The sequence below is a fragment of the Leopardus geoffroyi genome, chromosome X, assembly GCF_018350155.1.
Source record: "Leopardus geoffroyi isolate Oge1 chromosome X, O.geoffroyi_Oge1_pat1.0, whole genome shotgun sequence".
Taxonomy (NCBI): domain Eukaryota; kingdom Metazoa; phylum Chordata; class Mammalia; order Carnivora; family Felidae; genus Leopardus; species Leopardus geoffroyi.
Window position 1 is genome coordinate 115,666,737 of NC_059343.1, and position 120,532 is coordinate 115,787,268.

Consider the following 120,532-nt stretch of genomic DNA (forward strand, 5'->3'; position numbering starts at 1 on the left):
TACAGAAATATACTTTGATAGGAAATTGTGACCATCTCTACAGGTCCAACCCTTGACAACATTGTAAAGTTAAGTTCTTCATCCTCCATTGGGGCAACTCTCTGATTCTCTACCTTGGCAGCATTCCATGTTCCAGAGCATTCTTACCTCTCCCACCAAAACATCACAATTTATTAGATCTGTATCCAGGATATTTGGTCTAGTTCACGATAAGGCCAGCACCACACTCATGAAGGAAGAACACAGGAGCAGGTGACAGGGTGAAACTCACCAGAAACACCGTTCCTTTTCTGTACCCTTATTCCCGCTTCCTTTATCTCTTCCATTTCCTAATCCCAAAATCAGCCCCCTCCCTTTCTCCTTTTCCCTACATGGGCATTAAAGGAGGGAAGGGCCACATCATTCTGTGTGACCGCTGTCCACGGTTACACATGTCTATCAAACCCAGACCTGGTCTTTGACTTGCTTTTCAGAGCAAAGGGATGACGTAAGGGGCCTGAGGAGCTTGAGGGGAAGGATCCTCTGAGAGAGTCGTGTTATTAAAATACATGCATCATGGAAGGAATGGCCCACCAGAACAGTTCTCTAAGAGCTTGCAGTTGAGTTGTGATGGAGGTAACTGAGAATGGTGACATCCACTCAGGTGTCTTGTCTCACGCCTGAAAAAATGTTAACAGAAAGAGAACGGTCAGCGTGCAATCTAGACCTAGTACAGTCTTCAAGGAAGAATTCACCAACGTGTCTCCAATATCGTCCAAGGCTAAGGAAGAAGTTGCCCTAGACCAGAGAACATAAGCATCATGGGTCCTAAGCTAGCCCATCCCCACAGTGAAGAAGGGTGCCCGGGGGGCTCACAGGCATGAGTCGTTCCAGGGAGCCAACTCACTCACCTTCTTCGGGGGTGGCTGACCCACCAACTCACTCCCCTTTTCTACGGGGTTGCTGACCCACCTGCGTATAGACCTCAGTGTGTTAGAATAGCTCCCTTTATGATTTAATAAACGGGTGTTCCGGTTCACAGCTCAGCTTTTTGTGAACTTGGGGTTGACGTGAATCAGGCATCCTGTATTTCATGACGTGGGGAACTACTGACAAAATCACGTCTGGGACCACTTTGACCCCACCGTGCTGCTGCCCTTACCTCACCCCCAGCCAGGCCTCCCTCTCGCTGAGGTCTTTCAAGTGCCTCTAGTTCATACCTTTTTACTTTAGGCTTTCAAACCTAAATATCAATAAATGCATTTTCAAACATCTCAAAAAGTGTTCCTTGTCGCGTCATTCACAGAGACGTGTCCCAAACACTACGTTCGGCAGGGCCCTCGGCGTAATGGGCCCAAGTGCAATACAGCACATCTGAGTTTTCGTGGACCTTGCTAGTCGGTGATTTCGGGATGTCTCGTTCCTTTATTCAACAAATATTCAAGGACTGAACACTGTGTGCCAAACGCTGACGTGTTCGTCAAATATGAATCCACGTTTATGTATCTTGGGACGGCACTAAAATGACGTATCATGAAAGGAGGCCAGCATAAAAATAATGAGTGAGGCTGACGCTTCACGAACAGAGGAAGCCAGTTCTGCTCTTGGCTAAAGGAGGGAGAGACAGGAGACACTCCAATTGGCCGCCTTAGGTTTGAGGAGGATCCCGATTCACGCGTGCAAACGCGTTACTTCATGTTTGAATGATGAACGGTCTGAGGGAAGAAATGTGTGTTCACGCAGGGCGGTCATCTTAACTCGCTGCTTAAGTATGACAGGTTTTGGTTCTTCCGAAGCTCCGTAGGTTCTTTCTTTTCTTTTTTTCTTTTCTTTTTTAACACATTTATTTTTGAGAGTGAGAGAGACAGAGTGCGAGTGGGGGCAGGGGCAGAGAGAGAGGGAGACCCAGGATCCGAAGCAGGCTCCGGGCTCCGAGCCGTCGGCCCAGGGCCCGACGCGGGGCTCGAACTCACGGACTGTGAGATCGAGACCCGGGCGGGCGTCGGACGCCCAACCAACTGAGCCACCCGGGGGGCCCCACGAAGCCCCGTTGTTTCTGATGGCGGGAAAGGAGCCCTGTCCGATTTTTCTGCCAAAGGAGAAAGAATGGGTTTTCTCCCCTACTCTCCGAAACTGTGACAGACCAGGCCACAGAGTTGCTTCGTTATGATTTCCCAAACTTCTGAATGCTTCGGACACCATCAAAACCACTCTGCCCGTTGAACAGATGAGGAGATGGAGGCCAAGATAAGGCCGGGCCCAGAGGAACACGCTGGAGGAGTCAGGACTCAAACTCAGGTCCCCCACTGTATAGAGCTTTCGATCGGACAGCCGGCTGTTTTTAGGGCAGCCAGGGACATCTGCAGGTGACCAAATCAAGGCCAGCAGGTCGTCCGGAAGGTAGAGCGGCACACTGCGGCTGCGGCCGCGGCCTCGTAGCAGGCACTGGGTGACACAACCCGTGTGGGACAGACCCGCGGGGCTGGGCTCTAGCCTCTAGCCCGGCCGTGCACACTGGGCCTTCCAGATGTGACACCCAACTTCTAGAACAGGTTCGTCGGTGTCCTCCGGCACGCAGGCATTCGGCAACGTTTCGAATCAATTGACTGCGGCTGTGCCGGCTAAGACACAGCGGGCCACGGCGGACCACTCCAGAAGCTGAGAGGCCCGCAGAAGCCGAACTTCTCCCCACGCAGAGCAGCTGTGGGGGACCAGGAGGCCGGCTTCAGCCGCCCCCAGGCCCGTCTGAGCCACGCCCTCGGGAACCGGGGCTCCTCTTGAATCCGAAGCTAAGGCCGGCTAGAAATCTCATGGTTAAAAGCCCCTCCAAATCAACGTGTTCTGCAAACCGCGGAGGCTGCCGAAGGAGTCCCAGGGGGTAAAAGACTGGAATTTCTGCCCCTTTCAACCAGTCCGGGCACGCCGGCCACTCTACTCATTTTCTCCGACGGTAGTTTCGAGGCAGACCTTTTCCCACCCTAGCCTTGAACTTAGGGCTTGCGTTGAGATTTGCAGTTATTTCAGCCTCGAGCATGGGAAAAGTTACCAGAAAGAAGAGTAGGACACAGATTCTTTTATCTACCTATAGAAATAGATATAGGTATAGATATAGATAGATGATATGTAGATATATAGACACAGAGAGACAGAGATAGAGATACAGAGATAGATATATAGATATAGATGAAATATATAGATATAGAAATATAGAGATATATACAGATATAGATGATATATATAGATACATATAGATGATACATATAGATAGATAATATAGAGATATAGAGATATAGATATAGATATAGATATATAGATATAGATATATAGATATAAAGAAGCAATGGCTTCTGGAACAGGGCCACAGCGTTTTCTCCACACCCTTACAGAACAACAGTAGGATTTCGAACGCCCTGCCAGATCGCTTCACTTCGGTAGGAGTTTTCCCAGTTGGTTGAGAGAAGGGTAGAAATAAGGACAGGGATATTCCTGATTCCAAAGACTTCTTTTCAAAAGGTTGCTTCATTGCAATGTTAAATATGGGATCTTAATCTATAAAAATTTGCTGAAATAGCAAATCTCCTGGATGCTGTCATTCTTAAACTTTTAAAAATGCAGTCCTCTGTGACTTCTCCAGATCAGTAACTGGGAAGTGGCTTAAGCACTGACCTCATAACGATAAAGTGGTCGCGTGATTTATGCTGTCGAGGGGCTCAAACCCCACGAACCGTGAGATCATGCCCTGTTTGTTTCTTAAAGAGACCCAGTTGTTTAACATTTACTAACCTACCGGTGGGTGCAATCTAATTATTTGACTAAAAAGTCTTCATTTTTACAGTCCTGCTACTCAATTATTGCTGTAAGGGAGCACTAAATAATACTGTGAATTAAAATACAGAAGTTACTTAAGAAAGCATAATATTCACGAGCTAGAAAGCCTAAAAAATCAGACCTTTAAAATTGTTCTCAGAGAGCAACAGGTACTTTATGTAGTCAAAGAAAACATAACGTTCCCTAAATGCAAATATTTCTCCTATATAACACATTCACACAGTGGTAAGTTGACAAAGGTTTATTCTGTGCTCGCTTTCTGCTGGTACGCTCGTTCACGGTAATTTGTACGATATTTACAAATGGAATAGAGTGGAAAAGAGTTCTTGACAGTTCTTGACAGAGAGAGTTCTCAGCCAGCATGTAAGATTTAAAATAATAATAATAATAATAATCCCTGGGGCGCCTGGGTGGCTCAGTCAGTTAAGCGTCTGACTTCAGCTCAGGTCATGATCTTGAGCTTCATGGGTTCACGCCCCACCTTGGGCTCTGTGCTGACAGCTCAGAGCCTGAAGCCTCGTTGGGATTCTGTGTCTGCCTCTCTGCCCCTCCCCCTGCTCATGCTCTGTCTCTCTCTCTCTCTCTCTCAAAAATAAACATTAATGAAAAATTTTTAAAAATCTGCACAGGGATGTATGGAACAGAAGTTTGAGGCAGGGCTTCACTACATTTCAGTCATGAGGGGATAAGACATTATATTGCACTTTTCCAGTACTGAATTAAAGTGAGCATAGTTTTCTACAGCATAAAATGTTTTGGATGCATAAAAATGTATAGAGAATAACATCATGAGCTCCCACGTATGAATACCCATCCATTCCTTCTCTGTCCCCGACCCTCAGCTACCAACCTTAATTTGATGTTCATCATCATCCAGCATATACTTTTACTTTAAATTACCCATTAAAAGTACACATATTTTAAAACTTTATACAAACGGTATCATATTTATCCTGCAGTTTCCTGTGAGATTCATTGATGACAGCATAGCTCTAGATCTTTTATTTTTTAATTTTTTTAAGGGGGGGGGTTGTGCGGAGAGAAAGAAAGAGGGGGAGAGGGAGAATCTCAAGTAGGCTCCACACTCGATCCCACGACTGGGAGATCATGCCCTGAGCAGAAATCAGGGATCATGCCCTGGTTGGATGCTCAACCAACTGAGCCACACAGGTGCCCTGAGCTCTTATATATTTTTTATTTTTTTTAATTTTATTTTAGAGAGAGAGAGAGCATGCAAGTGGGGGGGGGTGGAGACAGGCAGAGGGAGGGGGAGAGAGAGAGACAGAGAGAGAGAGAGACAGAGAGAGACAGAGAGAGAGAAAGAGAATCCCAGGCAGGCTACACACAGTGCAGACCCCAACAAAGGGCTCAATCCCAACGCCCCTGATATGACCTGAGCTGAAATCAAGGGTCAGACGCTCAACCGACTGAGCCACCCAGGCGCCCCCTCTAGATCTTTCCTTTTAACCTCTACACAGTATTTTGTTGTGGAATATTCCACAATATTCCATTCTGTTCATGGTCATTCCTGTTGTCTCCAAATTTTGTACTGTGCTACTATGAACATTCTGGGGCGCATCTCGAGCACGCGTGTGTTTCTCTGGGGCAGATATTTAGGAACGGAACTGCTAAGTTATACAGTACTCATTTCAACTTTGCTTACTATTGGAAAATTGTTACCGAAGTGTTGCACCAGTTTATGCTCCCGGTAGCACTGTGTAAGAATTCTTGCCTCACATCCCACCCCCTCCCCCGCCCCAGCACTTGGTGTTTTCAGAATCCAGGTAGATTTCTAAGGTACTAATTCCGGTATGTAAGATGGCTGTTTTGCACTGAATTCAGGTATTTTAAAACTAGTTGTAAATGTGCAGGGAGGTATAGCCCTATATCTTCCCCAGCTGCAGTAAAGAGATCATTTTAGCTTCTGAAGATAGATTCCAAAATGTCCGCCATGGTGGAAAAGTTACGGTTCCGTTAGTCACTAACGTTTTATTTGTTCTCCTTTGATTTCTCATAGATTGTCATGGAAAAGAGCACATTCACTATCAAACTGCGAGTAAAAGTTAACTGAAGTAGGGGGCACCTGGGTGGCTCAGTGGGTTGAGGTCGAGCGCCCCCGACTTCCGCTCAGGTCATGATCTCACGGTTCGTGAGTTCGAGCCCCACATCGGGCTCACTGCTGTCAGCACAGAGCCCACTTCAGATCCTCTGTCCCACCCCCGCTTGTGCTCTCCCAAAAAATAAATATTTAAAAAAAAAAAGTTAATTGAAGTAATCCTAGGCACATCAAGCTCTTTTCATGCTTCAAATCTTTGACTTTCTCTTCTGCTCCATTATGATATTTTAATTGTTCTCCAGCCTGGTTGCATTTCTTTGCTTATTTTGATAGTAATCAAGTTAGTGAGTCTCTCTCACAAATATGCAGATGAAATGTATCTTCGAAATGGTTTATATTTGATTTTGGTTGGGTTTATGCAAAGTTTCATTTAGCTGAAGGAATACATCTTCATGAAGTCCAACTTCACTGGCTGTTCTCAATACACGTTAATAGTCCTATCTGGAGGTCATATGCTGAAACCATCTCCCCAGAATTTAGTGCGCTAATTTGTACGTGTGAAAATGAGGTGATCAACAAACATCGGATAGGCGCTCACTTGAAGACCTAAATATATCATGCATGAGCTTTAATATATATAATACATTTTGAACTAAAAAGGAAAGCCTATTGTCACTTCTACTGATTTTCTTTTCAACAATACAAAGGGTTTAAGTTTTCTCTTTAACACTGGTTCCTTTTTTTTTTTTTTTTTTAATGTTTACTGTTTATTTTTGAGAGAGAGACAGACAGACAGAGTGTGAGTTGGGGAGGGGCAGAGAGAGAGGGAGACACAGAATCCAAAGCAGGCTCCAGGCTCCGAGCTGTCAACACAGAGCACAACACGGGCTCGAACCCACCAACTGTGAGATCATGACCTGAGCTGAAGTTCAACACCTAACGGACTGAGCCACCCAGGCGCCCCAACACTGGTTTGTTCCTAAGCGCTTTGCTGGCCTTGGGCAGGCCCCATGAAACCAATTGCAAACTGACCATTTCAAATCAATGTAGGGAAGTGTACCAAAATGTGATAAAAATAACTTGCTTTGACAATTACTTGCTTGAGACTTGATTCGTTAAGCACTCTCGAGTTTACTGCCCCTAGGGGAAGCAGGTTCCTATGTTCTAATACCTATTAATAATAAGCATTTTTCTCAGAGAAAGTCTATTGAGTGAAACTGGATTGATTTCTGACCAAACCCCAAACAGAATCACTAATTTCTCTTCCAATGAAGCATTATACTCCCTTACATTTACAAAAACATACTCAGAAATGTCCTCGCTTCTTAAGAGAATACTAGAGCCCAGATGTCAGGATGGCTTTCATAACAACTCTATGAGATTCATACGCAATTTTGGAAATGTCACCAATAACGTTTACTCTTCAGCCAACATAGGAATAAAAACTGGAATACCCATTTTAATTTTCAAGGAGCTCTTTGGAGATTAGCTTCTTTCTAACTAGTTCACTGAAAGCACTTGCTCAAAAAAAACTCAAAGTAAATTTAAAGGCAAAAGAAATGTTTCGTTGTGCGATGAGATGCTCACTGAGGCATCTGAAACATTTCTCAGTTTTTAAAAAACAGAAGATTCAGTTGAACCAACTTGATAGATTTTTGTTCCTTCTCTATATTAAGCCCAAAGTTCTGGTTCCCTAGTGGGTTTTGGAAGAGGTGAAGTCTGGTGAACCCAACTAGGTGCCCTTTGCAAAAACAATGGTTCAGAAAACCATCTCAGAGATCTAGCTGTCTTCCGGGTTTCCTTGGGCTCCATGATATGGAAGCAGATTTTTTTCAGAGTGTAGAAATATCCACTCACCAATGTGGCTATCCATCTAACCCCTGAAACCTCATTTACAGCTATCCTGGGGGAAGAAACTGTTTTTAAGTTTATTTAGTTTGAGAGAGTGACACATTGCAAGTGGGAGAGGGGCAGAGAGAGGGGGGAGACAGAGAGAATCCCACGCAGGCTCCACACCATCAGCACAGAGCCCGATGTGGGGCTCGAACTCATGAACCGTGAGACCACGACCCAAGCCAAAATCAAGAGTCAGACACTTAACCGACTGAGCCACCCAGGAGCCCTAGGAAAAAAAAAGTCAGTTTTTCTTTATTTAAGTAATCTCTACACCCAACATGGGGCTTGAACTCATGATTCCGAGATCAAGAGTCACATGCTCTTCCGACTGAGCCAGCCAGGCGCCCCTGGATGAAGAAACTTTTTGAGCACAACATTTTATCCTAGTTCTAGTCAGATCTCTCCATCTCTGTCTCTCAGGGAATTATGAAGCAAGGCTCAAGGTAAACATCTATTTTTCCCAATTTTCTTAGCATCGTTTATTAAACAGTCCCCAATTTTCCCACATGCCATGCTACATCCAATAATACAGCAAATTCCATATGTGTAAGACTTTGTTTCTGGTTTCTCTTCTCTGTTCTATTGTATCTGGCTACCATGAGGCTAATTCTCACTGTTTTATTTATTACCGCATTATGACAAACCTGAAGGTCGACATTTAACTCAAAATACCTCTGGTATCTTTCAGGTGTCGCTAATATAGGAGAGGAAAGGAGGGTTCAACATATAATTGATACTATACTAAACTGAAAAAAATACACGACTAAATTTAAGGTTGAATATTTTTAATGTGGAATTAACACAAGTACATTTACATTGTAAGTACATTTACAATGTAATTAAATTTTGAAGACTTAAAGGGAAATTGCTGCTATGTTTTATAGTAACACACATTTATAGCCCAATAAAATTAATACAGTGCATTTCCATGTACAAATACATATACAAATGTAGCATTCGTTGTACAGTGATTAAGACATTAAAAGACTATAACTGTATGTTTGAAACTACAGAACTCAGTATCGTCTTAAAGGATTAAAATCGCTAGTTTAATACCATAAAAATGAAGACGTTTTGTGCAGAGGGGCATCATCAATCAAAAATTTTATCTCCTAGCTGTGTCTTCTAACCACAGGGTCAGCACTCAAGAGAAACGTACTTTAGTCTCATTTTGTTGTTGTTATTGTCGTAGAAGCATTAAGCGAAACATCACATTTATGGACATTTTCATGAGCGAGTTATAAATCAATCATCATAAATTCGGCAAATTGGACATTCGAAGACTTATAATTTGCAGGTACCTTTGAATAAAATACAATCGGTTTGTCATACAAACTATTACATCAAATGATACCACTGGCATTAACTATGATCTTAACATGACACATAAACCTACTTAAAAGATACATTTATGTCTAATATAGTTATTGTGGTGTTTATCGTAAAACCAATAATCAAAAACCATGCGCCTAATGTGCCAACTTGACAGGAAAACTCACAACCCGTGATTCAAAAGGCAGCAATTTCAAACCATTGTCTTCAGTGGTCCGTAAAAGAAAATACTCCAAGCATAAATTCAACACCGCATGCAAAAGCTGGCCCTGGGCTTTAAAGCAAGTGGTCACACTTTTTACATATTTAGAAGAAAGACATCTCTACACAGATCACCAAAACAAAACAAAACAAAACAAAACAAACCCTAGGAAGAGACACAATATAACTTAAGAACACCTTTACCAGAACTGCTTTTTCTACAAAACGCAAAAGCAAGTGAAGACACTGGAAACGTAGAGCTTTGTAACAGGAACACCTCTTGTGCAAATAGGAGTCTTTCACTTAAAGCTGTGACACGTGTATCCAAGTTTCAACGTGTAAAATGTAAACTTCAACACATCCTAACTACAGGATTTTTGGCTTTGGATCTTTCCAGAGCCGTAAGACAGCTCTGTCAACCCTAATACCAGTCAAAGTGCAAAAGAGGTCCTTCAGAACACATCCCTTTGGTACGTTAGAGTCCCACAGGTAACAGAAGTAAATAATGAAATAAAACCATCAGCCCACAAAGGCGCTTAAACTCTCTGGTTATCTCTCTTCTCTCTTTGGAATTCCGTTTTGTTTTGTTACTGAAAAGTTACCCCGAACATTACAGGGAAAGCGTTTTGCCTGGAAATGTTCCGAGTGACTGATCTCTGGGTTTTAGATGGAGTCCGAATGCGTGTCGTGGAAAACCCTACTTGGAAGCGAAGTAACCTGCACTTGTCACCTGAGGGGGGGGGGGGGGGGCGGAAGGTGTGAGGATGGTTCTTGCAAGAATGAGACAAACTGCGAATGACGAAGTCCTTCTCAGTCCTGAGGAAATTCTGTGAATGTCATGGGCAGCACAGATCATCCTGACTCTTGTGCTATGTATCTGTAACGCTTTTAAGAAATATAATCTAGTTCACACCTCCAAAGGAAACCTTATTTCGAAAAGTCTATTCATTCTCCTTTCATTCAAGGGGAACTTAGTTTCCTTGTGTTACTCAGAGCAGCAGCTACAAAATAATGAAGAATGAGCAACGTGAGGATTCAAAAGGTGCATCCTAAATCCAAAGGTGATGTCTCTTGCTTGTTCATTTCACTATGAAAGGTGTTATTCTGGTACAAGATGATTTCTTGAAGCCATCTAGTTTATGAATGGCATAACTTTACTGGCAGCAAAATAAACAGAATTCACATCTCCTACAACTGGATTTCATAAATATTATATGAGCTATGCTTGTGTGCATATAGATAACAGGAAACATGTTAAGCACGTAAGTATCAAAGAGATGTTTACCCTGTATTTGCCAGATTCCAAATAAGATAGCCTCGTATCTATCTTTAAACCTAAGTGCTGCCGACAGTTGCCTGTGTGGTCAACTGTAATTTCCTAACCCACTAACTGGCACACATTCAGTTTTTGTAGGCCACAATACACTATTTTGCTCCATGCGGTGTAACGAGGGTAGATCTCAATCCAGACCACTTGATAATATAGCATTCAACAAAAATCTACCAATGAGTATTAATGTGTCAAAGGACTTAAGTCATAAATGCACGTGATGGGAAAGGCATGCCTACTCTCAAAAGGTCTGAAGTCAGAACTTTCTAGAGAATAGGGACCAAGGGGACCTAGAGCCTTGATCCAGTAGCACACTGCGTTGAGAGCACTAAATGCTCTAAGTGCTGGTGATCTATCAATACGTTACATTTCTACCCTCCCGATGGCATGAAACAAAGAAAAGGCTATTGGAAAACTATGCTTATGGTAGAAAATTAAAAGAACTCGAAAAGATAATGCGGTTTTTGCCAACTAAAGCGTACACGTTAACAAACACAGAGTAAGCCCTTTGCCGTCTGGGAAACAAGCACTGGCCCAAAGCCAATGTAAGCTGTTCGGCCACGTGCTTTCCAAAGGGTAGTGACACACACTGAATCGACGGTGATTGGTTACAGTAATGGAATCACTTCAAATTAAAGCTAATCGAATATGTAATTTTACACGTCCCACAGTTCAGTTAGCTGAAATGTAATGTAATTAACTTTGTCCCGAATTAAGTATGAGGGCAATCTGGCTCTACATTTAAAATGATGATACAAATGATGGAAAACCTACCAAGTCTTCCTGTATTATATATATGGAAGCTAGATGAACATACTTGGTGTTTTCAGTTTTGAATCTTGGAGACCGGAGCACAAGAAACGCCATTATTTTCCAATACACACATGGCTTTATTGGTCTTTGAACTGCTTCATAAAAAATGATTTATATACGTTACTTTCAACAGCTTCTCCAGCATGTACTTTCAGGGAATCCTGTATTTCTTCTCTCATGAATCATTTATTTTATTTTTTTGAGAGGTGGGGAGAGGGAGAGAGAATCCTAAGCAGGCTCGATCTCATGAACTGGGAGATCATGACCTGAGCCGAAATCAAGAGTCGGACGCTTAACCGACTGAGCGACCCAGGCGCCCCTGTCGTCAATCATTTAAATAAGCATAAAGCAGTTAGCAGAAAGCTGGCCTTGTTGATTTTCAAACTTTTCAATGTAGCAGATGGAATCAGTGAAATCTGGGGGGAAATGTGATTCGGTACAACTATCTGGCTTCTGAAAGTGTTGGCTTTTAGTATCTTAGATTTTATCTTATTCTAACAGATACAAATTTTTAAAGTTGTATGTGCAACTTTCAATTCAGCATGTGCAAGGTTTCTACTTGATACTCTTGTTTTATAGTTAGTGCTTCTTCTGCCTCGTATAATGCAAGAAAGAAAGAAACTGTTAACTACTTGAAGTTATGAAGATATTGTCCTGTGCTTTCAGATTTCAGAAGCTTTTACTCTGGGTTTTATGTTCAGGTCTATGATCCAACTCAAACCGCTTTTTGTATACGGTATGAGATGTAGGGATGAAGGTTCATTTCTTCTCTGATACGGATACCCAATTGCTCAAGCACCACTTGTTAAAACAACCTGCCTTTCCCCATCCGGCTGGCTCGGTACCTTGATTGAACATTTTTGGATTATGTGCGTGTGGATCCATTTTAGAAATCTCTATATTTTTCTACACTTACATCAATACCACATCGCATTTGTTACTATAACCCTATAGTAAGTCCTGAAATCAGATATGTAAGTCCTCCAGATTTTTGAGATTCTTTTGTTCTGGATTTTTTGCCTTTCCATATGCATTTTATTTTTTTTATTTGAGAGAGAGAGAACATGAGTGGGGGAGAGAGGCGGGGGGGGGGGAGGGAGAGGGAGAGAAAATGAATCTTAACCAGTCTCCACGCTCAGTGTGGAGCCTGATGCAGGGCTTGATCTTCGGCCATGACATCACGACCTGAGACAAAATCAAGAATCAGACGCTTAACTGACTGAGCCACCCAGGCACCCATCCATATGCATTTTAGAATAAACCTGCATTTTTTTAATACTCCGATTTTGAGTGCATGAACTCTATAGGTCAATTGGGTGACGATGGATTTTTTTAAAGTTTATTTTGACGGAGTGAGAAAGCAAAAGTAGAATAGGGACAGAGAGAGAGAGGGAGAGGGAGAGAGAGAGAGGGAGAGGGACAGAGAGAGGGAGAGAGGGAGGGAGAGAGGGAGGGAGAGAGGGGAAGGGAGAGAGGGAGAGGGAGAGGGAGGGAGAGAGGGAGAGGGAGGGAGGGAGAGAGGGAGAGGGAGAGGGAGAGAATCCCAAGTAGGCTCTGCACTGTCAGAGCCCCAATGAGGGCTTGAACTCATGAACCGTGAGATCGTGACCTGAGCCAAAACTAAGAGTTGGACACTTAACTGATTGAGCCATGCAGGTGCCCCAGGGGACAATGGATTTCTTAACAACACTGAGATTTCTTAACAACCCTGTGATTTCCAATCCTTAAACATGGTATCTCTCCCTCCCCCTTATTAAGTTCTCTTATATATATATCTCAGCAGTGACTCGCGGTTGTCAGTAGAGAAGGCTTAGAGATCTGTTGTTAGATTTATCCCTATTTATTTTACATTTTATATTACTAATGTAAATGGTATTGCTTTTTGAAATCACAGTTTTTTCAATTCTTTGTGGCTAGGATCGAGAATTACAGTTTATTTTGTATAATGATTTTGTACACTATGGCCTTATAAAATTTTATTACTTCTACTAGGGTCTTTTTGTGTAGAGGTTCCTTATGGTTTTGTACAAATACGTGATCTGCTCGGCATGACGGCGCTGCCTCTTCCCTTCATTTTGTTCTCTCTTTGTCTTGAGTTATGAAAATGGCTATAATAGAAATGGTGAGAGTGAATATCCTTGGCTTGTTCCCAATCTCAGGGCGAAGGCTTCCAATATTTCACCATTAAGTATGATGTTACTTGTGGTTCTTCACGAGCATACCTGATCAGATTGAGGAAATTCCCTTTATTCGTCTGGTGAGCGTTTTTATCACGGATGAATATGGACTCTTGTCAGCTATTTAAAGGATGACACAATTTCCCCCTCTGTTACGTTCATATGGTGAATTGCGGTGACTTTTAAGTTTGTAATACAAGTATCTGAACATCCAATTTGAAATAGTTCTAATTTCTCTTGTGCTTTCTTTTTTGTCCCACGTGTCCTTTGGAGGTGCGTTGCTTACCACCCAGAGATCCACGGACATCCATTTCTAATGCTTTTTAAGACTTTATATGATTACAGTCTTCTGAAATTTATTGGGACTTATTTTAACGACCCAGCATATGATCTATCTTGGTGAATGTTCCATGTACACTTAAAAATAATGGTGTATTCTACAGTCGTTGGGTGCAGGTTTTAAGTAAATGTCAACTAGTTCAGATATGTCAGACTCTTCTGATTACTAATTATGTAAATCATTCAATAATTATCTAAATAATTCAACAACCAGTGAGGAAAAACTCTAAAAGGTGACCCAGATTTAGGGTACCTAAAAAAGCAAACAAGAAGTGACCTTTACTTATTTAATCTCTATACCCAACCTCTATACCATTTAATCTCTATACCATCTAATCTCTGTCCCCAACGTGGGGCTTGAACTCACGACCTTGAGCTCAAGAGTCGCATGCTCTTCTAATTGAGCCAATACAGAATTCTAATACAAGTCCAAAACTAGGAATTCAAAGGAAATATGTGCATATGATAATAATGTTCACAAAAAGTCTGTGTTTTCGTGGGGTTTTTTTGGTGATACCTTTTGATAGATAGCTCAGTATTACTTAGGGGGAAAATGTAAAAGAATACTGGTTTATTTTCAAATACAGAAATTTTATGTATTAAGTGTAGGGTTAATAGAAGGGAATATTAGGTCAGCACTCAGTACTTTATGCTACCTTCATATATTACGTCTTGGACACAGACACGAGTGTGTGTGTGTATGTGGCTGAAAGCTAACATAAGGAAACAACATACTCAGAACTGAGTGAAATACACTGGTAAAGCGTTCTTGGACAGTATAAGGCCGGTACTTTAAAAAGCACATCATCAGTATTTAGTTCTGAAGGATCTCTTACAAGACACCTTGGTATCTGAGACTCTCTTCCATACCAGTCAACCTCGTAGGGAAAAGTGTAACATGTTTTAAAAATCTTTCTTCATTATTTTAAAGCTATTAAAGGAAAAAAAAAATAAAATCCTAGCCAACATAATATGCTTGCAGCTCTAAGTGCAGAGAAGTTCTTGCCTATGTCGACTGCATCCTTGGTGGAGCTTTAAAACTGTTAGCCATTAAACAAACAGTATACAGTCTGTTCATATTATACCTGTAACTTTGGCATTCCGAAACCTATAGTCACCAATTAAAATCTGCGAAGTATTCCCGGGAATCAGACCTTCTTTTCTTCTGTTTAGATTTTTCACCAACCTAAATGATAAATAAATTAGTAGCCAACAGTGGTAATATACGGTAACGACAACAACAAAAAAACACATGTAATCCAATGACCTTCATGACACTGTGCTTGAGTCCTGTGAGTGACCTACAAGGGACTTAGGTAACTAGCAAAAATGCTGATTACTTTAATGATCCGTCATTACTTTTCACCCTGGCCTGTACTCGTCCACCTTTAGAGTCAAAGTACACACTCCATGTAGCCTTTCAGCTAAAGTCATGGGCACAGTGAAGACAACAATCATTTCATAGCAAAGTTCCAAAAGATTTATGGAAGTTTCGTTCACTCAGTCCTCTCCCAAACAAGATTTCCTTCCTGCTTTGGACTCTCTATAATTACACAGTATATTCGGCAGAACCACCTTGGCAATCGGTGCTAAGTGAAGTCAAATGCATTAGAGTAGAATGGTAGGACTAAAAAGTCAATATGTGAATTGACAAAGAGGTGACTGTGTCGTAAAGTAGCAAAGCATGGTTCCTGGCACACACTGGTAGGCATTCATTAAAAATGAGATGAGTTAATGAGTGACTTCAACGACCAAATGTAGTGGGATCTGTAGCCATTACAAAGCCAGATCTCTCAGTTGAAATGTCTGAGCCAAGGGTAAACCACAAAAGAGCATGCAGACTCATAGCATTTCATTCTTTCAAAGCATGTTTCACTCACCAAAGGTTAGCATTCCTTTCAGTGAGCTATATAGGCATAGCTGAAGCAATGAAAATGAGAGACTGATAAGAAATGTGATATTTCTGCTTCTTGGGACTATATAACAAAGATACAAGTAAAGCAGAACATTTGATTAGATATGCACGTGCCCCCGGCAAAGGTCATCATAAGCACTGAGAATACACTTACCATTGACCTTCGACATCTTCATGGAGAAACTGAAAGACATCTCCATTTCTGATCAGGAGGTCTTCTGGGCCTCTCTTCCTGCCATCTGCTAGGGCTTTGTAATTGCCTGGAGACTATAATAAGGTTGTTTTGAAAGATCACATTACAAATTTGACTCTAAAACGGCCTGGGTAACTGCATGCTCTATGACATAAAGAATTCACTCTTCAGTGGGAATAGTGGTGGTTACAGCAGCCCAGCGGGGATGAGCAAACACGGAACCGTTTGTGATGGGGGAAGATAAAGCAGAACATGGGCTTATGGAGCCTGAAGAATTCGTTTTTATTTGCAAAAGAGAGAAGTAGAGCACGAACTACACAGAAAATAACAGAGCACGATGACTTTAACTTCTGTGAATTATAAGCACAAACCCACGGGGCACCTGGGTGGCTCCGTCGGTTAGGCGTCTGACTCTTGATTTCGGCTCAGGTCGTGATGTGACAGTTTCGTGAGCTCAGGCCCCGCATCGGGCTCTGTGCTGTGAGCCCAGAGCCTGCTTGGGATTCTCTCTGTTCCTCTTTCTCTGCCCCTCCCCCCGCCTCTCTCTCAAAATAAATAAACTTAAAAAAAAAAAAAAAAAAAGCATAAACCCAGAAAAAAACCCAGTGTGAAACTAATTTTTCAATACGGTTACTTGTAAACTGCTCCCATGGAAAATTTATCTACACACACACACAAAAGGCAGCAGCCCTAAGCAAAGACTCACTAACACCCTCAAAAGGATTTCTGGGATTTGTATCATTTTGCACAGGTAAAAGTAATGAACACAGACATTCTGGGTCCAATAAAAGCACATTAAACCATACTGTTGTGCTTTACTTGGCCTTAATCTTTTGACAGCTATCATGTGAGCTTGATTCATTAAGAAGCTAAATAAATTATCTAAGGCCCACTGATTGCACTTTGCTACAACGTAGAGAGAGACGAAATAATTTTCAAGTCCAGAAGTATTCTTTTTTTAAAGATTTTATTTTTAAGTAATCTCGGGGTGCCCGGGTGGCTCAGTTGGTTAAGCGCCCGACTCTCGATTTCAGCTCAGGTCATGATCTCGTGGTTCGTGGCATCGAGCCTCACGTCAGCGCAGAGCCTGCTTGGGGTTCTGTCTCTCCTCTCTCTCTCTGCTCCTCCCTCGGCTCGTGCTTGCTCTCTCAAAATAAATACATAAATAAATAAACTTACAAAGAAAAAAAAGAATTTATTTTCAAGTAATCTCTTGAATTTTAACCCAGTGCGGAGCTTGAACTCACAACCCCAAGATCAAGAGTTGCGTGCTCCACCATCGGAGCCTGCCAAGCTCCCCAAGTCCAAAGGTGCCCTGAGATGAGGAATTTTCCAGCACAGCAGCTCACCCATTGAAGACGGGCATTTAAAAAGAGTACCGTAACTAAAAATCTTTTAAATGAAAGAGTCACGTGGTATCGATTCTTTGCACATGCCAAGGAATTAACCTGAAAACAATATCCACATCACTCGGGCCAAACATCTTTTGAGCAGTACTTTTCATCAGCCTAACAGAGCGGCTCATTGCAACCCATTTTACTTTTTGCTCTCTCGTATGTTCTCCTTAGTAGCGCAACTCAGGGAATAACGGCGAGGAGACAGAGCTTACAGGGTCTTCTCCATCCCCATCCCCTGTGATGAAAGTCACGCTGCCTACACGCTTCGTTTTCTGCCACCGTGGCTGGGAAAACGCTTACTCAGCACCTTGATAGCTCCTGACGAGCCCTTCACAGAGCATCTGCAGAAAACATCTAAACCCGAACTGGCTTCCTCTGAATTTTTGCTCACGTCTGAACTCTCTCTCCCGTCCTCAGATAGTATTTAATTAAGGAAACTCCCGTCCAAATATGTATTACGGTCACTGTTTCATTCAGAGAAAGACTACTGTTACTTTTTTTGAAGGTTTGATTTATTTTGGAGAGAGACAGTGAGGAAGCACAGGGGAGACAGAGAGGGAGACAGAGGATCTGAAGCGGGCTCTGCACTGACAGGGGAGAGCCCGATGCGGGGCCCGGACCCACGAACGAGATCATGAGCTGGGCTGAAGTCAGATGCCTAGTCAACTGGGCCACCCAGGCGCCCCTAATTCTGTTACCTTTTGAAAGAAAGCATTCCAGGGTCGGCGCCACGCAGCTCTGTGACTATCCACGCCACTAACTCCCTTAGCCCAACATGAGAACGGCCCAACTGCATTTGCTGCTCTGAAGGGCACCGAGGAGAGGTCCGCTCCACAGGAGTGTTCCCACCCTCCAAGCTGCTGACCTCGGAAAACTGTAGACAGAACCCTAAACAGTCCTAACTGCCCCTCTCCTAATAATCGGCTCAGATCCTAACCACAGCACACATTATTTCTTCCAGAAATTACTTTTACTCTAAAACTTTTAGTTTTATGGGGTGCTCCCTTGCTCCATCAGGCTGATGTGGCATCACTGACACATGTTTTGGCCACCCACAAAAATGTGCTCCCCAGATGTTATCAAAGAGTTTCATACTTGTAAAGTTTATTCCCTAGGTTGTCCCATCTGGAATCGAAACTGATCGTTAAAGTAGACGTGAACTCTCTCCTGTGCTCTCTGATTTTATCTCCGCCGCTGCGATTGAAGACAGGGGTGAAGTTCAACGAGAGAGAAAACTGGTCCATGTACAGAGACGTGGAATGACAGACCAGATGTCCCATCAACCTCAGCAAGAGCGCCACAGGGAGCTCAAACCAGTTCTACCAGCAGAGAGGAGTGCTTACTAATGAATGTTCATGGCAAGACTGGTTTCAAATCTTTTGGCTACGAAATATACCTAATGGCCTCGAGGATCTGGACGGAAGACTGCCCCCACGTGCCTCACTATTACATCAGTAAAACTGCCCCAACCGTTTTTCTTTCTTTATTTACTTGCATATGTCATTACTGACCATTAGGGGCCTTTCTTCTTCTCCATTGTCATCATAAGAAGAACAGAAATAGTTGCTTGACCGCTCCCCAGGGTCTTCAGAAATTTCTGCAGGTGATGACATCTGGGTCCAAACTAGAAGAAAAACATGGGGGGGGGGGGGCAGTTCCTTAATGGTGCTGGTCTAACACAGGGAGTGAAGTAAAACTAACTGCAGTCATCAAGGCTATAACCGTCAATGGCCCAGAACAGTATCTTTATATAATAACACCTCCAATTAGACTGTACTAGTTTAGAATTTCTGATATTTCAGAAAGGGCCTGGAATGTCATATACTTCTGTTACTTCCTAGGATGGTTGCAAGTTGGAGTTGGTGGGAGAATTATTAAAACTAATAAGTTAAATAACATTCCAGAGAATATTGACCCTTTCAATATAGAGAATATTATAGAGAAGAGAATATAATCCCTGCCAAAGTTGTTTTCTATGGAATTGCTATTGGTCCTACTCAAACAGCACTTACAACATCCTACCTAATAATATTATTATCTTTGACCTGTCTTACTTCCTTATTAGGCAAAGACCGTGGGTCATACATTGTATATCCGTAAGAGTCCTGCGTGTAAGAGTTGCTTAATTCATAAAATATATCAGGGGCGCCTGGGTGGTGCAGTTGGTTAAGTGTCCGACTTCGGCTCAGGTCATGATCTCACGGTTCGTGAGTTCGAGCCCCGCGTCAGGCTCTGTGCTGACAGCTCGGAGCCTGGAGCGTGCTTCGGATTCTGCGTCTCCCTCTCTCTCTCTACCCCTCCCCCACTCATGAGCGCACTCTGTCTCTCTCTCTTAAAAATAAATATACATTAAAAAAAAATTAAAGGGGCGCCTGGGTGGCTCAGTTGGTTAAGCATCCAACTTAGGCTCAGGTCATGATCTCGTGGTTTGTGAGTTCGAGCCCGCATCGGGCTCTGTGCTGACAGCATAGAGCCTGCTTCCGATCCTCTGTCCCTCTCTGTCTCTGCCCCTCCCCAGCTCTCACTGTCTCTCTCAAAAAAATAAATAAAAACATTAAAAAATAAAATAAAAATATATTGAATTGATACAGATTAAATAATCTCATACAGGCAGAGAACTAACAGAATCTCATCTTGGCCACACTAAACTATTCGTGCTATCTTGGAAAAATCACGTCAAATTTCTCTAACTTGGTTTCCTCGTCTGGCAAATGAAGGCAACGGTACCAGGCCCTCATCCTGACTGTTCAAGGGGCCGCAGCATAGATGACCTGAAGGAAGTGACTTTCAGTTGAACAAGGCTGTCATTGCTTGTTTCTCTTCGACTAGGAGAGAACTCGTCCGGACTGAGGACCTTCTTATTTAGGTATCAAGTATCAGACATTTGCTAAGCATTTCTCTTAAGCATTTTTCTAGAAAAGTCTACGCTGTTTATCCCAGAGTTGTGTAGGTGACCCTGCCAGGTGCTTCTACAGCAATCTATTATATTCCTCTATTATAACACAGTAATGGCTTCTTAAATGATCGTTCTACCCTCCTGGCTTCATAGGGATGGCAACTGAGTGTATCTTTTTTTTTGTTTGTTTTTTAAAGTAGGTTTCACACCCAGTGCAGGGCCCAGTGTGGGTCTTGAACTCACATCCCTGAGATCAAGACCTGAGCTGAGATCAAGAATCAGAGGCTTAACCGAATGAACTACCCGGGTGCCCCACAACTGAGTGCATCTTAAACAGACTGTATGCCCAAAGCTTTGCACAATTCCTGGCACACAGCCCGGGTTATAGTTGTTGAATTAACCAACTTGTTTGAAATCAGCTTAAATGACACAATTTGCAAAAAAATAAAGATTCTAGCTGTAAATGACTCTTCTCTATTCATTAAATCTATGGTGAGTGAAGTGTGCATTCCTTGAAGCCAGGAGATGTTTCACTCATCCCTGTACTCAGTGGGTTAAGCGTCGGACTTCGGCTCGGGTGGTGATCTCGCGGTTTGTGGGTTCGAGTCCCGCGTTGGGCTCTGTGCTGACAGCTCAGAGCCTGGAGCCTGCTTCCGATTCTGCGTCTCCCTCTCACTCTGCCCCTCCCCTACTCGTGCTCTCTCTCTCTGTCTCCCTCTCTCTCAAAAATAAATACACATTAGAAAAAATTAAAAAAAAAAAAAGAAGAAGAACCACATAGAGAACGTGTTAAATCACACATGGCTGGGTCTCACTCCCAGAGTTTCTGACTAAGAAGGTCTGGGGCAGACCCAGAGAGTCTGTCTTCCTTAAAAGTTCCTACGTGATGCTGATGCTACTGGTCCAGGCACAGCTCTGACACCCAAGCTGCAGGGCCCGCCAGTGTTATCTTGCACGCGGAAAACAAAAGGACCTTATGAAAATGGGTTAATTTTGCTTTCTCTCTACTACGGTAGCGGACAGGAAGATTTTCCAAATTGACAACGGGAGGAAACACTGTGCACAGCCATGAGTCTTACCTTCCTACGGCCACTATGCATACCTGTGTTCGCTTCGGCCTGAACCAGTGGGACGGTCTCCCGGACGTCCACCACAGCGCTTCTGTGTTCTGATTCAGTCTCCTTGGCACCCATAAAGGATCCGTGTTGCCTTCTGAGACAGTAAGTGTGTAAAAACAAGTGAGCTTTTATATGCTTTAAGAGTAACAAGAAATTAAAGATGGACGTTTTCCCACTGATCTCGTGCGTTAGGAACATGCTCTAAGAATCATTCAAACCCAGCTGATTGCCCGCTGAATTTCAGCCCATGGAATGATAGTAATATCAGAAAAGCTGATCCAAGCCAGCAGGATCTCTCTTCAACACAGAAGGAAAAATGTACTCCCTTCAGGGCCCACGACAGGTATATTGTTTAAAATTCTTATCATGTGCTGTATTATATGATTGAAATTTGCTGAGAGGTAGATCTTTTTTTTTTTAATAATTTTTTTAAAGTTTATTTATTTATTTTGAGAGAGAGAGAGAGAGAGAGAAAGGTTGATTGATTGAGAATCCCCAGCAGGCTCCATGCCGCCAGCACAGAGCCTGACAACACGGGGCTCGAACTCAAGAACCGTGAGATCACGACCTGAGCCGAAATCGAGAGCAAGATGCTTAACCGACTGAGCCACCCAGGCGCCCCTGCTAAGAGGTGGACTTTAATGCTCTCATGACACACACAAAAGGATGGTTGGGATTAATATTTCACAACGTGTATGTATATCAAGCCAAGTTTTAAATATATATCGTTTTTAATTGTCGACTATAATTCAATACAGTTGGGAAAATGTAAACAAACAAGTCCCATAAAAGGAGGAATTTATTGGCTCTTGTAACTGAAAGTCTAAGGATTAACACTGGACACATATGGATCCAGGAGCTTAAATAATGTCATCAGGAATCTTTCTATTTCAGCATGGCTCTTCCTCTGTGCAGCAGTGACTGCCGGTCATTTGGTTACTCTTACAACTCTCTTTCTCCAATCAGATTGAAGGTGACCAAAAATATTTTGAACAGAAAGCCACAAGTGCAGCCATTGTTTGCCAACACACTACTCCCTCCAGGATATACTGAGGACAAAGCATCTGTAATCATGTTTAAAAATTAGCCCAGGGGCGTCTGCATGCCTCCGTCAGTTAAGCATCTCACTCTTAATTTCGGCTCGGGTCACGATCTCATGATTGTGGGATCAAGCCCTGCGTCGGCCTCTGTGCCGGGCGTGGAACCAGATTGAGATTCTCCCTCTCTCTTTCTCTTCGTCTTCCCCTCCTGTGCTCGTGTGCGCACACACATTCTCTCTCTCAATAAACAAACAGGTAGATAGATAGATGAACATCCTGTCAATAAAGAGGTAGATAGATAGATGGAAAGAAGGAATAAAATAAAATAAAAATTAGCCCAAACTCTGGGGCGCCTGGGTGGCTCAGTCGGTTAAGCGTCCGACTTCGGCTCAGGTCATGATCTCACAGTTCGTGAGTTCGAACCCCACGTCGGGCTCTGTGCTGACAGCTCAGAGCCTGGAGCCTGCTTCAGATTCTGTGTCTCTCTCTCTCTCTCTCTCTGCTCCTCCCCCACTCATGCTTTCAATCTCTCTCTCCTTCAAAAATAAACATTTAAAAAAATTAGCCCAAACTCTCATATTATTTTTAACATCCAGAGAAACAATAGGATAATATTAAGGACCGTTAGGCTCCACGTATAAGGATAGAGCTGAAAAGATGATGTATTTGTGGAATTTGATGAGTTACTCCTAAAAGAGAGGGTAGTTTATGTCAGAGATACTTTAATAATAACATTGTCTCATGGACATACAGAAAACAGAAGACTGCAGGAGTGATAATTTCTTAAAGAATAATCACTTACGCATCAATCTGCTGAGTAGGAAGCTGATCCTGTTGTGTTAACTGATTGTGTTGCTTTCGTTTTTTAGCTGCGAAAGAAAACAAAGCTTATGGGAGCACCATTCACAAGCCGCACTTCTTCCATGAATCATGCACACGCATGCACGTACATGTACACACACACACGCACACACACACACACACCCCATTCCCATTAGAATTAACCTTCACAGACCGGAAATAACCAGGGGAAAAGGCCGGTCTGGATGTGAAATATGGAAAAGGACTGAACTACGTAGTATTTTATCAAGAAATTCAAGTTCATAACTGTAACCATCACCCTGCGAACATTCCTTGAGGTCCCTGGCAGAGTTCACTCATGGGAAGGACTTAGAGTTAATACAGTTAGTTTGCTGTGTTACTTCTCAAGCAGTGGAGTTCACTTGCCAGTGTAAAGTTCATTCACCAAGAGAGTTCAAACAACCCCTTGAACCTTGGTCTTCTACTAATTAGGTTAACAAACCCTTTCACTATAAATAGTATAAAGTAAATATCAGCCCCACTCCCGGTACAAATTATCCCAAAACAGGAGTCAATGAGCTGTTACTGTTACTTCTTGTTCTGAAGAATGCAAGCTTGAAATTACCTGTCATAAGTTCCTGCTGCTTGAACAAAATACTTCTTATCTCTTTTAACCATGTCATTTTCACATCGACATTCGGAGCCTAAAGATTTTCAAAAGGGAGGAGGAGAGGACAGGTTTCCTTTGAAAAAGAACGCTTCACAACAAAACAAATGTAGCTGAGTATATCACACATGATCTACATCCCAAACCACCAAATTCAAACTCTACCACCTGATTCTTAAAACTTCTAAGAAGCAAGTAGGTAGCCATCAGATGAGATGAAATCCACAAAACCCTCTTGAAACTGCCCTTAAAAAAATAATGCCCAGGTAAAACAAAAAATAATGCTCAGAGAAAAAGCACAATACAATCTAACTTGTTTCTCCTTTGTAGGAGGGTCCTTTTAAAAATATAAACGTTGACGGGAACCCTCTTGCCCTGTTGGTGGGAATGCAAACTGGTGCAGCCGCTCTGGAAAACAGTGTGGAGGTTCCTCAAAAAATTAAAAATAGAACTACCCTGGGACCCAGCAATGGCACTGCTAAGAATTTACCCAAGGGATCCAGGAGGGCTGATGCAGAGGGGCACTTGGACCCCAATGTTTATAGCAGCACTTTCAACAATGGCCAAATAATGGGAAGAGCCTAAATGTCCATCAACCGATGAATAGGTAAAAAAGTTGTGGTTTATATATACAATGGAATACTACGTGGCAATGAGAAAGAATGAAATATGGCCTTTTGTCGCAACGTGGATGGGACTGGAGAGTGTGATGCTAAGTGAAATAAGTCATACAGAGAAAGACAGATACCGTATGTTTTCACTCTTATGTGGATCCTGAGAAACCGAACAGAAGACCGTGGGGGAGGGGAAGGGGAAAAATAGTTTCAAACAGAGAGGGAGGGAGGCAAACCATAAGAGACTCTTAAATACAGAGAACAAACTAAGGGTAGATGGGGGGGTGGGGGAGGTGGGAAATTGGTAACGGGCATTGAGGAGGGCACTTGTTGGGATGAGCACTGGGTGTTGTATGGAAGCGATGAATCATGGGAATCTACCCCCAAAACCAAGAGCACCCTGTACACACTGTATGTTAGCCAATTTGACAATAAATTATATTTATTAAATAAATAAAATTATATTTCTATATACATGTATATGTATATACATATATACACGTATATATCAACATTTTTATGTTTAATTTTGGTAGAAATGAAACAAGTTCTCCTGATTCTGAAAAGACAATCTACTGTAATCTTGATAACTTACAAGTTTGTGAAAGGACAGCAAGAAGTCTTATATGTAAATCAAACTCAGAAAATGTATTTTTATGAATTCTTATCACCTAATATAGAACTAAAACGAAGAGAAACCACTGAGCAATTTCAACAAATGACAGCACATTCACAGGTCACAAGTCATATACAAATACTTATCACGATGACAATATCCTCTTGAAATGCTCTCATTCGTCTCCCCTTCCCTGAAACAGGTTGGACCTTAGAGTGCATCAGGCCAGGGCTTTAAGCGTATGTTTATTTTTTTCATCATGATAAGGGTACTCTGAAGCAAATTTTTGAGAGACAATGATCAAATCTGAACGTATCTCACAAATGAGAATACCAAGCCCAAGAAAAACTCATAACCATTCGAAATCTGTAACTCTAGATGTTTGACGGGGACAGAGAAGCCCTGCCAAGTTCTTGGCTATCAGCTCCGGTTGATGAGTATCCTTGTAGTTGTAAAACCTCAAAGCCCTAGAGGGCCACCCGGGGGGTTCAGTCGGCTAAGCGTCCAACTCTTGACCTTGGCTCAGGTCACAGTGCCACAGTGTGTGAGCTCGAGCCCCACGTCGGGCATCTGCACTGATGGCAATGAGCCTGCTTGGGATTCTGTCCCTCCTTCTCTCTGCCCCTCCCTTGCTTGTGCTCTCTCTCTCTCACAATAAATAAACAAACTTAAAAAAATTCATTTAAAAACTCAAAGCCCGAGAAAGCACCAGAGGCCCATCTCAAGTTAAAGAAAACATGTGCTACTGAAAAAATGCTTGATTACACCACAAAAAATATGAAATAATATTTAAGCGACCTAAGTGAGAGGAATGAGAACTTTTATAATGGAACCAAAATTATTTTTGTTTGTTGCAGGTTATGGCTTCTAGAATAATTCTTAAAGGACCAACCTGGACAATATAAACTTCTTCCTTGCCAGCATACCAGATTTCAAACTTGCGGTTATCTCCTTTTACATATTCAGTGATGCCAACTTCATCCATCTAGAATATGTTAGTCGAAATTGTCATGAGGGTTTTATTTGGAATATGAAATTACGTTAAATCTACACTCGTCATACTCTAAATGAAACAGAATTTCTCACTTGGCAAAATACACATTTTATATTCAAGAATATGAAATGATAAATACAACCACAGACCTGAGTATTTAAGTGTCTTCACTGAGCCATGCGCTTACAGTATACATTACATACTCCATTCCAGTGATGGAAACAAATGTTACAAATCTGAACCCCCAACTAGTCCCCATAAGATCGAATCCCATTACAATTAACTGCACACTATGAAAACAAATTATTGTGTCAAACGCAGAACTAAAAGTAATTAAACATCAATAAAAAAGCTCATCCCAAAGTAATTTAAATGGTTACTTTTAATAATCCTTTGTCAGATAAATTCATCTGACGGATGATTACTTATCTCTATGGAAGCCTTATAAGTGATAAACAACCAATTTATGGGGTGGGGGAAAACCAGCTAGGTACACAAGGGTCCCCTCTCTTCCACCAACCTCTCAGCCTCTCTGGAAAACAAATTATCTGTCATAGCAGAGTGAGATCTTCCTGTAGCCAGTGAAATTGTTTTTTTAATGTTTATTTACTTAGTTTTGAGAGAGCGAGAGAGAGAGAGAGCACGAGCAGGGTAGGGGCAGAGAGAGAGAGACAGAGAATCCCAAGCAGGCTCCATATTGTCAGTGCAGAGACATGGGGCTCGAACTCATGAATCATGAGATCATGATCTGATCGAAATCAATTAACCAAAAGAGTCACCCAGTCGCCCCAACCAGTGAAGTTTTTGTATGCAATATCCCTTCCTTACCACAATTTTTTCTTCCCTGTATGATTGTGCAAAGCACAAACTTTTCAATTTTCTTTCATCCTGTGCCAATAGCTTGGTTAATTCTATTTTGTGCCGTTTCACTCCCTCACACACACATTCTCTTTTAGTTCTCTTCTGCCTTCTGTTTTTGTTCAATTCCCGTCTAATTATCTAAAGGAATATCTCATTCTTTGTTCCATTTATAAGTACCCCAAACAGCGCTGATTAGAGTTGCTAAGCATTAAGAGTACCCCTAGTGAGGTCACCATATCAAGGGAAAGAAAAGGGGGACACCTGGGTGGCTTAGTTGGTTAAGCATCCGACTTCAGCTCAGGTCATGATCTCATGGTTTATGAGTGAATTCGAGCCCCATTCTCTCTCTCCCTCTCTCTCTGCCTCTCCCTTGTTTGTGCATGTGCTCTCTCTCTCTCTCTCTCAAAATAAACATACACTGAAAAAAGGGAAAGAAAGGGGATTATGCTTAGAAATGAGATGCAGGGGCGCCTGGGTGGCGCAGTCGGTTAAGCGTCCGACTTCAGCTCAGGTCACGATCTCGCGGTCCGTGGGTTCGAGCCCCGCGTCAGGCTCTGGGCTGATGGCTCAGAGCCTGGAGCCTGTTTCCGATTCTGTGTCTCCCTCTCTCTCTGCCCCTCTCCCGTTCATGCTCTGTCTCTCTCTGTCCCAAAAATAAATAAACATTGAAAAAAAAATTAAAAAAAAAAAAAAAAAGAAAGAAAAAAGAAATGAGATGCATACATACAAGAGTCTCTGATGTCTACCCTGAACGTGGTCCCATGTTACTTCCAGAGTCTCCAAAAATACTTTTTAAGGTTCTTTTTTTAAAGTTTATTTATTTATTTTGAGAGAAAGAAAGAGAATCTCAAGCAGGCTCCATGCCGTCAGTGCTGAGCCTGGTGCGGGTCTTGATCTCACAAACCATGAGATCATGACCTGAGCCGTAATCAAGAGTTGGATGCCACCCAGGCGCCCCTCCAAAAATATCTTCATATTCCTACTCAACCGCCCCAACTAAACGTACTTTGGCTGAAACATCGGGATTTAAGATAAATAATAACCTCATGTTCAATCTCTATTTAAATTGATTGCATTTCAACACATACTTTTAATCGCTTAAGATGGATCACACCTGGGCTTTGGAGTCTGCGAGGCCCGGGTTGGAATTTCATCTCGTATTATTAAGAGCTATGTGTTCTGATGGAAGTTGCTTAGCCTTTCTGAATGGCAGTTTCCTCAACTCTAAAACGGAAAGAATACCTTCTTCACAGGGTAGATTAAAGGATTAAATAGCATGCATTAAATGCTTACATCGTATAATGAGCTTTTTAAAGTATGAGTTTGCTTTGTAAACTTTCCCTTATTTGAATTGCAGTTTTGTTATTTTTCACTTCATACCTATAGCATACGTAGCATTATAGATTAAATGAGCTTTTTTTGATTTGCCCTGGTAATCTAACCATGATGTCGATCAGACAATCTTGTTCTGAGTTCCAAACAATTCACTTACAAATGATCTACTGGAATGCAAAGGTTTTACTGAAAGGTTGTCAGATGTTATTAAATGTTACAATACCATGAAGTGTTTACTATACTGTGAAATTTACTCCGTTTTAGAATCTAGAGGCAGTTAAAGGTCTAACTATATGCATACAGTTATATAGTACTCTATAGTACATATTATATATAATAACAAGCCTGATTCTATAGTTACATCCGAATTGTGGTCTCTGCTGTATCTATTATATTTGCATTCATATTCCTGGTAGCTGTGAATATAAATCCTTTATTATAAAGCATTTTGTCTGAAGACATCTCAGTGTGTCAAGTATTAAGGGCTCCAACTTGTAACCTAATTTTTTGTCATCAAGGTAATGTAAAGATGTCAAATCTTTACATTGTTAAAAGTCATCCAGTGGGTCAAGAACTCGGCAACGATCACCAACAACTACCAAGCTGAAGACATTTATATGTATGGAATAGAATGTATTTACTTCTTGGGTTAGTATAATTTAAAATATTGAGGGCCATCTGGGTGGCTCAGTTCGTTAACCATCCGATTCTTGATATCGGCTCAGGTTGTGATCTCATGGTAGCAGGATCGAGCCCCGCGTGGGGCTCTACACTGAGCCTGGAGCGTGCTCAGGATTCTCTCTCTCCATCTCTTTCTGTCCCTGACTCACTCGCGCTCTGTCTCTCAAAATTAAATAAGACAGACATTTGTTTTTAAAAAAAATTATTTTAGGGGCGCCTGGGTGGCGCAGTCGGTTAAGCGTCCGACTTCAGCCAGGTCACGATCTCGCGGTCCGTGAGTTCGAGCCCTGCGTCGGGCTCTGGGCTGATGGCTCAGAGCCTGGAGCCTGTTTCCGATTCTGTGTCTCCCTCTCTCTCTGCCCCTCCCCCGTTCATGCTCTGTCTCTGTCCCAAAAATAAATAAACGTTGAAAAAATTTAAAAAAAAAATTATTTTATTTTTTAATGTTTATTTACTTTTGAGAGAGAGAGAGTGTGTGTGTGTGCGTACAAGCAGAGGAGGGGCAGAGAGAGGAGGACAGATAATCCAAAGCGGGCTCTGTGCTGACAGCAGACAGCCCGACGTGGGGCTCGAACTCACAAACCGTGAGATCACGCTCTGAGCTGAAGTCGGACACTGAACTGACTGAACCACCCAGGCACCTCAATAAAATAAACATTAAAAAAATTGATCTTGAATCACATTAACAAAAAATGTAGCTAAAATGTAAGTGCTATGAGGCAGGTACAAGAAAGATACTGGGTATAAAATGGTAACATGGCTGTATCTTAAAAACAGTTTCTGAGACCAAAAAGAAAAAGAAAGGGGGCGCCTGGGTGGCGCAGTCGGTTAAGCGTCCGACTTCAGCCACGTCACGATCTCGCGGTCCGTGAGTTCGAGCCCCGCGTCGGGCTCTGGGCTGATGGCTCAGAGCCTGGAGCCTGTTTCCGATTCTGTGTCTCCCTCTCTCTCTGCCCCTCCCCCGTTCATGCTCTGTCTCTCTCTGTCCCAAAAATAAATAAACGTTGAAAAAAAAAATTAAAAAAAAAAGAAAAAAAAGAGAAAGAAAGAAAAAAGAGAATTATAACGGATTACAATTTATGCAAATTAAACTAGATGCACACAGAACATCAATACACATTTAACAAAAACATGCAAACTGAAGGATATACATCAAATAAATGAGAATGGTTGCTACAGGGGTAGAGAGGAAATTAAGTGTGGAGAATAGGGAACGAAGGAAGGAATGAAAGAATGAACGAACAAAAAGACAAGGCCTTCCAGCATGGTGCGGTGATTAACAGCATGGACTCTGGAACCATCTACCTGGGTTTGAACCCGTGCTGCGCGGCTTACTAGCTATGTGCCCTTGACCAAATCAGTCGCCTCTCTGGAACTTGGCTTTCCCACCTTCAAAATGGGGCTCATCATAGTTCCTACTTCATCTAAAGTTGCCATCTGGGTTCAATGAGTTAACAGTGCCATTTATAAACACTTAGATCAGCTTCAAGCAAATAGTAAGCGCTCCATGCAGGGTTATTAAATTAAAAAAAAAAAAATTAGGTGATGATAATAAATGCAGGAACTGAGGAATCTGAAGAACTCGAACCTCTCCGTCTGGCTGTGACCTGAGGGCCTTTCCTTTGTACAGAAGTGGCCGGCTTAAAATATAGCATGCAATTGTTAGGCCACGGGACTCTAGCTTGATAGGATGAATTCAAGACAACAGTCCGTGAAAGTGACAGGGAAGTGGCATTCTGCGTCCATCCTCTCTACTAAAGAGAAAACTTGGAAACCGGTAGCCCCAATCGTTACGTCACACACCGACTAGTACTGCTAGCGATGATTTAATCCCAGAATCTCACAATAGGAAAGCAAGAAGAAGTAAACAGAGTGAGGCTTAGGAAACAGCCAAACTTGGGGCGCCTGGGTGGCTCAGTCAGTTAAGAGTCTGGCTTTGCTTCAGGTCACGATCTCACAGTTCGTAGGTTTGAGCCCCACGCCGGGCTCTGTGCTGACAGTGCGGAGCCTGCTTGCGACTCTCTCTCTCTCCCTGCCCCTCCCCGATTTGTGCTTTCTCTCTCTCTCTCTCCAAATAAATAAACAGACTAAACAGACATTAAAAGAAAGAAAGAAAGAAAGAAAGAAAGAAAGAAAGAAAGAAAGAAAGAAAGAAAGAAAGAAAGAAAAGAACTAGCCCAATTTCCATCTTTGTCTGTCAGTGCGATCACCATTTTCCTGGTACTCCTGGCCTAAATCTTTGCAGGCAGCACTGAATAATCTTTTTTATTAAAAATATTAGACATTATCAGGAAACCAAAGAAAAAGGAGACTGATTTTTGTGTTTCCCTTCAAATGTCAGGTATTATTTCTTTCCTGTATCTAGTAAGTCACCAAGCCCATCGGTCTCCTTCCACTGAAATGTTTCTTGCATCTAGCCGACCCTGTTTCCATGGTAACCATTATAGTTTGAATTCTCATGACTTGGTTCCCGCATACCAGTCCCTCCTCACTCTAATGTACTTCTGAAACATTCTGTTGCCCACCACAGTGACAAATTCAAGTTAAAAAAAAAAAATCGATACAAATCAGAAATACATTAGGTACTGGCTAGGTCACTCTACAAATAAAAAGCTAACCAAATGCATTTGGGTCCAACACGCCTATGGAGAGAAAGTCTCATCCCCAGAAATAGGCACAGAGACAGCAAGAGATCTAAACGCCGACTGAGGTCAACCATAAAATCTTGGTGCTCAATCGATGTTTGTTGGAGACATAAAAGAACAACGGAGATCTGGGGGACGTGGAGGCGGGCTGCTGATGTCAAAAGAGCAACTCGGTGCATTTGCTGTAAAAGCAGCCGGAGTTAAGGAAACTTGTGGCGCTGCTGAGGGTTCAGAGCAAAGCAGGGGAAACTCGACAGTAGGAAGAGGCCCGAATCGGGTCGTAACTCTGGATAGGAACTTTGTTACCAACAGCCTGGGACTGTCGGCCTTGTGGGGAGAATCAAAAGCAGGGCCTGCTTATCTGGGAGACTCCAGACACAAAACACCTCGGGACACACCGCTTATCCTCTGTCCCTGCTGCTGAAAACGTCGTCAATTTTCAAATGGCTGACAACGAGGAAAGAACATGCTCATAAAAAATGACTCAAGTCAGGGTGGTTGGGGAGGCGAGGCAATAGTTTTCTCCATGTTCCAGTCTTCCCATAACAAATGTTATATTGCTTCTACAATTTTTTTGAGATTTTATTTTTAAGTAATCTCTACACCCAACGTGGGGCTCGAACGTACAACCCTGAGGTCAAGAGTCACATGCTCCACCGTCTGAGCCAGCCAGGCGCCCCTGCTTGTACAATTTAAAACTTGAGGGGCGCCTGGGTGGCTCAGTTACGCGACCGACTAAGACAGTGCTGACAGCTCAGAGCCTGGAGCCTGCTTCAAATTCTGTGTCCCCCTCTCTCTCTCGCCCCTCCTCCGCTCATGCTCGCTTGCTCTCTCTCTCTCTCTGCCTCAAAAATAAGTAAACATTAGAAACAATTTAAAAAAAAAAGACCTCTACTTAAGATTTTGAGGGTTGGGGGGGAGGACAAAACGGGCAAAGGGAGTTCAAGGGTACAAATTGCTAGTCAGAAAATAAGTAAGTCCTGGAGATGTCATGTACAGCCTGGTGACTGTGGTTAATAATACTCTATTGCACACGTCAAAGTTGCTAAGACAGAAGATGTTAAAAGTTCTTACCGTAAGAAAAAACTTACAACGGTGTGGTAATGGATGTTACCTAGGCTTATCGCGATCATTTTGCAACATACACAAATATCACATCATTGTTTTACACCCGAAGCCGATATAATGTTATACGTCAATAATGCCTCAATAGAAAGATTTCATTTAAAAAAAAAAAGGGATGTGAGGAACACCTGGGGTAGCTCAATTGGTCGAGCGTCTGACTCTTGATTTTGGCTCGGGTCATGATCCCAGGGTTGCGGGATCGAGCCCCATGTTGGGCTCCACGCTGAGCGTGGGAGCCTGCTTGAGATTCTCTCTCCCTCTCCCTGTCTCTGTCTCTCTATTCCCCTCCCCTGCTCGCATTCACGCTCAAATAAGAAACAATAAATAAATAAATAAATACAGACAGACAGACATAAATAAATAAATAAGTAGATAAATAAATAAAGGGGTATGCATGTATAAAACCCACTCATTTCACTTGAAAAGGTGCACAAGCTTTTTTACATATGAAATAATATTACGTTACACAATTTAAATTGTCTTACTTTCAAACAGTGCTTAAAGCTGTACGATGGGTATCTATCAGACCCTTCTCCGCTTTCAACGCGCCTCTTACAAAAGACAATGGCTTTTTCATACAAGAACAGATGCCGCTGCATTGGTTTGAATCTCGCAAAATCCTTCATTTTTGTAGCACCTTTCTTGTGTCCAGTCCAAACACTGAATGCTCCCTGCATTACCATCTTGCCCAGTTCATTTAAGTTTCCCTATGAAGGAAAATCAACACTCATCAGTACAAGGTGGAGCTACATTCGGACCTCTGACATCAACGTCGTACTGTGTAGCTTGAGCTACTAAATTCCTGCAACACAATTTGTACGGTCTTTAAAATTTCGTTCATCACAACTTTACATGAAAACACGCCATGTGTCACATGGGTACATAATTAGGGCGGGGACAAGAGACAGAAGACAGCTCCTTTTCCCTGGCTTCCTGTCTCCATGTGGATGTATTTAGGGTAGCCCCCCACCCCACCCCACCCCCCGCCCATCTTCTCCTCAATCCTGATTGGCGATTGACAGTCTACCGGTCCAGGGATCCCCACTAGGCAGAGCTAAGTCTAAAGACTTGATTTTTTTTCTTCCGTATCTGTCTGGGACTATGCGAGCAGCAGTTCCGGGACAATACATCTCCTTAGAAGACCGAAACATTCCTTCAAACAAGATCTCCCATTCTTCGGCTCTTTTTTATTTCTCAATTGGTTCCGGGCGACGAAGAAAGAGATCTTAACTTGCTTACCCACAAAACTGCGACAATCATTACAATTTACTTACAATATAGCCATTTATTGCGATCTGATGCATGGAGTCATTAACTGACTTCAGTAAATCCAGCATCGTGTCCAGAGCCTCCTTTAATTGTTCAATCCCTTGGCAGCCGTTGCTGTATTTCAGCAGCTCCTGTGATTAGAAGTCAAAAATTAATATTGGCCAGATATTAATAGCGGCAGAAAATGAATACATTTCTGGCTAACATGCTTTCAAGGAGGAGTCCACAGATAATGTCATTTTGTGAGTAATACCTTTCATTTGCTATCCGTGCCATTAGTACTATATTTTAAAAACTGTGTCAAAATTTGGGAAGAAATGGAATAGTGACTAAATGGCATCGAGTCAAGGGCACTCGCTGCTCTTGAAGCTGCAGAAAAACAGCTATTAGGACCCACTAGAGATTTACGTTTAAAGTAATCACACTTTTCTGGCCTTCGACATACAACAATTTGTCTTATTCATTTTGCCTAGACCACAGAACGCCGTGAAAACATACTGTCAAATAAGCTCGGTGCTTACACTTAACACAACATTTTTGTAACCTGAATTTCAACGTGACACGAGGGGTGAGCCTCCTCCAATTTTCATCAAGAAGGCTCCTACGAAATACTGTCTCAAACTCTAAGAAATGTGTGTTTAGTTCTTAACCATAGTAAAAAGATTGGGGCGCCGGGGTGGCTCAGTCGGTTGAGTGTCCGACTTCGGCTCAGGTCATGATCTCGCAGTCCGTGAGTTCGAGCCCCGCGTGGGGCTCTGTGCCGACAGCTCAGAGCCTGGAGCCTGCTTCGGATTCTGTCTCCCTCCCTCTCTCTCTGCCTCTCCCCTGCTCGCTTGCTCTCGCAGTCGCTCGCGCTCCCTCTCTCTTGAAAATAAACATTAGGGGCACCTGGATGGCTCAGTCAGTTAAGTATCCAACCCTTGATCTCGGCTTGGGTCATGATCTCAGAGTTCATGGGTTTAAGCCCCGCATGGGGCTCTGAGCTGACAGCTCAGAGCCTGGAGCCTGCTTCACATTCTTTGTCTCCCTCTGTCTCTGCCCCTCCCCCGCTCATGCTCTGTCTCTTTCTCTCTCTCTCTCTCTCAAATAAACATTAAAAAAACTGTTTTTAAATAGTAAAAGTTCGGCATTACACATACATCAACGTAACTGGTATGGATAATTAACTCGCTATAAAGACTCCTGACAGCCTCAGATTACATCTATGCGTCGGGCACTTTAATGGCCACAGTGAACCCAGGCCCCGAGCCTACCTATTCCTGGTGCTTCCTAGTCACCTGCTTCCTTTTTAATGGCTTTGATACATTTGACCCACAGAAGGAAGGAAGGAAGGAAGGAAGGAAGGAAGGAAGGAAGGAAGGAAGGAAGGAAGGAAAGAAGGAAAGAAAGAAAGAAAGAAAGAAAGAAAGAAAGAAAGAAAGAAAGAAAGAAAGGCTTTATGTAATTACCTTTAACAGTAACTGATACTTAGTGATTCGTTGCACGGGTTTGAGTAAATAGGAATCCAGACCAAGCCTGTGTTTTAATTTTCTTTGACATTCCTGTCATTAAAATATAATTATCAATGAATTTAAGACATGCACCCATGAAAATACCAAGCATTCACTGATTAGACCCAATGCATGCAGGTTTCTTACATCTCAAGGGAAATTTACCAGGAAAACCACTGTTACATATGGTGTGGAAATTATAAGCAGCGGTATACGTAAAAAAAACCACTGTAAATGTTGCCTTAAGGATTTGAGAGGTATAAAGTGCCAAGATTTCAAATACTAATAAGTTTTTACATAAAATTTGCATTGATGTGGAATGCCTAAAAGATGAGAAAGCAATGAATGACCATAGATGAACATGATTAAACATGAAACATGACTAAAAAACGTACGTAAGAAAATTTTTAAAGGGCTCAGCTGCACAGGTCAAGGCCAAGAAAAGAAACAGGTTGTACTGAATATAAATCAAACTGGGTATGAGGAGAGGTTTTTCGAACACCACAAGAAAAATGGAGACCTCATCAACTGGTGCTATATTTCATCTGATTATTGGCTCACTGCCACTCTAAATATGAGGGTCATGCCTTTGGGTCCTGGGAACATTGTAGGGTCCCTAACTAGGGCGAGATGGGGCTGATTTGGATGAAATGTACATGTAAGCAGTACAGAACACAGAGAGAGTAGGAGAGGCTATATATGTGTAAGATCTGGGACCTGCCTCTGAATATAGATAAAAACCAATATACAATCTAATTCACACAGTTAGCGGCTTATGGTTAAAGATGATGGACCGATACATCCATTTAGCTCCCCTTACTCATGAAACCCAACTGAAATGATTAAAAAAGTAATTTTTACAAGGCAAAACCCAAAGTTACAAAGATGGGAGAGGAAAAACACATCAACCAAATATGGAAACTGAACGCCAAAGTGATAACGTTAGACAACTGTGCACGCTAGAGAAACGTGACTCTCAAGTTGGCAGAGTTTTCGGAAAAGCCAAGGAACAAGTCAGTTTATGTTATAGAACACCTTCCCCCCGCTTCCACAAAGACTCCAGAATTACAGACACCAAGGACCTGTGAAAGGGGGGAAATGAAGGTCAGGTTTCAAAAAATGTGGTTGTTGAAAGTCTGCTTAAGAAGTAAGTAGAGGGGCACCCGGGTGGCTCAGTCGGTTAAGCGTCCGACGCCTGATTTCTGCTCGGGTCATGATCTCACAGTTCATGGGTTTGAGCCTTGCATCAGGCTGTGCACTGACAGTGCGGCTCCTGCTGGGGATTCTCTCTTTACCCGTCCCCTGCTTGCTCGTACTCTCTCAAAAATCAATAAACTTAAAAAAAAAAAAAAAAGCACATCGAGATACTGGGGTGCCTTAGCGACTCAGTCAGCTAAGCGTCCAAGCCTTGATTTAGGGCTCAGGTCATGATCCCAGATTCATGGGATCAAGCCCGGCATTGGGCTCTAGGCCAAGCATGGAGTCTCCTTAAGATTCTCTCTCACCTTCTACCCCTCCCGCTGCTCGCACATGCTCTAAAAAAAAAAAAAAAACAAATAAATAAATCTATACCTTTAAAAAAAAAAAGTAGACACTAACACACATTGGTGCGAGTGTGCAGTGATCAGGACATCACACACTGCTGGCCGCGATGTAAAATGGGCAGCAACTTGGGAAAACAATCCAACAGTTCTTCAAAAAGCTAGAGAGAGGGGCGCCTGGGTGGCGCAGTCGGTTAAGCGTCCGACTTCAGCCAGGTCACGATCTCGCGGTCCGTGAGTTTGAGCCCCGCGTCGGGCTCTGGGCTGATGGCTCAGAGCCTGGAGCCTGTTTCGGATTCTGTGTCTCCCTCTCTCTCTGCCCCTCCCCCATTCATGCTCTGTCTCTCTCTGTCCCCAAAATAAATAAACGTTGAAAAAAAAAAATTAAAAAAAAAAAAGCTAGAGAGAGTTACCAAATGACCCAGCAATTTCATACCCAGGTACATGGCCAAGAGAAATGAAAACATATGTCCACAGAAAAACTTGTACATAAGAGGTGGAAAAGAACCAAATTACCATCAACTGATGAATGGGTACACTGGATGTGGAATACCCATATAGTGGAAAGAAGAACTCATATCTGCAACCACATGGATGAACTCTGAAAACATCATGCCAAGTGAAATCGGCAAAACACAAAAGATCACATATTTTATGATTCCATTTATATGAAATGTTTAGAACAGGCAAATCTAGAAAGACAGAAAGTAGCTTACCAATCACAGAAGGCTGTTGGATGGGGTGGGGGGGGGGCGGGGAACGGGAGGTAATTACTAAAAAGGTATGGGTGGGGTTTTTTTGTTTTTTTTGTTTTTGGAGTCATGAAATTGTTCTTAAACTGACTATAGCGATGGTTGCCCAACATTGTGGACATAGTAAAACTACTTAATTACACATTTGAAAAGGCCGAATTTTATGGAATTTTAATTACACCTCAATGAAGTGGTTACCCCCAAAATTAAATGAGCAGAAAAGTTAAAAAAAAAAAAAAAAGGAGAGAAGGCTCAGAGAACCATGCCACCTTGCACAACTAGGTGGATGCCTGTCCCATCGCATAGCAGGAGAATGGATGTTTACCTGAAAAAAGTAAAATGGAAGGCCTATGAACTAGGGAATATCTGATCCAGTTGAAGACAGAGTACCATGTTGAAAGCCAAGAGATTACTTGAATATTTATGTACCAAATTAAATACTCTCAGCGTTTTCACCTAAGTTGGCTACCAGAATACTGGCAACCAGATCCTTATTCACCAGGTAGTGGACTTAGGAATCTAACCAGCTTGAGAAAGATACAGGTGTGGGGATCCCCTCAAGGAAACACCTTGACGCCAATCACTCAATAGTGAAGACCATGGTCAATAAATCCACATATGTGCAGGAAAATTCCAGCGAGCTTTGCATTCTAGTGCTTACTCTCAAGGTAAGTGGCCAAACAAGTGTCACCAGACATTTGTGGGAAGTATCGAATATGAGTGACAGGAACAAAATGAAGAAAAAGAAAAAAACAAAAGCAATCTGAAGACAGCAGAAATTATGCAAGGAGAAGAAAACTAGTTTTAAAAGGAAAATTTATTCTTATTACCCTCATAAAGATAAGTGAAGATACTGCATTCATGAAATGAAAACAGGGTTCTATTGAAAGGAACATTGAGGGAACAAAAAAGGGTAGAGGCTCTACAAAATTAAAAATATAATGGCAGACACAAAACTCTCAATAAAAGGACTGAAAGACGAATTCCAAAAAATAGAGCAAGACGGCCAGAAAATAAAAAGAAAAGATCAGAGAATTAGAGGAATGGTCGAGAATGTCCAACATCTGTACAACAAAAATTCCAGAAAGACAGAATGGAAAAATTGTGCAGAGAAAATCAAAGAAAAAAATCCAAGTAAATTTGGACAAGAGGTTCCAAATTCAAAGGGATCGCCACAAGACTAACATAATGGATGAAAATAGTGCCAATGTCATGGCACTATTTGTGAAATTTCAGAACTCCAAAGATACGAATGTTCCCATAAGCTTTCAGAGAGAAGACAAAAATAGGTTACACACAAAGGATGGAAAATCAAAATGGTGGGGCACCTGATAGCTCAGTCGGTTAAGCATCTGACTCTTGATTTCAGTTCAGGTCATGATATCATAGTCATGAGAGCGAGCTCTGCATGGGGCATGGAGCCCACTTAAGATTCTCTCTCTCCCTCTCCCTCTGCTGCTAGCCCACTTGTGCTCACTTGTGTGTGTGCATGCTCTCTCTCTCTCTCTCTCTCAAGAAAATAAATAAATAAAAATAGCATCAGATTTCTTAACAGCAACACTGGAAGCCAGAAAACAGTGTAGCAAATACCTTTAAAATTCTGAGGAAAATTATTTCTTACTTACTGGGTATAGACTTCTATACCCAGCCAAGCTAGCAATTAAGTGTTAGGGTAGATACACTCAAGACATTTGTAGACATGCAAGTTCTCAAAACTTTTACCTCCCAGGCACACTTTGTCAGTAAAACTGCTGGAGGATATGTTCTACAAAACAAGTGAGTGAAACAAGGAAAAAATATGGCACCTAGGAAACAGGAGAGCCTACGCAAGAGACCATGAACAGAATCCCAAAAGTTATACTCAACAAGATCCCAGGTTGACAGCTGTGCAACAGGTCTAGTGAGCCTTGATGAGCAGATCAAAAAAGTCCAGGAGAGATTAATTCAAAATGAAATTCAGAGAAAAAAGAATATGTTTAAATGTACTAAGAAGAAATTTATGTAACTCTCTTAACTTGGAGAGTCTATGGGTAGGTAGAATAGGGAAAAGTATCTAAAAAATTAAGGAAGTAAAAAAGACAACTGCAGGGGGGAAAAGGGGATGGAAATGCAACCATCTTATACCGGAGGATTCGTCTGAACATAGGAATTACCTAGTCTTACTAATTTACTACTGTATCTGTATAACTAAACTTATAACCATATTGGATGTTTTGGAGGAAAAGAAGTATGTGTATGTATCTGATGGTGAGGCAGGGGCAGTGAAAGAGGGCTAAAGTAGCGATATAAATGCTATTCACCAACATGGAAGTAAATATCAAAGGAAGCAGCTGAAAGAACCGAAAGTGGTTGCCTCTGGGAAGCAGCATACAGATTTGTGCGCATGTGCGCACGCGTGTGCACGTACACATTGTGTGGCAGGGTCAAATTGTCCTTTGATCTATCTGTATTATATCCAACTCACAGTAGGAATGGATTCATAACTAAGAACTATCCCAGTGTCTTCCGGAAAGAGTATATCCAATACCTGAATAATTACTATACCTGGAAAAAGGCGCATTCTGAATACTTCTTCCAAATTGCCTCTGATCTGGGTTTATTCTGACAGTATTTTGCATACATCTGAAAATCATCTTTCTGTGATAAAAAGCACATTCAAACGTATTATCAATCTGTGAACATGTACTGTTCTTATCAAGAAAGGCTGAGCTAGAATGAGTAGAGCCAAGCATTACATGTGGCCTAAAGGGCCCGTCACACTGGCAGTAAGTCAGGATCCCTCTCTGGAATCCAAGAAAAACAGGCCCAGCAGACTGGGCAGAGGAACACATAAGTATCTCAGTAATCTCACCACCTCCACTTACCAAGTTGGAGAGCTAGGGAAAAGCCTTCTCCGACTGAACTATACAAACAGATGAATTTGTTCACAGCTGTAAGCCAAGAGGGTACCAAGGAACACGCCGTCTCCATGCCACCAGCCTCTCAGTTCCCTAGTGAATGAACTTGTGGCTAACTTCCAAGTCCCTTGGCTTGTCACTGGGATATCATCATTGTACCATGACCCCGCTGGGTGTGTGACCATGCTATTCTCTCCCCCTGGAATCGTCTTTCCTGGACCCTCATCTAATGGGCTACCTCCTAGTCACTCTCTAACTCCCACCTCATGAGTCATCTCTTCTGGAAAGCCATCCTTTATAGCTCCAATCTATGTCAGATGCCCCCCTTCTTGGCTCTTACAGGATCTTTCGTATATCCCCGATATAGCACAACTCACACTGTATACAATGATTTTCCCCCTGTTCTTCTCTGTGAATATACTCTTGGTCAAATATAAAATCTCCAACGAGCAGCACAGACATTAAGTACTATATGAGCCCGAAGGAAAAAGACTGGTGTTGCTTAGGGAAGTCAGGGAAGAATCTGGCTACCATTTAAATATGTTTAAAGTCCGAATATATTGAGAAAGGTAAGGACAAACAGTCTTTTCTTAACCATATCATATTCTGAGTCCATTAACGCTTTCTGGGATAAGACATCTCTTTGGAAGCTTTCAATGATCACCATTATCAAATTGACTCTCAAATCAAGATGGAACTGATTTTTCAGGAAGAGGAGGAAGTAGATAAGTAGATAAGCAGAGAATATTCTAAGGAAAATTCTAATGGAGGAGAGTATGATTACAAAGCTTGGGAAGTCCATTGTGCTAAGTATTCTCTTAGGATGTGGAGAAATGAGCCTCCCTGAATGATCTCATAGAATAAAAAGAACAGATAGCCCTCTGTTTCGCAAAGTCCCCATGATAGATGCCCTGGTGTCTGAAAGCCAGACTACGCTTGATTCTAAGACTTTACATGCATTAGAGGGGAATACCAAGGCATCTCTTAGGCTAAAAATTAACCAATCCAAGAATGGTTGAGCTAAGATGATTCCTACTCTCACATCTTCATAGCAGGGCTGGTCCCTGGACTCCTGGGATCACCCAGAGGTCAGTGGGCACAAGCTGAGCCATTGAAGCGTCTGATTCCGTCAGTCTCTGTAACAAAACTGGGTTTACCATTAAATACTTGCTGGAGTGATGGGTCTCCTCCCAAAACATAAAGACATAAAAAACAGTACCTACTTTGTCTCTAAATCCGGTCCTATACAACGAGCTGCTATTTCAGTGGCCCATATTTATATATTTTTAAATAATAATTAACAAACCCTTTCGAGGAAACAAGGTCCCACTCTCTCTGGAGCGTCAACGCAATTTTCCAGACTGCTCAAGAAAATGCTGTGAAAATGTCAGAGGAAAAAAAAAAAAAACCACGATATAATTTTACATCAAATACAGTAAATTAGTCAACAGCCCTTTAAATAATACGATGCAAAAGAAACATTCAATTCGGCCATTACATACTCGTTATGGAATTCATAGATTTCTGCCATATTTCCAAAGAGGACATCCTTTTTATTTCTCAGGAGAGGTGGCATAAGATCAAACATCTCAGGATTATCCATCTCCGCTCTGTAGCCCTACCCAAAATAAATACATTTGTTCATTTAAAACACGTTCACGTTAATACTCGGTTGGGCCACCAAAGGGAATAGCTACAACAGAAATGTGTACAGCGAGACTCCTGGGTGAAAGCTGTTTGTAATTCCAACAATCAAATCCTCCAGTACCCGAAGTTACCCATTTACAAAAAACTGTTGTTTTCAGAAAGCCAGACAAGGAAATCATCGTTGCCCGCTCAGCGCATAGAACAAAGTGACTCTCTTGGCCTTCAGGGTAGCTGATGGTATAGGAAACAAACTAGAAATCAAGCAGGAAAAACTGTATTACAGGTCATTAACCTCTCCTTAGGCTGCCAGTAAGTGTGTGGGTTTTTAGAGCCAATTAATATTATGACAGGTGTATCAAATGAATGGTTTTCTTTTACCTTTAACTCTTTCCAGCACCGTTTCTACACAGCACAATTCTCACTACTGAGGGAGAACCCGAATACGCACATTTAATGCATGGGCAGCCTCAAACAATGGGAGAAACACCTACTGCTGGCACGTGACAAGGAAGGAAAGAGACAGAGAAGACTGTCCTCAGTACTTCCTAATGAATGTAGCAGGGAGAGCACTGGGGCGAAGGTGCGAAAATAGAATTCGAGTCACTTACCAACAAAACAGTAAACAGCTCATGAACATAGACCCTCTCTGTCTGTATCAGCTCATTTAGGACGTGGCTAAAGCGAAAAGACAATATTTATCAGTTATTTTGTTGCCTTGGAATTATGATCTTTCAATCGTTATCATCATAAATTGTCTAAGGTAAAAATTGATAACACCTAGGAACTACCAATGGTTTTGGCTTTATCATCAAAATATGGAGTGAATCATATAGTCTCTAGAATCAATACCACCCACAAGACGCTTTAAAATATATTGGAAACAGGGGCGGGCACCCGGGTGGCTCAGTTGGTTAAGCTTCCAACTTCAGCTCAAGTAATAATCTCATAGTTCGGGAGTTTGAGCCCCGCATCGGGCTCAGTGCTGACCGATCAGAGCCTGGAGCCTGCTTCGGATAGTCTCCCTCTCTCTCTGTCTGTCTGTCCGTCCATCTCTCTCTCTCTCTCTCTCTCTCTCTCTCTCCCCCCCCCGCCCAAATAAACATTAAACAAATTAAAAAATAAAAATAAAATATATTTAAAACAAAGGAAAGGGGACTCAGGACTTATTTTTCAAAATGAAAAAAAAAAAGCCCACTTTATTTCTATCTCACTAAGCTTAAGAATCAATTTATTAAAAACTCAAAAATCTATTCCTAAAACTTCGGTTTATTTTGTTGTGGGGGGTAGGGAAAAACACAGTTTCTCTTTCTCCCTCTCCAAAAACATAATGACATTAACATTTAATGCCCGATTTTCCCCTTTCCCAGTAATGTTCTGAAATTTTCCAAGACCTGAAATGGATTTATTTTACTGGTTTTCCTAAATATAGATCATATTTAAACCTTAGTAATTTTGATCTCTTTAAAATAAAATACATTCTTCTTCCAATGTGATTTCTAATTGACACTTTTTTTTTTTAAGAGAGGGAGAGGGAGAGAGACAGACAGACAGACAGACAGACAGAGAATCCTAAGCAGGCTCTACGCTCAGCAAGGAGTCCAACACAGGGCTTGACCCCAAAACCCTGGGATCATGACCTGAGCCGAAATTAAGAGCCGGACGCTCAACTGACTGAGCCACCCAGGCAACTCAATACCATATTTAAAATCCATTTCCTGGGGCCCCTGGGTGGCTCAGTTGGTTGAGCGTCCAACTTCAGCTCAGGTCATGACCTCCTGGTCCGTGAGTTCAAGCCCCGCATCGGGCTCTGTACAGACAGCTCAGAGCCCGGAGCCTGCTTCAGAATCTGTGTCTCTGTCTCTCACTGCTCCTCCTCTGCTCATGCTTTGTCTCTCTCTCTCTCACTTTCTCTCTCAAAAATAAATAAACATTAACAAAATAAAAAATAAATAATAAATAAAATTCATTTCCTCACTCTCCAATACAGGTAACACATTTAACTTCTACCTTTGCCTTTCTTTTATTTTTACATTTATAAGCATTAACATTATTTATCTGAATATGTATCGCCACACAACTCTAGGATATAAAATTTTAAAGGTGAATCTTCTTCTTTTGTCTTAATTTTTTTAACGTTTATTTATTTTTGAGAGAGAGAGAGAGACAGAGCACAAGGTGGGGAGGGGCACAGAGAGGGCGAGACACGGAATCAGAAGCAGGCTCCAGGCTCTAAGCTGTCCGCACAGAGCCCGATGCGGGGCTCGAACTCACAAACCGCGAGATTGTGATCTGAGCCAAAGTCGGATGCTCCGACCAACTGAGCCGCCCAGGCACCCCCCCCAAAAGGTGAATATTCTTATGCCTAAAATAGTAATGTTATAAAAGTGAGCACGCTATTTTTAACATCTCTAAAATAACACTGTATATCTAAATAATCCTTGTAGTTTTTGAAACAGCGACTGTCCCGTTCCCTGTCATCTCTTTTACAATAGAGGAGATGAAGAATCTAGAAAACTCTGGCTAATTTTCAAGTCACACAAACAGAGCACATTCGCCTTGACCACTGAATCAGAGATTCCTACTGGTAGATGCATATAGAAGTGTATGTCAATAAAGAAACGATACTTCTGTAAAATATCCAAGCTATTGTCCAGACTGGAGGATTGACCAGAATTTCTCTGCTCCCGACAATCATGCACCACTTCGATCTGAAATGATGAAAATAAGACTTAAATTAGCATCTGTGTACGTATAGTTCCTCTTGAAGGAAATCTAGTTCAAACTAAGTTTTCTCTAGGTCCTAACTGTGTACATAACTTGAAAAATAACACTAGGATTTTTTCTTCAGATTTAAGATGCTAATTAGAATTCATTTTACACATTAAATAATGTTTTATTTGGCACTTTGGGGAAGTGAGGTTAATTTATAAAACGGTGAATTTCCAGATAACTCAAGTTTATTTACTGAAGAAAAAACCCAGCTTTTTAACCTTAATGATTTTTAATGGAAGCCTTTCTAGGAAATATTACATGAATCCTGGAGTCCTTTAATCAAGGATACACAACATCATTGACTCTCTTTCGAATGATCCAGTGGTATCATCAGGAACATGAATGATGTGATAAAATCCAAGGATAACACTCTGGGGCTAATAACATGTGGGTAACTATTCTTTCTTAAAATGGCCGTAACTTGTTTATTTCTGCCTCTGCTCTCTGCCACATGTCAGCTTTTGCTACAGGTGATTTCTCTGATCCTAAACCACGATCTTATATCGAAGATTCTACAGTCCTTGAAGAATATCCGATGGAAAAAAAGACAGTCTCTTTAACAAATGGTGCTGGGAGAACTGGACAGCAACATGCAGAAGAATGAAACGAGACCACTTTCTTACACCATTCACAAAAATAAACTCAAAATGGATGAAGGACCTGAATGGGAGACAGGAAACCATCAAAACCCTAGAGGAGAAAGCAGGAAAAAACCTCTCTGACCTCAGCCGCAGCAATTTCTTACTTGACACATCTCCAAAGGCAAGGGAATTAAAAGCAAAAATGATCTATTGGGACCTCATCAAGATAAAAAGCTTCTGCACTGCAAAGGAAACAATCCACAAAACTAAAAGGCAACTGACGGAATGGGAAAAGATATTTGCAAATGACATATCGGACAAAGGGCTAGTATCCAAAATCTATAAAGAGCTCACCAAACTCCACACCTGAAAAACAAATAATCCAGTGAAGAGATGGGCAGAAGACATGAATAGACACTTCTCTAAAGAAGACATCCAGATGGCCAACAGGCACATGAGAAGATGCTCAACGTCGCTCCTCATCAGGGAAATACAAATCAAAACCACACTGAGATACCACCTCACGCCAGTCAGAGTGGCTAACATGAACACATCAGGAGACTCTAGATGCTGGCGAGGATGTGGAGAAACGGGAACCCTCTTGCCCTGTTGGTGGGAACGCAAACTGGTGCAGCCGCTCTGGAAAACAGTGTGGAGGCTCCTCAAAAAATTAAAAACAGATCTACCCTGTGACCCGGCAATAGCACTGCTAGGAATTTACCCAAGGGATCCAGGAGTGCTGATGCAGAGGGGCACTTGTACCCCAATGTTTACAGCAGCACTTTCAACAATAGCCAAATTAGGGAAAGAGCCTAAATGTCCATCACCTGATGAATGGATAAAGAAATTGTGGTTTATATACACAATGGAATACTACGTAGCAATGAGAAAGAATGAAATCTGGCTTTTGTAGCAATGTGGATGGGACTGGAGAGTGTTACACTAAGTGAAATAAGTCATACAGAGAAAGACAGATACCATATGTTTTCACTCTTATGTGGATCCTGAGAAACCTAACAGGAGACCATGGGTGAGGGGGGAAGAAAAAAAAAAAAAAAAAACATTAGAGAGGGAGGGAGGCAAACCACAGAAACTGAGAATAAACTGAGGGTTGATGGGGGCTGGGAGGAAGGGGAAAGTGGGTGATGGGCATGGTGGAGGGCACCTGTGGGGATGAGCACTGGGTGTTGTATGGAGACCGATTTGACAATAAGCTTCTTATTAAAAAAATCAATAAAAGTAATGTTAGTTTCAAATTAAAAAAAAAAAAAGACTCTACAGGGGCGCCTGGGTGGCTCAGTCGGTTAAGCGTCCGACTTCGGCTCAGGTCATGATCTCGCGGTTCGTGAGTTCGAGCCCCGCGTCGGGCTCTGTGCTGGTGGCTCAGAGCCTGGAGCCTGTTTCGGATTCTGTGTCTCCCTCTCTCTCTGACCCTCCCCTGTTCATGCTCTGTCTCTCTCTGTCTCAAAAATAAATAAAGGTTAAAAAAAAATTTTTTTAAAAAAGACTCTACAGTCCTTAGACTGGCCCAGTGAGTCAACTACAGGAGCTCTGCGATGGCTATTTGTTCTTCAGAAGCATTAGAAGCATCTTCCAGGGATCCTGGCTGTACGGGACTTTTGAGCTTGCAAAAATCTCTGAACTCCACGTAAATGTAGCACTAGAACCCAAAAATGAAGTACAAGATCTAGCGGCTAAAAAGCATTTCCACAAAATATGACAAATCCATGTGGAAAGGAACAAACGTCTATCGACTACTTCCTATATATTCCTATCTATTGTGCATATATTGTATCCATTCCCCGCCCCCAGCAATTTACCAAGCTACGGCACACTTATCCTCATTTTACATATGGGAAAACTGAGGCTCAGAGGTATAGCAACAGGTATATGCTCCCTCTTTAAGACTATGGTTTGATTTACTCTATCTGAATGTATTAACTGTTACCATTTTCATACACTAAGACTGAAAATACCATGTACGTCACTCATCAGATAGGTAAGCATCATTTACTCCTAACAGGTTTCTGTTCCAAGGTTGGAAAGTTTTGAAACGTAACTTTATACCTTTAAATGCCTAAGGATTGTGCAAAATGGCTAGAATTGGAAGAAGGTGTGCCTTCTGGAACTGGGTCCGCCAGCTAGAAATCTCACCAAGAAAATGTACAGAGCCACAGCCCATTTATTCCCTGAGATATGCAAATAAAAAGATCCACATAGAGGAATGTTAAGGTGTCATGAGAGGAACGTGGAACCGTAAGACACGTAAGATGATGGAATTTGGCATTCAGTCCGTTTCTTTCTTGAAAACACAAGCCGTGACCGCACAACGTGATAGCCGGGCATGGTATATCAGTATAGGCCATTCACTAGCCTAATAATGGTATTGGACACTTAGAACACTACTGTATGCCACGCATCATTGGAAATACTTCCCAAATAGTATCTCATTTTTACACTAACTCTATGATGAGGGTGTTCTATTATCCCCGTTTTATAGATAAGGAAACAGGAGTGCGAGAGAATTTACCCGCGGTCATACAGCCAGTGATTGTCGGAGTTGGGATGAAAACCCAGGTAGTCCCTACAATTGCTCAATAATCCGTATCACTGCTATACTGCCTCTCGGAGACAGATGTTCTTGTCCTTACTGACCATCAAGAAGACACAAGGAAAATGTAGGGCCCTACAGTTATGACGAGGCTACTCTCTGCAGGTACCAGAATATCATGGGTAACTGAGAAGGAATCTTGTCTCTATCAAGAAATGAACAGATGTGTGTTTTTTGAGCCCCGAGTATGGACCATTAGAACCTGTCCTCTGTCCGTGTTCCATACTTATGGGAATGTAATCAATTATGAAAGAAATCTTTTGTAGAAAGGTGCAATACGTATTTAAGTTTATTGAAGTGGTGTGGGGGAAAGAAAAGCTGGGACTTATAGATGCTTTACAGAAACTAGTTCTGAACTTGAGCCAAGACTTAAGAAATCGCTCATACATCTGGGGATATGTCAGTACCGCAATTAGACACAACGCATCAGTAGCAGCTTTTTCTTTTAGATTAAAGAGGCTTTTGAGCACACAATATTGGTTTAGTGGATTAAAAATATGGTTTGAGCCTCCACACCGATTCTGCAACTACAGCAATAAAGCCAATGTTGAATTAATTAATGATATTTACTTTTAAGTTGCTCTGATTTTGTCTCCAACTCTTCTTCCCTGGTAGAAAAATATGAAAGAAGAATTTCAGACCAGAATGAAAAATCAACACTTTTAATTAAAATACACGAATGTTTATTCAGCAATTAAGAGACATGGGACTATTCCAATTTATTTATACGAGTACTTTTAAATCACGCTACACGAAACAGTTGACTGGTCAGATTTATCCGTAGGATTTCGACTTCTTCTTCAGCATCATCTTGCTATATGTTCACCCATCCTCTGACTCATCAAGCATTCCCCTGATTGCCAAGTGACCACGAAGAGTCAGTAACATTTATTTGGCACTTACTGCATGCCAGGTACTGTTCTAAGCCCTACACGGCCACTTTGTTCTTTAATCCTCCAATCGACCCTACCCGAAAGGGACGATTTCTATCCCCACTTTGTAGATAAGTATGGTTAGTGTCTTGTCCAGGAAGCAGAGGTGGTATTCAAATGTGCAGAGTCCGCCGTCAGAATATACGTTTCTAACAGCTACATAAAACAACAATTCTGAAGCACGGTAAGATGCTAAAACAACACAACTTTGTCCAAATCCGAGCTTTAATCTTTCTGCTCTTCCTGTTTAATCTCTCCTCTGTCCTCTTTTTAAACACGTTGAAAGGAAAGTCATCTGTATTTTTTTTTTTAAGTTCATTTCTTCGTTTTTAGTAATCTCTACACCCACCGTGGGGCTCAAACTTACGAGCAGAGATCAAGGGTCGTATGCTCTTCCCACTGAGCCAGCCAGGCTCCCCCCTCCTTTTCTTTCTGTTCTGTTTATGATGGGTAGGCCCCTATATTATTAAGCAAGGAATCCAAACGTCCCTACAAAGCCCAGGGCATGGTCCAAGTGCAAGACTAGGTTGTTATTTGCAGCTAAAAAGGCTGCCACCCACACAGGCTTCATGGATCTCTTCTCTCTATGGAATATACTTTTTGTCCTTTCCTCCTCGGCAGAAACCACTGCAAGACAACCTCGGGGAAAGGCCGTGCCGTTTTGTTCTCCAAATTTTATACTTCGCTTTCATTATTTAAAAATATATTTTAGGGGCGCCTGGCTGGCTCAGCTAGTAGAGCATGTGACTTGTGATCTCATGGTTGTGTGTTCAAGCCCCATGTTGAGCAGGGAGCCTACTTAAAATATATACAGATGTCGAAGGACTGTGCTGTATGCCTGAAACTAAAGTAGCATTGTGTGTCAACTATACTCAAATAAAAAAAAAAATTTTAAATATGTACTTTTTATATACAAGTTTTACATTTATAGCATCAGCTATATCAATATATAAGTTAGACGTAGTGGCACTTACCACATAAAATCGATTTCTCCATGAACACTGATGTCTACCATTTAAAAGACACCTGATCCACAGAGATCCGAACTTATTTATAAAGGTAACTTAGGGAGCCTCTCTAATTAGCTTTACTAATTGATTCCTTGCAACTGCACTAGAGATGAAAAAGGAATATACACAAAACTCATGAGGAATGCATCCTTTTTTCTGAAAAGCAAGGTAGACAAGTTCATTCTCGCAACAACGTAAACATACGGTAATACCTTGGCTCGCGAGCATGATTCGTTCCAGAAACATGCTTGTCACCCAAAGCATTCATCTATCAGAGCGAATGTCAAGAACCACTGGCTCAGCTGTCACGCCCCGGTCGGCGTCACGTACTCCTCGCAACGGAGGACATCACTCGTGCACGAAGGTAAAATTTACGGGAAATGTTTGCTCGTCCGGCAGAACACTCGCGGACTAAGTCACTCGCGATCCGAGGTTTTACTGTATCCCTAAAATTATGGAGCACCTAGGGTACGTGCTAGGTTCTGTGTTTGGTGCTGGGGATGCAAACGTGAACTGAGCACGGTCCCTGTCCTTACAGAGTTTACAGGCTGACAAGAGGCAATTACACAAAAGCTGTGAAGACCCAAAGTGGGGGGTTGTTAGCCCACAGCATGAACACCTAAGCGAACTGGGCGCGGGGCGGGGGGGGGGGGTGGGGGGGGGGGAAGAGAGGCAGGAAAGAAAAGCTTACCTGAAGAGAATGGACTAGAGACAGGAAATCGGCTGGAAGAAGAGGAGCTAGCAAAGGGGAAAGGGAGAGGGAAGGGACTAGCATCCCAGAGAGAGAAGAGTATTGTAAAATCCAACAAGCAAGACAGGTAGGGGCATCTGGGGAGGCAGGGAGACAGCTGCGGTTGTCAAGGCAACAGATGTTAGCTGGGATTAAGGACGCGGCGGCGGCAGTGAGGGCTAACAGTGGGGTTGGAAAGAAGGTTTGCATGTGGAATCTGACTTGCCTATAGGAAATTCAAGGAGGCGAATTGTAAATGCCACGTCCGAAGCGCGTGTAGACTAGAGCTACAGGTTTTGCAGCTCAAACCACATGTCACCCCTCACAATGTTCTTCGCTAACTTGTACCCTTTGTAGTAAATCGTTAATTCAACAAACACTTATCGCATCCTGCTAGGTGCCAGCACTGCGCTAGGTATGGGATCCTGTCTGATGCAAATTAATAAAAATAAACAAAATCAAACCCCCCCAAAAAACCAGTTTGACGCACTGTATGAAAAACGAACACAACTTGATTGGACCAAATCTTGTATGTTTGGCGTAGCAATGCCTGCAACGTAAATAATGCTTTGATTTCATTTCGAAACCATGATAAATAATGGGTAAAATCACTTATCCATCCATATCATTTATTCGGTAAGCTGCCTTCTTCCTCATAAATACATGAGGCAGTCTTAAGTTGAAGCCGATCTAAGCTGCTCCCAACAGATAGCTGTACTGTGGATGACACCCGAGTCGCTAAAATGAAAGAAACCTTGATTTAACATCGCCGATTGGTTTCCCTGGTTTCTTTTTACAAGTGGTCATTCGATGAAATGGGCGTTTAGAGGCATCATCTACTTTTCATACAGTCGTTTTCCCAGGTAAGTTGAATGCTAGGAGAATAATGGATGCGTGTTATGAAACACGGGAGAAAGTTAATTGCAGGCAACATTCAAGAATAAATTGCTGCTGGCTTTAGACGTCAAACTGGTTTTTCACGTGTGCACAAACTCAGAAAATGGACCGAAGTAATAAAGATGGGTACCTTTTGAAAAAAGTTTACATGCTTGAAAGAAAGAGTATCCAACTCCCACTGCAGGACAAAAAAAAAAAAAAAAAAAAAAAAAAAAAAAGTGTAATGGCATTAAATGAGAATATCAGAAAGAAAAAATAAATAAAACAGAATGGAAGATTGTCTCGTTGCAACCCTTTGAAGGCAGCAGGCGTTATTGTTCCCGTTTTACATACAAGGAAACTGAGGCTGAAGAACGTTCAGTGAATGGCCCGAGGTCACACAGCCAGGAAACAGAGCCAGAAGTCTAACTGAGGTCTGTCTTCTGCTAAGGAATATCAACCTATTCTATTTTTATTCTCCTAGCGGTAGATGCTTATGCCCTTATTGGTTTTTTTTGGGGGGGGGGGTTGTTTTGTTCTGTTTTTTTGCCCAGTATCTTCTTAGTCGACATTATTCATTTGTGAGTATATTTTTATATTTAATAACCATTAGCTACATAGCTTTCATCATCTTAGCTTAGTTACATGCCTACATCACCTCTTTCTCAGATGATCCATGCTGGGACTGCCCTGGGTTTTTATACTCCTTCAAGCTTTCTCTGCATTTCAAAGCATTTCGTACATATATTAATGAAATCTGTGATCCTCTCAGATTAGACAGACCGAATTTAGTCCCACGTTCACCCATTCAACTAACTTAGGGCCCCAAAGGCCAAATTATTCTCCCCAGAGGTCGCGCAAGGGCAGCTTTGGGCAATTGAATCATCTCACTTCCAGATTAGTTCAACACCACCGACACGATAATTATTTTATCCCACAGAACGCAGAAAGGAAATGGATATTACATGGTTAAAACTCGTCTACAAATATTAAAACAAGAGAACGGACTCTAACAGTTCGTTTCTAGCAGAATCATTCTATTTATCTGCACTTACTTAGAAAAGGCAATCCATTCTGTTATCTGAGCCATTCACTTACTAGAAGCGAATAAGAACCAAGTAATAGTTTATCCATTTAAGTAGTAAATATGTGTGAGCGCGTGCACACGCTTGCGTGTGTAGACCAGATCCATATCCTTTCCTCCACCTGCTCAAGAAAGGGGTGAGTTTGATGCTGGTAAAACGTTCATGCTCATTGCAAGGTTGGACTATTCAGTCCACATTTTCATCAGTCCCTACTACGCTGTATTCCTATGCTTTACTGTCGTATGATCCTCTCAGCCGTGACTCCTGCCCTGTGCAACAGAGTTTAAACGTGACCAAAGATGCTTACATAAAATCTCCATCTATCAGGATTGAAGAACGACCTCAGTGTTTACATCAAGAGTAACAAACGACAGCAGGAAAGGAAGAGATTAAAAAAAGTGAATGCAAGATACTTTACCATGTTTCAGTGACAAAAAGGGTACTCCGGATCTGATCAAACTGTCAGAAGCAGGTACCACAAACTGGATTGGCTTCACACGCTTGTCCGTCAGGTTCCTGAACCCAGCTTGTTGGTTCTCAAATATACTCCGAATGTTTTCAAGCTTGAGTTGCACTGTCTGCATTTGCACCTACAGGTCGCGTAAGAATTCTATGAAGTGTTTTCTGAACTGCGCTCATTACAAATCTTATTACATTTCTCAGACTCAGTCAAAAAATTAATTTAGAGTTTAAAATGTAACTAGAAAAACTGAGGAAAGTAACAGAAAACAGATGAATGCAATGTCTTCACATGGTTATAAAACCCGAAGCTCTCAACCAAAACAACTTGAAAAAGCAATTTACTGGGGCTCCTGGGTGGCTCAGTCGGTTAAACACCCGACTCTTGATCTCAGCTCGGGTCATGATCTCATGGTTCGTGAGTTCGAGCTCCATGTTAGGCTCCGTGCTGGCAGCACGGAGCCTGCTTGGGATTCTCTCTCTCTGTTTCTCTCTCTGCCCCTCCCCCGCTCTCTCTCTCAAAATAAGTAAACAAACTTTAAAAAATTATTTAAAAAAAAGAATAATAAAACAAAGAAATTTATCAAGCAGTCATGAAATCGGTCACTGTATAAAGTGCTTTACCCTTCGTGGCTGGAACAAAGCAACGGCTGGAAAAGAAGGCATGTTTAAGCACAAGAAAGCCACCAAGGTAAGCACTGTCTTAGAAGTTTGTTATGTTGTAGCCCGCGGGACATTCTATAGCTCTCTGTGTTGTAAAAAGCTCCTCCTTGACTCTCCTCGATGATCTGAGGCAGTTAGTTTCGCTTGGTGGCTTCCAGAGAAATCACTTGGTTATTGCTATAGGCACATTTCTGATTTTCTGGGGCATCCCCTAAGATGTGCAGCTAAGCACGGTTTTAGATACTGTTCCAATTAAGAGTCAACTACGCAGGGGCGCCGGGGTGGCTCAGTTAAGCGTCCGACTCTTGATCTCAGCTCAGGTCGTGATCTCACAGCTCGTGAGATCGAGTCCTACGCTGGGCTCTGCGCACGGAGCCTGCTTGGGATTTCTCTCCCTCTTTCTCTGCCCCTCTCCTGCTCGTGCTCACTTGCTGTCTCTCAAAAGTAAATAGTTAAGCTTTAAGAAGTTAAAAAAAATTTTCTTTTAATTAAAAAAAGATAAAAAAAAAAAAAGGGGGGGTCGACTATACAGTTTGGCCACAAATAGCATCACAAAAGCTCTGAGCTACAGTGCGGTGAGAGGGCTTCACGACATCTCCAACAGGGGGGCACCGAGCTAATCCACAGGTCTCTGCCTCATTAATACCAACATCTGTTGGCACCCCCTCCCCAAGAAGCTGAGTAGGAGAGCCAGATCTGTGTCCACAGAGCACCCGGTGGTGGTCACGGCAGCAGAAAGACAAGACATTTGCCGTAGAATGCTCTCGACACGGACCCAGTGTTCTCCTAGGACAGCATTGGCCCCGTCTCCAAGGATGCACAAAACAATGGCACGTGAGAGCTCCTCACTCCTCACTCCTCATTACACAGCCAAGCATAAGCCTTTGGATGCTTTCCTTTTTTTTTTAAAGTTTGTTTGTTTATTTATTTAAAGTAATCTCTGCGCCCAACATGGGGCTCAAACTCGTGACCCCAAGATCAAGAGTCACATGCTCTTCTGACCGAGCCAGCCAGGCTCCCCAAGCCTTTGGATTCTTTGATGCTTACCCGTGGGACTAATATCACCCCTCCTCCTTCAGAGAGCCGTGTAACTACAATTTGAATAAAGTTAGCTGTGAACTTGACTGGAATCATAGTTTTTAAGAAATGCGTTTATTTGGGGGGAAAAAAATCACAACAGCCTCCTACCTTAAGCTCGGGTGATAAAATTACATCAAATTCATACTGTAGGGTATCAGGATCGTAATTGATAAAGGGCAGAGCCATTTCAAGAAAATTTTCAATGTCTTGGAGGGCTTTCTGAGCATCTTCTTTAGACTGAAACTTCTCTACTTCTTGGTTAGCTAGAAGGCATTCTCCTTCATCACAGCACTGACGAGCCTGGTGAGCAAATCACACACGCACGCACACACACAAAACCACGAATGAATAAACAGAAATATGTTCGCCTTTTAGGAGTGTTTAGCAGCCTCTGTGAATCAGAGTTGCTTCCAGAGCTGTTAAAAAATAAAGATACCTGGGTGCAGCCCCCAGAAATTCTGATTCAGTAGCTCTGGGCCCTAAGCCAGGCGTTCATAGCTCTGCAGAGCTCCACAGGTATTTCTGATGCACGCATAGCCAAGGCTGAGAAGCACGGTATTTTCTTTCACAACAAGGAATTCATTCTGCAGCGAGAGTCTGACCATTCTCTCAGCGCTAACATGTCAGCTGCGTGCTATTTTCCCCAAATCAGTAAGTGAAATATGAAACACCTCGCAAAATACATGGTGTCCTATAAATGTGTAGGGACCTGCCAAGGACAAGGATGAAAGTTTCCCTGCCAAAGAAGGAGGGGGGACAGGTTAAACTGTCCATGCTCAGATGCGATGTCCGTAAATGATATCCCTCGTTTACATTCCGCTTCCGAGGCCAGATCTTCCTTTCGCTGCCTCTTTCTGAAAGGGGTCAGACCCACAAGCCAGGGAGGAGTATTTTCCAGTCCCTGTTTAATTTCTTATCGCGGTAACTATGAAATGTGGAAGGAGTTTCTGGCGTTAGCAAAACGCCGCTAGGGCTGTGAAAAGTGTTCCGACTGCAAATTATCACCAGAGGAGAGGATGCAGAGATGTACCCAAAATAGAAAGGAAGCCATCGCGACCGTGATCTCAATGTTCACACCAGAACCCGCAATGCTTACGATACTAGACCTGCCAGGAATACTGCAAAGGTACATGGATTAAGCAAACATCATCAAATTCAATCCTTCCACCCCCTGCACATTCAACTCCGAGGCTATACCAGACCCTTACCCTAGAACGCAAAAGCAAAAACAAACGGTCTTCTTATTAAGAAATGTATCAGGTCTCACAACACTACCTGCTGCAGGAGTTTATGCATTTTGAAGATCCTGCTGAGCTGTATCCGTTTGGCTTTAATCTCATTAACCAAAATATCAGAAAGGTAACGGAGTTCATTGCACCTCTGGCAGATCAAATCAAGTGCATAATGGTGATTTGAAGCAAGTCTGTGTCCGTGTAATATCACAAAGCGGGCCTTTGCTAACAGATCCTAATTTTAAGAAAGAAGTAAAATGAGCACATGATCGCTGTTCAAATAGAGGAGGGGGCAAAAAGAAAGCAACTGAGAAGCAAATTGGCTTAAGCAGGGCGGACAGAGTGCCAAAAATATGATTGCATGTCATACTTCTGCAGGCTGTCAGAAAGCTGGGGGTTACAAGTAATTAGCTACGGCAGTGACGTCATCAGAAGCCCACGTGTTTCTGGTAACAGAAACAGAAAATGAACCAGCCTGCTCAGAGTGTGGACGAGATTTGCTTCTCCCGGTATGTACAGATTTAGAACAGAACTGCATATATCAGATGAGGGACACACCAGCCAAACGAAAGCGAACGCATTTCGTGCCATCTCAGCTCTGGAAATCTCGTTAGAGTCAGCACCTGCCCGCCTCCTTGACATCCTGAAGTGAACACCACGGGGCTCTCAAGTCCAAAGGGATCTTGGCGGCCTTGCCTCCACTCTACCAACTACTGGCATCCCGCCCCCCGCACCCTGGTCCCCCACTTGCTCCCGACCTAGCAACTGAAAGAGCAGGAGGTCAGGAAATATTTGGCGAGGTAAAATAAGGAGAACTGAAGCCCGGAACGATGAAGTGACTGGCCTACCTAGCCGGGGGGAAACACAGGATTATAACAGGGAGTTATTTTTTTTAATGGGTACGGCTTCAGTTTTGCAAGATAAAAAAAGTTCCGGCAATCTGTTGCACCACAATGTGACTATAGTTAACACTACCGAACCGTGTACTTAAAAATGGTTAAGATGGGGGCGGGGGCGCCCAGGCGGCTCAGTTGGTTAACTGTCCGGCTCTCGGTTTGGGCTCAGGTCATGCTCTCGCAGTTCATGGGTTCGAGCCCCGCGTGGGGCTCTGCGCTGGCAGCTCAGAGCCTGGAGCCTGCTTCGGATTCTGTGTCTCCCTCTCTCTCTCTCCCCCTCCCCGACTTGTGTTCTCTCTCTCTCTCTCTCTCTCTCTCTCAAAAATAAATAAACATTAAAAAAAAACTAAAAAAAAACCCAAAAAACAAAAACCAGTGGCCTTGCTGTCTCATACAAGACAGAAGAGCAAAGCTAGTTTGTTAACTGTTAAAGCCATGAGTCCAAGCTTTAAGACCAGCAAAGTGATCATCGTTTTGAGTACTAATTATACAACCACATTTCCCGGGTATTGTGCTAAGTGTTTTATCTACAACATCGAAAACAGTCCTCCCCTAATCATTCCGCAAAGTAGGCCACTTTAGCCCCAATTTATAGATGAAGACGTTGAGGCTTAGAACATTTAATCACTTTGCCCAGGGTCATGCAGCTAGTAAGACGAAGCAGATTTATCTGTCTGGATCCATATCTGGTTCAACTGCAGATACCACATGATGGGTATTTAAGAAATTATGCTCTTGTACATTTCTATTGTTTCCAAGTAGCATTCCTGAGAGACATTTTGCCGGCTTCTTCAGAATGCTTTATGCTTCTGTTCCTATCGGTGGGCCTGAAACCGCTCACACGGTGACCTCAGAGACTGCCCGTTGCAACTACGTGACGCATCGGCAGGGTCACCTCTGGCCCACGCCGATTGGAAAAGAATACAGACCAGTGTTATTAAACCCATTACGTAGACTGTTACCAGGAAAAGTGAACCGGGAGGGTTCATGCTCCTGAAAAGCATCACAATGAACTATTACAATAGTGACCGTCTGAGATGTCCTCTTACCTGAGAATTTTCATCTAAGTTTTCCAACTTTTTAATTTTTTGTTTTACTTGACCTAGGTTCCCGGTGACGTCTGCCAGCTCTGCTTGTTGGTTTAACAGAAGTTCGACTTCACTCACGAGCTGCAAATAGGAAAAAACCAAGGCTTTAAGCATACAAATTATTAAGCATTTTTCCTTTGATCATTTTTGTAGGCAGTGCTATTAAATAAGAACAGCGATATGGAAAAATCGCACATGTGGCCAACACTTCTGTCATTTTATTCCCAGGAATCGATATAATCTATTAACACCCAACCTACTAGATATCAGTGTATACTCATGATCTGTACATATCTCTATGTACATGTGTTGGCATGTATATGTGGGCACGTATGGAAGTCCGTGTATGTATACATACTTGCATATATACTCCCTAGCGCTATGGCGAGTGGTCCCAGGAAAGAAGGTTCCCCCAGTACTAATTAGCAGCATACTTGGAACCCAGATCTTGGTCTTCCCTATCATATCCCAGAAAAAGAAACCAAGGCTCCTCAGGAAAATGGCTGGTTCCACGGCTAAAGCAGAGGACGTACAAGATGGGCTTGGAACATCTCTTTATGCCAGAAAGTAAAGAAGTGATAACCCGAAAAAAGTCTGGATGTGTCACAAGGGCACAGTAGCCAGTCAGAAACACCAAAATAGTTAAGAACAGTAAAGAATCACAAACCATGAAGAACTTCTGATGAGCAGGAAGATATTTGCATGACCTTAAATTTTCTCCCCACACGTTCCTACTAGTTACAAGTGGGGGAAAGTCATTAGTGGAGAAACTCCACGGCAGCCTGACTGGGTAATCGAAATGCACATCAACCATGAGGGGCAGGTGGACTTCATTAACTCCCTCGGTTGGGGAGGAGAGAAAGATCGGGAAGGGCCAAGAACCATACCCTCGGCAGAACACATCGCTCATAGAGTATTCCTGCTGGTCATACAATGGTTAATCTAATCATAAGAAAATGTCAGAGAGGGGTGCCTGGGTGGCTCAGTGGGTTAAGCGTCCGACTTCAGCTCAGGTCACGATCTCACAGTTCGTGGGATCGAGCCCCATGTCAGGCTTCTGTGCTGTGAGTGAGAAGCCTGCCTGGGATTCTCTAGCTCTCTCTCTGCTCCTACACACAGCCCCCCTCTCTCAATAAATAAATAAACTTTAAAAAAAAAAGAGAGAGAATGTCAGACAAATGGAAAATGAGGAACATTTTATATTAAAAAGCACTGTGTTCTTCCGAAATGTCAGTGTCATAAGAGACAAAGAAAGGCTATGGAAATGTTTGTTCTAGATTAAAGGTGACTAGACAGGACAACTTATCCAACACCCAACCCTCTAAGACTGACTCATGTACTGGAGGGGGGGGGGGGAATGATATAAATGGCACTATTGAGCCAATTGATAAAACTGGAATACCAATGGTAGGTGATATAAAAGGAATGCATTATTGTTAAATGTCCTAAATTCGATAACTGTCCTGTGATTATGCAAGAGAATATTCCTATCCTGTAGATTCAAAAATATCTCAAGTTTGAGAATATTCAAATTTTTCTGTACATCTGAATTTATGAATAAGACCTTTTTTAAGTGAAGTTCCTAAAAACACAGAACCTACCGACAAATCACCATGAGATACAGATCACGTCAGTGAGGTTACGATCCAAGGAAAAGAACAATACCGATTAGAGGCAACAAGGATTTGAAGAAACAGAATGTAACTCCAGGTCAAGAACGTAGTATGGATGCAAACTAACACCGGAGTGGAGGGACCGATGGGGCACATTCAGGAAGAGTGTTATTCTTACATGGATTCGGTTGGGGAGGAGGGAACGATCTGGAAGGACCAAGAGCAACTTGGCCTATTCTTTCTTTAAGGAAGATTTCACAGAGAGCATGGCATTCCAAAATCTGTTTGAGTCACAGGAGGGAAAGGCCTGGCAATCCCGAGCCCTGTGTCCAGAATGCGGCACCCAAACCCAATTCTGCTCACACAGATGAAATACCAAGTAAGTAAGAAAGTCATGGGTAGAAAACAAGCCAGCCACATGTGAGAGAGAAAAGAGGTGAGTTTTCTTCGGATCTCCTGGAAAAGTACTATGAAAGAGACTATGTCGCTTGACCAAGTGTGATGTATTTTCCAGAAGCATCCAACTAGAATGTACTCTTAGCCTTTCAAATAATGCATAATTGAACACGATTTCATTTCACCCATCAGGCTTTTCATAGAAATAAATTACTGGATCAGAAAAAAAATGTTTTGGGGTGCCTGGGTGGAAGAGTCGGTTAAGTATCTGACTTCGGCTCAGGTCATGATCTCACGGTTCGTGGGTTCGAGCCCCACGTCGGGCTCTGAGAGCCCTCTCCCTTTCTCTCTGCCCCTCCCCCACCCATTCATTTTCTCTCTCTCTCTCTCTCTCTCTCTCTCAAAAATAAATAAACATTAAAAAAAAAGAAACATGTTTTTGTTAGGTCGTATTAAATACGGTCAGTATAAGTATTATTTCCTTGGAAACCTAGTCCATAGCCTGAAAGCATTTTGTATGTAAAATGAGTTTCAAAAATAAACATCAGGTTGGACAGCAACTGAGTCCTCCTTACAAGTTCAGTGCTTTATCCTAGGAGATTAGTAAGCCAGAAAGACATCTTGGCAGGGTTCGCTCACATTTGCTCCCTTTCCATCTCGCTCTGGGTGTCAGTGGGCATCTCGTGAGACTGTACTTCTCATGATCAAGGAGCAAGTAAGAGCCGCTGGCAATAATGAAAAACCCCGTATAAAGGAATGTTTTAACTGACCTCTTGAAAATCCTGCTCAAACTTCCATAGTTGCAGATACTGCTCCATTTTTAGTTGGTGTTTTTCCCAAAATCCATCAAAAGCTATTTCCATATCATGTACTTGAGTCAGCAATCTTAACAAAGAAAAGTCGTTAGAATTCCTTCACACCAGCGATTTGTTCTGTAGGGAAGTACATAAATCTGGCCTGGACATTAAGAATTATAAGGAGGGGCCCCTGGGTGGCTCAGTCGGTTGAGCGTCCGACTTCGGCTCAGGTCACGATCTTGCGGTTCGTGAGTTCGAGCCCCATGCTTGGCTCTGTGCTGACAGTTCAGAGTCTGGAGACTGCTTCGGATTCTGCGTGTGTGTGTGTGTGTGTGTGTGTGTGTGTGTGTGGGTGTGTGTGGGTGTGGGTGTGTGTGTGTCTCTCTCTCTGCCCCTCCCCCGCTTGCGCGCGCTCTCTCTCTCTCTCACTCTCTCTCAAAAATAAATAATAAAAAAAATTTTTTTAAAAAGAATTATAAGGAAAGTCAGGGCACCTGGGTGGCTCAGTCAGTTAAGTGTCTGACTTCAGCTCAGGTCGTGATCTCAGGGTTCGTGAGTTCGAGCCCCACATCAGGCTCTCTGCTGTCACCACAGACCCCACTTTGCATCCTATGTCCCCGTCTCTCTCTGCCCTTCCCCCACTCACGTGTGCCTGCACACGTGAACTCGCTCTCTCTCTCTCTCTCTCTCTCAAAACTAAACATTAAAAAAAAAGAATTAGAAGCAAAGTCAGAGACCATGACACTTGGTCCACGAAGAGCCCATCAACGTCCACAGAACCTCTGCTACAAGCAGACTGATGTCTGTGAGACGAGGGAAGTTGTTCTCAGATCCCCAAAGGTCCAGAAATACTTGCACACTTAAGAGACTGAAGCAAAATTAGAATTCCCATTCAAAAGTGTAAGATAAGTAATTCCAAACCAAAAGGAGAGTACTCACTTATTAACGGTTTGCCAGTCACCACTGATTCGTGGCCGACGTTCAAGTCTTGAACTGACGACATCTTCAATGCTAGGCACTTCCAGACTTGTGAGGAGGATTCTTCCTTCTTTGGTTACAGCTGTAATATCATTCTGGAAAAAGGCACGGTGGGATGAATTAGCCTGCTAGCAACCCATCCCGCATGACTTCACGACAAGGAAGCATACACCTAGAGCACGCTAGAGAAGAGAAACGGCAGTTCTAGAACAGCCTCTACTGAATCCGAAACCCGTGAGGATTTCCAAGAAGCCTCTGCCTACTGAGACGGGTGTTGCGATCGCTATTTTTATAAGATCTTTATAGGCAGCAGTCCCTTGTGGTCCAGATGTAGTCTCCTTATCTTACTGGTAGAAAGTTCTAACTCATTCTACTCTACTAATATTTCTAACGTGCTCTAATAAAGCAGTCGTAGCGTCATGAAGTCTACCACGTTGGAAAGCATGCAGTTAACATAATATTTAATGCACATTCAGGGATAGGGAGATTGTTATCAACCGCCGCCTGCCATATTATGTTACGTCACGTTTGGGTTCATTAATTCCTCACAGAGTATACGCTGCTTTCTATTCAGAAGGTCTTAACCTTGGTGGGTAGATTCTTCGGGCATCTAAGAGTGAGCTATGACTCCCTTCAGGAAATCCAAGGGTCCTCTGAACTGTTAGGCAAAAATGTGGGTGTCCCTATATTTGTCCAGGAACAGGTTCTAAGCCACCACCAATATAAATAAGAACATAAGCACTGAGACCTAATATTTCCAGGGCGCCTGGGTGGCTCCGTCAGTGAAGCGTCTGACTTCGGCTCAGGTCATGATCTCACTGCCCGTAAGTTCGAGCCCCGCGTCAGGCTCTGTGCTGACAGCTCAGAGCCTGGGGCCCGCTTCAGATTCTGTCCCCGTCTCTCTGCCCCTCCCCTGTTCATGTTCTGCCTCTGTCTCTCTCTCAAATATAAAATAAAACATTAAATTTTTAAAAAAAAAAAAAAAAAGAGCTAATATTGGGGCGCCTGGGTGGCTCAGTCGGTTAGGCGTCCGACTTCGGTTCAGGTCATGATCTCGTGGTCTGTGAGTTCGAGCCCCGCATCGGGCTCTGTGATGACAGCTCAGAGCCTGGAGCCTGTTTCAGATTCTGTGTCTCCCTCTCTCTCTGACCCTCCCCTGTTCGTGCTCTGTCTCTCCCTGTCTCAAAAACAAATAAACATTAAAAAAAAAAATTTTTTTTTAAAGAGCTAATATTTACGAAATAGTGGCTATGTGCCAAACGTGGTTGTACATATATCACTTCCTCCATTTCATCCTCACAACAACCCTACAAGGTACACACATATCGGCATCAACCTTGCTGTGCACGTAGGGCAACCGCAACTCAGAGAGAGGAGGCAAACTGCCCGATCACACAGCTTATGAGGGTCAGAGCTTTCTCTCCTGGAACAGTTTTACTTTGAGATTATGATTCACGAGTTCAGTCTCTCTCCTCTTCATCTACAAATGTCCCCTCAAAAAGCAATTCGAACTAAAATACAAGTGTCGTCTCTACACAGAGCTCGTATCCGAGCGCCACCTCCCCATCCCCCCCCCCCAGCCCCCGCCCCAGAAGGACATGAGTGATAGAGCCTGGTGCTTCTTGAGATCATTCTTCAACTTTCGGGAGAACGTGCATCTCAAAGTACTTGGTGATTGTCTGAACTGTGACTCAGAATCCTTCACAACCCAACACTCCAGACAACTGGGTAGGAGGGCAAAGTCAACTTGCCATCTAAGGTCTATGGTAGAAAACAACAAAAGCTAGTACTCTGGGGATGCCTGGCTGGCTCCGTCGGTGGAGTGCGTGACGCCTGGTCTCAGGGTCGTGAGCTCAAGCCCCGGGCTGGGCATGGAGCCTACTTCAAAAAAAGGAAAAAACAAAAAACAAAAAACGAGTACTCTGTGCAAAAGAAAGCTTGTGATCAATTTAACAATGTTTGCCTTGGTCGCAAGCCCCCTGACTCCTCATCTGGTTCTCCTTCTCCACTTCACGTCGCACCTGGGGTGGGCGTAAAACTAGAACACCCATCTGCCTTCTGATTCTCCAGCTTTCCAAATGAGCGGGCCTTTTGAAAAGATAAAGAATCCGTGATAACAAAGAGGACTGTAGACTTCTTATTCTGGGGCAGCATGGACTCTTCCATTAACAAATAAAGAACTTCTCAAGAGAATGCACCAGTTACAAGGGGGCCCCTTACGTTCAACAGATCCGGGCCATTTTCCCCTTGTGGGTCCCCCACCCACCAATCAGTGTGAAATGCACGTGCGCCGTAAAAGAAAGGCCATGGGTCATGGTTGTTTGTTGACGCTTTCAGACATACCTTTAACATGTGATACCTCTTGGCACGAAGCGCAAGGGTTTCTTCTATTGAAGGAATATCATCTGGCAGTTCTGTCTCCGCCAGTTCAGTTCCGAAGGACTGTAACATCTGAGCCATTTCCTTCACTGTGAGAGCAAAATTTTCTATAGCCTGCAAAGACCCAGTGATCCTTTTAATTCCATGGAAACTGCCAGCACATCAATACCTAGATCAGTAACTGTACTCACTTTCATCTAGGTATGACAACAAGCACATATACTATGACCTCTCTTCTGCTAAGGAAAGTTGGCATTGCCCTTGGCAATCAACGCTACCTTTGTAGCTAAGCCTCTACGAAACTGACGTGAGGTTAAAGAGTCTTCTTGAATGTCTTTTATCTAAACTTCTGTACTCATTTCTTGAACGCCAACGAGAACAATGTCTTTGTTTTAAAGTTTCTTTCTTTTTTTCTAGTAATCTCTACACCCAGCGTGGGGCTCGAACTCACGACCCCAAGACTCGAGAGTCGCGTGCTCCTCCGACGGAGCCAGCCAGGCACCCCTGAAAACAATTTCTGAAAGATGCCGTGGACTGAGTCATTTGCTTTCTGACTTTGTTTAGGTCTATCCCATTAGACCCTGCAGATATAAAATCACTTTATACTAACTTTACTTTGGAAGAGAACATCAAAGCCACCGGACATTTGTTATAACTTATGAGCAAGCATTAGCATTCCAACAAAGCAATGCACAAGGGTGATGGGGGAACAAACTGGCCACAACAATTCATTCAGGCACAAGACTTGAAATTGTGATCGCGAAGGTTCGGTCGCCCTCAAATGTCAAGTCGCGTTGTGCTGATTGTTTCCAAAATCAACTGCTCAGGAAGAGAAAAGTGGGGGGGGGGGGGGGCAACCCGTAGAGACCTTATAAACCCTCTGCGTACCATGCAGCTCGAGGTGATCTGCTCTTTCGTTTGCAGTTTTAGAGGTTATGAAAGGCTAGACACTAATTTTGACGATACACTTTCATATGAACAAAAAGAACTGCTGAATGACAAAGATGAGGAAAACAGGATCCTGATTGAATGAGAAATCATTTCCTTCAGAAGGGTCCCTTATCGCTGGGATCTGGGACAAAGATTCTTCTAGTATAAACTCACGTCTGCGAGGCACAGGGTCTTTGCCTATTTGCCAATTTCTAGAACCGAACGAAACTCTACTGTAATCCTAACTGCCTCAGAAGCATTGCTAGGATGACATGAATCGTATTACTTAGCATGTTTTGAGGGCTTGTCATCTGTTAGGCACTGTGCCACGCAATTCACATTTGTTATCTCATTTAATCTTCCCAATATCCCTATGACGTAAAGTAGTATTATTCCCATTTTATAGTTGGGAAAACTGAGAGCCAGAGAGGCTATATAGCGTGCACAAGGTTACACAGCTAAAAATCAGCAGTGCTGAGGTCTGAACCCAAAACGCTTTGTTTCTCCAAGTTACTACATGGCCACCGGAGGCAGTGGACCGAGCACAATCGCCTTACTCCCTAGGCCTCTCCTTCAACTGCCATCCTCAGTGCCTCTTCATCATTTCTAGATATTTCCTAGGGGAGAAAATCAAGATGTTGAATTATATGTGTTTGAAAAACAGGAGCCACAGCAAGCTGTCTTTCCCAAAGAGGAGAACAATGCCGGAACTAGATTTTAAAGGCTAATATGAACTACAGGCTCTACAGTAAGAGCAAAGGCAACATACATTTCTGAAGATGATCCATTCACTGTTGGAGTACTGCAAGGTGCCGCCTAACTCAGGGGTTAACTGCTTGTCATCAATGTATGCCAGCAAATCACTAACTGAGCTCAGCATAACCACCTATATAAATAAGCAAGAGAGATACTGTTAACTGCCCTTCGCGGCATCCCTCCATTCAACTGTACAATGAACTTCAGCATTTCCTTAGCACAAAGTTACCTTTTGCAAATGGTTCTAATAGTTCTCTCCTGTACACCCTCCCCCGCCCACATCCGTCTGCACTACGTTCTTTGGTAATAACAGTTTTCACATACGAAACATTTCTCTGTAAAGCAAAGTTAATCTCCATAGAAACCCAAATCGCTGGTTCTCCTTGATCTAAAATTTTGCATTATTAAGGGCCAACCTTCCGAAAGAATGTTATGCCTACAACGGAGGAAAAGGGCTTTCTGTAGTAAGTTATAACTTATCAGGAGGGGCTGATCTTCGCAAAAGTACCATAATTTACGAGGACTCTATCCCTAACCCTAAATAAACGTATAAAAATATATTTAAAAAAAAAGATCATGGTACTATGAACTAGCTCAGGATGCTAAGTTCATGGGAGTTCAAATACGTAAAACACACGCTCATTTTTTCCTTAAAAATAAAACGTCCTGATTTTATACACACACGCACACGTGCATATACACACACATAAATAACGTAGGTGACATATATCTCATTCAACAGGGATTGCTTTGTTACAAATTGACGAAACTCTTCCTTTAGTTTAACAATAGAAACAGAAGACTTTGGGGGATTTCAAGTTTGTAGTTTGGGAAGACAAATTCTATTTCTTTTCTTTCAGATGCTTTGTGAGCACGGGTAAAGCATCAACAGCATGGTACAAAGTCCTCACAAGAATTAAAGAGACAAAACATTTAAACAATATACTCTTACTGGTAACTTCAGCATGAAATCCTCCTGACTAAATCGAAATCCAATGTCTGTGAAAGTCCTTTGAAGAAAACTGCTGGGACGTAGAACCAACACCAAGTGCAAGTTCCCAGGAAAAGAAACCTACGGAAAGGAGAAACGCAGGAAAGGAAGAACAAATCGTCAAAACGTGCACTCGACTGAGTACATATCAGAAAATACGTAATTAAAGGAAACCGTTTTTAAAGCAATAAAAGCCACTAGAAGGACAAAACTTTAAAAATGGATATTGATACAATCTAAAAACTTGGAAACAGAAACAGAACTAATGTAAGGTCATCAGATCAGACCCTTGCAATGTTCATGGCAGGGAATTTTCTCACACAAAAGTAGATCCCAAGTTAAGAAGAACTATACTTTTTTACAAAATAAATCTAGGTTTTTATTTTATTTATTACTTTTTAAGCTTATTTCTATTTTAGTCATCCCTACACCCAACATGGGTCTTGAATTCACAACCCCGAGATCAAGAGTCACACACCCTATCGACTGAACCAGCCAGGCACCCCGCGAACCATACCCTAAAACTTCATTTAAAAAAAAATGTTTTTAATGTTTACTTTTGAGGGGGAGGGGGACAGAGAGAGAGAGGAGACACAGAATCCAAAGCAGGATCCAGGCTCTGAAGTGTCAGCAGAGAGCCCGACGCGGGGCTCGAACCCATGAACCGTGAGATCGTGACCTAAGCCAAAGTCGGAGGCTTAACCGACTGAGCCACCCAGGTGTCCCTGAAACGTCATTTTAAAAGTTAGTCATTTGTACTTGAATTGCATTTATTCCCTGTGAAACGGAATTAGAACGCAGGTTCCTAGGATAACCCCAAAAGTCAAAGGGAGCTTAAACATTATATACATGTACTAAGCAATGGAAGAAACCTGTGATATGGAATCATATTTTTATTTTCATCCAAGCAACATTCACAGAGTCTCTTCTACGTGTCCATTCCATGTACCTAAGCGAATGACTGTCGCGCACTGTTAGCAGTCGGTGTCCCCAAATTAATAAGATGTAGTCCCTACCCAGTTTGCAAGAAAATCAGTCTAATGGTGCAGTCCATTAGTAATCGTTAACTCTATAGCACAAGTTGATAAGTGAAACAAAGGAAGTAGAATAATCCGCAACAGACGGTCAAAACGGTCTGTTTGAAGCCTAAGAAAAGGAATTACTTAGATCAGAATGTCATTCTGGTGCACCAATGTTTCCCCCGTTTCCAGAATACGGACATGCAGGTGGTCAAGAAATAGTTGCTGAAAGAAAGACAAGGAGGGTGGGCGCCTGGGTGGCTCAGTCAGTTGAGACTCTTGATTTTCGCTCAGGTCATGATCTCACAGTTCACGGGATCGAGCCGCGCATCAGGGTGTTCGGTGACAGCATAGAGCCTGCTTGGGATTCTCTCCTTCCCTCTCTGCCCCTTACCCACTTGTGCTCTATCTTAAAATAAATAAACATTTTTTATTTTTTATTTTTTTTTTCAACATTTTTTATTTATTTTTGGGATAGAGAGAGACAGAGCATGAATGGGGGAGGGGCAGAGAGAGCGGGAGACACAGAATTGGAAACAGGCTCCAGGCTCCGAGCCATCAGCCCAGAGCCGGACGCGGGGCTCGAACTCACGGACCGCGAGATCGTGACCTGGCTGAAGTCGGACGCTTAACCGACTGCGCCACCCAGGCGCCCCCAAATAAACATTTTTTAAAAAGATAAGGAGGGGACTATGGAAAATCAGTGAGAGACAGAACAGTATGGCCCAACGTTAATAATGAACTACCATATATCAAATGCTTACTCTATGCCAAGTATTTTGCCAACATTATCATAGCTCCTCTTCGTAATAATCGTGTGAGGTAGTTAAGCTAGCATCTTTTACAAATAAAGCAAGCGGGGGCGCCTGGGTGGCTCAGTTGGTTGAGCGTCCAACTTCAGCTCAGGTCATGATCTCACGGTTGGTGAGTTCGATCCCCACATTGGGCTCTGTGCTATCAGCACAGAGCCTGCTTCAGATTCTCTGTCTCCGTCTCTCTTTTTCCCTCCCCTGTTCGCTCTCTCTCTCTCAAAAATAAATAAACATTAAAAAAAAAAAAAAAAAAAGACAGAAAGAAACTGAGGCTCAGAGAGTTTAACTTGCCCCGGCTGGTGAAGTCTTAATCTATGCCTGCATCAGTGCTCTTTTTTTTTTTTTTTTTAATGTTTATTTTTGAGAGAGAGAGAGAGAGAGGCAAAGAGAGAGGGAGACAGAGAATCTGAAGTGGGCTCCTCACTGACAGAGTCACAGCCCAATATGGGGCTCCAACTCCCCAACCGTGAGATCATGACCTGAGCCGAAGTCGGACGCTTAACCCACTGAGCCACCCAGGTGCCCCGTAAGTCGGGGCTCTTAATCACTGTATGCTTCCCTATCTCTTCGAGACGTCCCGGTCAGGAAAGCTAGAGGAAAATGATGCTCGAGAGTGTAGCAATGGGAGATGGTGCTAGAAAGACAGGTAGATGCCAGATCAGGAAAGACCTTGGCTTTTTCGTGGAGGCAAGGGGAGGCTCTAAGAGGTTTTAGGCAGCGGAGCAACACGATCAGCATTTTAGAGGGATCACTTCAGCTTTAGGAAAGGACTAGATTTGGACAAGAGTGGAGGCAGACAGACGAGCTAGGAGGTGGGTATTAACAAAAAGAGGAACTTTCACTCAGGTTTAAGACCTAGACTCTTGGGAAATACACATTTGAAACTGGGGATATTTTAAATTCAGTTTCAGGGGTGGCTGGCTAGCTTAGTCGGTGGAGCGTGAGACACCTGACGTCGGGGTTGTGAGTTTGAGCCCCACGCTGGGTGTAGAGGTTACTTAAAAATAAAATCCGCAAATACAACTTGAGACGGTGATAAAGCATCAACAGTTAAGTGGCCATGAGAACCAGAGCAAGGGAAGAGGACCGAGTGGGAGACTCACAAATAAGTGAAAGAAAAGAGGTCAAAATGAAATCAATAAATTAATCAATGATTATAAACAGACACAAATCGGGCTGGCTGTCCAACTCCGAACTCCCCCAGGTGGCCGTGCCTCTGCTACCCTCTCCCTTCAGGAGAGACTTCTTCCCCTCTCTCAGGTACTAAATGGTGATGTCCCCGAAAGTTTGTGCTGAAACCCAGCCCTCAATGTGAGGCTGGTAGGAGGAGAGGCCTTTGGGAGGTGCCTGGGTGATGAGAACGGAGCCATCATAAGGGGACTAGTGCCCTCATAAAAGAGACCCCAGAGAGACCCCTTACCCCTCCTGGAGCCTGCTTCAGATTCTGTGTCTCCCTCTCTCTGCCACCCTCCCCTGCTCCCACCGTGTCTCTCTCAAAAATAAAGATTAAAAAAAAAAAAAAAAAAAAAAAGAACTGTGATCTTCCTACATGACCTTGCCCTCCTAACACACAGCGATTAGTAGCGGGATGAAGTCCTGCCCTGGGATTTTTCACACCAGTGTTGAGGGAAGAACACTTTGAGGGTGCAGTTCCAGAGCTGCTGGTCGCCGTGAACCTGCTGGAGAAAACTTACTTCAAAGCATGCAGCTAACATGCGTATAGAACCAGAAGCAGAGACAGAGTCCCAACGATGCTATATACCCCACCCTCTGTGATGTACATAGTGTGTATTTTATGTTAAACATGGTACGTACTTCCTATAGTTATCATAAGAATTAAATTAAATAATGAACACAGAGGAACTTTGTTAAGCCCTAAAAAAAAGAAGATAGGCTTTAAATTTTACCTTGCACTCTTGGATCTAAAGACAAGTAGGCTTAGGTAGAAAACTTCCAGGATATTGATAAAGGCTTGCTTTTTTTTTTTTTTTAATTTGTTTCAATTCAAGTTAGTTAACATACATTGTCGTATTGGGTTCTTTTAAGTTTTTTTATTGACTTAGGGAGAGAGGAAGAGAGAGAGAGAGAGAGAGCACAGGGGAGGGGCAGAGAGAATCCCAATTCTCCCTCGATGCAGGGCTCGATCCCACGACCTTGGGATCCCAACCTGAACGGAAATCAAGAGTTGGATGCTTAACCGCCTGAGCCACCCAGGGGCTCTGATAAAGGCTTGCTTAAAGGGGAGACTCTGCCAGAGCCTTGGGAGAACTCTGGACCTATTTTTAAATTTTTTTTTTTTGATGTTTATTATTTTTGAGAGAGAGACACACACACAGAGCGCGAGCGGGCCAAGGGCAGAGAGGGAGACACAGACTCCAAAGCAGGCTCCAGGCTCCGAGCTGTCAGCACAGAGCCCGACGCGGGGCTTGAACTCACAGACCGCGAGATCATGACCTGAGCTGAAGCTAGTTGCTTAACCAACTGAGTCACCCAGGTGCCCCTCTGGGCCTATTTTTAGATAGAAAGCATAGATTCTACTTCGATGCCATTTGCTTTAGGAGTTAAGCCTCTCCTTCTTCTTCACACGGGTAAGTTCCCAAAACCATTATACTTTCCTGCCTTGACCCAGCTGCCTTTCCACTTTTTTTTTTTTTTTTTCTTTCAAATGGAACTGAAAGCACCCGACCTCCGTCAACACTTAGGGCAAAATGTGTTTTGTTCTTTCATGGACCCTAGGTTGATCTGGTCTCATCATCTTTTTCTCTCAGACTTTCCTGAACACCATAGTCTCTGGTATCACATAGGAAATCTCTAGGTGGCCCTAAGCCTGACCAACTTAAAGCCTGGCAACTCTCTGCCTGGGGTAAAGGCCCTGGTCTCTAGCCTGCCACGCCCGGGAGAGCAAGGTTGTCCCAGCACCTAGGTCCAAGGTCCATCACATGGCAGGGAACAAAGGAGAGAGGAGAGAAAAAGCAGAATCATGGTCTATAGAATCCACAGGGAAGCAAATCCAGGCAGGGTTTGGGGGTGCTCCGCTGCTTAAAAGTCAGGGATGTTATGTAGCTATTATTTTTAACATTTCAACCATCTCATTTAACTGTCTCGTTTACTTATTTATTTCTTCATCTATTTATTTATTTAAGTGATCTCTTACACCCAACGCGGGCCTTGAACTCACGACCCCGAGATCGAGAGTCGCACGCTCTTCCGACTGAGCCAGCCAGGCGCCCCTGTTTATGGAATCAGTCATTGCCTATATTTGACAAAGTGGTTTGCCCCAAACGTGGACACCTGGAAAAAAAATCCTTCTAAAGAGAATTCTACATTCTAATCATATCATTCTTAAGGAAAAGTTCCTGATTATTCTGCTATACGTTGTCCCTTCCTTAATTCCTTCAAAAGGTTTAGGGATTCACTTGTGGCCAAAAGCCCACAAAAATTAGCATTTTTAAAGAAAATGCATCATCAAGGATGAAAACTTCAGTTATTGCCTGCATACTTGCATTTACAGTGTTTTTCATGATGGGATAGGTTGAGAATCTTTATTTCGCGACCACACAGATCGTCCTGGAACACACGGGCTCCGTTAAACTAATAGCTACTCTCAAATTTAAAAGCCATTTAGAGGAATAAATCCATCTGACTGGTCGGTTATTTAGTTATTTTTTTTTAGAAAACGAAATCACACAGTTCAGACCACGTATATGGTTTGTATCCCTCCCACCCATTGAATCCCCTGTGCCAATCGGATAGACTGGAGTTTTTGATCCCGGTCCCATTTACTTTCCCAACCGAAAAAGGTGCTTGCCATATTTGTCTAGTTACAGCAAATCCATAACCTCGCATGAATGACTCCATTTCATAACTCTCTCGAGCAAACACTTACATACGTGCAGCACAAAGAATTCAGAAAATGAGATTGTACAGCCTTGTAGGGTAACAGACGGTAGCTACCCTTGCCCCGAGCACAGTAGAACTTATAGAAGCATCCAATCACTGTGTTGCACACCTGAAACTCACATGACACTGTGCGTCAACTATATTCAAACACAAACATTTTTAAATTTTTAAAAGTTTATTTACTTATTTTGAGAGGAGGGGGAGGGGCAGAGAGAGAAGGAGAGAGAGGATCCCAAGCAGACTCCCCTCTGTCAGCATAGAGGCCGATGCAAGGGCTCGAACTCACACGCCATGAGATCATGCCCTGAACCAAAACCAAGAGTCAGACACTTAACCGACTGAGCCACCCAGGCACCCCAAAACTTTTTAAAATACACACACACACACACACACACACACACACACTTATGCATGTCTGGGACCTCTGAAGGCCTTATGGTAAGGGAAAGGAGACTGACTAGCTGGCCATGGGTGAGAATGTCACTTTTTACTGAAAGCCTTTTACAAGAATCATGATCACCATGAGCATAATTACGATATTGTGCTGAGTGCATACATTAGGTTCTATTTTTATCCTTATTTCACAACTGGAGAACTTGCCTGTGGTAGGCTGAATAATCACTCTCCAAAGATGCCCACATCTTAATCCCTGGAACTTGTAAATATATTACCTTATAAGGCAAAGGGGACTTTATAAATATGAGGAAGTTAAGGGTCTTGAGATGGGGAGATAATCCTGGACACTTGCAGTGGGAACAATGTAATCACAAAGATCCTTACTAGACAAAGAGGGAGGCAGGAGAGTCAGAGAAGATGTGACATGAGAAGCCCAGGGCAGGGATGCAGGGCTGAGAGCCAAGGAAGGTGGGCGGTTCTAGAACCTGGAAAAGTCAAGGAAGTGGATTCCCCTCCAGAGTTTCCAGAAGGAATGCTGCCCTACGAACACCTTTCTTTTAGCCCAGTGAGACTCATTTTGGACTTCTGATCCCAGAACTGTTAACAGAATACATTTGTGTTGTTTCGAGCTGCTAAGTTTGTGGTAAGTTGTTACAGCAGCAAAAGGGAAGTAATACACTGAGGTTGTGGGAGGTTAGCAATTTTCCAAAAACTTCTAGCTTGTAAGTGGCAGAATGAAAACCCAGATTCACCTGGGGCGCCTGGGTGGCTCAGTGGGTTAAGCGTCTGACTTCGGCTCAGGTCATGATCTCACGGTCCGTGGGTTCGAGCCCCGTGTTGGGCTCTGTGCTGACGGCTCAGAGCCTGGAGCCTGCTTCGGATTCTGTGTCTCCCTCTCTCTCTGCCCCTTCCCTGTTCACACTCTGTCTCTCTCTGTCTCTCAAAAATAAACAAACATTAGAAATTTAAAAAAATTAAAAAAAAAACAAACACACACATTCCCCTGACTCTTAAACAGGCTATGATTGAAAAATAAAAAGAGTATTTTCATTTCAGCTTTCCTTCCTCTGGAGAAACTCCTAATGGACAGAAAAAGGAACAACAGGAGGAATCTGGGGAAGCGTGGCAACGATGGTACAAGGATCGGGTTCAAGGTCAAGAGTCTAAACCTGAAACCCAAAACAAAGGTGACCAATGTGAATGCCTACCATGTGTTAGGGGAAGAATGGAAACATGTGAAGTAGGCAGGGTTTCATCAAAACACAGCCTGAAGGAGGTGGAAAATGGCAACTCACACTCTTCCCAGATGATGAGTAGTCACCGGAAATGGTGGGGATTATAGTGAACTGGAGAGCATGGGGGGGTGGGGGGGCACCACTAGTCAGTTTCAGCTAAATGTCAGGTGGAAAGGTGGGCTTTGCCAAATCTTCAATTTCTCAAAAGAAGCCAGAAATCCAGAGTCGTGTGAAACGTCAGGATTTTTAAAGATGGCAAACAAGTTCAAAGTTTGTTGAAACACTGTATGACCTAAACAGAACACATCTTTGGACTACCAGCTTGTGACCTGTGACCTAAAGCTTCATGTCATCTGAACACGGGTAGGTATCAATACATGCTCCTCTCTCTGTGATCGCTGGCTAGGAGAATCTCGACGGGACAGAGCACTCGAGAAATTTTAACCAGAAAGGCCATATGGATTTAAGACCAGGTTGCAGATGTTTGACTATGAGCATACACACAGGGAGAGAGAGTGCTTTTTCTCTATACAGTATGCACACATTTGCCTAAAAGTTTCAAGATAATCCATTTTAAAACTATTGTTTATTTTTTAAGTTTATTTTATTTTCAGACAGGGAGCGAGCGCGCACAAGCGGGGGAGGGGCAGAGAGCGAGAGAATCCCAAGGAGGCTCCGCACTGTCAGTGCAGAGCCCGACTGCGGATCTCAAACTCAGAAACCATAAGATCACGACCGGAGCTCAAATCAAGAGTCGGATGTTTCACTGAGCCCCCCTCCAGGAGCCCCAAAACTAGTGTTTAAATGAACAAACAGCATATCACCTATCATAACTAGTATCAGACGCACATATCTTACAGCAAAGATAACCCAAGACCATTGAGCTTTTCCATTTCTGTTCGGGGATACTACATTTCTAAATTCTTTGGTATGCTGCTTTAAGAATCCCTAATCTTTATGGTTATATAAACATGAAAAAGCACAATTTCTATTTTCTCCACAAACCCCAGATTGTAAAACTATAAATCGTGTTTGAGAGCCTGTCAAAAGAGCAAAGCGATGTGGCCAAAGGTCAGCCTTATTTTATTTTGTTTTTATTTTTATTAAAAAAAAAAAAAAAAAAAGCCAGCATGGGAGAGGAAACAGCATTGCTTTTAGCTTCTTGCGGGCATTTTTTTTTTTTTTTTTTTTTGGAGTTTCAACATGTGACTGCTTAAAGGCACCTCCGTAGAATGAACATGCTGACATTTCTCCAGTCACTATGCGTGACACGCCCCCCTCCCCCCCCCCCCCCCCCCCGCCCCCGCAGCAGATCTCTCTGGTTCTTCCGGTTAATGGGCACAGAATTAGCTCGCTCTCTCTCTCACCTTTCCTTCCTAGAGAAGATCTGCTCCCTTCTCCTCACGCCTACCCTCAAATTCCACAGCTACATAGCCTTATAGCAGTAAGGACAGCAAGAACAACAAAAGGCATACACTTGGACGCATCATCTCACTCCCGAAGTCTGGAAATTAACCTCGCCTAAATCCTCTGTGTAGTACCAAAGAGAGGCAATTCATGCACCCTGTATACACTTGTCTGTGATTCTGTACTTATTTCTTTTAAAATGTTCAGGGGCGCCCAGGGGGCTCAGTCGGTTAAGTATCCGATTCTTGATTGTGGCTCAGGTCATGAACTCACGGTTTGTGGGCTCGAGCCCCGTGTAGGGCTCCACGATGACAGTGCAGAGCCTGCTTGGGATTCTTTCTCTCTCTCTCTCTCTCTCCTCTCTCCCCTCTCTCTCTTCTCTCTGCCCCACTGGTGCTTGCTCTCTTTCTCCCTCTCTTAAATAAACTTGGGGAAAAAAATGTTTAAAGTGTGTTATACATCGTAAAAGTTTGGTTATGTTACGATAAAACAACTTCTATTCCTACAGACTTTCTCCGTTTTTTAATCTCTAAGGCAAAGCAACGCAGTAACACTAAGACGGAACCCTTGACTGAAAGCCTATTACAGATGTGCGAGGCTTGGTACACACATTACCTAGTGAACCCCCATAACACTGTGGTCAAGTAGCTTTTACGGCATGCACAAACCGAAGCACAGAGCAGTGCAGTAACGTCCAGGGTTCAGCCGGTGAGCAGGGGCACCCAGGCCTACCTGAATCCTCAGGGAGCGCTCTTTCTAAGACACAGAACACTTTTCAGTGTTACACAGGCTGAATGCACACTGACACTTGCTGCCTGGCGTTCAGGAATCACTTGACCCGAACATCTAACAGAATGGGACAAATATTAATGGTCAAAAGAAACTGGGGGAAAGAATCTGGCATCATGGAGCCCATTGAACAGAGACTGCTCTAATCCAATAGCCTAACAGAATAGAACGCTCAGGCGTGGCCATGTGATTGACCTTGATACGGTCCGAACTACCTCTTCAGAATACACCGAGGACAATTTCATGACTTCAGGTACAGAGAAGAATTTCCAGCGTCATGAACGAATTCCACACTGTTCTCCCACACCGCGCCCTTACAGAGGACAGAAAGTAGGAGTGACTCTGCAGACCTCCAAGTAACTTGCCACATGACCTCAGGGGCAGAAGAGTCGTGGGCAACAGTCCTTCCTTGACGTCTGTCCTTCTCGTCACTTATCTGTTATCATGCCCTCCCTCCCACTTGGCCACAGTCATTGCAATTTCCACCAAGTAACCCATTTAATCTTCTCTCTGGACTTTAAATCCACTGTCCCATCCTCTCAGGTGCTACTTATATCACAGTCTCCAAAATCAGCCCAACTCGAGATCCTGCAAGGTCAAACCGCTGTGTCACCGGTGAGTTTCCCATTCTTTACCCTGGTCAAGACAACCCATGTAAACAGAACAAATGCGACTTCCACTAGAGTTCTGGGCTTCCGACTTAATCCAATAAATTGCATTTCAAGACATTGATCCCTAGGGGCCACTTGAAAGAATTCATTTAAGAGAAGAATGGAGGAGAGAAACAAAGAAAGGTAATAGAAACCTACGTTCTTGCTTAAGGTCCAAACCAATATTCACTTCCTTCATGAAGCCATCCACCTGGAAGTTCTTTGGTAAGAGTTAGTTATGAACATGCCCTCCCTTCTCGAAATAGAGTGAGAGCTCTTTCAGTGCAACAGTCACGCCATAGTTACCTTGGCAAAACCTATATTGTGTGTAACGCAGTAGTCTATTGGTCTACTACTAGGTATATGTATTCAATGAGTGCGCGTGTCCTGAATTCACTTGTGCGTCTATTAACGTAGATGCGTATACACCAAACTAAATTTGTCACCGACAAAATATCTGTGTACATAAAGGAATCGGGAACTTTCCGGAAGCTTAAGCCAGTTACTTTTGATAACAAAAGTACCGATGCCAGCTGCCCCCAATGCCACGAAGCACGCACGAAGGCATTTCTTGCACACTACAAATTGTCGGGTCTGAAACTATTTATTCCCAAAGTACAAAATCATGTGTAGAGCTAAAGATACACAATTTTGTCAAAATAGAAAGATTCATAACCTAAACTATAATTTAAACTACATCATTCTGTGCTAAGACCTTGAGTAGAAAATAAAGCATTTACTCACCCATTGAAGTTAACACTCCTTCAACCACAATAAAACTCTTACTGGTTTAGTTTCCTTATCTTACTTTTGATTCCAGATGTCATTTTTTTTCCTAAGGCTGATTTTTACTTTCTCATGTTTGCGTGTGTTGTCTTGATTTTTTTCAGTGAGCAAGGATTGTATTTTAAATCCTAACATCGATCACATTAACTTTGCAAAGAAAAAGAGTGACATTTAAAACCTTGTTGATGACCAGATATTAAATTAGTGTTATTTCACACGCCCCCAAAATACAACTAAACGTCACTTTAGAAATTTGCTGGGAATTTAGTACACAAGTGAACCAACGAAGGGAAAAAATTTACTTAGAAAAGTGTTTGAAACCTATTGAATGGAGAGATTTCTAAATTCTAGTCTATAATAAAAATCAAGTCACTTCTTTCCCTTAAAAAAAAAAAGTTGTCAACAGGCTAGAATTCTGCATCTTTAAAGTTTGAATTTGGAAGACAATTGCAATCAGAAAGATTTCAAGTCATCAGACTTTTAAAATTTTTCACTGGAACAGTAAGTAACACCCAGGAAGGGCTGCCTTTTCAAACGCTGAAGTCAGCTCCAGACCTGTCCATGATATCACACTCTACTTGACCATGGTGAAAGGATGAATCCTTTTGTTAGATATTATCTTAACTCGCAATTTAAACCTACTCTGCCAAACGATTCAAAACTGCTCACATGGCCTTCGACAAATAACACGCCTGACGATGTTTCCTCATAAACTTGATCACATTTAGATTTTGAAATTGCATTCAACCTCCTTGACTCCTTTATGTTTCCCTATGTCAAGATCACAGTGATCGCATCAATGCAATTCATGCAAACACAAGTCTCCATTCTCTCTCCATCTGTCCTTTAAAAGCCTCATTCGGCAGCAGTTTGTGCTATAGCACCATGCCGCAGCATCCCTGCACTTGAACTTGGGAATATAGGCTTTCCAGGACCGCAGGCAGAGCCCTTACCGCATTCCTTCTGAACCTCATCTTGCCTCTCGGGGGAGTTGCCTCTGCCATCTCGCCTATACACAATAACACTCTTCTTTTCCAGTTGTCAGTGCAACACGGATGAAATATGAGCTGCTTCTTGGGTAGTATTTAAAAACGGCAGCCAAAAATCTCTATCAAACAAAGCTACCGTAGCTGCTTCCATTACCAGCGTGGCAGCACAGCAAAAACACCCACTCTTCCTGATTAGTCAGCTGACGAGCCTTCCCGGCTGCTCATTGTAATTCAGAGTTGACACATTCCCCCAATTACTTAGCCAGATTGAACCTCATGGATTAGCTCCTGCCGGACCGCTGAAGATGAGGCATGTCCTAAGAGTGGAGAAAGGGGGAAAAAAAAATGACTCTCTCCTAGGGGCTTGATGGGACTGGCTTTCTCCTCTACGCAGTTTGATTTTTAAGGTGGAATGCTGAGAATCTCTGTGAAGGTAGTATTAACGGATACCCTTATTCTTGTCCTACCCTGATCCGTAACTGAAAATTCACTCCAGGTTTGTCGTTGTTGTTGTTGTTGTTGTTATGGTTAAATGCTATTCTGAGTTTAAGCCTTGTGAGAGGTTACCGGTTGGTGGAATGTTGTCTTGATGATAATCTAGAAAGAACACACAAACTTTCTAATAATGGATAGGCTTCTCTCCCAGACTGACATTTCCCGCAATTGTACAAACTGAAAATAATCTTGTTTCCCATCATTAAAAAGTATAACCTGACTGCAGTTTATTTTGGAATTTACAAATTAAGGTCTTCAAATTGAGTTGTGTAATTATTTCATAGATGTTTAAGGTAACATACCAAAGACAGTTACACCTTATCTTTTCAGTGGCAATTTTCGCCAGAAATCCTTTTTGCTGAATCCAACTTTTGCTCTCGAAATTAGCTTGTATTCAGTATTTATCTTTAATGCAAACAGTGCCCAATGGCTACTAATGGTTGGGATGTAATTAACGTGCTGGGTTTTTTTAAAATGTTTACTTATTTATTTTTGACAGGGACACTTGGGTGGCTCAGTCCGACCTGGGCTCAAGTCATGATCTCACAGTTCGTGAGTTCGAGCCCCGCGTCAGGCTCTGTGCTGACAGCTCAGAGCCCGGAGCCTGCTTCGGATTCTGTGTCTCCCTCTCTCTCTGTCCCTCCCCCACTCACGCTCTATCTGTCTCTCTCTCTCTCTCTCTCTCTCTCAAAAATAAACATTAAAAAAAATATTTTTGAGAGAGAGACAGAGAGAGAGAGAGAGAGAGGGAGGGAGGGGCAGAGACAGGGAGACAGAAAATCCCAAGCAGGCTCTGTGCTGTCAGTGCAGACCCCGACATGGGGCTCGATCTCACAAATCATGAGATCACAACCTGAGCCTAAATCAAGAGCTGGAAGCTTAGCCAACTGAGCCACCCAAGCACCCCTGTAATGAATGTGCTCTTGAGTATGGGTGTAGAAACTATACCACAAGCAGAAACATTTAACCTGTTAAAAAGAAACAACACCTAAGGTAATCTATAGCTGGTTATATGTCTTCATCACCTGGGCCCCCAATCTTGCCCAGCACCATCACTTTGGCAGTAAAGAGAATGAAGGAACCCTGCGTGCCAAGGTCTGTGCTGAACAGGGTTCACACTTCCCCACTGAAAGATCGTCCCTAGGAAAGCAGAAAGGGGAGCTACACCTCCCAAGAAACAAGTCATTTCTGCTCCGTTGACTTGCAACCAACAGCATGAAGACCAAATCTGATATTTCTCTTTTAGAAAAAAAAAAAAAAAAAAAAAAAAAAAAAAAGCCCTCTGTTCCAAGTGGCCTATTTGATTAATAAAAATAAAACCTTAAAAAACTGATGCTATGTGCCAAACGGTCACTCAACGAAAATTAATTTAATCAAGCAGATTGTTTTGGCCAAAAGAAAAAAGCTGGGCTGGGTAATAAAAAGTGTTTTATTGTAACGAGTGCTATATTAAGTAGAAAAGAATTGTAAACTGAAATCTCATCAACAAGCGCAAGGACAGATCCTAAAAGGCCAGAGCAAGGTCAACAGCTTTGACTTGACTTTGCCCCATTGACACGGCTCAATAGTATACACCAGGCAGATTTATGCTCTCCGAAGGAATTTTACCTTTAAAAAAAACCAAAAAACAAAAAACACTTAAGGGGCGCCTGGGTGGCTCTGTCGGTTAAGTGTCCGACTTCGGCTCATGTCATGATCTCACAGTTCATGGGTTCAAGCCCAGAGTTGGGCTCTGTGCTGTCAGCTCGGAGCCTGGAACCCGCTTGGGATTCTGTGTCTCCTTCTGTCCCTGCCCCTCCCCCCCCCCCCCCCCCCCCGTCACGCTGTCTCTCTGTCTCTCAAAAATACACATTAAATAAATTTAAAAAAAAATTTTTTTTTTGTCTATCCACAAGTCATCTGGAAAATGATAGAAAGCAGCAGGTGGAAAGTGCAACAACTGAAGTTCATGACAATTCAATTCTTGCTCCGCCTCTTTTGGTTACTTAGATATTTGACCTTGGATTTCTCACAAAACCTTTCCTGAGTGTGTATATCGACGTAATTCCCTAAGCTATGAGACAATTATAATGATACCTGCCTGCAGTACTTAGTCAGGAAACAGAATGACCATTACTTAATAAATGTGAACACTTGAAAAAGCAAAAATATATTACATGAAGTCAAGGCTTTGCTATTTTATTTCAGTCACGTGTATGAATTTGGTATTTTTCTCTCCATTGCTTATAGTTAAACACTTCTGTTAAAGAAATAAACAAAAAAAAAAACCCACTTGGCTGATTGGCTCAAGATGAAGAATCATTCAAGCTGGGTATGAACAGAATCTCATGCATTTTGCCATGTGAGTGTCGGTAGATTTCTTACGCTCATTGGCTAGGTTAGTACAGGAAAAGGTACACCGGTCAAGAAGTCCAACAACTTAGATCTCTGGCTTGCCTTCGCCACTAAATCAACTTCCTCCGGTGAGAGTGGCCTCCCATGTCAGTGGGGAGACGAAGATTTCTGATGATGGATGATGCTGGACTCTCAAAGAAAAGAATGTATTGGGGGCGCCCGGGGGGCTCAGTCGGCTGGAGCATCCTCCGACTTCGGCTCAGGTCACGATCTCGCAGTTCGTGGGATCCAGCCCCATGTTGGGCTCTGTGCTCCGAGCGTGGAGCCTGCTTGGGATTCTGGGTCTCCCTCTGTCTCTGCCCCTCCCCCACTCATGCTCGGTCTCTCAATAATAAACATTAAATATACACACACACACACACACACACACACACACACACACACACATATTGATTCCCAGCTACTCTGGTCTGATAGAAGAGGTTAACCGCACGGTACTTCTACAGACAGCCCCAGTCTTGCCAGCTAGGTAGTCTACGGGTCCCACACTGCCCTCCTCTTCTGTGAGGAAGGGTCTGACAATGCCACCGCACCCACGTGAGCCTAGTGATGTGAAAGATCACCCAGGCTGTGAGCAGGACTGCAGCTCTCATGTTTTTCTCTTAGGGAAACTGTTTTCTCCATCTGGGTCTTGGGAAGCTAGGGGCTAGAATCCAACAGGGGAGCTAAGTTCTATTACTGTTGAGTCACTGCCCTACTCTATCCCAGGGGAGGAAATGTCTAGAAAGACACACATCGAAATGTTAAAAAGTGGGAGCACCTGGGTGGCTCAGCAGGTTAAGGATCTGACTCTTGATATCGGCTCAGGCTGTGATCTCAAGGTGGTGAGCTCAAGCCCCGCGTCGGGCTCGCTGTTGTCAGCACAGAGCCCACTTCAGATCTTCTGTCCCCTTCTCTCTCTGCCCCTCTCCCACTCGTGCTCGCTCTCAAAAATGAATAGAACATTAAAAAAAAAGTATCTGCAGAATACATTGGTACTTACTGAGGTTTTTTTTTTTTTTTAATTTTTTAATGTTTATTTATTTTTGAGAGAGAGAGACAGAGACAGAGTGCAAGCAGCGGAGAGGCAGAGAAAGAAGGAGACACAGAATCCGAAGCAGGCTCCAGGCTCCGAGCTGTCAGCACAGAGCGCAACGTGGGGCTCGAACTCACAAACTGTGAGATCACGACCTGAGCCAAAGTCGGACGCTCAACCGAGCCACCCAGGCGCCCCAGTACTTACTGAGATTTTCTGAAGAGAAATTTTGAGAGAAGACCATGTATCCAATCTTCGATCAAGAATAATGGTAAACCGGGAGTCAGATCCATTTCGCCTGCAAGATAAGAAGAAATCATGTTTTGCTTAGTAACTACCCAAATTTGCTAGGTATGTCCTTAATTCTGACTGTTTCATTTACATTTGCCGTCTCAGCTAAAGATAAATTTATTTGGATTGGGAAAGCTATCACAAAGCGCTACATGGGAAAACCAGCTTAATTCCATGTTCCACCACTCAATATTGAAAATTTCTTTTTCGGCACTAATGTCGTTCTTTTTTTTTTTTTTTTTTTTAATTTATTTTGAAAGAGAGAATGTACTATCAAGCACAGAGCCCAGTGCAAGGCTCAATCCCACAAACCGTGAGATTATGACCTGAGCCAAAATCAAGAGTCAGATGCTTAATCGACTAAGCCACCCAGGTGCCCCTAAAGTCATTCTTTTAAATAGTCAAGGGATAGCATAATGCAAATAGGTCACTAGGATAAATTTGGCATAGTGCAATCCTGGGTGTGGGAAAACTTTATAGACAGCTGTCCTTCATTACATCAGATTTAACTTTTCATGGCAATCCATCAAGAGCCCATGATCCATCCATCCATCCATCCATTCACTCACTCACTCAGAAAAACACTGTTAAATATAGGTTTCTATCTTGTCTGCACCTTTAGAGGAGGAAGTTTACCGAATGTTTTATTTGCCCTAAAAAGACCACTTTTAGGCTTTAAGGGGTGCACTATAAATTTAGTTTTCTGTGATTTTGACTTTCGTTCATGAGACTCTTCATATTTTTACCATTGTAGACTTGTGCCCTCTTAGTCTTCAGGGTTAATAAGTGGAAAATGTTTCCTTTAAAAATCTGTTTTTGGGGCGCCTGGGTGGCGCAGTCGGTTAAGCGTCCAACTTCAGCCAGGTCACGATCTCGCGGTCCGTGAGTTCGAGCCCCGCGTCGGGCTCTGGGCTGATGGCTCAGAGCCTGGAGCCTGTTTCCGATGCTGTGTCTCCCTCTCTCTCTGCCCCTCCCCCGTTCATGCTCTGTCTCTCTCTGTCCCCCAAAAAATAAATAAACGTTGAAAAAAAAGCCTTCATTAAAAATCTGTTTTTGGGGGAAAGTGGGTGATGGGCATGGAGGAGGGCACCTGTTGGGATGAGCACTGGGTGTTGTATGGAAACCAACTTAACAATAAATTTCACATTTAAATAAAACAAACAAACAAACAAACAAACAAAATCTGTTTTGGGGGCACCTGGATGGCTCAGTCGGTTAAGTGTCCAACTCGACTTCAGCTCGGGTCATAATCTCACAGTTCATGAGTTCAAGCCCCGCATCCAGCTCTGTGCTGACAGCACTGAACCTGCTTGGGATTCTCTCTCTCTCTCTCTCTCTTTCTCTCAAAGTACATAAATAAACTTTTAAAAAAATAAATAAAAATTTGTTTTCAACCTAAATACAATCTTTCAGGAAGCTTTGGAAACTTACCCTCACTCTTGGCGAGGAAGATTTCCTTTTAGGCAAATCGAAGGCTTTAAGTTTGATCATCGTTTTCAACGTATGCTTTTCTTCACGAAGACAATTATTTCTAGACTCCCAATTTTGTTTTCCTAGATCCTCGGCATAATTTTTTTTTTTTTTTTTTTTTTTTTTACCAATTTAGGTGGCTGTCTGCTTCCCCTTACACGTTTTCTTTCTTATCTCCTCTGAAGGTGAGTCTTATAATCCACTTACAATAACAATTACAGCCACACTACAAAGGCATTTTCCTGTTACATTCAAATGGGTACCTGATACATAACAAATTGAAAAAAATGTAACGAAACGCCATACCTTGCAATAGATGTCAAGTAAGTCAGCACTTTCGCTATCACTTCTTGCGGTATACATCTGAAATTACAATTTTCTGGAAAAGTAATGATCCAAGCATTATCCTTTCCCCGGCCACCTAAAACAGTATGAAAAAAAAAAAAAAAAAAAAATCAGCCGAATTAACAATTCACGTGACAACAATACAAGAAAGAGGATTCGAAAGGGGAGGTTAGAAGACAGTTTGGGGCCAATGTAGCTTATATAAGGATGATGGTCTCCGCATATATCAAAATGGCAACACGCTCCAAAGTGTAAGAAGCAGCCGAGTAGTTCTAAATGAAAACAATGCAAGAAAGAAGAGGGAGCAAGAGAGAAGGCAAAAGGAGTGATTAGAGTCAGAAGAAATTTTCATAGGATGCATATAATAAATGCAGTTGAAACCACAGCTGAGCCCTCATATTGGACAGCCAAGAGTATTGGGGAATAACTGTTTCCATACCAATGCTAAGGGCCTAAATCCCAACTGGTGACTGACAGCCTGACAGGAAATAGAAACCTTGATAGAATCAACCACTTACAGCTATGGTGAGCCTGAAAGAATACAGGATATAAACTACAGGAAATGAGCAATGTTCAAATGGATTTGTGGAAGAAACAACATAAGCAGTAACGGCGACGATGGTATAGAACTCTTACTGATGAATGCAAAGAAACAGCAAAGACCATAAATTCTTTGTGAGTTAAAATTCAGTGCGCACCCTACCCCAGAGCCCTCCACATAGCTCGGAAACTATGGAACATTCAGAATGAAAGCCATCTAAGTGCAGGGATGAGCCTTACACGTTTAAGGTCCTACTCTACAGGCTGCCCAACAACTGGGCACAGAGTAGGTGCTCAATAAATACTTAGTGCTAAATGGAAGTTGAAGGATTCTTTTAGGAGGAAAGTTATAGGGTGGCCTTCGAATTTAGCTTGCTAATGGAAATTTTTTGAGAAGTTTAGTTGTAATTCTTATTTGGCTGAATTCAAGTGAATAAAGATATCAGGATATAAAAAAAAATTCAATGTGCAATAAAAATATGACAAGGGCAAGGCTCCTGGCTGGCCCAGTTGGAAGAGCATGCGATTCTTGATCTCAGGGTTGTGAGTTCAAGCCTCACGCTGGGTGTAGAGATTACTTAAAAAAATAAACTTTTAAAAAACTATGACGATGGCAAAGGAGAGAAAATGGAGTAAAAATACTTAATGCAAAAGAAAGCAAAACTGGAGCGAAAAAAACAAAGAACTAATGGGACAAGTAGAAAACAAATAGTAAAATGGTAGATTTAAACCCAGCCATATGAATAATCACATTAAATGAAAATAATCTTGACATCCCAGTTCAAAGTTAGAGATGATCAAGTTGGATTAAAAAAAAAATCAAGACCCAATTATACACTACCTACAAGAAACACACTTTATTTTTAATTTAATTTCTTTTTTTTGGAGTTTACTTATTTATTTTGAGAGAGAGAGAGAGAGAGAGCAGGGGAGAGACAGAGACAGAGACAGAGAGAGACAGAGACAGAGAGAATTCCAAGCCGGCTCCACGCTGTCAGCACAGAGCCTGACTCAGGGCTCAATCTCACAGTTCGTGAGATCATGACCCAAACTGAAATCAAAAGAGTCAGATGCTTAACCGACTGAACCACCCAGGTGCCCCTCAAATGATTTTCTTAATATCTAGTAATATTCCTGACTCTGAAATCTATTTTGTCTAAAATTAGATGGCTTTATTGGGTCCCTCACACTCAGCATGGAGCCCGCTTGGGATTCTCTCTCTCTCCCTGTCTCTGCTCTTCCTCCGTTCTTTTGTGCACACTCTCTCTTTCAAAATAAATAAACAGACTTTAAAAAGAAAAGAAAATCATTTGATAATCAAACAGTGGTAAATTCATCAAAAGAACATAATAATCCTAAATGCTTATGCACCTGATAACAGAGCTTCAAGATACGTAAAACAAAAACTAATACAGCTACAAGGAGAAACCGACAAATCCACAACTTGAGTCAAAAAATTTCACCACCCCTCTCTCAACAACTGACAGAACAACCGGACAGGAAATTTGCAAGGATACAGTATACTTAAACAACAATCTTTTTTTTTTTTAATGCTTATTTATTTTTGACAGAGAGTGTGAGCAGGGAAGGGGCAGAGAGAGAGGGAGAGAGAGGATCCCAAACCAGCCCTGCGCGGACAGCAGCGAGCCCTATGTGGGGCTCGAACTCCTAAACCGTGAGATCACAGCCTGAGCCAAAGTCGGCTGTTTAACTGACTGAGCCATCTAGGCTCCCCCCTCCATGTTTATTTTTGAGAAAGAGAGAGAGAGACAGAGACAGAGAGAGATCATGACCGGAGCTGAAATCGAGAGTCAGACGCTTAACTAACTGAGCCACACAGATGTCCCAGAATATTATTCAGTCTTTAAAAAGGGAGGAAATTCTGACATATACTGACATATACAACTTGGATGGACCTTGAGGCTATCATGCCAAGTGAAAGAAGCCAGCCACAAAAAAGACAAATCCTGTATGATTCCACTTATATGAGGAACCTAGAGTAGTCAAATACCCAGAGACAGAAAGCAAAATGGTGGTAGCCAGGGGCTGGGGGGAGAAGGGGACAGGGAGTTATTTTTTAGTGGGTACAGAGGTTCGGTTTTGCAAGATCAAGAGTTCTGGTGATGGACTGCGGGGATGGCTGCACAACAACGTGAATATACTTAATGCCACCAAACTATACATTTAAAAACGGTTAATGGGGCGCCTGGGTAGCTTAGTCGGTTAAGCATCCAACGTCAGCTCAGGTCATGATATCGCGGTTCGTGAGTTCAAGCCCCACATCGGTCTCTCTGTTGTCAGCAGAGTCTGCTTCGGATCCTCTCTACCCGTCTCTTGGCCCCTCCCTGCTCATGCACGCTTTCTCTCTCTCCCTCTCTCTCTAATAAATACATATTTAATAAAAAATGGTTAAGATGGCGCTCTCGGATCCTCAGTTCCAAGATAACCAACAAGAGAAGGAATAAGGGTCATGACACAAAGGGCCATGGCCATATGCAGCCTATTTGCTGTAGCAACTGCACTCATTGCATGCCCAAGGACAAGGCCATTAAGAAGTTCGTTATTCCGGGGGCACCTGGGTGGCTCAGTCGGTTGAGCTTCCGACTTCGGCTCAGGTCACGATCTCACGGTCTGTGAGTTCAAGCCCCGCATTGTCGGGCTCTGTACCGACAGCCCAGAGCCTGGAGCCTGTTTCAGATTCTGTGTCTCCCTCTCTCTCTGACCCTCCCCCGTTCATGCTCTGTCTCAAAAATAAATAAACATTAAAAAAAATAATTAAGTTCATTATTCGGGGGGGGGGTGAGGGGGTCCTGGCTGGCTCAGTCAGAAGAGTAGGTGACTCTTATCTCGGGGTGATGACTTTGAGCCCCATGTGGGGTGTAGAGAATAGTTAAATAAAACTTAAAAAAAAAAAAAGTTCATTATTCAAGAGGTACCTGGCTGGCTCACTCGGTAGAACATGTGACTCTTGATTTCAGAGTCATGAGTTCAAGCCCCATATTGGACTCCATGCTGGGCATGAAGCCTACTTTTAAGAAAATGAATACAATCTTAAAAAAAAGAAGAAGAAGAATTTTGGTATTCAGACCACAGTAGAGGCCACTGCCATCAGGGACATTTCCCAAGGTAGTGTCTTCAATGCCTATGTGCTTCCCAAGCCATGTATGAGACTACATTACTACGCAAGGTAGTCCGGAATCGCTCTTGTGAAGCCCCGAAGGACAGAACACCCCCACCCCGATCTAGACCCGTGGGTGCTGCCCCACGACCTCGACCAAAACCCATGTCAGGAGCTAAGACCTTGAGGACCGAAGAAAAACTATTCTCTGGAAAAAGATAAAACGGAGATGATACTTTCTTTGAATGTTTCTTTCTTTTGAGAGAGGGAGCGAGAGAGAGCAGCAGAAGGGTAGAGAGAGGGAAAGAATCCCAAGCAGGCTCCATGCCGTCAGCACAGAGCCCGACACGGGGCTCGACCTCACAAGCTGTGAGATCATGATATCAGTGGAAACCAAGAGTCACATGCTTAACCCACTGAGCCAGCCAGGCGCCCCAAATGCAGATTATACTTTTTAAAAAATTGTTAAGGCAGTCAATTTTACGTTATGAGTATTTTATCACAATTTTCAAAACTACGTACAAATGCACATACATACACCAACGCATAGAACATATATGTGAAAAGTAAAACTTTCTCGTAAATGGAACTCTAAAAAAAATAACTTAGTACAAGCTGCTTAATTAGGGTCACTTGATGGCATTTGTAAGAAACGTTTAAATAATCAGAGGGGTGCCTGGGTGGCTCCGTCGGTTAAGTGTCCGACTCTGGCTCAGGTCATGATCTCACGGCTCGGTTCGTGAGTTCGAGCCCCGCGTCAGGCTCTGGGCTGACAGCTCAGAGCCTGGAACCTGCTTCAATTCTGTGTCTCCCTCTCTCTGCTCCTCTCCCACTCACAGTCTGTCTCTCTCTCTCAAAAATAAGTAAACATTAAAAAAAATTTTTTTTAAATAATCAGAGCTATGGCAGAAGAGAAAATCTCCAGGAAGTCACCTCAGTTACCACCCTCTCTCTCAGAATTCTGCTTGCACCTATCACAGATTTCCAAAGGCGTGTCTGAAAGGCAAACGTACGAGGGTAGCAAGATTGTTTTCGTCACGAATCGAAACACACTTAAAACCTCTATTTTGTAAACATCTATTTGTTTAGCAACCATGTGCATAATGCATAAACGTTCATTAAAATAGTGCCTCTCAGCAAGCAACTCTCGATCTCGGGGTCATGTTGAGCCCCACGTCGTGTGCAGAGATTACTTAAATACATAAAAAGTTAAAAAAAAATAAAACAGTGCTTCCCAAACTCCACGTGCACCTATGTGTATGGCTACTTATATAATAAACGGGTGAGACCACACTCGTTTTGCTAAGAAATTCGTTCATTTGGGGCGCCTAGGTGGCTCACCCAGTTGGGCATCCAACTGTTGATTTTGGCTCAGGTCACGATCTCACAGTTCGTGGGTTCGAGCCCCACGCTGGGCTCTGCACTGACAACGAGGAGCCTGCTTGGGATTCTCTCTCTGCCCCTCCCCCGCTCGCTCTCGGTCTCTCAAAATAAATGAATTAAAAAAAAAAAAAACTACACGCGTTAGAGAGTGAGGAAATACATAATTTACAAAAAGAAATTCATACACTGTTCTAGTCTAAACATACGAAAAGTCTGCTTACCGGACAAGAAGGCGATATCTTGCATTAAGAAATAACTGATGTTCTTCATATGGAGCAGCAGCTGGGTTTCTATGACAAACGAGAAAGGGAGAGAGATGACACGCGTGTTGGAGCTCGGCCGGAAGCATCCGCACGATTTCTCATCATGCCAAAAAGAACCCCGGGGGTCCCGCACACACACCGCTGCCCTTCCCCCTCTACGCCTCTGGGCTACACCGCAAGGAAATCGCACTCTTGAAAATATCGCTGGGGAAGCGGGACCAGTGTCCCGGTTCTCAGAGTCTATACCTAGGGCATAAGCTACTCTCCCCCACCAGAAAGCCAGGGGCCAAGGTCCCAGCTCCAGGACATCCCGATTTATTTAAAGGGTAGACTGTCACACAGAGACCCCGTAGCGGACGGTCTTCTACTTCTGATAATGATAATGCCTTTCATTCTGCAAAGCTTATTAGCGATTACAGAGCACTTCTCGCATCTTTCAGCTTATTGGCGTTCAGGAAACGGTAACATATGAACTTGCCTTTGATTATTAGAGGCGGAACGACATCCAGGCATTGCTAAGTGGGTTTTAGTTGCCCCAGATCTTCAGTGCTAATTTCTCATGTCCCTTTCCAGTGAACTCTACAGGAGCCAAAAATCAAAGCCTACTACCTGCCTCTGGTCCATGGGCAAGGATAACTTTTTAAAGGAAACAGGTCATGAAACAGGGCTATTTTGGATGGCTGGTTTTAATGCCTGTGGCTCCACATCGCCTACAGAAGCCACGTTTTCCACGGCTCTCGGACACAAAGGGCCTTCAAAGACCAAGTAGATGGTGGTGTCAGGCTGATGGCACATTAGAAAGGACATTAGAAACCCAAGTTTTCGGTGGGTCCACCCTAGACAGCGTAATGGGTATCAGTCATGGAATGACCCACCCTCACATAAATCCTCCCGATGTAAAACATAAAAAAAAAAAAAAATTCAGTGACGTAGCATTTTCATAAAACGCGTGCCATTAAAAATCTGCAATCTGTCAGGACATAACAGTCAATTCCCCAAAACGTCTTGTCATTAAAAAAGTAGATTCCTGGGGCGCCTGGGTGGCGCAGTCGGTTAAGCGTCCGACTTCAGCCAGGTCACGATCTCGCGGTCCGGGAGTTCGAGCCCCGCGTCGGGCTCTGGGCTGATGGCTCAGAGCCTGGAGCCTGTTTCCGATTCTGTGTCTCCCTCTCTCTCTGCCCCTCCCCCGTTCATGCTCTGTCTCTCTCTGTCCCAAAAATAAATAAACGTTGAAAAAAAAAAATATTTAAAAAAAAAAAAAAAAAAAGTAGATTCCTGCTACGTCCTAGGCCCAGGCCCATGCATTTCCATCTGTGAGCCTTCACATCCAGACTGCTGAACAGTTATTTGTTTAATGCTACAAGTTTCCTCACATCAAAGAACGTGTTTGTGGGGCCCCCTGAGTGGCTCGGTCAGTTAAGCGCCCGACTCTTGACTTTAGCTCAGGTCATAACCTCACGGTTCATGGGTTCGAGCCCCATAGCGCGGAGCCTGCTTGGGATTCTCTCTCTTCTTCTCTGTCTGTCCCTCTCTCCTCCACTCCAAATAAATAAATAAACTTAAAAATTTTTTTATTTTGTTTTAATATTTATTCATCTTTGAGAGACTGAGACAGAGCATGAGTGGGGGCGGGGCAGAGAGAGGGAGAGACACAGAATCCGAAGCAGGCTCCGGGCTCCACGCTGTCGGCACAGAGCCCAATACGGGGCTCAAACCCACGAGCCGTGAGATCATGACCTGAGCTGAAATCAGATGCTTAACTGACTGAGCCACCCAGGCGTCCCTAGTCTACAATTCTTTAATCCGTTCATGTAGTAAGAGGCACCAGGGCGTAAAATAAAATTAGGCCAAGAGCTGCGAGTGGAAGGACGCAGGCCTAGCGCGGGCCGGGCCACGGAGCAGCGCTGTGATCCTGAGCAAGTTACTCCAGACCACCGGCCTCACTGTCCCGGTTTCAGAAAACAAATGCTTTCTCGGTCCCCTTCCATTCTAGGAGATCCAAGAGCAGGTAAAATCCATAGTTACAAGAAAAACTGATGTTTCTATAGTAAAATATCACCCCCAATTGTGCCATAAAAGGAACATCTCCACACTAATGAAAAAGGGGGAAACAATGGGTGAAAGGGAACACGTCACTACTCTAAGAAATGATCACGGGGCGCCTGGGTGGCTCAGTCGGTTGGGCGTCCGACTTCGGCTCAGGCCATGATCTCGCGGTCCGTGAGTTCGAGCCCTGCGTCGGGCTCTGTGCTGACAGCTCGGGGCCTGGAGCCTGTTTCAGATTCTGTGTCTCCCTCTCTCTCTGACCTTCCCCCATTCATGCTCTGTCTCAAAAATGAATAAACGTTAAAAAAAATTAAAAAAAAAAAAGAAATGATCACGTTCTGGATCGGAAATAGACTGAAAGGAGAGGAGCCAGAAGACACAGGGTTATCACTGAGCAGCCACAAAAGACAAGGGGAGACGGTTGCTGAGAACAGAGAGAGAGACAGAGACAGATCTGAGTTGGGGGGAAGCTGGCACTGAGTTACACCCAGCTTACTCACGAATGAAAAGCACACACTTGTCTTACTTGGGACTGGTTGCTAAACCGAAAACGAGCTGGTTACGAACACCGTAAAAACACCCCGACGGAGCAGCCCTTCACTAAGAGCTCTGCGGGACGATGATGCACTTGAACTGTCTAACATAACCACGCACAACCTAAAAGCAAAAGACAGGTAAAGTGCTTGCCAATTCATTCATTCCATACATAAGACTAGGAAGCAAACGAGGACAAGTTTTTACTGCCTTGACCATAAATTATGAACCGATCGTGAATGTCTCTTTTATAAAAGACAGTTGTGCAGGGGCGCCTGACTGGCTCAGTCGGCGGAACATGCAAATCTTGGTCTCGGGGTGGTGAGTGTGAGCCCCGCGTTGGACATAGAGATCACACACACACACACACACACACACACACAAAGGTTTGTGCAAATGAGGAGACGAGCTCAGAATTCCAATCTGAAGAATTTAGGGGCACCTACCTGACTGATTCTGTTAGTAGAGCACGCAACTGTTAATCTCAGGGTTGTGAGCTCAAATCCCACGGTGGGCATGGAGTGCACTTTAAATTTTTTTTTCAGTGTTTGTTTATTTTTCAGAGACAGAGAGAGACAGAGCGTGAGCAAGGGAGGGGCAGAGACGGGGGGAGACACAGAATCCCAAGCAGGCTCCGGGCTCCGAGCCGTCGGCGCAGAGCCCAACGCGGGGCTCGAACCCACGAACCGTGAGATCGTGACCTGAGCCGAAGTCAACCGACTGAGCCACCCAGGCGCCCCGCATGGAGCCTACTTTAAAAAAAAGTAACAAAAAATATAGTTTTTAAAGATCGATGTCGTATGCATTTGCTTTTTTAAACAAACATTTATCCAGTCCCTACTAGGTGTTACACACTGTTAAGTTCGGATAGATGTTCTGGGTGAAAAGTAAAGGTTCGTGTTCACATTAGTTTGTGAAATCGTGAGTCTGAAGCAAACCGCAACATCCCCCAGCACATACACATACGCACCATGCAACTCCTTGGGTTATGTCTGCAGTATGCGTGCTATTTGATCACGTACTTTCGGTTTGTTGGTTGGCTGATCTCGCAGCTCGTGAGTTCGAGCCCCACGTCGGGCTCTGTGCTGACGGCTCAGAGCCTGGCGCCTGCTTCTGTGTCTCCCTCTCTTCCCGCCCCTCCCCCCGCCCATGCTCAGCCTCTCTTCCTCTCAAAAATAAACATTTTAAAAAGTTGTTTTAATAAAGAAATAAAATAAATAAAAAATACAAGTCAGAATGCTCTGTAGATGAAATGACTGCCGTGGGAGGTAGACAGAGAGCAGCCCTCCCCCGTCACAAATAGGGTTTGAACACAGGCCGAGCTGCTCTGTGGGAAGGAGGCTGGCGAGGACAACCAAGCACGCAGCTGGGTCGGAATAAATGCTGTCTCTCTCATGTCCTACTTCTCCAAGAGTCCATGCCTCCATGATGGGAGTATGTATTTCCATTCCAAGGAACCACAACTCCACTGGGTTTATCAACCCCGAGAGGGAAAATGGTAGTTTAGAAAGTTAGGTAACTTGGTATCTACGAGCATTCTCATTTTTTCTTTCTTTTTTTTTTTTTTTAATTTTTTTTTTTTTAACATTTATTTATTTTTGAGACAGAGAGAGACAGAGCATGAACGGGGGAAGGTCAGAGAGAGAGGGAGACACAGAATCCGAAACAGGCTCCAGGCTCTGAGCAGTCAGCACAGAGCCCGACGCGGGGCTTGAACTCACACACCGCGAGATCATGACCTGAGCCGAAGTCGGACGCTTAACCGACTGAGCCACCCAGGTGCCCCGCTTTTTTTAAGATTTGTAAAAAAAAATTTTAACTAATCTCTAACAGAAAACCATGGAGGAGGGAAAGGGGGAAAAAATTACAAATAGAGAGGGAGGGAGGCAAACCATAAGAGACTCTTAAAAACTGAGAACAATCTGGGGGTTGATGGGGGTGGGAGGGAGGGGAAAGCGGGTGATGGGCATGGAGGAGGGCACCCGTTGGGATGAGCACTGGGTGTTGTATGGAAGCCAATTGGACAATAAATTATATTTCTTAAAAAAAAATTTAAGCAATCTCTACACCCAGGGCATCTGGTTGGCTCCGTGGGTAGAGCACGTGACTCTCGATCTCACGGTTGTGAGTTCAAGCCTCACGTTGGGCACGAGACCTACTTTAAAAAAAAATAAGTAATGTCTACACCCAACGTGGGGCTTGAACTCACAGTCCTGAGATCAAGAGTCACACGCTCCACTGACGGAGCCAGCCAGGCGCCCTATAAGCATTCTCATTTTATAGAAAGAGTTTTTACTCTACATCCTGCTGTGTAACAGCAGTAATTCCAACCCTTGAGCTTTATTTCACAGTGATGCTCTCTCCCAGGGACATTTATCCTTTCTCCGGGGTTTCTGTCCCTAGACGATAGCAGAAAACGGAGTTCTGAACCGTGCTGCACACACACGCCATTCTGTCCGGGCGCGAAAGAACCAGGGCAAACAAACTGCTTCAAAGGCCAAACACCACTGTATCCTCAAGTTTTCCTAAAAATAAGAAGCAAAAACGGAGCTCAGATTAAAATAGAAGGGAAAACAACAGAACCGTCAACTGGAGGGATCCAGTCTCTTCCATGGCCACCGCCAGGATGAAAACAGACGGGAAAACTGTAGCATATGATTAGCAGTACACGTCATTTGCCGAGCACCTACTATGCGCCAGGCACAGCAGAGAGCATTTTGGATGCATTTTCTCTGGTCTCAACAACAATCTCCCAAGATGTGTATTAAAACCCTCACCTTCCAGATGAGGAAACAGGCTCGGAGAGGCTCCCATTCACACGTAGTCATTCAAGAAATTCACACTGAACAAGCACGAGGCAGCAAGCATTGCTCAGACCCGTGGTAGAATCCAGTAGATTTAGCAGAAGTTTTTACAGCCCTATCTATTCGGTCCCCTAGCCTTCTTCAGACAGACGGTCTAAAATCTGCCCTCGGAAGAAAATACACAACTAGCTCTAATGCAAATTACTAACTAGGGAGGTCTCCATCACCTGCCATTTTCTTCCAGGAAGAGTTTCATTCCAAACTATACCAAGATTGTTTACCAACAGTCTTTTGCAAGAAACCCCATTATTTTTCCAGCCTGAAATTCTTAACAATGATGCTTACTTTTGGCCATCATCTCTTTGAAAGTTCCCTGTTGCTGATGTGCAGAACTCAGATAAAATTAGGTCTTGAGTCCTAAATCCTGTCGCAAGGCACATGGGATTCTAGGGGTGTAATTTTTTCTCTTTCGATATGAGAGGCAGATACACTATCCATCTGTAAACAGCAATGACTTAGCACATGCAACACGATGAATCTGTGTTATGCTTTAAAAAGTAGAATCAGGGGTGCCTGGGTGGCTCAGTCAGATAAGCGTCCGACTTCGGCTCAGGTCATGATCTCACAGTTTGAGAGTTCGAGCTCCGCATCGGGCTGTGTGCTGATAGCTCGGAGCCTGGAGCCTGTTTCCGATTCTGTGTCTCCCTCTCTCTCTGCCCCTCCCCAACTCACACTCTGTCTGTATCTCTCAAAAATTGATAAATGTTAAAAAAAAATTTTTTTTTTAAATTTTTTTTAACATTTATTTATTTTTGAGACAGAGAGAGACAGAGCATGAACGGGGGAGGGGCAGAGAGAGAGGGAGACACAGAATCGGAAGCAGGCTCCAGGCTCTGAGCCATCAGCCCAGAGCCTGACGCGGGGCTCGAACTCACGGACCGCGAGATCGTGACCTGAGCTGAAGTCGGACGCTCAACCGACTGAGCCACCCAGGCGCCCCAAAAAAATTTTTTTAAGTAGTATCAACAAAAGGGTCATTCTGAAACCATCACAAAATGGGGGCGCCTGGGTAGCTCAGTCGGTTGAGCATCTGACTTCAGCTCAGGTCATGATCTCATGGTTCACAAGTTTGAGCCCCACGTCGGGCTCTATGCTGACAACTCAGAGACTGGAGCCTGCTTCGGATTCTGTGTCTCCCCCTCTCTCTGCCCCTCCCCCACTCATGCGTGCTCTCTCTCTCTCTCTCTCTCTCAAAATATAAACATTAAAAAAATTTTTTTAAAGCTTAAAAATTAACAGAAGATACAACGTATAAACAACCGGCCATAATACATAGTGCAGTATGTGCTATAATAGAAATATACAATATAGGATGTAAGGGGTGAGAATTATGACATCTAAATTGAGGAAGTGAGAAAAAAGGACAGTTTCAGAGATGATGTAACATCTGAGCTGGGCCCTGAAAACTGATCAGGGTTCAAATACGTGGACGGCGAACGGAGGACATTCCAGGTAAAAGAAACAAGGGGCCTGTGCAGGAGCAGGTGAAGGTATGGGAGACTCCGTGTGGCCTGATATGGTTTGAGTTTAGAGTACGGGATAGTCTAGCCAAAGCCAGAAAGCACGACAAGAAGCAAAAAACGGAGAACTCTGCACGCCTCCAGGGAACAGGCTTCTGAGACGCCTCTGATCCAGGATCACTGACTTAGCATGAAGATATTTTCCAGGCAGGCAACTCCTGCAACACGACAACAGGGCTGTAGAGACTGGTGGATTCCATGATCGGTTAGCTACCCACTTCCGGTATAACCTCAGGCAATTCACCAAAGGTTCCCGGAACTCGGGTAACTTCTAAGCACCTACACAACAAAGCGTGCAGGAAGGAAAAGGAAAGTGTGTGTTCCAAACTCCAGAAAAAACTTGATTTGAGTACTATTGTAAAATGCTCTTTTTCATTTTCCAATGTTAACATTTCTGAAATCTGGAGATAACTTAGATTCACCATCACATTTTATTCAGTTTTTCATTCTTCCATCCAAAACGCTATGTTATTAAGTACCTCAGAACAAATCGATTGCAATCATAACAAGGAAAAACAGAAAATTAAAAAATACATTCCCAACCTCTTTGTGGTTGAGATATATACACATACATATACATGTATACACACACACACACGTAGACACACATACACACGTCATTAGATTTCACAACTGTCATTTGATTTGTATTTTTCTAAACAGGCTCCATACCCAACACGTGGCTTGAACTCACGGGCTCTACCAACTGAGCCAGCCGGGTGCCCCCACAGCTGTCATTTTAGATGTACCAGAGAGGTACAGGTTACAACTGAGGAAACCAAATTGACACAACATTATCAATTGATTTTTGACAAGGACAAGACAATTCAATGAGGAAAGAACAGTCTTTGCAACAAATGGTGATGGGACAACAGGATGTCCACATTCAAATGAATAACGTTGGGGAAAAAATAAAACTGGACCCTAGCTTACACCATATACAACAATTAACGCAAAGGAATCAAACATTGAAACAGAAGACCTACGGGGTGCCTGGGTGGCTCAGTTAAACGTCTGACTGTTGATCTCGGCTAGGTCATGATCTCATGGCTTGTGAGATTGAGCCACCTGTTGAGCTCTGTGCTGACAGCACGGAGCCTGCTTGGGATTCTCTCTTTCCCTCTCTGCCCTTCCCCCACAGTCACTCACGCTCTCTCTCTCAAAACATTTTTTTAGTTTATTTATTTTGAGAGAGAGAGAGAGAGCTGACAGCACGGAGCCCGATGCAGGACTCAAACTCACAAACTGTGGGATCATAACCTGAGCCAAAACCAAGAGTCGGATACTTAACCAACTGAGCCACCCAGGCACCCCAATAAATAAACATTAAAAAAAAAAAAAGAAACATAAGATCTAAAAACAATAAAACTCTTAAAATATAGGAATAAATCTTCGGGACCTTGCGTTAAGCAAAACCTTCATATACATGACATCAAAAGAACAAGCAACAAAAGAAAAAATAGTTAATTTGACTTTGTCAAAATTTAAGCTCTTGTGCTTCGAAGGACACCAACAAGAAAGTGAAAACAATCCACAGAAAGGGGGAATATATTTGCAAATCATTTATCTGTTAAGGAATATGCATCTGGAATGCATAAACACTTACTAATCAATAATAAAAAGGCAAGGGGGCACATGGGTGACCCAGCTGGTTGAGCATCTATCTGACTCTTGATTTCAGCTCAGGTCATGATCCCACGGCTGTGGGATCAAGCCCCACATCAGGCTCTGTGCTGACAATGCAGAGCCTGTTTGGTATTCTCTCTCTCCCTCTTTGTGCTCCTTCCCCCCTCTACTCGCACTCTCTTTCTCTCAAAATAAATAAACATTTTTTTAAAAAGAAAGAAAGTTGGGGCGCCTGGGTGGCGCAGTCGGTTAAGCGTCCGACTTCAGCCAGGTCACGATCTCGCGGTCCGTGAGTTCGAGCCCCGCGTCGGGCTCTGGGCTGATGGCTCAGAGCCTGGAGCCTGTTTCCGATTCTGTGTCTCCCTCTCTCTCTGCCCCTCCCCCGTTCATGCTCTGTCTCTCTCTGTCCCAAAAATGAATAAACGTTGAAAAAAAAAATTAAAAAAAAAAATAAAAAGAAAGAAAGCTAAATAGAGAATTACCATATGGCCCACAATTCTAGTTCTAAGCATATACCTCCCCCAAAATGAAAACAGGGGTGCCTCGTTGGCTCAGTGGATGGAGTCTGTGACTCCTGATGTCGGGGCTATAAATTCGAGCCTCACGTTGGGTGTAGAGTTCATCTAAAAATAAATTCTTAAAAAAATGAAAATGTACATCCACACAAAAACATGCACAGAAATGTTAATAGCATTATTCCCAATAACCAAAAGGTAGAAACGATGCAAACGTCCATCAACTGAAGAATAAAGGTAGCACATCCATACAATGGAGCATTCGTTGGCAATAAAGTAATGAAGGGCTGATACATGCTACAACATGGATGGGTCTGGAAAATATTTTGCTAAGTGAAGGAAGCCACAGATTTTATTATTCCATTTATATGAAATACCCAGAATAGGCATACGGAGAGAGACACCAGGCAGATTCGTAGTTGCTTAGGGCTAGGGAAATGGAGAAGTTGAGGGCATGTTGGCAGAAGGGTAGAGTTTCTTTTAGGAAGGATGAAATGTTGGGGCACCTGGGTGGTTCAGTGGGTTGAGGGTCCGACCCTTGATTTACGCTCAGGTCATGATCTCACGGTTCGTGGGCTTGAGCCCCGCGTAGGGGTCTGTGCTGACAGTGAGGAACCTTCTTGGGATTCTGTCTCCATGTCTCTCTCCACCTCTTTGCTCCTCCCCACTCATCCTCTCTCTCTGAAAATAACTAAACTTTAAAAAATTTTTTTAAAAGAAGAAATGATGAAATGTCTTAAAATTGATTGCAACAATGGTGCCACGATTCTGTAAATGTGCTAAAACAGTGAATTTTATACCTCCAATGAGCAAATTGTATGATAAGCGAATTATATCTCAATAAAACTTACAAAAAAAAAAAGAAAAAAAGAAAGAAATGAAGGGCAGAATTAGTGTTTGTAAGAAAAAAGTTCCTCGGAGCCAAGGATGCACCTTATCTACTTCTCCTTCCTTGGGAAGTTAATCACGAAAAACCAACAGAAGTAAGCTCAACTTTTGGAAATAAATGTTAAGGAAAAAAAAAAAAGATGAAGGTTGAGCATAACGATTCAGCACAATGACATCACAGAAGCAATAGGTTAAAATGGTGGTTTTATTCTGGATTTTATCTTGGGTGATGTATACACATAAAATTCTGATTTTTGGGGGGGTCGCCTGGGTGGCTCTGTCGGTTCAGCGTCCGACTTTGGCTCAGGTCATAATCTCACGGTTCGTGAGTTCGCGCCCCGCGTCGGGCTCCGGGCTGACAGCTCGGAGCCTGGAGCCTGCTTCGGATTCTGCGTCTCCCTCTCTCTCGGCCCCTCGCCCACTCTCATTCTGTCTCTGTCTCTCTCAAAAATAAATAAACATTAAAACATTTTTTAAAACTTCTGATTTTTTTTCACACAATTTCACACAAATAAATATTTCTTAGAGACGTCATATACCACAGTACTTTTGAGCACACGCTTCAGGGACAGATTGCCTGGATCCCAATTTTGCCCTCAGCACTTGCAAGTTGCAGGACCTTGGACCCTAGACGACCTGCTAAAACAGCCTGCGTCTCAGTTTCCTTTACTGGTCAAATGGGGACGGTGATAGGACCTATTTCACAGGGCTGCTATAATGAGCAAACTTGTTGGTACACACGAAGACTTGGAACACTGCCTGCTACAATGGCAAGTGCTCAACAAATGTGAAATTATTAAAGAAACGTCACACTGTAACGTTAAAGGTTTAGCGTCCCAGTGAGCAATCAGGCGGCAGATAAACATTTACTTATTTATTTTGAGAGAGACAGAGAGAGTGGGGGAGTGGGGGAGGGGCGCACAGAGAGAGAAGACCCGAGAATCCCAAGCCGGCTCCACGCCACCAGCACAGAGCCGGATGCGGGGCTCGAGCCCCCGAACTGTGAGATCGTGACCTGAGCCGAAACCAAGAAGATGCTTAACCAACGGAGCCACCCAGGCGCCCCTACTTCCATCTTTTGGTTCATCTGCAAACGGGGGAATAGGTTGTGGTTCCTTGTCCGTATCTCAGGTCTTGTATACAAGGAAAACTCTTAGAAGATCTCCTCTTTGACCATAAAACTTGAACTTTCAAGTTCGAAAAACATGGCGGAGCTTCCCTTATTGGTTACATGGGGAACCAGGAATCCTGAAAAACCTTCCTGCCACAAAACACAAAAGCATGGTAGGAAAAAATAAAACGAGATTTCCTTTCAAATGTATGGCTGAGCTGGAAAAACAAGGAAATCCTCAGAGGCCAAGACCATTACGGGGGTGCAGATCCTGAGAGACGGGCCAACTGAGAAGAGCAGTTGCCCTATTGGCACCTGCCAAATCCCAGGTGACTTAGGACTTGGTTTTCATGGTCACGCACTAGTAAAGATTCAAAGCCTCTGGCACTGGGAATCGGATCAGAGAAAATACAGAACACAAGCAGCCCAAAGCATAAAAGACTGATCATTTAGGCTACATTAAATTTAAATTTTTCTTTCGTCAAAAGACATCATAAAGAAAATGACGAGATAAGCCACAAACCATGTGCGGGTATTTGCGAAACACAGTGACAAATAGAATCAAGGATATGTGAAAGATGTATGAAAGTCCATAAGAAAAAAAGACAAATCACCCCATAGAATAGTGAAAAAAAAAATAACACAAACGGGCATTTCACAAAGATGACGACATGTTTGAAAAGGTCCTTGGGGCGCCTGGGTGGATCAGTCGGTTGAGCATCCGGCTTCAGCTCAGGTCATGATCTCACGGTTTGTGAGTTCAAGCCCCGTGTCGGGCTCTGTGCTGACAGCTCGGAGCCTGGAGCCTGTTTCAGATTCTGTGTCTCCCTCTCTCTCTGCTCTTCCCCTGCTTGTACTCTATTTCTCTCTCTCCCTCAAAATAAATAAACATTAAAAAAAAATTTAAAAAAAAAAAAAAAAAGAAAAGGTCCTTGATTGCATTTGTACTGTGGAAAATGCAAATTTCAAGGACAATAAGATCATCTCTTCCACCAACCACTTAAGCAACAATTTTTAAAAACCAACATTAGCAAGCACCTGTACATACAACAACATAACCACAGGTATGCTTTGGTTTTGGCCTTGGCTGTTACTACAGATTTCTTTTTCCACGGAGCATCCACTTCGAAAGAACCACCTTAAAAATTGTTTTAGCGATAACAGTAAGCAAAGGTATCAGGTAGAGTTTCTACCCTGCTAGAGCTGAAGGATAAATACGGCGATTAACACAGTCTAAAATGGAAAATTAATCAGTTAGATGTGGCAACAAAGATCAAAGGAACTCTGAGGTCCCTTTAAAGACACGTATAACGTCAGGGGTGCCTGGGTGGCTCAGTGGGTTTAGTGTCCGACTTCGGCTCAGGTCATGATCTCGTGGTTCACAGGTTCGAGCTCTGCGTTGGGCTCTGTGCTGACAGCTCAGAGCCTGGAGCCTGCTTCGGATTCTGGGTCTCCCTCTCTCTCTGTCCCTTCCCAGCTCATGCTCTGTCTCTCTCTCAGAAATAAGCAAACATTAATGAAAATAAAATAAAATAAAATAAAATAAAATAAAATAAAATAAAATAAAAGACACATATAATGTCAAATCACACATTGGGAAGTGTGGCCTGAGTACCTACTATGCATTCAACACCATTTTACCACTTGCTTACACTGCACATGACAATGAATAGGTTCCAATTCAGGGAAGAAAATCCACAGGTCTGGCTGTTCTCAGGTGCTCAACCTTTTAATTGTGCTTTGAAGGCAGGACCCGTGGGACGTTTTTACCCCAACAGCACCGAGTGGAACTCTAGGGGAAGATGGGAAATGGGAGGAAGAAATGAGAGGATGGAAGGAAAGAACAGGAAACACAAAACAGGAATCCACATTGCGACCCAACGTTACATACATGCCTCTCATTTATCGATCAGCCACATGAACCACTCACGTATCCCTTTCGACAAACCATCGTCAGACTCCCATCTCATGCCAGGCTCTGTGCAGTGCTGGAGACACAGAAAGCGCTTAAAACCTTGACCTGGACCCCACAAGGCTCTTGGTCCAGGAGCAGGAGGCAGTAACCGCCCAGAGTGCGGAGTTAAAATAGCACTGAGCCCAGGATGCTGGGAGCACAGTGACAAAAGGACATCCAGCACTAAACCCACAAAACAGATAATGTAGAAAAACAAAACAAGAACAAAGAAATAGTTTGATGGCCTAACCTATGCCGAATACCTCCTGGGACTCACTGGCAGCATCGAAGTTTCAGATCGTGACTGCACCTTACTCTAAGGTGACCTGCTTCCAACGAGGAGAGCGGCGAGCTTCCTCACCTTTCCACGGATCTCACCTATTTGCGGGTGCCGCAAATGAAGGGGAAGCGGGCATTTCCGCAACTTCTGCAAACACCGATGTTTATGGGTTTGCGCACCGGTACGTAGCGCTCAGATAGGAAAATTTTTAGTATTGCCATCAGCCGTGTGGCGAGTCTGGAAAGTTCACTCCTCCGTCTTTAAGATCACTTGTAAAGTCAATACGCAATATGAAGAGGCTCACAGGGACAGGAAAAGGTAAAAGCTGAAGTGTGGAGCCTTTTCTTACTCTTCACCCCAGCTCTGAAGCTCTTGGGTGACTTGAACATGTTCATGAGTTCGAGCTCCGTGCCACCCGCGTGCAGCCCGCCTGGGATTCTCCCTCTCTTCCTCTCTCTCTCTCTCTGCCCCTCCCCCATTGTGCTCTCTCCCTCAAAATAAATTTTTAAAAAACTTGTAATAATTTTACTTTGCAGCCCCTTAGTCAACCACGGTCAAAAAAACAAAAAACAATGATAAAATAACATAAATTTACAGTCCCCCCCACACACAATTGATTAAATCTTTACTGATGCCAGAACTCTGGTAAAAGTACTTTTATTTTGCTTACGTTTTATTTTTTTATTTTGAGAGAGACGGGGGAGGGGGGGTGGGGGAGAGGGACAGAGAGAATCCCAAGCAGGCTCCGTGCTGTCAGCGCAGAGCCTGACGCAGGGCTCGAACCCACGAACCGTTGAGATCATGACCTGAGCCAAAATCAAGAGTTGGACGCTTAACCAAATGAGCCACCCAGGCGCCCAAGTAAAAGTGCTTTTAAAAATGTATCCCCATCGGGGCGCCTGGGTGGCTCATTTGGTTGAGAGGCCAACTTTGGCTCAAGTTATGATCTCACGGTTCGTGGGTTCACAGTCAGCTGTGCTGATAGCTCGGAGCCTGTTTCAGATTCTGTGTCTCCCTCTCTCTCTGCCCCTCCCCCACTCATGCTCTGTCTCTCTCTGTCACAAAAATGAATAAACATTAAAAAAATTATTTTTAATGTATCCCCATCATCTTCAAAACTATACAACTGTTATGAAAATAAATGTCTTCGAAGGTCATTCTGGCTCACTCAGTAGAGTGACCTTGATATTGAGTTGTAACTTTGAGCCCCGTACTGGGTGTAGAGATTACTTTAAAATCTTTGAAAAAAAAAATAATAAAATCTTTGAAAATAAATGTCTTTGAGAACTAGCTTCCTTGGGTGCTTCTGAAAGCACAGTTTAAAAAAAAAAACAAAAACAAAAAAACAAGCCTCTTCGGGACGCCTGGGTGGTTCAGTGGGTCGAGCATCAGACTTCAGCTCAGGTCATGATCTCACAGTCTGTGAGTTCGAGCCCCGCGTCGGGCTCTGTGCGGACAGCTCAGAGCCTGGAGCCTGCTGCGGATTCTCCGCCTCTCTTTCTGTCTGCCCCTCCCCTGCTCGCGCTCAGTCTTTCTCTCTCTCAAAAATAAACGTTAAAAAAAATCGTAAAAACCCTCTTCATCGCACAATTTTAAATGTTCCTACTCATTCCGTAACAAAAGAAATTTGGGGAAAAGCCATGTAAATCAAAGGGGCATCCTTTTATTCGTCCAAATCATCGCAATTCAGTGCCCACAGTACAGATGAGCAGGGACACGTTTGAACATGAGCTTAAAGACAAACTCACAGTACCCAACGACTACAGCCACCGCCACCACTAGATAATTCTGAACATACTAGCTTAGCAATAGGTAAACATTAACCTTAGCCTCTTCTTAAATCTTTATTATAACTTCAGGCCTTTCGAGAGCAGCTATTTAAAGCACGAGCGATAAAAGTACACAAGACGGACCCACTAATGTCAGAACTCACGATATCCACGCAGCCACACAACTACCTGCCGCATCTCCTATTCCGTGCCCATCCGCCTCTTCTCGGGTTCAGAAAACCTAATTTTGAAACACCCAGCATCTGCAATGGTAAATCCAATGAAAATGACTTACTTTATTTCGCTTATAAGGCATGCGAAAGACACACGTCATCTGTTTGTGGTCCCTGGAATGTGTTAACTAAGGAAGCAACCGTGACCCTCTTTTGTAAACTGTCAAGTGCAAAGTGGCAATAAAAACCAGAGCTGGCTGCTGCATTTTGCTGTGATTAGTCACATCATCTGGCTTGCGACTGCAAACTCAGAGATGCCCCTCAAAAACACACACGTTACTTTTAAGTGTTATCCACGAGTCTAAGGATATCTCATCACACCATTTCGGTTCGGTCGGTCGTTCGTTTGTTTATTAACATTTAGTTTTGAGAGACACAGAGAGAGCGAGCGAGCTTGAGCAGGGAAGGGGCAGAGAGACCGGGAGACCCAGAATCCGCAAAGGCTCTGGGCTCCAAGCTGTCAGTCTGTGAGATCATGACCTGAGCCAAAGTCAGACCCTTAACCCACTGAGGCACCCGGGCGTCCCCCATTTCAGTTTAAACAGAGGAAATGTTATTTAAAATCATCCCCTGTGGTTTTTCTGATCAGACTATACATTAAACAGCTAATGCTTCACCTTAACTGCGGGCCGCGAGTGCAAATGAAGGCTTGAGAGACAGAAAACCCAGTGTCCCCGAATGAGAACTCTCCTGGCTGACATCACCCGCAGACGTTGACCCAACCAAAGTAGATTTGGAGAGGCAACTCAACCACTGCCAGACCAGACTTTCTGGCCATGAAGTTATTTAAAATTAATATTCTAGTAGCATCTACAAGCTTTCTTCTGCCTGCAGGCTTTACAAAGAAGAGTCATTAGCAACTTACTAAAAATGAAATCAGCATATAATTATATATATGTGAAATACATATACAACATATATACACATATTTTATATATGTGTGTGTGTGTGTGTGTGTGTAACTTGATTTTAAATCTTATTTCCAGTGCGAAAATGTCATGGAACGGTTTTGGGGGATGGGAAGTGATAACTTGATTTTTTAAGGTTCAAACTTCTAGGGGCACCAGGGTGGCTCAGTCAGTGAAGCGTCCGACTCTTGACTGCGGCTCCGGTCATGATCTTGTGGTTCGTGGGTTTGAGCCCCGAGTCGGGTTCTGTGCTGACAGCTCAGAGCCTGGGGCTTGCTTTGGATTCTGTGTCTCCCTGTTTCTCTGCCCCTCCCCCACTTGGGCTCTGTCTCTCTCTCTCTCTCTCTCTCTCTCTCAAAAATATATAAACATACAAAAAAAAATAAAGTTCAAACTTCTACTTTTTTTTTTTTAATTTTTTTTTTCAACGTTTATTTATTTTTGGGACAGAGAGAGACAGAGCATGAACGGGGGAGGGGCAGAGAGAGAGGGAGACACAGAATCGGAAGCAGGCTCCAGGCTCTGAGCCGTCAGCCCAGAGCCCAACGCGGGGCTCGAACTCACGGACCGCGAGATCGTGACCTGGCTGAAGTCGGACGCTCAACCGACTGCGCCACCCAGGCGCCCCTCAAACTTCTACTTCTAAGAGATCATTTGAATAACAATAAATTAATAACAGTGACACTGAAATTACATCTTCAAGCCATTGGCCATATACATCCATAAACACATAGCAGACAAATGAGGATTGGTTTCTTCAATGTCTCTATTAGAATCTCTTGTTGAAAAAAAAGAAAAAAATCTCCTGTTCATCTTAACTAATTTCCTAAGTAGCTGGAGGTGGTCTCAATATGAAATTGGTCCCGTCTAGATCAAGGAAATACAGAAAGATTCAATAAAATTTTATCTACTTCTTCAGACAGAAGCAGTGTGGATAACTGGGTAAAGAATGCATCCTTCTCAAGTACGACAGCTTCTCCCTGGGTTTATTTCAACCCCCGGCCCACTAAGACAAAACTTGGACAAATGCTTTTTTTGTGCTGAAAAGACGGAGTAGCCTTTGTGCTCTACGGAAGGAAAACGCTCGAGTAACACAGCAGAATGATTTCAAAGCATGTATTTTGTTTCTTGAAAATTACGAAATCCGGCTCTTGGTTTCGGCTCAGGTCATGGTCTCATGGTTTGTGGGTTCGAGTCTTGCATCAGGCTCCACGTTGCCAGTGCAGAGCCTGCTTGGGATTCTCTCTCTCTCTCCTCTCTCTGCCCCTCAGGCACTCTCTCTCTCTTTCTCTCTCTCTCTAAGATGAATAAACGTAAAAAAGTTTCCACAATGAAATCATTTAAAAATAAACGCATTCACGTGTAAGCCACAGATCAACACATGGGGTATGATCCCACTTCGGTAAAACACCTAGATACGGGTGGATTCTTAAATTGTCGTCCTCACCGGTTAGAAATAAGCTCCCCGAGGGCAGGGATTTGTGTCTGTTTTGTTCAGCGAAACGTGCCAACAGTGTTTAGCACGTAGAAGGTGATCAACAAATATTTACTGAACTATCTATGCCCACAGAAAATTCCCTACGGCCAAACTGTTAGCGTTTTCCTCCAGAGAGTAGGACTGGGCTCGGCAGAAGGGTGACTTTCAACTCATTAGTTTATGGGCGTGTGCGGTTTAGATGTTTGACAAACATCATATAGACATGATTTAAGCACATAAGAAACTGGAAAAATAAAAGATGCTTCCTCCCTGCACGCAAACAAACAAACACACGAGACACACGGGAAAAAAAGGAGTATCTAAGGCGCTAGGCAAGGAGGTGAGAGCTACACAGAAGAAACCGTGAAGAGAAAGCAATGAGAGGGCCAAAAAGTACCTGAGGAAAATGAGGTACAGCGGGTGGGAAGGGACGACCTCTACCCCAGGGCTTGGTGTCCCAGATTGCCGGGCCTCGCCCACGTCTGCAGTAGGTTTAATTAGGAGCACGGCTCTGGGGGCGCCCGGGGGGGCTCAGTCAGTTGGGCGTCCGACTCTTGGTTTTCTTGGTTTCAGCTCAGGTCACCATCTCACAGTTCATGGGTTCGAGCCCCACGTCAGGCTCCGCGCTGACAATGCAAGCCTGCTTGGGATCCTCTCTCGCTCTCAATCTCTCTCTCTCTCTCTCTCTCTCTTTGTCACTCTCTCTCCGCCCTTCCCCCCCCCCAAAAAAAAAAATAAATAAACTTAAAAAAAAATAAGAGCATAGCTATGGAAAGGTTTTCCTCCCTCCCCCCTTCAGATTAAAAGCCACCCAATGGAGACAGCAGGTTTTCCTAACTACAGGCAGGTACATTTTGAGAGGGACTGAACCATTTCATAAAGAACTCCATATGTGGTGATTTACTGGAAGTAAAACTAGGGATAAATAACTGTTTTGTTTCCTCCTTAAAGCAACAGCAGAGCTGACCTAAGCTTACCGGTCTAGGCTTTGCAATCTATTTTCCTAAAAGACCTCTCCAGCCAGCCGCAGGGATGCGGATGGCACATTTGACTGACAAAAGGTCTTGCCCTGGACAGGTCTTTGCAGATTCCTGGTCAACATAGTATCAAAACACGTGCCTCTCATTTTCTCTAGATTATCCTACCCCGCTCCCACACAGACTTGCACAACAAAGGCTGAATCACGACCACGGAGGCCATGGAGTCAGTGACTATTTCGCTGTTTGTGTCTGTGCTTGAGCTTCTGTTCTCCCTTGGAAAAATTCTTGTGGATATTTTTTTTCTTTTTTCTTTTGTTGCCTCTTAAGCTTTCGGCAGGGGCTCGAGAATAATTCCCACAAGGGGAATGAGTTCGTATACTGTAACCTTCCTAAACTCATGAAAAACTACGGACGAATAACCATCCAAAATGAGCAGTGACTGACGGGCCAGAACGCATCAGAGTTCCTAATTTCCAAATACTTTAAATGTGACTACCCCAAATTTAGGGAAACCTCATAAAAATGAAGTTCAGGCATTCCTGAAGTTGATCCACAAATTCAATGCAAAATTCCTAGCAAACTCCTGGCTAGTTGTTTTTTAATGCAGAAATCGACAAGCTGATCCTAAAATTAATATGGAAATGCGAGGGTCCCAGAAGAGCCAAAACAATCTTGACACAGAAGAACGAAGTTGAAAAATTCACGCTTTCTGATTTCAAATTTTCGTACACAGCTGCCATAACCAAGACAGCGATACAGGTATGAGATAGACTTGTGGATAGATCAGTGGAATTAAACTGAGAGTCCAGAAATAAACACTTACATTATGGTCAAGTCATTTTAAACCAGGGTACTCAGACATTTCGGCGGGAACGAATATTCTTTCAACAAATGATGCTAGGAACACCTAGATACATGTGCATGCAAAACAACGAACTTGGACCCCTAACTCACATAATGCACAAAAATCAACTCAAAAAGGATCAGACCTAAATGTAAGGGCTAAAACTCTAAAACTCAGGGGCGTCTGGGTGGCTCAGTTGGTTAAAAGCTTCCAACTCTTGGTTTCGGCTCAGGTCGTGATCTCACAGTTCATGAGATCGAGCCCCGTGACAGGCTCTGCACTGATAGCCTGCAGCCTGCTTGGGATTCTCTCCCTCTCTCTTTCTGTACTTCCCCTGCTTGTGCACGCTTGTGTGCATTCTCTCTCTCTCTCAAAATAAATAAGTAAATAAATAAACATTAAAAAAAAAACCTAAAACACATATGAAAACATAGGTGTGATTTTGTGATCTTGGATTAGGCCGGGTTTTCTCTTTTTTTTAATGTTTATTTTGAGAGAGAGCAAGAACCCACATGGGTGTAAGCGGGGGAGGGGCAGAGCGAGGGAGAGCGAGTATCCCAAGCAGGCTCCTCGCTCGGCGCAAACTCACGGGCTCGAACTCATGACCGCGAGATCATGCCCTGAGCCGATATCAAGATATCAAGAGTCGGCTGCTTCACTCAACTGAGCCACCCAGGTGCCCCAGGCCAGCTTTTCGCATATGGGACACCAAAGGCAGAGGATGCCAGAGAAAAAATAGGCCAAGAAGTACATTAAAAGGTGCTTAAACAATTACCTAGTCATCAGGGAAATGCGAACCAAAACACAGTGAGCTATGACCTCACACCAGTCAGGATGGGCGTCACCAAAAAGAGAATAACAACTGCTGGGGAGGATGCGGAGAAAAAGACGCTCCTCGTGGGCTACGGGGTGGGAATGTAAATTGGTGCAGCTGCTCTGAAAAATAATATGGAGGTTCCTCAAAAAATTCAAGACAGAACTACTAGAAGATCCAGCAACCCCACTTCTGGGTAGCTACCCAAAGAAGACAAAACACTAACTCAGAAAACCATCTGCCCCTACCCCGCCCACATTCATTGTAACATTATTCAAGATAGCCAAGATATGGAAGCAATGAAGTGTCCATCCATAGATGAATGGATGAAGAAAACTGGTGTGTGTGTGTGTGTGTGTGTGTGTGTGTGTGTGTGTGTGTGTATAATGGAATAAATTCAGCCATAAAAAGGAAATGTTGCCTTTTGTAACAACATGGATGGACCTTGAGGGCATTATGGATGATCTCACTTACATGCAGAATCTTTAAAAAAAAAAAAAAAAGCAAGCTCAAAGATACAGAGAACAGACTGGTGGTTGTGTGGTGTGGGGGCGGGGCGGGGGGGAGGGACGTAGTGCCTGGTTTAACAAGGGTCAACATGTACAAACTTCCAGTTGCAAAATAAGTCAGTCCGGGGGACCTAATGTACAGCATTAATAATTCTGTGTTGCTAAAAAGTTGCTAAGAGAGTAAATTTTTAAAGTTCTCATTATAATAAATATATTTTGTAAACTATGCATGGTGACAGATGTCACCTAGAGTGAATGTGATCATTTTGCAGTATATGCAAACATCGAATGCTGTAGATCTGAAACGTTTGACATAAAAAATATGTATTATTTAAAAAAGGGGGACACCTGGGTGGCTCAGTCGGCTGAGCGTCTGACTTTGGTCCAGGTGGTGATCTCACGGTTTGTGGGTTCAAGCCCCCAATCGAGCTCACTGTTGTCAGCATGGAGCCCGCTTCGGGTCCTCTGTCCCCACCCTTCTGCCCCTCCCCCACAGCACCCTGGCTCTACCTTGGCAGTGTGGAGACTGCTAGGGATTCCCTCTCTCTCTCTGCCCCTCCCTTGCTCATGCTGTCTTTGTCTCTCTCAAAATAAATAAACTTAAAAAAAAATCGTTTTAAAGAGAGAAATGAAAACATACATCCACACAAAAACTTGTCTAAGAACATCCACAGCAATATTACTCACGATGGCCAAAAAGGTTTAAACAACTCAAATGTCCATCAACCGAATAGATCATTAAAATATGATAGATCTTCATACAACGGCAGTAGTATTCAGCCATATGAAAGAATGAATGCTGATACATGCTACAACATGGATGAACCTTTAAACGCTATGCTAACCGCAGCCAGCCCCAAGACATCACATATTATATGATTCTATTTATCTGAAATGCCCGGGATAGATACATCTAGGAAGGTAGAAAGCACTGTATAATATCGGCCATCAGGGGTTGGCGGGATGAGCGGTGGGCAGGTTTGTTTCTGGGGTGACAGGGATATTCTGAACTTCTGGTAATGACTCTACAACTCTGTGATTATCCTAAAAACCACTGAAATGTATACTTTAAATGGGTTAATTGCATGGTATGTGAATTATATCTCAACAAAGCAGTTTAAAAAAAAAACCTTGAGGGCCGCCTGGGTGGCTCAGTCAGTTAAGTGTCCGACTTCGGTTCAGGTCACGATCTCATGGTTGTGAGTTCGAGCCCTGCATCGGGCTCTGTGCTGACAGCTCAGAGCCTGAATGAAGCCTGCTTCGGATTCTGTGTCTCCTGCTCTATCTCTGCGCCTCCCCCCCCGCAAAATATAAATAAACATTAACAAAATTTTTTCAAAAACCTCTTTTCTCCTCCTCCTTGCTTTCCCTTTTCAAAATAATGCAAAAAACAAAATGATGCAGAAAATTATCTGAAAAGAGAGTAGATGTATCTCCATACGGGTGCTAGCACATAATTTTCAAGAGACAGAATACACATATGTAAATTTTAAGTACTGCGATAAAACCCAGCATCTGCAGGGTTAACAGCCAACATAACCTCTTCATGACAGAGATGAGAATATCATTACTAAATATTTGAAAGTCAGAGAGAAGATAATCTATTTTTAAGAGTAAATTTCAGTATATTAAAACGTCACTATACTTGCTATCTGGGGTACCTTGGAAAACCACGGCTCGACTATTTGATAAGCCCCAAACTTAATTGTGAGTGTACCATGGTCCTTCTTTCCAATATGCCATCAGCTTTTGGTTTTTCCATTAAGATATAATTTTTTTCTAGAAAATTATACCATGGGGGGGGGGGGCACCTGGGTGGCTTAGTCAGTTCAGCATCCAGACTCTAGATTTCAGCTCAGGTCATGATCCCAGGGTCGTGGGATCTGAGCGTGGAGCCCACTTGGGATTCATTCTCTATCTCTCTCTCCCTCCCCTCCCCCTCTCTGCCCCTCCCATCCCACACTATCTCTATCTGCCCCTCTCCTCCACACGCATGCTCTCTCTCTCTCTCTCTCTCAAATAAAAAAAAAATTTTAAGTGCAATGGTTTAAAAAAAAAAAAAAAAAGAAAATTATACCAGGTATTGAAAACGATAGGAAATAAATGAATAAAGTTCTCAACTGGAAAGCAATAACAGCTGCTTAATATTTCGACTGAAGGAAGAATAAGATGGGAAAGGATTCATCTCCGGCATGAATTTAAACCATAAAAGAGTAAACTAGAGAATCTGTAAAAAGAAAAAAAAAAAAGGAGGGGGTTGTGTAATAAACTACCGATCTCGTGTCCCCAGTAAAGTAGGATCAGTTACCGTTAAAGCTGTAGCTTCTCTCATTGGACAGCTCTGAGCACAGACCTCTTCTCCACCCCCAGGCATAGATTACACCGGTTCCAGACTGTGAGCAAAGGAACACGATGAGTCCAAGGGACCCGGGAGCCAATCCGACAGCACGAACGTTTGAGCAACAAATCCCAGCAACGCTTTGTCTTTTTGGAGCAGTGCTTCCACTCTGCGCCCTCGTTCCTCCTCAAGTACATTTTGCTTTGGGACACAAACAACGGTCTCTCATGACTGACCTCTTCTCCATCTACGCTCGCGCGTCCAGGCTTTAAACACCACCTAGAAGCCTGATGGCGCCCAAACCTACACCCCCGTCTGAGGCCCCTTCCTCAAATACCAGGTCCCCACGTCCCATCGCCTACTTGACACCTCCACGAGGACAGCACGCAGGCGCCTCCGAGTGAACAGGTGCCAAACCAGACCCCCGCCCTCCCGATTCTTCTCACAGACCCGCTCCCCCTGCACACATGTCCGTCTCCACCGATGACAATCCCTCCTCTTTCTCTCGGACCTTGTAACCGAAGCATTTTGGCAAACGCTTTTTGGCTCCACCTTCAAGAGATCCAGAATCTGAGCACTGCTCACCACCTCTGTCACCACCGCACTGGTTCCAGCCACCATCACCAATCCTAATGGCCTCCTCTTTTTTTTTTTTTTTGCAGTTTATTCATTTATTTATTTTTCTGTCTCTCTCTCTCTCACACACACACACACACGAATGCAAAACACAGTGTTTCAGCCACACGCGTCCCTGTCCTGTGGCTTGAACTTGTCAGTATTCTCTCGTGTCAGGGCCTTTTAACACCCACGGTCCCCTCTGCCTGGAACACCCCCCCGAGTCGTAAGGTGTTTGTTCCACGTCACCTTCCTGGTGCTGGAGTCGCCAGCTGGTCAGATCCTTACGTGTGTCATACACATACAACGTGGGGATGCTGTGGGTGAAAACTAAGTAGGAGAAATTGCTGTGACACTGGCCTCTTGCCAGGAGCGAGCTGCCTCTGGGACAAGACCTTGGCGGCAACAGAGAGGGGAGACTCACCTTGACCGCAGCCAGATCGGGGGCATCTCGCCCTCCGGGGCTGACCCGCTTCCGCCCCGGGGCAGGTGAGGGGCAGTTCTGTCACCCCCAGAGGGTGCCTGTTACAGAAGACGCTGTAATAGGGATGTTTGCTTTCCTTGGGGGGGGGGGGGGCGACGTCTAAGACTGAGGTGCCTCCTGGGGCCCGAGAAATGCAATGGAAAAAAGGCACCTTGACTTTCTGACAGATCTTGAACAAACGCATTTGTCTGTTTTCCAAGAAACTAAAATATTACTACCCCACGTGACAGGAGAACACGGGCTTTTCCGGATAACTTACTTAACATCACCAACCCTCCAAAACACAACCAGCAACGAGAAAAACAGAAAATAAAAGGCTTTTATGCAACCAGAACTGACAGCACAGAGTCCAAGTGTGAAAGTCACATACATTCATGGAAGTAGACTCCCCGAGGCCCCACTCATAATCTATTTACTCCTATTTTGCAGACAATTCTAACGGGTTTCGTCACCTGCATGCCTGCTCAGAGCAGCACGTTAGAAGAAGCCAATGGCAGAGGAACCAGAGGACTAGACACGGACTGCTGGTTGGTAGAAAGTTGTGGGGGTTTGTTAAATGGTTTTATTTTTTATTTTTGAGAGAAAGACAGAGACAGAGACAGAGACAGAGACAGAGACAGTAGGCGCAGGGGGAGAGGCAGAGAGAGAGGGAGACACAGAATCCGAAGCAGGCTCCGGGCTCCGAGCTGGCAGCACAGAACCCCACGCGGGGCTCGAACTCACAAACCACCCCAGAAACAGTTTAAAACGACAGCAGTAGGGGCGTCTGGGTGGCTCGGGGGGTTGAGCATTCACCTTCGGCTCAGGTCACGATCTGGCGGTTTGTGAGTTTGAGCTCCCTCTTGGGCTGTCTGTTGTGGGCAGGGAGCTGACTTCAGATCCTCTGTCGCCCCCCCCCCCTCTCTCTCTCTCTCTCTCTCGGCCCCTTCCCTGCTGGCTTTCTCTCCCTCAAGTATAAATAAAACATTTTAAAAAAAATAACAGCAGCAAAAAATGAGACTTAACAGACAGGGGATATATGAAAAGATTAGAAAAGCAGGCATTACAAATTAAGAGGCAGAACTATCTGTACCCAATCTAATGGCGGGACAAACAACCCTCCAGACTTTAGGAGCCCCTGAGACAACACTATACACAGCACTTTAAAATAACCAATGTTGGGGCGCCTGGGTGGCGCAGTCGGTTAAGCGTCCGACTTCAGCCAGGTCACGATCTCGCGGTCCATGAGTTCGAGCCCCGCGTCGGGCTCTGGGCTGATGGCTCAGAGCCTGGAGCCTGTTTCCGATTCTGTGTCTCCCTCTCTCTCTGCCCCTCCCCCGTTCATGCTGTGTCTCCCTCTGTCCCAAAAATAAATAAACGTTGAAAAAAAAATTAAAATAAAATAACCAATGCTATTATAAGAATAATCTTGAGTCAAAAAAAAAAAAAAAAAAGATGCAGTTATCACCAGGTTCAGGAGTTAGGAGACTAAATCATCTTTCCGAAAGGCTTTCCACCCAAAATGTGACAGATTTGGGGACAACGGTGGGGGAGGGGGATGTATCAAGCACCAAAAGTGCTAAACCTCGTTTACCCAGAAACATTCAGTCATGTGGAACACGTGTTGATTTTGTAAGGGCGTAGCTCCAGAAGATGTGTGGATGACAACACAAGTTAATTACTCAGTATGCGACGTGTACGCCCTCACAAAATAAACCTTCCGGAGAGCAGGTGCTCACAACTACTTATCTGAGTTATCCAAGGTATAGTTTGCATTCTTTTGTCCTGTAAGGACTGTAAAACATTACTTTCTTTTTTCCTCTTTCTTTCCATCCTCGGGTAAGGAAGGTGTGGCTGGGGGGGGGGGGGGAGCAGCATTTATTTGAGGACAAGCTCAAAAGGTAATTTTATAATAAACTATGGGCTATTTGTTTTCATTTGAGAGAGAGAGAGACGGAGAGAGCACTGGAGGGGGGGAGGGGGGGAGGGAGGGAGGGAGAGAGAGAGAGAGAGAGAGAGACTGACTCTTAGGCAGGCTCCACCCTCAGAGCAACGCCCAACACAAGCCTCGACCCCACAACCCTGGGATCATGACCTGAGCTGAAATCAAGAGTCAGATGCTCAACCGACGGGGCCACCCAGGCACCCCAAGTGTGGGCTACTTCTGTGCTAGACTTCCTCAGTTATCGAGATAACCCGTGTAAACGGTTAAGCACCTGACTCTTGATTTAGGCTCAGGTCATGATCTCACGGGTTCCTGGGATCTAGCTCCGCATCTGGCTCCGTGCAGACGGTGCGGAGCCTGCTTGGGATGGTCTCTCCTATTTCTCTGTTCCTCCCCGTACTTGTGTGTTCTCTCTCTCTCAAAATAAATACATAAATTAAAAAAAAAAAAAAAAAAAAAAAAAGATTTGCTTCTTCCCAGCTCAAGACCTACTGGCCAGCTCTCTCTGAATGTTCCACAGAAACCACACCCCCAAAACTGAACCAAAACGTGCTCTTCCTCCCCCACCCAGTCACCCTAAGCAGAAATCTGGGATTAATGGGTCTCCTTCCCTGTCCCTCAAACCTCACGACCAGTCACCGAGTCAAATCACTTGTACCCTCTCAATTCTCCAAGCTTGCCCCAGGTCCCAAAACGGACTCAGTCCAGGACTCAGTGCACGCTTACTCGGCTTTCTACAAATGCCTTCTAACTGGCCGCCCTACCTCACAGCTTCCTCTCTATCGCGTTGTCCGCACACTGTGTCCTCCACACAAATGCCAGGGTGAGATCTGTAAAAACAAGAAGCCCCACCATGCGCTGCCACTGTTGATCACCGTGCACACCACGCACTGTGCAGTCCTAGCGAGGGCATTGTTCATGGTGCAGTAAATGTGAATGGAGCCCCTAAGGGTTGTGCAGTGCACAACCTGTACAACCATATGCAGCAACCTTGCTGTATCCCTCTCCATTGGCTCCCCCATTGCCCTACAAATGAAGTAAAGCCCTTTCGTATGCATTACAAGGCTCTGCCTGATCCAGTCCCTGCCTACCTCTCCAAATTTCTCTCTCCTGTACTTTCCACATTTTGCACTCCAATCATTAAAAAACAAGACAATTCCCCAAACCTACTATGCTGCCCCTTTTCTGCTTATTTTTGCAAATCTTAGTTCCTTTGCCTAGAATACCGTTCTCCCTACCTATCCCCACCACTCTATCCCCCGCCCCCAGTGCACTTGCAAACTGTCCACCCTGAAGACTCAAATAGAGACAACCATTCCCTCTCTGGCTGGCCCCCAGCAGGTACTGCACAAGCACGTGTACTTTAGCTTATTACACGGTACCATGCTCCTGGTAGTGAGCAGTTTATAAACGATCATTAGTGAAACCATCTTTCAGGAAGTTCTGCCCCACAATGAAAATCACTGTAAACACGTTTTTTAAATACATTAGCATTCTTAAAATATATGAAAAACACATGAAATCCTTTTTCACGCATAAAATTCTGGTACCATGGCCTGTGTTCTAACAGCACGGGTACGCACTACTTCCAGGACACTTTGTTGATCCACAAGGTGAAAGGCATTCCTGCCAAAAATGCCGAAAGGCAGAAAACTACCGCAAGCCCCTGTAAAGACAGCACAGCAACTGGTATTATTTAGGTGCCGTGCTCTGCCATGATGCCAAGGCCACGGGGACCTGCCCACGTGCAGGAGCCTTCCACAATACCGGAAGATGAAACTTCACAATGTAGAAATAAGGGAAATCACCAGCGGTAGAAATGTCAGCTTGGATTTCACAGCAGCGCTAACTTAATATCTGCGTCCGTCACCACATTGCCCCCTAATGATTTATTACATCTAGAAATCACTACTGACCGCCTCAAAACCCAAACGGACAAGACCAACAAGTTCTGTGTTCCGAAGGTGCACAGATGGCCGTCCCGACCTACTCTGGTCTAAGTAAAGGGGTTTGTGTGGCGGCCTCCTCTGGACTCGCGGATGACCCTGAATAAGGAGGAATCTTTGGAACGTGTGTTGTGACCCCCTGATGCGCAGAAAATTGCCAACTCTTTTTTTTTTTTTTTTCCGGATGCCCAAACTCCCACCGCAAGGCTGAGCACCTGCTAAACCAAAACCACAACCTGGGCGGACCGCGGTGCCTCGCAGATCTGTCCCGAAAGCCTCGGCTGAACTTAAGGTCCCAGAGTTGCACCCCGTCCCCGGGGTGTCCCCACGCCCCGGTCTGCACGGTCCCGCGGGGAACCCGGCACCTCCGACTAGGTGAACGCGCACGCGCCCCGCGGCTGGCAAGCGGCCAAGGCCACGTTACGCCGCTCACGCCCCTTTTCCAAAACGCGGCGGCGGCACCCAAAGTTGTGTGAGTCGGCGGGCGATTTTGTCTGTCCGTCCTGTCACACACCAAAACTTCTGCCATCGGAGTGAGGACCCCAGGAGGCAGGAGGCTCGCGGACTGGCTGGGGACATGCACCGCTCCGGGGGGAGGGGGGCGGGAGGGAAGCCCCGGCGGCGGCCGCACCGTCTCTCTACCCCTCCTCCAACTGCGGCTCGCGGATCCCAGCGCCTTTTTGGACTAGGTTTCCCCGGCACGTGTTACTCGCCACCCCCACCACCCCCCCCCCCCCACTTTCCCGGCATTCAGGGACCAGCAGAAGGGAAGCGCGGCCCGGGGGAGGCCTGTCTCGGGTCCGCGGGATGTGGACCGGGAAGAAGCCGTCCGGCCCCACCTCTCCCGTGACACGCGGCAGCGGAGACCTCCCCGCACCGCCCGCCCGCAGCGCCGCGCCGCGCCGCGCCCGGCCCGGGGAACAACGGGCGCCCCCCGCAGTGGGGAAGGGTGCGCGGGGTGCGAGCTCAAACAAAGTGTGCGCGCCGGCCGGCCGCGCCGGGGAGGGAGCGGGGAGCCGAGGCGGCCGGGCGGCGGGCGCGGGGAGGGAACTCACCTGCCACGAAGCCCGCATGCAGGAGGCAGAGGTAGCGCTGGCAGTACTTCTCGGATATCCTCACGCGCTGCGGGGCCATGGCCACCTGCCCAGGGACGGCCTGGGCGGCCGGCACGATCGTGCAGCCGTCCCGGTTCGGGGGCAGGCCCGGGATCCCCCTGCACAGCGCGAAGGGCCGGGGCGCCGAGACCAGGCGCGCGGACCGGGCCGGCGGCGTGGACGCGCCCGGGTGGGGCCCGGAGCCGGCCGCCGCCACCCCCGCCTCGGAGTCCGGGCCGGGACCCCGGAATTCCGCCACGCGTCCGCCCAGTCGCATCCGGGCAGGACCGAAGGGGGCCCACCACCGGCTCCGCAGCCCGGGCGCGCGCGCGCGCGTCCCCGGAGCCCGGGAACTTGCTCGGAGTTTGGGGCCCCGGCGCACTGCCTCGGACGGCTGCCGCAGCGAGAGCGACCGCTCCGCGGAGCGCACACACGCCCCCTCCTAGCTGCGCGGAGGAAGAAGAGTGGAGGCGGAGGAGGCGGAGGAGGCGGAGGAGGCGGAGGAGGGACTCAAGGCGCCCGCGGGGAGGACCCCTGCAGAGACGCCTATTGTCAGGGGCGGGAAGGCCGGGCCCGGCGAGCACGCGTGGTGGGAGGGGACGGCCGGCCTCGCACTCCCCTGGCAACTCCTGCAGGTCTCGACGGTTCCGCAGCATCCCCGC

At 43.9% G+C, this 120,532-nt stretch overlaps 1 protein-coding gene and 1 pseudogene across 4 annotated transcripts; one reads left to right on the forward strand and one right to left on the reverse strand.

Annotated features, from left to right (window-relative positions):
- Nucleotides 1-8,075: 8,075 nt before the first annotated feature.
- Nucleotides 8,076-120,325, reverse strand: MCF2 (MCF.2 cell line derived transforming sequence). 4 transcript variants are annotated; one of them, XR_006710782.1, is made up of 32 exons: nucleotides 119,832-120,324; nucleotides 90,556-90,624; nucleotides 85,255-85,369; nucleotides 83,395-83,485; nucleotides 67,262-67,381; nucleotides 66,323-66,439; nucleotides 64,588-64,737; nucleotides 62,206-62,339; nucleotides 61,240-61,354; nucleotides 58,422-58,541; nucleotides 56,520-56,711; nucleotides 55,353-55,544; nucleotides 53,461-53,632; nucleotides 52,109-52,156; nucleotides 48,980-49,017; nucleotides 45,071-45,153; nucleotides 43,054-43,120; nucleotides 42,301-42,416; nucleotides 42,105-42,174; nucleotides 40,446-40,538; nucleotides 35,567-35,659; nucleotides 34,124-34,249; nucleotides 33,335-33,556; nucleotides 26,101-26,193; nucleotides 23,937-24,015; nucleotides 23,313-23,379; nucleotides 21,455-21,564; nucleotides 18,968-19,080; nucleotides 16,021-16,133; nucleotides 15,037-15,137; nucleotides 9,835-10,293; nucleotides 8,076-8,087 (listed from the first exon to the last, which is right to left on the reverse strand). XR_006710782.1 is itself a non-coding variant. In XM_045471350.1 (31 exons), the coding sequence occupies exons 1-31, from the start codon at nucleotides 120,145-120,147 to the stop codon at nucleotides 10,253-10,255; spliced, it is 3,576 nt and encodes a 1,191-aa protein (XP_045327306.1). In that variant the 5' UTR covers nucleotides 120,148-120,324; the 3' UTR covers nucleotides 8,528-10,252. The 4 variants fall into 4 exon arrangements, 3 of the variants coding, with proteins under 3 accessions (XP_045327306.1, XP_045327308.1, XP_045327309.1); XM_045471350.1 differs by lacking the exon at nucleotides 8,076-8,087 and having other exon boundaries at nucleotides 8,528-10,293; XM_045471352.1 differs by lacking the exons at nucleotides 8,076-8,087; nucleotides 52,109-52,156 and having other exon boundaries at nucleotides 8,528-10,293; nucleotides 119,832-120,325.
- On the forward strand, nucleotides 85,504-89,173 carry LOC123595185 (annotated as a pseudogene).
- Nucleotides 120,326-120,532: the final 207 nt, after the last annotated feature.

Coding starts and splice junctions, on each gene's coding strand:
- MCF2 (XM_045471350.1), bottom strand. CDS start 120,147: ATGCGACTGGGCGGACGCGTGGCGGAATTCCGGGGTCCCGGCCCGGAC. Junction 26,194..33,334: donor GCTTTAAGCACTGTTTGAAA/GTAAGACAATTT, acceptor AACATATTCTAG/ATGGATGAAGTTGGCATCAC. Junction 21,565..23,312: donor CCTACTCAGCAGATTGATGC/GTAAGTGATTAT, acceptor TTACTGTCTCAG/AAGGCAACACGGATCCTTTA.